Source organism: Botrytis sinoallii (assembly GCF_014898435.1).
Source record: "Botrytis sinoallii strain Bc 23 chromosome Unknown BSIN_009, whole genome shotgun sequence".
In the NCBI taxonomy this organism is placed as follows: domain Eukaryota; kingdom Fungi; phylum Ascomycota; class Leotiomycetes; order Helotiales; family Sclerotiniaceae; genus Botrytis; species Botrytis sinoallii.
Window position 1 is genome coordinate 2,217,750 of NW_024066036.1, and position 108,844 is coordinate 2,326,593.

The 108,844-nt window shown below is 39.3% G+C and overlaps 29 protein-coding genes across 29 annotated transcripts; 12 read left to right on the forward strand and 17 right to left on the reverse strand.

Moving 5' to 3' along the window:
- Positions 1–1,104: 1,104 nt before the first annotated feature.
- EAF02_006145 (uncharacterized protein) lies at positions 1,105–3,326 on the reverse strand (the record flags this gene model as incomplete). Its single annotated transcript, XM_038902193.1, has 3 exons — positions 1,105–3,124; positions 3,182–3,266; positions 3,320–3,326. 3 exons carry the CDS (start codon positions 3,324–3,326, stop codon positions 1,105–1,107), a joined length of 2,112 nt encoding a protein of 703 aa, XP_038758410.1.
- Positions 3,327–20,463: 17,137 nt separating this feature from the next.
- Positions 20,464–22,175, reverse strand: EAF02_006146 (uncharacterized protein; the record flags this gene model as incomplete). Its single annotated transcript, XM_038902194.1, has 5 exons — positions 20,464–20,832; positions 20,885–21,663; positions 21,710–21,871; positions 21,919–21,971; positions 22,027–22,175. 5 exons carry the CDS (start codon positions 22,173–22,175, stop codon positions 20,464–20,466), a joined length of 1,512 nt encoding a protein of 503 aa, XP_038758411.1.
- Positions 22,176–22,753: 578 nt separating this feature from the next.
- EAF02_006147 (uncharacterized protein) lies at positions 22,754–25,154 on the forward strand (the record flags this gene model as incomplete). Its single annotated transcript, XM_038902195.1, has 7 exons — positions 22,754–22,935; positions 23,245–23,353; positions 23,435–23,657; positions 23,710–24,068; positions 24,128–24,480; positions 24,588–24,873; positions 24,975–25,154. 7 exons carry the CDS (start codon positions 22,754–22,756, stop codon positions 25,152–25,154), a joined length of 1,692 nt encoding a protein of 563 aa, XP_038758412.1.
- Positions 25,155–25,545: 391 nt separating this feature from the next.
- On the reverse strand, positions 25,546–27,039 carry EAF02_006148 (uncharacterized protein; the record flags this gene model as incomplete). The annotated part of the gene is made up of 2 exons (XM_038902196.1): positions 25,546–26,329; positions 26,381–27,039. 2 exons carry the CDS (start codon positions 27,037–27,039, stop codon positions 25,546–25,548), a joined length of 1,443 nt encoding a protein of 480 aa, XP_038758413.1.
- A 2,249-nt stretch (positions 27,040–29,288) lies between these two features.
- EAF02_006149 (uncharacterized protein) lies at positions 29,289–30,116 on the reverse strand (the record flags this gene model as incomplete). The annotated part of the gene is made up of 1 exon (XM_038902197.1): positions 29,289–30,116. One exon carries the CDS (start codon positions 30,114–30,116, stop codon positions 29,289–29,291), a length of 828 nt encoding a protein of 275 aa, XP_038758414.1.
- A 730-nt stretch (positions 30,117–30,846) lies between these two features.
- On the reverse strand, positions 30,847–31,533 carry EAF02_006150 (uncharacterized protein; the record flags this gene model as incomplete). The annotated part of the gene is made up of 1 exon (XM_038902198.1): positions 30,847–31,533. The coding sequence occupies one exon, from the start codon at positions 31,531–31,533 to the stop codon at positions 30,847–30,849; it is 687 nt and encodes a 228-aa protein (XP_038758415.1).
- Positions 31,534–33,127: 1,594 nt separating this feature from the next.
- On the reverse strand, positions 33,128–33,934 carry EAF02_006151 (uncharacterized protein; the record flags this gene model as incomplete). Its single annotated transcript, XM_038902199.1, has 3 exons — positions 33,128–33,319; positions 33,430–33,468; positions 33,638–33,934. 3 exons carry the CDS (start codon positions 33,932–33,934, stop codon positions 33,128–33,130), a joined length of 528 nt encoding a protein of 175 aa, XP_038758416.1.
- A 482-nt stretch (positions 33,935–34,416) lies between these two features.
- On the reverse strand, positions 34,417–37,206 carry EAF02_006152 (uncharacterized protein; the record flags this gene model as incomplete). Its single annotated transcript, XM_038902200.1, has 5 exons — positions 34,417–34,562; positions 34,617–35,394; positions 35,446–35,790; positions 35,844–37,068; positions 37,124–37,206. 5 exons carry the CDS (start codon positions 37,204–37,206, stop codon positions 34,417–34,419), a joined length of 2,577 nt encoding a protein of 858 aa, XP_038758417.1.
- Positions 37,207–38,577: 1,371 nt separating this feature from the next.
- On the reverse strand, positions 38,578–40,195 carry EAF02_006153 (uncharacterized protein; the record flags this gene model as incomplete). Its single annotated transcript, XM_038902201.1, has 3 exons — positions 38,578–38,787; positions 38,948–39,898; positions 39,974–40,195. The coding sequence occupies 3 exons, from the start codon at positions 40,193–40,195 to the stop codon at positions 38,578–38,580; spliced, it is 1,383 nt and encodes a 460-aa protein (XP_038758418.1).
- A 420-nt stretch (positions 40,196–40,615) lies between these two features.
- EAF02_006154 (uncharacterized protein) lies at positions 40,616–40,975 on the reverse strand (the record flags this gene model as incomplete). The annotated part of the gene is made up of 1 exon (XM_038902202.1): positions 40,616–40,975. One exon carries the CDS (start codon positions 40,973–40,975, stop codon positions 40,616–40,618), a length of 360 nt encoding a protein of 119 aa, XP_038758419.1.
- Positions 40,976–41,693: 718 nt separating this feature from the next.
- On the forward strand, positions 41,694–43,265 carry EAF02_006155 (uncharacterized protein; the record flags this gene model as incomplete). Its single annotated transcript, XM_038902203.1, has 1 exon — positions 41,694–43,265. One exon carries the CDS (start codon positions 41,694–41,696, stop codon positions 43,263–43,265), a length of 1,572 nt encoding a protein of 523 aa, XP_038758420.1.
- Positions 43,266–44,786: 1,521 nt separating this feature from the next.
- On the forward strand, positions 44,787–45,344 carry EAF02_006156 (uncharacterized protein; the record flags this gene model as incomplete). Its single annotated transcript, XM_038902204.1, has 1 exon — positions 44,787–45,344. The coding sequence occupies one exon, from the start codon at positions 44,787–44,789 to the stop codon at positions 45,342–45,344; it is 558 nt and encodes a 185-aa protein (XP_038758421.1).
- Positions 45,345–45,395: 51 nt separating this feature from the next.
- Positions 45,396–47,739, reverse strand: EAF02_006157 (uncharacterized protein). The gene is made up of 4 exons (XM_038902205.1): positions 47,443–47,739; positions 46,064–46,830; positions 45,910–46,016; positions 45,396–45,828 (listed from the first exon to the last, which is right to left on the reverse strand). The coding sequence occupies exons 1-4, from the start codon at positions 47,574–47,576 to the stop codon at positions 45,559–45,561; spliced, it is 1,278 nt and encodes a 425-aa protein (XP_038758422.1). The 5' UTR covers positions 47,577–47,739; the 3' UTR covers positions 45,396–45,558.
- A 256-nt stretch (positions 47,740–47,995) lies between these two features.
- On the forward strand, positions 47,996–49,141 carry EAF02_006158 (uncharacterized protein; the record flags this gene model as incomplete). Its single annotated transcript, XM_038902206.1, has 1 exon — positions 47,996–49,141. The coding sequence occupies one exon, from the start codon at positions 47,996–47,998 to the stop codon at positions 49,139–49,141; it is 1,146 nt and encodes a 381-aa protein (XP_038758423.1).
- A 1,102-nt stretch (positions 49,142–50,243) lies between these two features.
- On the forward strand, positions 50,244–51,452 carry EAF02_006159 (uncharacterized protein; the record flags this gene model as incomplete). The annotated part of the gene is made up of 1 exon (XM_038902207.1): positions 50,244–51,452. One exon carries the CDS (start codon positions 50,244–50,246, stop codon positions 51,450–51,452), a length of 1,209 nt encoding a protein of 402 aa, XP_038758424.1.
- A 120-nt stretch (positions 51,453–51,572) lies between these two features.
- Positions 51,573–53,042, reverse strand: EAF02_006160 (uncharacterized protein; the record flags this gene model as incomplete). The annotated part of the gene is made up of 1 exon (XM_038902208.1): positions 51,573–53,042. The coding sequence occupies one exon, from the start codon at positions 53,040–53,042 to the stop codon at positions 51,573–51,575; it is 1,470 nt and encodes a 489-aa protein (XP_038758425.1).
- A 1,557-nt stretch (positions 53,043–54,599) lies between these two features.
- Positions 54,600–57,233, reverse strand: EAF02_006161 (uncharacterized protein; the record flags this gene model as incomplete). Its single annotated transcript, XM_038902209.1, has 2 exons — positions 54,600–55,999; positions 56,045–57,233. The coding sequence occupies 2 exons, from the start codon at positions 57,231–57,233 to the stop codon at positions 54,600–54,602; spliced, it is 2,589 nt and encodes an 862-aa protein (XP_038758426.1).
- A 509-nt stretch (positions 57,234–57,742) lies between these two features.
- EAF02_006162 (uncharacterized protein) lies at positions 57,743–59,590 on the reverse strand (the record flags this gene model as incomplete). The annotated part of the gene is made up of 6 exons (XM_038902210.1): positions 57,743–57,972; positions 58,067–58,304; positions 58,355–58,613; positions 58,669–58,817; positions 58,929–59,098; positions 59,149–59,590. 6 exons carry the CDS (start codon positions 59,588–59,590, stop codon positions 57,743–57,745), a joined length of 1,488 nt encoding a protein of 495 aa, XP_038758427.1.
- Positions 59,591–60,628: 1,038 nt separating this feature from the next.
- Positions 60,629–62,782, forward strand: EAF02_006163 (uncharacterized protein; the record flags this gene model as incomplete). Its single annotated transcript, XM_038902211.1, has 3 exons — positions 60,629–60,913; positions 60,965–62,005; positions 62,054–62,782. 3 exons carry the CDS (start codon positions 60,629–60,631, stop codon positions 62,780–62,782), a joined length of 2,055 nt encoding a protein of 684 aa, XP_038758428.1.
- Positions 62,783–65,663: 2,881 nt separating this feature from the next.
- Positions 65,664–66,852, forward strand: EAF02_006164 (uncharacterized protein). Its single transcript, XM_038902212.1, has 3 exons — positions 65,664–66,055; positions 66,109–66,398; positions 66,469–66,852. The coding sequence occupies exons 1-3, from the start codon at positions 65,977–65,979 to the stop codon at positions 66,565–66,567; spliced, it is 468 nt and encodes a 155-aa protein (XP_038758429.1). The 5' UTR covers positions 65,664–65,976; the 3' UTR covers positions 66,568–66,852.
- A 738-nt stretch (positions 66,853–67,590) lies between these two features.
- EAF02_006165 (uncharacterized protein) lies at positions 67,591–69,128 on the reverse strand (the record flags this gene model as incomplete). The annotated part of the gene is made up of 3 exons (XM_038902213.1): positions 67,591–68,135; positions 68,198–68,859; positions 68,911–69,128. The coding sequence occupies 3 exons, from the start codon at positions 69,126–69,128 to the stop codon at positions 67,591–67,593; spliced, it is 1,425 nt and encodes a 474-aa protein (XP_038758430.1).
- A 466-nt stretch (positions 69,129–69,594) lies between these two features.
- Positions 69,595–71,089, reverse strand: EAF02_006166 (uncharacterized protein; the record flags this gene model as incomplete). Its single annotated transcript, XM_038902214.1, has 3 exons — positions 69,595–70,091; positions 70,169–70,545; positions 70,593–71,089. The coding sequence occupies 3 exons, from the start codon at positions 71,087–71,089 to the stop codon at positions 69,595–69,597; spliced, it is 1,371 nt and encodes a 456-aa protein (XP_038758431.1).
- Positions 71,090–71,772: 683 nt separating this feature from the next.
- Positions 71,773–73,724, forward strand: EAF02_006167 (uncharacterized protein; the record flags this gene model as incomplete). Its single annotated transcript, XM_038902215.1, has 3 exons — positions 71,773–71,921; positions 71,979–72,078; positions 72,129–73,724. 3 exons carry the CDS (start codon positions 71,773–71,775, stop codon positions 73,722–73,724), a joined length of 1,845 nt encoding a protein of 614 aa, XP_038758432.1.
- Positions 73,725–74,220: 496 nt separating this feature from the next.
- Positions 74,221–75,577, forward strand: EAF02_006168 (uncharacterized protein; the record flags this gene model as incomplete). The annotated part of the gene is made up of 4 exons (XM_038902216.1): positions 74,221–74,370; positions 74,421–74,568; positions 74,630–74,748; positions 74,798–75,577. 4 exons carry the CDS (start codon positions 74,221–74,223, stop codon positions 75,575–75,577), a joined length of 1,197 nt encoding a protein of 398 aa, XP_038758433.1.
- Positions 75,578–77,368: 1,791 nt separating this feature from the next.
- EAF02_006169 (uncharacterized protein) lies at positions 77,369–77,572 on the reverse strand (the record flags this gene model as incomplete). The annotated part of the gene is made up of 1 exon (XM_038902217.1): positions 77,369–77,572. One exon carries the CDS (start codon positions 77,570–77,572, stop codon positions 77,369–77,371), a length of 204 nt encoding a protein of 67 aa, XP_038758434.1.
- A 629-nt stretch (positions 77,573–78,201) lies between these two features.
- Positions 78,202–78,636, reverse strand: EAF02_006170 (uncharacterized protein; the record flags this gene model as incomplete). Its single annotated transcript, XM_038902218.1, has 2 exons — positions 78,202–78,354; positions 78,409–78,636. The coding sequence occupies 2 exons, from the start codon at positions 78,634–78,636 to the stop codon at positions 78,202–78,204; spliced, it is 381 nt and encodes a 126-aa protein (XP_038758435.1).
- A 2,151-nt stretch (positions 78,637–80,787) lies between these two features.
- On the forward strand, positions 80,788–82,993 carry EAF02_006171 (uncharacterized protein; the record flags this gene model as incomplete). Its single annotated transcript, XM_038902219.1, has 4 exons — positions 80,788–81,052; positions 81,116–81,794; positions 81,845–82,198; positions 82,249–82,993. The coding sequence occupies 4 exons, from the start codon at positions 80,788–80,790 to the stop codon at positions 82,991–82,993; spliced, it is 2,043 nt and encodes a 680-aa protein (XP_038758436.1).
- Positions 82,994–83,834: 841 nt separating this feature from the next.
- Positions 83,835–85,916, forward strand: EAF02_006172 (uncharacterized protein; the record flags this gene model as incomplete). Its single annotated transcript, XM_038902220.1, has 6 exons — positions 83,835–84,054; positions 84,106–84,212; positions 84,339–84,862; positions 84,912–85,182; positions 85,309–85,475; positions 85,554–85,916. The coding sequence occupies 6 exons, from the start codon at positions 83,835–83,837 to the stop codon at positions 85,708–85,710; spliced, it is 1,446 nt and encodes a 481-aa protein (XP_038758437.1). The 3' UTR covers positions 85,711–85,916.
- A 7,354-nt stretch (positions 85,917–93,270) lies between these two features.
- Positions 93,271–94,413, forward strand: EAF02_006173 (uncharacterized protein; the record flags this gene model as incomplete). The annotated part of the gene is made up of 1 exon (XM_038902221.1): positions 93,271–94,413. The coding sequence occupies one exon, from the start codon at positions 93,271–93,273 to the stop codon at positions 94,411–94,413; it is 1,143 nt and encodes a 380-aa protein (XP_038758438.1).
- Positions 94,414–108,844: the final 14,431 nt, after the last annotated feature.

The window sequence follows — 108,844 nt, forward strand, 5'->3', positions numbered from 1 at the left end:
TTTTTCAATTATTATTTTATAAATTCGAAAACTGATTCAGTATAATTTCAAAACATTTAAGCTTATTATTTATTATATCTATTATTTTTCACCTTTCTAAAATTCTAATACTTTAGTATTTCTATACAAATCTAGTTCAATTTATTAAAGTTATAATATTATAACGAATTTCTCAGTCTCTTATTTCTCAAATACTAGCTCACTCTTATATTTCTCCACTTAGATATCGTAACTCCTCAATTCTTTACATTAAATATTTCTCTAGCGATGATTATAGAGATACGACGAGGGGATTGTATACTAGGTATCTATGTAGGGGTATATAAAAAGAAATTCTCTATTAGTTTTAGAAAATCAATTCTCTTATCTCTAATAGAATCACAATATTATTCTTAGATTTTCCATATAGATTTTCATTTTTATATATTTAGATAATATATTTATTTATTTTTTGTCACGGAATTCACCGTATAGTGTAACCCTACGGTATTAATCCTAGTACTCCTCCGGAGTACTCATTCCCATGATTACTAAAACTATTTCACTCAGTCCATTTGTGTACCCTATATACCTAATTAGGCGACTCCATCGCCTGATCAGGGTATATAAACCAGGTATGATCCTTATGATCACACCTCAAGTGAATCTAGTTTATTATCACTCTATATACCTATCTCCTGATCAAAGTGACCATTAGACATAGCTATTACCTCCGTGATATTTTTATATCTCTTGGTATTTAGTAAGTTTAAGTACTCTTTCTCCTCTCTTCTCTTCACTCCTCCCTTCTCCCTCCCTCTAAATAAGTATTATAACAGTACAATCAGAACCCCAAGCCACATCGCACCACATCCCACCCCATCACATCCTATACAGAACGCGTCATGAATTGAGTAACTATATCTTTCCTCTAGAGTCACTTGACCAGCGCTCATTAACCTGAGATTCATTCAGGCAAAATTCCACCCTAGTCTATTCAAACCCTGTTCAACAATTATTGTAAAAGTATCGATTTCGTATATTCTAACCTATCCCAATGCCTAGCTACACACAGCCCCAGTACTCCTAACCCGTATACTCCCCGCAATTCTCCACAATCAAACCTCAATCATCAGCGCCCCCATCGTCACCTCTTCCCGTCAAACCCCCCACCAATCCTAACATTCTCCTTCCCAAGAGATCATCCTCACTAGCCAAACTGACCATACTCTTCTGTCTCTTGAGTCCTCCTCTTAACCTCGTTCTTCCCCTCTCCCCACTCCCAATTTCTTCTCTCAGAAGTTTTTCCTTTCTCCTTCTCTCGCCATGTCCATTCACATCCCCTGACCCTTTGCCCTTTCCACTGATACTCATCCTCATTTCCAGTCCCATATCTTCATCCCCAGAACTTTCTGTTCTAGTCCTCCTATGGTGTCTCTCATTCCCACTTGCTTTCGCGAGTTCTCTCTGTTCTGATTCGTTGAAAATTTCTTGCATCCACTTTCCACATTGGAAGATATATTTCCAACCTTCTGGAAAGATTCCGACGAATTGTAAGAATCCGTGACTGATACCCGGAATCAGCATAACTTCTGCGGCATCTTCTCCTTGACAGCGTCTTAATCGTCCGGCAAAGATAACAGTATCGTCTACTAATGGATCTCGTTCACCAGTGATAAAGTAAGTTTTAGGAAATTGAGCTAGTAATGAATCAGGTGCTAGAATTGGGGATAGAAGATAATCGGTTGAAAAGTCAGGACGGTTGTGAGGACCTATGTAGAGAATGATCATGGCACGCATCATTTCAGGTGTAAGAATACGATCGTTGAAGTATGATATCATAGATGACATGGCAAGACGAGTGCGTAAAGGTGCTGGATGGTGGGATGTTGAAGGAGTCGATGGTTCAATATTCGCCGGAGTTCTCGTTAGAGACGGAGAAAGGATTGTAGGAGCAGCCGTACTATATTGAGGAGAGGGTAGTGAAATTTTAGATGGCTTTCCAGGAGAAAGTTCTGTGGTTTCTTCTCTGCTAGCAGGTGGCGAGGGCAATTTCGGTGGACTTTCATCCTCATCTTCACTTTGATGAGGTGTTCCTGCTGCCAAAGTATATTGCATACTCTTTCTTTGGATGATCCCCTTATTTGTCTTCCTATATTTCTTCTCTTTAATCAAACTCATCTGTTCATCACTCATCCAATTTCCAATGTTCATGTCCAGCCCAGGATAAATGAGAACTAAGCCATCTGGAATCGGAAGTCTTCCTTGTCCCATGAATTGTCGAGCATCTGTTTTCCCAGATTCAATAATCATCAACGTAGTGCTAGCAGCTAGATTTCCACCAGCGCTATCTCCCGTAATGACAACCTTTGGTACTACATCTCCGGATAATCCTACACAACGTCCTCGACTAGCGATTATTGTACAGTAGACATCGTAACATTCGTTCAGTGCATAAGGATATGGAAACTCTGGAGCTTTCTTATAATCCAAACTCAACACTGGCAATCCAGTCTTCCCTGCCCATGCAAATAACTTGTCGTCGTTTGTTCTTGGATCCATTGCCACAAATCCTCCGCCCGGTATATCCAAAACCACCTTTGTATGATTCTTTAAAGCTGATAGTGGCCCATCAAAGAATAACCATCCATTAACTGGTTCTTTGTAATCACTACTCGATGGTCTCGGTATTCGAATCGCCCTAGGTGGATATCTCATGAACCTTGGTCGTAATAGATTCGACAAAAATCCCAGGTATGGAGTTGTTCCTTTATTCCAGCTAACTCTCAGATGGTCCACGGTCAACATTCCTCTAACTTTTCGTACTTTTTCATCGGCTTGCTCGGCAGCAATCAGATAGTAAAACGTGAATACGACACCAGCCAAATCACGTATCCACTTCCGCCTTATACGCATGGCACTCCAAAACCCCGCATCCAAAGCTGTAGTAACCCATGTTGCTCGAAAGTATGATCTCGTGTATAGGTTTGCCAAAGGCTCCGGACATTCCAGTCCAACAAGTTTTCCCAAGTTTCGCGCGATGTAAAGGTAGAGGAGGGTTATGACAAGAGTTTGCCATGGTGTGAGATATCTTTCGAGTAGACGGGATAGTTTTCTAAGTTTTGGTGGACCATCTCTGTTCCCTCTGTAAATTATGATGTTTAGCTAATGATATAGTAGGAGGGTGGCGCAGGAATGTTACTTGAAAAGGTAGAACGACCAGAAAGAAACCACAGCCAAAACTTGTATCTTACGAAACTTCACAGAAGGTCGCCCTAGAACATGATCTACCAACTTCGTCAGTAATTGAATAAGGGGTGCTGCTGGGAGTATAACATACCTATCATCTTGATTAAAGTTATATGTTGTTGTACAAAAGAGAAAATGCCGAGTAAGAACAAAGAATTGTTAATAACATCGTCTTCAAACCAACATCATAGCTTATTAGCTAGCTAGCTTGTGGAAGATTAAACAGAAGCATATGATCAACTCAAGCAGAAACAAGACCGAGGCTGTTATGATCCCCAGTCGAATGTCTTCAAAGTATAACGACGAACAACGAATTGAAAGTCTGGGAATGTTTAATATTAGAATGAAATCATGGGGATTGTATGGAGAACATCATTGGTTGGCATGTGATTATGCTGGCTGACTCAGCTTGGAGGCACGTGCTGAAGATCAATTACTGTACCTATAAACTCGATTAGCTCGGGATCTACTTAACCACATCTGGCCTAGTTTCAGAGCCTCACCCCACAAAATAAAATAAAAGAAATAATTTGTTATTAATCGATAATCAATATTTTACTCTAAAATCAGGAATAACATTATAAATTAAGAATAGATATAGTGTTGGTTCAATAATGAGATCAGGAATACGGGAGACGTGGTTCCCACTATCATTAGTAGGCCCCTAAATGTCTGTATTGTATTCTGTTTAAAGAGCTAGCTAATGAGGGGAAATAGTAGGCTTTATATAGGTACTACTGAAAGAGCTAGTCTCTTTTGCATTCGCCTAAATACCTTTGATACAGTAGCCATTGTATTGAAGTCATTCTTTTAAAGTGAATTCCCTTGTTCACACACTCGGAACTCTCTTTTATGGCTTCAAATACAATGGCTGAAAAGAAATTCGTAAAATCATAAAAATCCTCCATCTGCTGGCTAAAGTCCCTGATCTTTTATTAGTAGAATTAATCCCTTCCTTTAATCCCGTTTTACCTACTTCATTGCCTTGATATCGATCTTATTCGTATTGATCAGATCAGCAAGAGCTTGATATGGCTTTCCTTTCATTATCGCATCAACCGGATTAGTCGGATTATCAATCCAGATTATTTCAACAATCTCCCTCCGCTCGTAGGATTAACGTAGTGCCATAATATCGATTATTAATCTCTTATAAAGATTGAAAGAAGCAGGAGGATAAAGAGAAGTACTAATTATATTTTTATAGAAAGAAGTTTTGAATTTTTATTGTAAAGGATTGGTGTTGTTAGTTGTTGTATCAATAAATCCTCCTATACCGATAAATTGATTGAATGGAATAGGTTTCTTATTAGCATTAGGTTTCTTGCTAGCTTGCTTAAAGCTAATACTAGCACTTACCCGGAATATTATAATACTGACAACGAGAAATAAAAGAAATAAAAATAAGAAGATATTTTGTGACGATCCTGTCATATTAGTGGATCGGCTAGGTCCTCACGTGATCCACAATCCTGTATATTACCACTTCCTTTCGAAAAGCTCTTTTAGCTCTTCATCTTAGTATTCTAAATGATACAATCATTACATTATATTAAGATTATATAAATTTTTTAAGCTTTTGATTACTCCTACAAAACTTCCTATCGCTAGCCCATTTGCTGAATACTTATTGTCTTTTACGCCCGCTCCTTTGATATGATTATTCGTACAATCTTCAATCAAGACCTTTTTTTAGCTTTATTTTTACGAATCTTATCCATTAACGAGCTAATACTTCACTATTATATCATTTAGAGTCTCCTTACTTTATTAACAATAAATCCAAAGATCCTGAATCTAATATATAAACTACAGAAACTAATTGATTCGAAACATCAATATATTTATATAATCGATATTATAATTGTTGATATCACCATAGGGATAGTGAAGTAATATAGTACTAATGATTTATACTGTTGTAATATTGCTCGAGGTTCTAAAAGCTAAAGGCTACAAACATATATGCTATAGTGCAAGGGCGCTAGCGCATGCACTAGCGCGGTCAGTCACATAATCCCTATCCTAATACTAGCAACTCTTTAAAATTATCGTATCATGTCTTTTCTAATTAATATCCCTTTCTCAGTATAACCATTTATACTACTAATCTTTTCAATTCATTTTGTAACCTTAATCTTTATAATGTTATTATTGATCAAGTCCTTTAGGGCTTGATACGGTTTAGATTTAGTTATCGTATCTGTTGGGTTAGATTCTCCATTAATCTACTTGATCTCTATAATTTCTTGTTTCTTGTATACTTCTCGAATCACTATTATATCGATTATTAATCTCTTTTCGATAATTGTATTAAGTTTTGTGAGATAGTCATATAATGATCTCGAGTTGATATATATAATTAATAATATCTTGCGATTTGGAAAGATCTTATCAAATATACCTTTAATTGCTGTACTAATATCAAAGCCCAAAACCATATTATAAAGCTCTAATACTAGTACACTCCTAGTAATTCTTTTACACTTGATTAATAATTAATAAATAATATTAGTTCTATTGAATTTATTTATTAGAATAATAATATATCCAATCTGGGAGGACAAATCTTTATTGTTAGCAAAGGATACATCTGTAAATACAACCAATTTGAAAGAGTCCATATCAAATAAAACAAATTATAGTTTTTTTTTTGAATTGTTAATCTACTATTGAATACGTTTATTGAAAGTATTAGTATTTTCTTTTTTTGGATTGACTATTTGTACCACATATAATAAGTCAAAGGCTATCTCTGGTTGATATATAATTACTATATATACTCCTCGAGTGTATTATACAATATACTGATCTTTTGCTATCACCAACTTTCTAAACTTATCACGTGTGTTTTGTATGTTAGATGGTTCTGAATTGACTAAACAAAGGTTTTTGTATTGTTTCTTCTGGTTGAGATAAATTGTACCATCATCCCACTGAATAATCAAATTACTATTAAACTTGAATGGTGTATCTGGTATAAGTGTTTCATACTCTTTTGCTATAAATTTAGCGTTTCTGAATTCAGTTTGCTTACGATCTGCAAATATTTTATTAATTATGATAAGTATATTATTTGTTTATAATCCAATAATACCGAATACTGTATTGTCTTTAGTTGTATACAATAAACATGGATTGTAGGTCGATTGTATCATCTTGAGAGTATTGGTATAATGCTTGTAGTAGATACTAAACCAATGATTGCCTATTTCCGGGATATTATATAATGATTATACAACTTGTAGGATAAAGCTTTCTGGAACATTCATTTTCAATAATAATCGAGCATAAAACTTCCGAACTAAGTTCGATATCGATTGTGTATATACTTGTATAATATTGCGAATACTTATGATTACCTTATTCTTGAATAGCATCACTATCACTACCAGCATAATATATTGACTAACACATTATATTATTGGTAATTGTGTTAAAATAGTACCTTTTCCTTAATCTTTCCATACTTATATAACCAATCGAAACTTGGGAAATGCTTTATCAATTCCTTCATTCTTAATCTCATCAACAAAACGAGAATTAAAAATCCTTATACTTACGAAAATATCCGCAATCTTTATAAGTTGGAAAATACTGTTTTCTATAAATCCATCGATCTCCTTTTGTTTTGATTCTATAAAAATTATCGATAATGAAATATTAATAGATACTATATAATATTCAATATACTATATATTATTAGATTTGTTTTCTTTTAATAAAAAAATCAACAAATCCAGTAAGTGTTTTGTAGATTCGATATTTTTTCCTTTTACGAAAAGTATTGATTATACTAGAATTACTACTTGAGGGATCCATTGTTGCTGAGATTAGGGATTTCTGGATATATCCAAAAGAATCTCTTCTGGATTTCTACTCCTAATAGTAACTAATAAGGGAATAGATATAACTTTACCAGATTTTGGCAAAATTGTTCTGTTTACACTAGATACAGCAAGTTGCTCTTGCTGCATTAATCCAGTTTGTATAGGTAGTATTTGTGCTGATTCGGTAAATAATTGGGATTGATCCTGAGGCCGATCCTATATATCCTTTATATAAGGTTTAACCTAAGTAATACGGAATTCCGTTGGTTTGCTTAGTAATTGTATTATATATATCTTATCTTTTATACCCAATAAATAATATAATCCCATCCATCCTTTATATTCTCTCCATACCCAAACCTTCAAATTGATAGATAAATTATATAAAGCTATTATAAATAGTCTATTTCGCTAACTCAAAGCATTAGATACTTATTGTATCGCTTATAGTTTATAAATCTCATTTATTGCTTTCTTGATCACTAATTATCGCTATAAAACTATAAATACGAGTGGGTCAGATTCAGATATCCGTAGATATATTCCAAAGATTAGAAGTATTGGAATTAATCCATTTGATCCTGTAGTATTGTTTATTGCTTTTATAGTTATTTATAGTATCATCTCTTTTGTAATAAAGCTACCAAGTTTATTGAAGATAATAGCATATACTTTCTTGATAACTGTATAGTAATATTCAATTATACTAATTGATTAATGTGCCTTAATTGGTATACTCTTTGTTCTTGTTAATATAATCACAGTATATTAAACGAATTCCTTGCTTACAAAGTTTTTTTCAGTATCATATATAATAAAATCTGATGAACCGATGTAAATATCCATCCAGCATTTTCGAAGCATATCGAAAGTGTATTTTGCAGTAATGTTATCCAGTCATTATATAGTTTGGAATTATATATCTTTATTAATGATATATAGAATAAGGTAAATATCAATATACATAATATCAATTATTATTGAATAATTAAAGTCAATATTATCTTATAAATTGAATTTAAATCGACCCAATGATTTTCTATACTTTTAATAATATTGATAGAACTTATTGAGTTTATCAATCTCGGCTTTTAAGATATCATTATAGCCAGCTTGCTATAGTACTCGTAAAAGTCTATATGCCAATAGATGATCAAAACGATAGTATAGGCGTTATAGTTTTATATCGGTAAGATAACACTCACTATTCTCGATGGTTTGTTATATAAATTGCTGTATATTTATTTGCTATAATAGAACTGTATACTTATTACATCGAATACAAGGATAACTTTCTCCTATTCTTACAATGATAATATCGATAATATTATTGTAATATATATCGAGACAATCTATATCATTAAATAACAGTAGAAATAGTATTTCCGTATCCATAATATAAAATTCAACAATTCCTAAGGGTAGATAGAGTTTGACTAATCCGAAAGATTTAGCTCTTCCAATCCCGAATACTATGTTTACAATTCCTGCTCTGCTTTTGTTTAAGATAATATCCTCGATAGTTGTCTTGTATACTATATATTGATTGAATCCTACTATAGATTATTCCGCTGCAACTGTATCAACAATAATGCTCTTGAATTCTTTGGAGTTATATTCATTTATAAATATGATTTCCTTTTGAGTTTAGTATATTAAAATATAAATAAGTATTTTATTAGCCAATCTTATTGTAATCTTTTTATTATTGATAAATCTGTTTTGAATAACAAAGCTTGAATATAGTTTTTGTTTTGATAAATCTTGAAGTTTATATTGAGCGAAGTAAGCTTCGATCTTTTTATTAGTATTAATATCAGATTCCTTAATATTATTTTAATTAGAATCTTTGTATTCAACAAGAAACTACTCAAAACCTTTATCAAAGTTATTACTAGTATTCTTAAACCGTTTCTTGTATTTGTATTATGATTTATCGCGCTTTTTCTTATTATATCTAATTGATCAATAATTATCCTTTTTGTAAACAAAACATTTCTTTTTAATTCGTGATTTGAATGATTGTTAACCATTTTATCCAAATCCTTTATTCTGATTGTATCCTCTTTTATGTTAATATTTCCGGTTGGTATAGAATATTATATTTCGTTTGGATAAGCCAGCTCTTATATCATAATAGCTAAATGAAGTTTTTCAAGGAGACTTGGTATATTATCAGCTAAGCAAAAACAAACTAGAGAGTATACTAATATTGATATATATACATTGACGATCTTTTAATGAAATAAATCCTCTATTCTAATTATATCACTGAATTCTTTATATAAGTAATATAATCTTGTTATTATTTGTTGTAAATAGTGAGTGATTGATTTCTTATTATTTTCTAATTGTACTATTATATTCTTTAATATAACAACTTCCTATTGCTATATAATATTCCTCTTGTATTCAGGGCCTTTGAATATATCTATAAACAATTTGCAAATCTTTTATATTAATATCAGTATAATTTCTAAATTCGTATAATAGAAATCAAATACTATATCGATAAGTATAGCAGGGAATACTCTTGGGAATAGATTATTAGGTAAATCAATACATTAGCAATTGTTAAGGAATATATTGAATTTGTATATGAAATTGTTATCTTATCCATTATATTTGTTATCCTTGTTATAAAGTTTTATAAGATTTCTGAGAAGTTAATTAATATTTATAACTTTTAATAATGAATTTAGAAAGATCTCTGGAATACTATAATTATATCCTGGATCACCTCCTCTTTCTCTTCCTATACCGCTTTTATCTCTACTACTACCATTCCATCATAATCACTTTATAGGAAATCGTTTCTTTTGTTTTTATTACCTCCTTCTTCTCCTCCTTTACTCAAACCACCATCACTACCAGATAGATCACTAGATGATTGACCACCTCTTTCTTGTAATAATAGAGATGATTATAATAATGGAGGATCGAGTTATCGAAAAGGTATTTCGGATCAAAACTATCTATACTGAATTGACCACAAAGGTAATGGTTTTTTTTGATTATAGAATAAATATACGAATGAGTTGGGTTTACTATTTTCTTATAGAAAACTAATATTAAATTAAGGAACAGATTTATAATAATAGAATACTTATAGTTTTGATAATACTTTTTATCTAATATCAATACCCTTTCCTTTATTACTTAAAAAGCTGAATTCTGAAATTGTTGTAATTTGAAATAGAATACTTAATAACTGCAATAGCCTATATTAATTGAAACCTGATGATTCGAGCTGACCGCTCATTTGAGATACCTCGGGTTCTTTTAGTAATATATATATAGAAGCTCGAATATCTTTTTCATTTATTCTCTTCTGTATGCTTTTCGATCGAAATATAAATCCCTTATCTACAAATACATCCACAATCTCTTTATCTGACCATTCTTTATATAATAATCGAATTACATTAACTAAAACATTATAAACAGATCATATCATATAGATCTTATACTTTGCAACAAATACACTACACAAATACAATTCGTATCTCAACTTATATAAAAGATATATATCGATTACTTGAAAATATTCCGAATTGAAATATTCAAATTCGCAAAAGTAGTCTAATTATAGTTTGCTATTATAATACTTTGATTATTGATATTTATAAAGTTTATATTTACAAAAATTCCTGATCTCTTTTATACCTATTTTCTTTATAAGATTAATAGAATTATCCTGTCATTGCTCAATCTGTCACGAGAGAATTAGCCTATATAAACCCAATTAGCTTAATGCTATCGGTGATATCACTTTTAGCGTGATAGTTATGAGCCCGGTTGGCACTCATACTGCGCCCTCATTATTCATATACGTCTTTTGATCACTCTGATTCATATATACTCTCTCCTATTCATCTTTACAAACTCGTCATGTCTAAATCCAATTCCTCAGAAGTCACCAGACTCGTTACCCGTGGACACTGGTCAAGATGGTTCCTGAATCTACAACACCTCTGTATATCGAAAGGTATCTGGAAGGACGTCAAACCATCTGATTCCAAGACCATTCCGATCACTCCGATCAGTTCCGGAGAATCCTCGGAAGATGGAAAAACTCTTCACCAGTTGATCCCCACCGACGAAGAAGACTGGCTCACCAAGGACCCACCTGAGCTCATTACGATCGTCGATCTCATGAGAAAATACGATTTGAACAACAATGCAAAGTACCTCGCTGATCTCGATGCTTATGAACAATCTCAACAGAAGGACTCAGAAGGAGACACTAAGATGACTCCATCACAATCCTCTAAAGAGCCAATGCTTAAGCCTGTGAGGCCTAAAGCAAGTACCTTTCAAGATATCTCAGCAGAACACTCCGCACTTCAAGGAGAGTACCGCTACCAGAGGGACAAGTACAATATCATGCATAAATCGTATCAGGATGTCTACGAATGGATTACGGAAACAGTGGACTCATCCCACCTTATGGAACTTACTCTTGACAACAGTGATGGAAAAGCTTTACCACTCAAAACGATCATTCAGAAGCTACAGGATAAGCTCGCACCTACCATCACAACAGCAAAATCTGCTATTGCTCAAGAATATCGAAACGTTCTTCAGCAAGCAACCGTAGGTCGAACTGATCCGATCAAGTGGCATAACGAATGGACTAAAGCTTATACTACCGCAAAATCATATCATGTCGAAGTAGAGGATGACTTAGCAATCATCAACTTCCTACAGGCTGTGGGAGCACGTATGCTCCCCACTTGGGCAAGCACCATGCTCATTCAGATCGAGACCAACAATCAACTTGGAATTCCCAATTACTCTTTGAAGCAATTCGGAGATATCTTTGGTGGCTTAGTCTATCAGGACTCTCTAGCACCCAAGGGCAAGGGTATATTCTCGACAATCAACTCTGAACCTAAGCATAACCCTGGTAATCCGCAAGGAAAGCAAGGCAATGCTCGGAGAGGAGGCCCCAAAAAGGCAACTGGTCGATATGAATGCCCTTGTAAGTCGGAATCTGATTGGAAGAATGGAAAGACGGGTGGTAGTCACTATCCCAAGACATGCTGGTTAGTTGAGTTCGCACTCACTGGAAAATGCGACTCCCGGAATTCAATCTCATTGACAGAGAAGGAATGCAATGACATACGAGGAAGGATCAAGGAAGATCGATGGTCGAATATACGCAAAGCCTGGGAGCAGAAGGGATGGATCAACTCAAGAGGTAGTACCTCTCAATCATATGATTCAATAGACCCTGGATCGAGAACAGTAGCCTGTCTCATCCAAGGTTCTACGAGTCATGGGATTTATACTACTACTTCTGATCCACTCCATCAACTCTCTGACAGTACTATACTTGACAGCGGTGGCGCCATGCACCTCGTTAACAATATCGATCTTCTTGACGGACATGAATATACACCTTCACCAGCATCAGATTACGTTGAGGCAGGAACAACAAAAATTCAGGTCGTCGGACGAGGCACTCGCACGATCAAGAATATCCTCCAAAGACCTCAAGGTTCAAAAGGTGATCTGGTTCTCTCAAATGTCGCATATATTCCTGGATTTCACGTCAATATCGTCTCGGAAACAAAGCTCTTAGGTGCAGGAATATGGTTTTTAGGGATGGACTCTACATTACGGAAGGGCAATCTTGAGAACAGTCATATTGTCGCTCATTGTACTCGTAAAGATAACCTCTTGTTCCTAGAATACAAACCACTTTCCTCCTGCTTGATCAACCTAAGCACGATACCTGTGAATCCAAACCTTCTGATGTGTCCCACGATCAATACCAACGTCAAACGACCATTTCGCCGATCGAGGGACCCACCTAAACCTCGAGAGGATTCCGCAGAACTCTGGCATGAACGATCAGGACATTTGGGTAAAGAAGCGCTCGAACATCTCGTCTTCTCAGCAAGGAACGTGAAGATAAAAGGACTCTCTAGGATTGAATGTATTGATTGCTCACGCACACATGCTAAGCAAATAATATCACGAGCTCCTAGTGAATCCCGATCACCACGTCCTTTCTACAAAATTCAATGGGATTTATTCGACTTTCCACGCGCATATACCGGAGCATCCTGGCTCCTGGTAATCAAGGACATGTTTAGTGGAAAGATCTTTAGCTTTCCATTATACCAAAAGACTCATTTTGAAGTGTTCGACACAATCCAGAACTTCCTTGCTTGGGTACTCAGAAAGTACAGTCTTTCAGTAGTCTGTATCAAGCAGGATAACGACACTTCAGTCATTGGTATTATGGGAAACACCGTATTCGAAAATTGGATCAAAACCGAAGGTATTGAACTTGAGTTATCTCCACCAAATACGCACGAATCAAATGGAGGATCGGAACGAGCAGGACAAGAGATAATCACCAAACAGATCAAGATGCGGATCTCCGCAGGCATACCTGATCTTTTATGGGTTGAAGCAGTGCAAGCTGCTACCTACCTATATAACATTAGTCCTCTTAAAGCTCGATCGTTCAAATCCCCAAATGAGGTGCTGGATACTTGGTTTCATGAATACCTACGATCATCTGCCCCAGCGGTCGCGGATCACTTAACTGTCGATCTCCGCCCAAACTGGAGTAGAATATATCGATACGGGTGTAGGGCATACCCTCTGGATAAGGAAAGAGAACTAGGTATAAACAAGAGAATTTACAAAACTAACCCTAGAGCAAATATTGGATATCTCGTCGGATACGTACCAGGTTCTCCAATCTACCGTATCTGGATACCCAAGCTCAAGCGGGTCATCGTCACTCGAAACGTTACTTTCTTTGAGGAAAGAACATACAAAATGGATCAAACAGATAAAACCATCGATATACACACGGATCAAGAGCTACAGCAATTTGCACTAGCTCTCGATATTCAGCAAACAATCGATATCGATAGTACTATTGTTGATCAAGGTGACGATGTGATGACTTCGACACACACTACTACTGGTTCTGTTGACACCACCATGCGCACTTCAGATACACCTCAAGACGAGCAGGACTCGGGGGTGTCTCTGGGGGGTGGGAGCTCACACATGAATACCGAAAGTAGTAGTACGCACAAGGTTCTGCACTCTGAAGAGGCCCTAGAGGCAGAAGACCGAATTCAAGAACGAACCACCACTGATCAGGCACAGGAGTCTACAAGTTCTACTCCGACATCACCGAGCAACCGTAGTAATCAACCAGAAAGTATGGATTATGAGCACACTGGTAGTGCTACCCAAGTCATACGCGGGGAGTACGAGAGCGATCCAGACACTCATCCTACTGATACTATGGACGCCTACGTCGTAGAGGAAGTAACATCACCGGAAAGATTACCTCCTCCGACACGCACAATCGATCAATTCAAGGAAGATCAACTTTCATTTCTTCCTGATCGAGAACCCAAAAGACAAAGGATCATGAGGATCGAAATTCCTCGCCCAACTCTCAATCCATCTGAGTATCAATCCTTTGATTTTGATGATACAACTCCTGATATCAACACATCTACGGATCACCACCATCAAACTCGACAACAAAAGAGACTGCAAAACAATCCGTCAACAAGCGACCACACGCTTATAGGCACTCTTATTGCGAACTTGTCGCTCGAAGGTGATTCCCGTATCGAAGATTTCCATTCAACATTTTGGCCTAGCCACCCAAATATGGATATACAGGGGGAAGAACACTCATTTGTTACCGTACACAGCGTGATCGCCTCCGCCGTACGAACAAAACCTAGCCCTCCTAAAGCACCTGAAAATGGAACCTTAGAGGAGCTACCCAACTTGCATCTATCAGGATTGCCCAAACCACCTCAGCGTTACCACCAACTCAAGGATCACTTCTTGGGGAAATGGTTTAAACGCGAGTGTGAGATTGAGATCAACAATCTGAAGGATCGCAAAACATGGCATGAAATCAATGCACAAGACGCACCAATTGCCCCTATACCATTGCAATGGGTATTCACATACAAATGCAATGAACAGGGATTCTTAACGCGATGTCGAGCTAGGCTGGTTGTTCGTGGTGATCTTCAAGCTAAAGACACGATCGAATCAACCTACGCCGCGACACTCGCCGGAAGATCATTTAGGATCGTAATGGCGCTGATAGCAAAATACGATCTGGAAACAAAGCAATTTGATGTCGTCAATGCATTTGTCAATGCTCATAGGGATCCATCAGGTGTACCTGTAGTTTGCTACTTACCGGATGGATTCAAGGAACCAAATAAGTGCGTAGTTCTTGATCGCGCACTATATGGTCTCCGAGATTCCCCTGCATTATGGTTCAAGGACTTTAGCAAGACACTAAAGAATCTAGGTCTAAACCAATGCAAGGAAGAACCCTGTCTTTTCACAAACCCAGATCAGACTGTTTTGGTACTATTCTTTGTGGACGATATACAGATCGTGTATCATCGCAAGCATGTATCAACAGCTGATGGTATCATCTCTGGTATCAAGGCGGCCTATGAATTGAGAGATCTAGGCGATACAGAGTGGTTTTTGGGTATCCGGATCATTCGCGATCGGAAAATGGGAAAACTTTGGTTAGCACATGATACCTACATTGAGAAGATTGCAAAGAAGTTTAATCTCAATAATGGCAACGCATGCACACCGTTACCAATCATGGAATTCGTGAAATATGATGGAACTGCTACTATCACATTCATACGAATCTATCAAGAAAAGGTAGGATCAGTGCTATATACCGCAATCACAGTTAGAGCAGATGTCGCATTCGCAGCATCGCAACTCAGTCACTTTCTAACTAACCCATCTCCGGATCACATGAAAGCAGTTGATCACTGTATTCGGTATCTCTGGAACACGAGATACTACTCAATTGGATACTGTCGAGAACAGATCCCACAGCTTTTGTCATTTTCAGACGCCTCATTCGCCGACGACAAGGAATCACGAAGATCATCTCAAGGTTTCGTGATCTCATTGTTCGGTGGACCAGTAGTATGGAAAGCTTCAAGACAAGATACCATCACTACTTCCACCACCGAAGCCGAATTACTTGGTGTCGAGCGCACATCAAAAGAGACACTAGCTACCCTTCGATTTCTCAAAGAGATCAATCTTGTAGTCAAGCAACCAGTCACGATCTTCTGCGACAACCAGCAAACGATCAGATTAGTAGTAGGTGAGAACGAAAGGATCACTACTAAGCTGAGACACGTCGATATACAGAACATGTGGCTACGTCAGGAATATTCAAAAGGGAGTTTCCATCTCACATATTTGCCCACAGCAGAGATGACAGCAGATGGATTAACTAAGAACTTATCACGACAAAAGTTCAATCACTTTATATCCCTCCTAAACCTACAAGACGTGAGCACCAGGATCAACAAGATCAAACGACATATTTTCCTTCAAGAGCACGCTTCTTTGTAGCGAATTCAATCTCGAGCTGCATCAATTCAAGCTTCCGCTTCTTCTCAGCAAGCTCGTCACCAGAGTCAACCACGTCCCCTTCACCAACAACATTATACTCATCATCGAGATCACTATCAAATTCAACCCTCCTTTCTTTACCCTTCGAAGCAGCGCGAGCAGGCTGTGACCAAGTCTTAGGACTCGCCGCAGGAACTCTCGTATCAACCTTCCAACGCTTTACCGCAGGAGATTGAGGAGCAGGAGAGGATCTCCGTTTCCTAGTCGGAGAGGGAGGTAATGATCTCGTGGCGGGGGAAGGACGAACGGATGATCGCGACGATCGAGCAGGGGGAGGAGACATAACCTGTGTTGGTGATGAGAGAGAGTCAAGATCGATGAACTCGCTATCCTCTTTAGTCATCGCCAACATAACCGTCATCGCAATACGGGCCGATTTCTGGTTCGGGACAGTCCTCTAAAGAGTATGTCAGCAGATCACAACGAGATAAAAAAGATCAGAACATACCTTTCCAGGAAGTACCACGAACTCAGGATCGCAAAGCTCCAACAGTCGAACACCCAAAGGTCTCAAATACACCGGGAGAGGTGTACAAGTGTGCGTGGTGCACTTCCAGCACCGAAGAGAAGACGCATTTCTCCGCTTGAAACACTTGCCATGTTCCTCATGACGACCAGAGAGAAGAGAACGAACACACTCCGTACAGGGAACAGCGTTTTGCGCACCCTTATTCCTAAGATCACGCTTTGGGCCCTTCCGCTTGCGCTCATCACGAGCTTTGCGAGTAGGTGTCCGGCTCTTACTTGACCTAGGAGCGGGGGTGGGATCGGTGGAAGAAGAGGAAGGTGACTCCAATAAGGAACTCTCGCCGTCGGAAGGAAGGTCAGGAAGATGATATTCCTCCTCGCTATCGACAAAAGGATTACCACGATCCGCGGGAGTTATCACTGTACGACCTTTGTTTGCATCAGCCCGGCGATCTCGAACAGCTTCAACCTTCTTCAGAAAGCTATCATCGAGATCTTGGTGATGTTCACCAAAGGATGGTCTTGTCCGTGAAAACTGTTTGTTGGAGGGCGATCGAACCTCAGCTGCAGGCAATAACTGACCAGGAGAACGCTGAGCATTAGATCCACCAGATTGAATGTCACCCTTCGGTGAGGTATGCGGGGAGGCGGTTGTATATCGATCAACAAGATCAATAGAGGCCGGGGACTCTCTGACAGGAGAAGGCATGATGAAAGAACGTATTGGAATTATCGAATATGAATCTAAGGAAGGGGAACTGTCTCCCTCTTATAATCATATCGATCCACTAAGTTCTCTCAAAATCCATCGAATTCCACTCAATTCCATCTCCGCCACAGAGCGTCGTATGCGCGGATCGATCGAATCAATTGATACAAACACTCAACCGCATAACAATCAAAATGACTCAAGCCTCCTGATATGCAACAATCCGAAGGATTAATTCCCTCACTTGAATATCGTCACTTTCTCACAGGCTTTCCTGATCAACGATACAACTCACTCTTTTCTTTTCTTGAAAAAATCATACGCTTTATACGCCTCACGCTCCTTTATCTGATGAATAAGCCTGCCCGGCAGGTAAAATCACAGCAACTACCCGAATAAGGCGCTCACCAACGCTTACGCCGCTCACGGCCAGAAAAAATTTTCCTTTGTTTGCTATGCAGATCCCTCAGTGTAACCATCAAAGCACCGAGCGATCTGGGGGGTGTGTCACGGAATTCACCGTATAGTGTAACCCTACGGTATTAATCCTAGTACTCCTCCGGAGTACTCATTCCCATGATTACTAAAACTATTTCACTCAGTTCATTTGTGTACCCTATATACCTAATTAGGCGACTCCATCGCCTGATCAGGGTATATAAAGCAGGTATGATCCTTATGATCACACCTCAAGTCAATCTAGTTTATTATCACTCTATATACCTATCTCCTGATCAAAGTGACCATTAGACATAGCTATTACCTCCGTGATACAATCATTATATTAAAATCATTAGTTATAATAACTAATGATATAATCGATTCAGCTATACTTCCAATATTATCGTTGTATTTAGACTTGTACTCCACAGAATCGTTTTTGTAAGATCCTGCTATGTTGATGGATAGCAGGTAGATAATGAGATGAGATGCTTAAATATAATTTTGCTAAAATCCGGCAAAATTATACTTATTCGTTAAAAGATAGTGCTTAGCTCGAGCTAGTAGCTATTGATTCGTATTCTTCAATATATATTACCTTAAAGAATAAAATGTAAACTAAGGTTGATTGTAAGAATTATTACCATATTACCGACTAAACTTGGTTTGTCAATATTAAACCACATTGAATTAATACTGAATATAAGAACTACCGCCACATTGCTGACAGTCCTTATTCATATAAAGGCAGGTATCAAATTATGTTGTTTTAATACAAAAGCTTATATCTCTTCAAAGAAATATTAATCTTAGTTACAAACCACATTACATTTAAAATTAAGATACCAGACTTTTGATCTATAATATCACTAATCAGTATTAATATCACTATAGAGATGATGAAGTAATATAGTATTAATGATTTACACTATTATAATATTGCTCGAGGTTCTAAAAGCTAAAGGCTACAAACGTATATGCTATAGTGCGGGGGCGCTAGCGCATGCGCTAGCGCGGTCAGTCACATGATCCCTATCCCAACAATAATGAAGTAGCTTATTCAATTAATTTATTAAACCAATCTGTGTTCCATTAATACTTCCATTACTCTATTGACATTACTAATAAGAAATACATTTCAAGCAAATCTTCTCTCTTTTGCTTATTTTATCTTTTAATAACTCTCAAAACCTCCTTCTATTGATTTCGAAGCCTTTTTCACAAAAGCAATGAAACTGTAAAACACATACTTCCACAAAACAATCGATAACACTACGAATTATATTATAGGTAATATTGAAATTAGTATTGGAATTATAAATCAGATATTAATGGTAATAAAGAATATAGATTATAATATAATTGGATTAGAGAACCATATTTAGAATACTATTAGTACACTCAAGGGCAAGCTTTTCAGAAGGGGGGGTAATATAACGATCCTATCATATTAATAGATCGACTAAATCCTCATATAATCCACAATCCTATATATTACCACTTCCTTCCAAAGAGCTCTTCTAGCTCTTCACCTTAGTATTCTAAAATGATGCAATCGTCACATATTTCGAATAAGTAAGTTAAGTAATTTATGATATTACTAATTAGTATTGGTTCAATAATGAAATCAGGAATACAGGAGATGTGATTTTTATTATCATTAGTAGGCCCCTAAATATCTGTATTATATTCTGTCTAAAAAGCTAGCTAATAAGGGGAAATAGTAGGCTTTATATAGGCATTACTGAAAGAGCTAGTCTCCTTCGTATTCGCCTAAATACCTTTGATACAGTAGCCATTGTATTGAAGTCATTCTTTTGAAGTGAATTCCCTTGTTCACACATATAGATCTAAATTAAAAAGTCTAAAAATAAGCGATTTTTAATTATATACTTTTAATATTTTGATTCTCTCAATAACTTAATACTTATATCGAAATATCATAATTTAAAGATATTTATAAGAAATTCAATTAAATATATATATATATATATAGAAATTCGTATCTTAAATATTTATAATTGAGATAATATCGAATTTTGAAATAAGTGACTTTTAGTAGATTTTGGTGTAATATACACTAGCTAAAGTGAGGTCGGCATTCATTTAAAACAACACCGAGTATACGGTAGTGCATTGGCACTAGCGGCTGCTAGAACTGATAATTCAATATCTACGAAGTGATGGAAACTTGTGGGTACATTACTCGAGTACTGTACTATTACTACCTACTTTCTGATCGATTTCAAGCATTCCTCGTTGCACACAGTTATTTCGTATGAGAACAAACATCAGATTTCGCTTTATTCATTACCACTATATCCTTACAACTTCACGATAACCCAGTTCAGCTTCCACTTCAATCTCGACGAGAAATTCGTCCCCAATTACCCCTGATACCACCAATGTATTTGACGGTCTAATTCCCACGCACTTGAAAGCCCAGCCATGTGCAAGACTGACCGCTTCGACGTCCTCCTCCTTTTGTAAGAATATGCTGGTTCGCACAACATCGGACAAGTCTCCCCCCAGAGCTTTTATGGCACGCGCAACGATATCTAGGATTGCCACGGTCTGGCTACGCGCGCTTTTTCCACCTAGCGCTGGAATGCTTGAGACTGGAGAATTTGCTGTGGTCCCTGATACGCGAATGGTGTTGCCTGTTCTGACCGCTCGACAATAACTCTGTGAAAAGGATATTAGTGACCTTTCTAATACATCCGGGGTGGGAACATACTGCAATGGGCTCCCAGTGGCTGCCTGAAGAATATTCGACGCGAGCTCCACCAGCGATAGCTTTGGAGATCTTCAAATCATGATCTGTCTCTTCAAGGTGATCGCTAAGATCACCTTTGGCTGTGAGAAATGGTGGTCGTCGATATTCATCACCGCAGTCTCCTGGTATATCCAAAAGGCCCTCCTGTGCTTTTGCTATCAAAGCCCTGTCTTCTGCATCTAATGCAAAACTAAAAGCCTCAAGATTGCTCACTGTATACTTGTCTGAAGTACTTGATAGCCTAGATCCGACAATCACAGCACTTACAGCAGGTAGGTCCAAAACGTGTCGTGTTGCAACGGCAGAAATACCAACTCCGTGTTTTTTGGCAACCGTGGAAAGTGCTTGAAGCACAACTTGATATGATGACCATCCTCCAGCCTCATTAATAAATCGCAGATATTTTCTCAGACTCCAGTTCAATTCTGTTTCATCCTTTGGTTCTTCAACCCCAAGCCACTTTTCACTAAGATACCCCCCGAGAAGTGTTCCATATGCCAAGATACCAACATCATATTCAGTACACACTGATGCAAGTCGACCGCGAACATGACGTCGATCAATAACGGAGCACGATACCTGATTGGTTGCAATTTTGAATCCCGTATTGATCAAAAGTTCGAGATGTGCCGCATCTGTGTTTGTCATTCCAATCATTCCAATTTTTCCTTGTTTTTGTAAAGTTCGCAAGTGCTCAAGATTTCGAATGTAACTATCATCCGTATAGTCCCACGCATGATCTAATCTGAATTAGTTTTCTTCAAGGAAATTCTTTGACTTTCTTACATTGCATCAATTCAATTTTTTCTTGCTTCATCCTCTCCAATGCAAGATCCACAGCCTTTTCCGCATTTTCGAAGCTGGTAACTCCGTTTTCTGGTGGACACCATTTTGTGAAAGCTATCATTTTCTTCGTCGATGTCAAATTGTGCTGACCCATAACCAGTTCTATCTGGGTCAGTAACCCAAGACTCTTGGAGACAAGGACAACTCACCTGCGTCGCCATAATGATCAGCCATGTCAAAACAGTCCAATCCTGCTTCAATTCTTATTTAGCAATTAGTGATTAAGTAAAATTTAGTTATGACTTTGCGATTCTCACAATGGTTCCATCGCTTTGGCCGCTGCTTCCACATCTACATTTTGATCATGTCCTCCAGCTAGCTGCCATAATCCCGATACCATGCGGGGTATATCAAGAGAACCACCAATCAGGGTCCGCTCAGGTTTAAATGATTTGTTATTCGCCATGATCTTGAAGTATCTCTGCAGAGTATGAATGTGGTAATTGAAAATTTATGCAAGAATTTGGGGATTAGATTGATATATATGAATGTATGTCCAGTACGCCTTTGCGGAGACATACCTGTTTCCTCGGTAACCATACGATTATCATCAAATATGCAATGCAATTCAGATCAAAAGATCCCCTTACCCCTTATCGGATATCCCGCAGATCTAAGAAGTCTAACCGCGACTATTATATCTCCGTATCCGTTTCCGCATCCGTCTCCTTAGAACGCCGAGATAAGATTTTATCTTATTGTCTTCCCCAATTGAGAACTATTCAATCGAATTGAATGGGTGTAGCTGTGAGGAACCAATTGATAGTTATCTATGCAAAGTTCATGATAAGAAGTGGCGCTAAAGTTCGTGGAGTCCCTGCAAAAATGGGGTCTGCGGGTGAACTCCACCCTTGATTGTGTGCGATACCGCCAATACGATATTTCCATTTGATACGTATATAATGAGGGGTAAAAATAGAGGTAAGGAGCTTACATTTGTTGTTGAGTAACATTCTTATTTGTTTTTTGATTTCTTGATAAAATATGGTTACCAGCACCGGAAAACTCACCGGTAAGGATGAAATCACCAATTTAGATATCCAAACTGCGGGAGATGTCGATTCGTTGAAACATGGTGAAGTCGCCGTGGGTAATTGGGGGTCCGAGACGAAAAGAGAATTCAAATCAAGACATCTTAGTATGCTTGCTGTGGGAGGAACTATAGGGTATGTCTCTCAATTCTTTCGATTCTTTCCTGGTATTTGGATACTAGATGACATCTGAATGTTGCCATAATCTGCATTGAAAACTTTGTCTCATCATGGTCATCTTTTCTTGTTTTTAGTTGATATCACCACCGATTTAGACGCAAATTTTGAGTCCCTAATAGGCACTGGACTTACAATTGCAATTGCCCGTTTAAATTCCACTGGATTTCTGACGCGTGGTTACACGTTCATTTTAATTTCATGACATTAGATTCACCAGAATCATCACGTATCCTTATGTATACCTAGCTAATAAACTGTCTCAAGTACTGGACTTTTTCTCATCTCTGGAGCTACCATATCAACGGCTGGACCTGTTGGAGCTGTGATTTCGTTTATTATATCTGGTATATTTGTGTATTTGGTTGTGGCTACAGTAAGTTGCGACATTAGTCATCCTTTTTTCCGGCGAAGCTCGAGTTAAAGCCATAGAATCTAATGATCAATCACGAAATAGATTGGTGAAATCGCGACCATATTTCCAGTTTCTGGATCATTCGCAGCGTTCGGCAACAGATTCTTTGACCCGGCTCTTGGCTTTGCCCAAGGATGGTCTTATTGGTTTCTTTGGGTTCTTACTTTACCGGCAGAACTATCTTCAGCAGGCATTATCATAAGCTATTGGCTACCAGATATTGGGACTTGGGTATGGGCTTTGGTATTTCTTATTGCGATCGTTGGTAGGTTATCTTTTAGAAAAATGGTGTCTTATTTACGTGTCTAACCTTTCAGTCATTAATCTCTTTGGAGTTCGATGGTTTGGAGAAGCAGAGTTCTTCTTTAGTTTTTTGAAAGTCCTCGTTGTAATCATCTTTATCATTGTCGGCTTGGTCCTCAACGGCGGTGGAATACCAGGCCATAAAGCTAAAGGTTTCGATTACTGGAAGTCCTCGACAGAAGGAGCACCTTTTGCTGCAGGATGGCCCGGTGTTTTGTCTGCTTTGTGTACGGCTTTCTTGAGTTATGGAGGTACAGAGCTAGTTGGTTTGACTGCTGGTGAAGCCAAAAACCCACGTAGAGATGTCCCAAGAGCTATCAAGGGAACGATTGGGCGGATTTTGCTCTGCTACGTTGGATCTATCTTTGTTATTGTGGGTTTCAATTATTTTAAAACTCCCAATCGCAGTTGTATATTTGCTAACGATAATAGAGTATCAACATCAAGTCTACTGACCCCTCACTCCTCACTACATCCGCTACAGAAATTGCAGCTTCTCCTTTTACACTTGTTTTCAAAGATGCAGGTATTGCTGCCGCTGCTAGTATCATGAATGCTGCTATTCTTATCGCTGTGGTCAGTGCCGGTAATACCAGCGTCTATGCTAGCTCTCGCATACTTTTTGCACTCGCAAAGAATGGACAAGCCCCGAAAATTTTCGCTACCACATGGAAAGGTAATGGAGTTCCGTTACCAGCTATGTGCGTCAGCGTATTGATAGGCTTCGTCGCATTCTTTGGTGCAATCTTTGGACAGGGAGTTGTATTCACCTGGCTTTACAATTTGTACGTATCTCATCTTTGGCATTTTCGCCTTTATTATCCAAGTTCTCGCTACTCTTACTCTGAAGACGATTCTTTTCTGCTCAAAACATTTGCTGATAATATTCTAGGATCGCAATTTGTAATCTACTAATCTACATGTCGCAATGTCTCGTGCACATTCGCTTTCGTCTCGGCTGGGTCCGTCAAGGAAATAGCTTGTCTGATCTTCCGTTCAAAGCGGGAATCTTTCCATATACATCGATATTTGCTTTTCTCATGGGTTGTCTGATTGTCGCCGGAGAAGGTTATGTAGCTGCAACTACGAGACCATTTGCTTGGGCTAATATTGTCGCTACTTATATCGGGATTCCTGTATTTTTCATCTTGTATGGAATTTGGAAAGTGATCAAGAAGGTAGGTTTCCCCCCCTACTTTCCTTGTTCTTGGGGGTCCGGGGTGTCTTGCTTGAAATCTCTCGTAGGTTTGATCTCCATAACAACTAATCATGTTTCTAGACAAAATTAGTCCCATACTCAGACATGGATTTTGAGACGGGAAGATCTCAGCCCCCGACTGATGAGGAGATTGCAGCTCTTAATGAGTTGGAGAGAACAGATGTAAAGACTTGGAAGGAGTTGGATGCTCGGGGACGAGCTTTGAAGGTTGGTAGGGCTGTTCATAGGGTTGTTTTTTGATAGGTAGATGGGGTGAAAAGGGGATGATTTCAGATCAGTGCTTGATCGTTGTTTAGCGGAACTAATGAGTTAGATATGTGGTTGAATTGGGTATTGTTGATGGGGAGTTTTCGAAGAAGCTTCACTAGTCTGGCACCTTGATAAGTGTAAAAATGAATGAGTCTGATAACCTTATTCACAATTTAAAAAAAAGTATATGTACATGCTAGAAGCTAGGTACTGAAAGCCAGGCATATACAGATGAACGGGAGAAAGTTCTCCCCAATCCGACAGAAAGCCGACTCCCTCACTCCTCACAATATTCTATAATATGTACATCTTCCACCTCGCCCTAATTTTGAACAACAGAATAATATATACACGTCTCATCTTATCTCATCTCGCACACCCATTAGAGCGAGAAAATTCCACTCATCGCCTTAACAAAGTTCTCCGCAACCAACTTCTGAATAGCTTGACCCGGATGATAACTATCATACCACAAGCACGAAGTCCCATCCGCATTCATACATGTCACATCTGGCGAACCATAGGTTGCTGGATCATCCAACACGGTATAGAAAGATTCGGTAGTGTTGAAAACCGTGCCGGTGACGCCACTATTCGCAGCCTCGAAGGTCGCCAAACGAGTTACGAGATCGGCGTTGTAGGTGCTTATGTTGCCGCGTACGTAATCCATATTTTGAGCGGTTTGCTTGGCGAAAACAGGGGCTTGGTCGAAGGGGGGAATGGTGAATAGTGTAAAGTATCTGACACCCGCATCGTATAGGATTTGAAGCTGTGCGAAATACACGTCGAGGATGTTGTCGAATGGAGTGACAAATCCATCCCAGTATGAGTTTCCGACATCGTTGATGCCCATCCAGACGATCGCCATGGTGTTGTCTTCGGTCCAGGGCGCGCTGGACACATTGTGTGCAGCGTAGGTTGAAAATTCGGTGACTTGGGCAATGAGATCGTGGGTGGCGCCGTTGACGAGGGTGTTGTCAGTGGTAGCGCCATATTCGGCGTAATCGTAACCGAGAACGAGGGAACTGTTTAGTTCGGTGGCGACGACGCCGAGCCAGCCGAGACCGCCGTCGGTGGTGGATCCGGGGAGGGCGACTCCGAGTGGGTTTTCCGCGGAGGGGAGAGTGGCTCCGCCGTAGAATCCGTCGGATGTGTAGGAATCACCGCTGAGTATCTGTTAGTTACATAATTTTCGGAATTGGTTCTTGGAAACTTACAAAACCATAAGATATTTGGTTCCGGAAGATGCGGATGAGCTTGCAGTCGAGGAAACTGCAGCACTGGAAGAACTGGTTGCTACAATAGCAGCTTGAGTTGAGGTAACTAGGGCGGCGGATGTAGAAACAATGGCAGTTGGGAGAGCTGCAAATGTTGTAGTAATGAGGGGTAGGCTGGAAGTAGAGGAGGAACTTGCGACTACTGCTGATGACTGGACAGAGCTTATCTGGGAAGAAACCGCTTGAGCAGCAGAACTTGCTTGAACAATAACCGAAGAGCTGGCTACTGAAGTAGATTGTTTAGCAACCGAAGTAGCGAAAGTAGTCAAGGAGCACTTTTTCTTCGTAGTGGCCGAGGATACTTGTAAAGCGGAGCTTGAAACTGCTGGAGCTAAGCTCGAGACAGCCAAAGCCGTCGTCACAGGAGCGACTGCAGTACTCGAGACCACCTCAGCTGCGCTCGTTGCCGTTGCAGCTCCTGCTACACATTGATAGTAAAATGCATTTTGGGATTGACAAACCGCCCCCGAAACACAAGATGACGATCCTGTAAATCCCGACCCTCCACATTGACCATATAACGCAACATCTGCAGCCGAAGTAGCTGAAATAAAAAGACCAGCCGCCAGCGGCAAGGATTTAGAATTGATGACAACCATCTTTATGAAAATTTACAGCGTATCGAAAAAAAGAATGTGATTTTTCGCGAACAGTACGAAAATTGGAGAATGAATGAAATATAAAGCAAAAGCAGTCCAAACTTTTCAAAAGCTTCGTCAATTCGTGATCGTCATTTCATCATATATAGGATATGGAAAAATTCCAATCCCTCCAATCCATTAATGTTCATCTCATTAAGGATCATTGTAATATCCCGAAACGCGCATTTACACTTTATTTTCAATATATTTCAGACGGTAGCTCGGCTGTTGGGGGAAGAACGGGGATATTTAGGGAATGTTTGATGGAAATTACAGGCGGCTAAACTTATTATGGAGTGCCTAGAAGAAGCCCTGGAGAGTCGAAGTGGCTGATGTGCTTCGTTGAGTGGGGTAACCGGGAGAAATCACTGATGGAAAATTTATGAAACGTGTCACCCCTTGTCGAAATTACTTCTTCGAGAGGAGAGTTGACGTATGCATGAGTGAAATGTATGTCATCTGAAGAACTGGTGCTAGTTCGTACCGGATGGTTGAATTAGATCGGAATGTCGAGAATCTTCAGAGATGGCTCACGCTACTTACTCTCACGATGTTGAATAGCTCCCATATCAAGATGGCTGAACGAGCCGGTATGCCGGTAGCATTGATATGAAGCGGGGTCTAGCTTTGAAATCAGACATACCGTAATGGAAGGGCACTCAACAAGATTTACCAAACTTCCGTCGTGAAAAAGGAGGGCTCTCGGTCCCGAACTTTCCAATTACTTTTTCCACCGTAATGGTAATCGCCAGCCTGTGATGCCATACCATCACACTCCGTATCATGGTCCAAATGAACTGATACCTGATCACAAAGCAGACAACATGGACGGAACCGCGATAAAAGGAGGAGAGAGATCACAATTAATGAGATGTTCAAATCATAAAGCGGCTTATGAATTTGCTGTTGTAGACCACCAGGACGATTCTAATGGGGATGAGGTCGCTTCAGTCAATGTAAAGCTGCTTTAATCTTCATTGGCCGAGCTAGCTCCTAGGATGGATGGTGAATTACGAGCAGCAAGGGTTTGCGCATGTGGTGATATTAGAGCGGCAGTCCACTCCTTTTGTATGAGAAAATAAGCGCTAGGCAATGTTCCAATCAAATTCAATATCTCACATAATTTGAATGTTCTACGAGTTGGTTTGGAGATTTGGTAAGTCTTCGTTGTTGGACTGCGAGGACCTGGTGGACTGCAGTCTGTGATGAATATCACATGACAGTCTGATTACTCATCATACTAATCTTAGTTCAAGCTAGCCTCGAACTAAGAGATAAGGACATCTCCTAAGGTTCTCTTTCCTCTTTATAGCTTTCTTATTCTATTTTATTTGACCTCTATCGATATGCTCTAGTATACGATCGCAACGCAGTCCAGAGCTCTGAATACTCTGGGGCCACGGACCGCTGGTGGACCCCCGCTAGTTTATGGCTACGATCCAGTACTTTCTTCCATTTTGGAAGTTACAATGTCTCATCGCAAGCACCATTCGAGTGACACACTTCATTCCTATTAATTCTAGGTACCAACTTTCCCGTGACCGAGGGAGATTTAGGGCAAGCCTTTTTGAGCATCATCAGTATTGTTCAATCAATCGCAGTCCATGGCTACAAAGTGATTTATCAGCCACTGTTATGCCTCACAGGCAGACCCCAAAGCTATAATTAATTCGGTCTACAGCTCAAGTGGTAATGCTATTGAGCTTCTCTTTCTCTTGAAGTCAATGAAGAAGTATTTCCGTTGCTCTTCGTCGTCCACACCAGCGTGTTTTTGAGAAAAAACAGCTATGCATGAGTCTCACTGTCTGTGGGAATTCAAGAATTCAAGGAGCTGAATGGAGAGATGATGATGAACCCTAAGTAGTATTCATGCAGAAGAAGAACCCGAATGAACCTACCGCGTATGTTTGTACAATTTCACCAGCTATTCAAGCACGACAGGAATGAAAATAACCTTGTGAATACTTTGAGGCCTCGCCCAAGTTGATTATGATATCAATTACTAATCACTCAAACTGATTGATAGTTATGATTCCTTCACAATATAGTTCAGACTACTGGATATCGATTGTACAAGATAAATCGGCACTTTCCAGACTTTGAACTTTGTGCATATTTCTTTGAACGATTTATATTGTTGAACCCATGCTTGCTATCTAATATACAATAACCTGGAAGTCCAGGCTGACAGATGATCCTTCGCAATCTCATTCTCGTCCCGAGTTTCTCATACCCGCAGAACTTTCGTGAGACTCCAAAAGGGGTTTTACATAAAGCTGTCTCTCCTCTACGATACGACTTAAAGCGACATTATTACCATTCCATTCTTCCGTTCCCGGATCCTCTAGAGGAGGTTCCCACTTTCTCCAAACCACAGCAGTAGACTTATACCGACCCCTTCCTTGATCGAGTTGCTCAATATCTACACTACCCAACGCATCATCTTGGACATACTGTCCATACAAAGGTCCGCTATTCTGTCCACCAGGCACATAAAATCGGTACGAAATTTCTTTTTCGAGATCCTCTGCTACTAATAGAAAGCGCTCTCCAAGTTGCTGTCCTCTTACCGGAGAACTTTTGGAGTCTGCTTTGAGAGGCTCCTCGACAAACAGAGTACGGTCGAGATAAGGCTCGTCATTCTCTGGAGTTTTGACATAGTGTAGTGCTACAATAGCCTTAGGAAAATCAGAATCTTTTGTATCTGACAAACGAAAACAATCGACTATGCGGTATTCGGATCTAACTGAAATGCCGGAGTAGGTACGAAGGACATAGATTGTAGTATCGTGTTTGGTAATCTCAACTTGGTTGCTTATATAGTAATTCTTGAAGTTTTCTAGAAGCTTTGAGGGTCGTTCGTCTTTCTGTTTGATCGAAGTTGGAAGAGTGCATACTCTTGGGCCTGAAATTTCTACGAAATAGTCTTTCCAGAGTCCAAGTTCTCTCAGGGAGAGGTTGGGTGTTGAAGCGGGGAGTTTGACTAGGGCGGATCGCTCGGGTTTTGCGGTCCTGTTTGAAGATCTTTTTGTCATTTTTGCCAAGGTGCTGGGGCTTGTCGTTGTGGTGTTGAATGTAAATTGTCAAGTGACGACTGTGTATACCGTGACTAAGAGCGAAGTCGATATAGCGAGAAGATTTCCTGATTGATGAGGCAGATAGTATCTTGACAGTAGTGGAGATCGTACCGGAATAGGTGGTGAAATGATGTTACGTAGTTCCGTTATTTGAAGGTAATGGTGTTATTTTATGAGATTCGTTCTGTTGAAAGTAAGTGTTTTGATATTTATAGCAGCTACATACAGAAACTGGGAGGTTTGACAACTTATATAGTATTTTGAAGAGTTGATGACTCCTGAAGAAGACTCATGCCATTGAATTTAATGGCCAAATTCAACAAATACACGTGAACAAATATATATGAGTGGCCTAGTCGTGCCACTTCAAAGTCACACAATTCACTTGACACACACCACGCTTTTGCTGCAAGACACGATCAAAAAACAATGACTCAAATCAACTTTATTGAGAAACCCCATGCTTAATTCAATCATTTCTAGACTACGCATAAACATCCGACTCGAACCAATCATTGGTCACAAACGGCACCTCAAGCCCACGCCTCTCCGCCATAATCGGAGCCAAGCGCCACGCATCCTCTTGTCGTTTTATCAGCGAGCGATCCGGCGAACCTCGTTTCATCTTCCAAACTCGCCCCCAGCATAAATCCCTATAATGAGGATCAAATTTCTGTCCAGATGGTCTTTAATCAAATGGTTCAGTAGTTGGTGGTGCGGAAGTCGCTATTGCTATAATCGTTCTCTTGCTGCTTTGCTTTATGTATTGACCATTGGCGTTCGGAAAGAAATCTTCGGATCCATCGCAGCGAAGTCGTTGCATGATTTGTTCGGCCAAAGCACTTTCGTTGAACACGATGATAAATTGTGAAGGGGGGATTGTGAGGGGATCTTGTATAAAGAAGGCATCTCTGCAGAGTTTCCACACAGGTTGTCCATCGTCGTCCAGTTGCCACCTCTCGAATCCCACCTCGATGATAAATTTAGGTTGGTCCTCTAGATAGTAAGGATCCACGTCAAATATGAATCGAGGTTTTACCCGTTTACCAAGATCTAGAGCTCGCGTAAAGTGTTCGTATTGAGGGAGGAAATAAATTTGAAAGCGCTCGAGGATATTGAAGTTGAGAGCCTCCTTGGCGTCAAGTGAGCTAGGTGGCTCGAGGATAGTTCCCTTGATAGATCTAGCGTGCCATAATATGTTGCGTCTCCACTCATCGATTCCTTCTTGACAATTTTTGTGACAAAATCTCCAGTAGAAGGTAAGTGTAAAGTAAAGAACAAGAGTATTGGGATCAGGAACTTCGGAAGCGACATCTGGCGCTTTGGCATGAGATCCAACGTTTGTTTGGCAATTGGTGACCTTGGAAACATCCATGGCTGGGGTTGTTATTGCTTTGGTAGAGGAATATTTGGTTGAAGGGACGGATTCGATGTTCAGGTAGTGCTGAAGATTGGAAGGATGCTCAAAGCTGTTCGTTAAACTGGGATAACGTGACGCGCTATCGTTGGGTTATGTGTTCGATGCTAACGTTCTGCTGCTTTATTGAGGTTTTTTTTTTCTGAGACGTTTTCGAGGAAGTTTGGGGTGTGGGAGAGGGAAGAATCGCCAGAATCTGTGCATAGTCAAGGCACTGTAAATTGAGGATCTCTCTGAATCGAAGTTGTATTATCAAAATGACTCTGAAATATTCGGACTTGGGGCGTGTTAATCATTCGTCATAACCCTGGGAGTCATACAGTCCAAAAAATTGCAGTGACTCTAAATTATGACTGAAATCATAAAAACAGATTGAGAGTGGTGACTGATAGCTTTATTAGTACCCAAGCTGATAAATTCTAGCACCTATGTAATGACTGTAGGACTAGGGGAGCTTCTAGTCATAGTATTCAATAATCAAGCCCCCAAACCAATGACAACATTCAAGTCACTTGATATAATGAATCGGATCAGAACAATCCACCATCTCGAATTTTTCAACTACTTTTAAACATCCAAGCCCCTATATTATTCGACTGCACCCCCGACTATAAGATACTCTACTCTGCCTCTAGTATCACTTAGTCTACCTACCCAACTCTATAAATAAATCCTCAATCCACAGAGATCTCAATTTTCCTCTGCAGCACTCCAGCAAAATCCAATCGTGACGTACATCTTCCAGGTTCACAGGTACAGCGATATCGAATTTAACCTAGCGTCTGAAGATCAAGAGAAGTATCACAGGATCCGCCATCTTCGAAGATGATTCATCTTCTGACGTGAATCCCATTTTCGAAAGCTCACAGCTTCGGTCATCGAACCCCGACGGGTGGTGTGTGTCTGTATTATGTGCTGCTCGAGAGGGGTGGTTGTTGCAGTTTTGGTATGGATTCTAGCGACGATATTGTGATTAGAATATCGTACAATCGAGAAGCGTTGATGAAAAGACAGACAAAGGCAACTGCAAGCTCGAAGACACGTTTTATTGACCAAGTGCAACAGCCACAGAGATGTGTCTGTCCAGACTTCCCGGGTCAACCTTGGAATAATATCATGCTGCAAGCTTTGCTTTGAACGTCAACACCTGAGATCACATGACCAATCAATCACCACCTCACCACCTAGAATAGCATGAAAAGTTCATTGTCAAATTGTTCGTTCAAATCAAACGAATGAATATATTGCGAATTGTTTCAAAGTGCATACCAGAAATCCTTATCTCCAAACCACAAACCCTTTTAAAAAGAGAAAACAGTAACATAACTTGAACTTCAATTTAGAACCTTGTTCCCCCTCGGCGCTGCGATAAAAAGACAACAATCGTTACAACGCATTGAGATATATCGTGCCCCCTGATCTCAATCCAATACCGTGACCACTCATCTTGTACCTCCACAGTATGCACCTACCTTCTCTTCACCCTTTCCGCCATCGCTGCTCTTCCGATCACTTCTCTTCCCCTCCACCCCTACTTCCATCCCACCCCAACCTAAACCGTAGTAATCGGTTCCTTCAACCCACTCATCCCCTTACACCCAAGCGTAGAACAACAAACGCTCTCCCCACCCGTAATCAACTCACAGCCGGACAAATGTCCATCACCATTCCATTTGCAGAGGGTTCCTCCTGTGCCCGGGTTAGGGTTACAGCAGTATGCTGTACCGGGGTAAGGACAGAATGCCTGAATGAATTGAAATGTTAGTCTGCGGCCAGGACATGATGAGAATTTGAGAGCGAAAAGCAATGAAGTGATGAAAAATCTCAAGAAAAGGAGGGAAATGAGATACACACATTTGATTTTGTGTGTCCAAGATCGCGCTTCTTCAAGTCCTTAAAACATGCAAATACGTCAGTCATAGAGAATCAAATCAAATCAATACACGAGATCAAAACCCCCCTCTTTCAATTCCCTTTCCTTTCTTTTCCATTCCTCTCCTCCCACAAAAACAGACACAACAAAAAACAAACACAAAAAAAAAGAAACCCCACCCTAACTCACCACACTATTACTAAACGGCGGGATATTATCCTCCGGGCCCGGCGTAAAAGTAGGCTTCACCCACTTCCCGACCACGGGTCCCCCTCCCGCAAAAGGAACCAGACCATCATCTCGCGGGGGTTCAATATCCACCTCTGGTTCCGGGAGCGGGATTCCCTGACGCGGAACCACCTGTCGCAAAACCTTGTTTGGGATGAAATCTTTGGCTTCGAGAGCCGAGTCGGGATTGGGGGCTGGGACGGCGATGGCGGCGCTGAGGCCGAGGAGGAGAGTGAGAGAGAGGATTGGGAGATACATTTTGGCTGGGGAGATAGGGTAGGGTTTGAGTAAATGAGCGTGGTTTTGTGGAAAAGGTATCTGAGGTTGGCGCGTGATCTTCGAGTGTAAATGACACGGCGATTTGAGTCAACAGAAAGAAAAAGAGAGGAGAGGAGATGCGGCTTCAAGGGGATAACTACCCCTATAAACACATGCACACTCAAAACACAAAACCTCGGTTCTCGCATTCCTTACGAACTTTCGTTAGTAAATGTGGTATCATAGTGTAACTGAGGAATGAGAATTCTAACGATGAGAATGTAGATCGAGGTAGACCAAGAATGTGAAATTTGCCGATTCAAAATTGTGATTTGCTATCCTATTTCGAAAACGTGTCAAAAAAAAAAAAAAAAACCAACTCCATCTCTGCAATGCCGCATGCCCGCCAATTCGACCACTTTCTCCTTACCAGTCCCAATCACAATCTAATGTTCCATTTATAAGATAGTAAAGATCAAATATTACATCCCAACCACTCTCATCAATCCATAACCAACCGAGATGACCACTAGCCATGTAAGGATACTTGCTGGTACGCCACGAGTGATGAAATGTTTCACTTGTAAATATCTTTGTCCTGTTTGTGAATCCTCCATCATAATTGCAGCTATATATGATTAGCATATCTTTTATCTATGAATTGGAAACGGGGTATACATACTCATATTAGGGAAACCACTTGTAGGCAATCCCATAGCAGCACTACACATTAATGTAGCACCCATAACCAAAAGGTTGGGATGTGGCTCATCCATACTTGCTCCGACACTATGAACTAATGGAAGAATAATGAGAGCTGCGACGGTGTGACTGATGAATGTCGCAACGACCAAGACGAGGCATGAGAATACGACAAGTACGCTATAGAGACTCAAACCCTCAACGCTCGCAGTGATTTCACCAGCAATAGTATGCAACAACCCTGACGAGTTAACGGCTTTACCTAAAGAAAGTCCTCCAGCAGCGAGAATTATAATTGTCCATAAGAAATTGTTGAAATCCTCCTTTGTCAAGATACCGGTACCAAAGAATAGTATTATTGGGATGATTGCGACAACTCCCATATCACCAAAGATTGCTTCAAGCTGATGACTCACACACCAGAGAACAATGGTGCCAAGAGTAACAAGGGTGATAAACCACTGAACTCCAGTGAATGCATCCTTAACTGGGCGAATAGGAACGATTGTGGTTCCACGACCAGGCTTGAAGGTAAGAAGTAAGAGAATCCAAATGAGGACGATGGAAATTATACCGACTGGCAAAACAATGAAGAACCAAGTCCCCCAGTCTGGTTGTGGAGACATGATTTGAAGAGCGACAATATTCTGTGGCGATGCGATTGGTGATAGCATTCCACCAATATTGGATGACAGTGCAATGCCAAGAATAACTGCTTTCGACATTTGAGATTCAGAGGGAAGGTTTCGAAGCATGGGCTAGGACTGTTAATAATAAGATTCAAAAGAAAAAAGGGGTTTCAAGCTCACCTGGATGATTGAGAAACACAAGACAGGTGCTGCAACATTACTGATCCACATACTTGCGAAAGCTGCTACGAACATGTTGGTGATAAGAACTGTTCTTGGCCTCGTTCCAGCCTTGCTTAGGACAAAAGTCGCTATCCTCTTAGCAATATCATATTTGGAAAGTGCTGCAGCTACTGTAAACCCACCAAGTAATAACATGATGACTGGAGTCCACATTGCGGAAAATATATATTTGGCCGCAGCTGGAGCTTCAAGTCGATGGTAAGGCTTTTCATCAGAGCGAACCACGCCTAGAATCACGCAGAGGAATGGAATCATGAGAGATGTAACGAAGAGAGGTATGACCTAAACACCAGTCAATAAGAGATTATAGTTAGGGTCTTGAAAGAGTTTCTTACCTCGGTAGCCCATAACAGACTGACAAATACCAGCATTGCTAAACAATTTTGTTGTTCTGGCTTCTTCATGATTGGAATAAGCAATAGTAAAATGAAGATGGTAATGATTGCAACCAATGTAAACATCGTGGAACTAAAGAGCCACCTTGGACATCTTACTCTTCCAACTGGTGTTGATAATTCCTTCATCTCAGCGATGTCGGCATCATCACCTTGCAATCGGAGTTTAGATGGATCATTATCCACGCCCAGTAAAGTCCTTCTAATACCCATATTCGCAGCTTGAGCTTTCCTCTCAATGCCAATCATTTCCCTCCAAACTGTATTTCTCTCCCAAACGACATGTTCGCGTAGATGTGATCGCAATTCCTTCTTTGCCATGTCGACGTCTCCTTGAGTTGCCACATCGGAATACATGCGCTCTACTCGTGATATGTTCTCCTCGATATGCTTAAGTGTTTCGGGGCGGAAAGGATATGCTGGAGCTACGACATCCTGAAGGTACTTCGACTTTAAATTTCTGTCCAATATTTTGTCATATTTCTTGCAAACCTTCTTGAAACCTGTCTGGTTAAGCTGAACGAAAGATTTCAGTTCACATAGTGACACATATAGACTGACTGCACGCTTTTTCAACGTAATCCCAGATGAATAGAAGGCATTGAATGCCTGCTCTGCCATATCCTCGTAGTTCATACTGTTGCGTCGAGCAGTTTTCATTAAATCCGTTGAAGAGCGCATGTCCTCGAAACCCCCTGTATTTGCGTCATGAGGAGAGCTCTTGCTTCTTTTTGGCATGGGTGGTTTGCGCAGCGCAGTGTTCTCATCGTCGTCATCATCATCACTATCTTCGACCCCCTCATCTATTGATCGACTTATTGTGCTTGAACGCCTTCTCCCTTTAGGAACAAAAGATTTAAAGATACTGTTTTGTCGTGGTCGATCGTTGCTCGATGCTCTTGACCTGCCATTGCCATTGCCATCTGTCTGGTTGCTTTCTAGAACTTCAGCCTCGAATTCCTCTTCCTCCTTCAATAGCTCTGCAACCTCGCCAAAAATTTCAAGCTCCTTCGATTCGTAAAAGGTGGATATCTTTTCCAATTCTGCATCTAGTGCTCTGCGAAAGATAGCATCCGAATCTTCGGCCGGTCTGATTAGAGGGGAATTTTCGGCGTCTTCGACGGCAGTGGAGGGTCGATGTACATTCTTCTCAAGTTGGTAGATCCTGCGGAAAAGACATCATTAGCATCATTCAGAGATCAGTTCGCGCCAGGACTTACAATTTCTTCAAATTGCTATAAGCGATGTAATGACTGCTCCAATCTGGAACAGCATTGAACTGTATACTATGTGAGAACTTCATCTCGTCTGCCTCCTCGAGTCTTTTCCTCTTTTCTGCCCTTCTTCTGTCTCTCTCACTTATGTGCGATTCCGGAGGTGGATCGTCTCGTGCGCCAGGATATTCAGCGAGCTCGAATTCTTCGTAATCCTGTAGTAAATGTTGGCGTCTATCAATTTGTGAACTCCCTCCTCTGTCCAGTCTTTTCGAAGATGTTATCTTATTGTTATCAAGTCGATGGAGCTGGTCAACTTTCGATTTAGAGGAGGGATTGAGGATCACCTGCGAAGAAGCTATCTTGAATGTTCTGGACCTTCAACATCAAGATACTGTAGGTGATTTCATATAATTGGTAACATGTTGCGGTCAGGGCAAAGCCTGAGTGTGTGTGCCCAATATAGTGGAGACCAATGATGGGATTTTCGATGTGGTCAAGTTTTGTTCACGCTTTGAACAAATTGATGCCAAGTGAAATGAAATGGTATAACATGATTTGTTGCATTGAGGATTCCAAACCTATGATTATGACAAGCATGGTTAATACAAATGTGCCTTGCTATTTTTACCGTATCTGTGTCTTACCCAACTTGGAAGTTTTATCCACTTACAATGATGAAATGAAGCATGCATGTAATCATGACATTATGATTGGTCAAAACGTCCTATCAAAATCCCACGCTGCTACTCTCCCTCGTCTCCCATCATCCATTTTTTGAATCTTTTTTACCTACTAGGTACTGTGCATGTTACATCCGGGAGATCCTCGTGTAGCCAAGATATATCCCGTTTGCTGGTTCTAAGAATCTGCATTGTATAAAGTAACCCCCACACTGCGGATGACCAAGTAATACGTTTACCTGGTGTTTCATCGATATATTGTGTTCATGGTTAAAAGAAATGGTTATTGTTTGGTCGAGTTTGACGGATCCTCGTGATTTTGTGCAGCTGAACCACCATTCAACTCTGGAACCTCTCCTCTGTGGTCCAATGTACGGTGGAAAATGAATTCCGAAGAGGTTGCGAATGGAAAGAGTACTGTGGCACAGCGGTTGATCAGGGTGGAGGATGAGAATGAGACCCCAGAACTAAAAAGGTCTACTGACACAATTCTCACAAGTTTGGTAATCCCAAAGATTGGTATTATTTGTTCACTTGTCCTGGGTGTACGGCTGGTTAATGACTCACGATATCAAGATGGATGAAAGGAAAGTAGCTGGCATGCTTGATCAGATAATGTAATTTTGAGAGCTAAGCATTGTATTTTCTAACAGATACCAACTGTCCGAAATGCATGACGGGCGTTGCAGGTAATTTTAAGAAAACTATGACTCAACAGAGTTCCAAAATTTTCATCTATCGATACAATCAATGCCTCTCCAATGATACCTTCAACATTCAACCCATCAATAATACAAACACAAATCCCATCATCAAGGCAACGGAGCTACCTCCACCATATTTCAAATCCACGGCCTCTGATTTCTTTGAAGGAAGAGGTGCAGGTACAGGAGCTGTGGCTGATGGCAAAGACGTCGTAGTTACTGGACTCGCTTCACCCCCTGTGTTATCACCACTGACATCATCATATGGATATGAGTCGGTATACTATTAGAGATCAGGACATTGGTGATTGTCTATTGAAGAAGTGCTTTGGGTTAAAATGAAATGTTGCGTTGACAACGAGTTGGGTGTTCAAGGAGATAGAGAGGTAGTGGGAGACAGAAATAAGCATCGGGTAGGGTAAAGTTATGAACAAATTACATACGTTGTATGTGCCATCGGATTTGCCCCATCCATCAACGATTTTTTTCAAGACTCCCTGACCTGAGCCACAACTTGCTTTCGTATCAGGCAAAGGCCAGACTGGATCAAACCTATCTGCTGACAGAGGACCTGGATAGGATGAATTGAAAAGCAACTTAGTGGTATTGACGGCATAGTTATCGTATCCTGCTTTGCTAGCGACAATACCAAGAACGTTTGCACCACAGTCCCAGCGGCCGAGAGAAGGGAGTCCCCAGTTAAGCTCTATGGTTGAAAGCATACTATAGTGGTTGTAGAATGTATCATCGGTAGTATTTTTGAAGGAAGAAGGAATAGCACCACCAAGAAGGATAGCAAACATCTTGTTCTCCTCATCGTTTTCGGCATTCTCATCCCAGGTGAGTACAACCAAGGTATCGTTCATAAAATAATCATTGGTAAGTAAAGGTTCAAGGAACATACGAGACCAATTCCCAGCTACAGTGTCATTAGAATCGTGGCCATTGTTTGTCATATTTGGTGTGATAAAAGACCACTGTGGTAGAGTCTTATTTGCCAAATCTGATTCAAATGAATTGAAGCTTTTGATCAAAGCAAGCCTAGTAGCGTTGCTAGTGACTGAATCGAACATCACTAGTGGATTGTGTTTGCGTACATAATCTTCTTGGAATGGGTCGGTTTTCGAGAAATTCCATCCTTCAAAGCCAGCATATGGTATATCTTCTTGATATTCGCCCCAAGAAATGCCTTTAGTGTCGAGCAAATCTACAACAGTTGATATATTGGCCGGAATTTGAATGAATTCGTCTGCATCCATGCCGAATGTGTCACCTCCGACAACTGCACAATAGTTTGGTTGAGAAGGATGTGTTACTCCCCAGTAATTAGTGAGTGTTATACCTTGTGCAGCAAGCCATTGAAAATTGGGGTCATTGGTAGCTTCTTTGAAATCCTATACCGAGGCTGTCAGTCTATGGCATATAATGAATACATCTGTCAATTATTTCTGGTAACAATGATATCTTACCATGTTCTCGAGCCATATTTGGACAAATCTGCTGAATACCTCGCCACCAACGTTAGAAACAGGAGAAATCGGTTGCTGAGTTGCTTGTGCCGCTATTATTGCAGTAAAGGCTGGCTCAATTGTGGATTGGGGGAGTGGTGATGAGACGATGGGTGGTGTAGGAACAATGGCCAAGGTTGAGCCCAGAAAGATGGCCAACAGCTTGAGTGCTGAAAGATTCATTTTATGTTTATCTGATTTGATGTGGATGTGTGTGTCAAAATTTTGAGACCCAAAAAGACAAAACAATTGTTTTTGATTGAAGTAGAAAAAAGAAAAGAAAGAAAACAGAAGAAAAGAAAGTAAGTTGACCTAGGGCCAACATTATAAGATAAGGAGGATGTTTGAAGGTTTTAAGCTTGTTGAATGAAGGAAGTCGCCTCCGCAATACTCGTGGTTTCTCAATCTGGGACACGGGTCTGACAACTGGAAAAGCATCTCGATTTGGTACTCGCAATGTAGAAGTATTGCAGATTGGTTCATTCAACTGAACTTCATTGATACCTAGTTTGATTTGTCAGTTCAAGATGAATTGCAAGCCAGGTGTCCCCGCTGTCTGCTCAGATGTCAAGAATACCAAACTTACCTTTCAATCCTGATATTTCAATTATTTGAATCTACCACTGAAGGGTTTCGCTTGATGTAAGCTGGAAATATCACGCGCCTTCCTTGAGTAGATTCGAGTTCTCTCATGACTGCCTGAATGTTGGCTGGAGTGATTTTCTCGTACCTGTCCGACATGACATTGAGAATCAACCTGAAATCTCTTAAAACTGTGTTTGGGTGATGCTCCATCAAGGAACGGTGGCACCTCTCCACCAAAGATCCGTAGCTAATTGCTCTGTATGTCCACCACTGTTCTGCCCAAGAATACTCATATCCTCCTGTGGCTTCTCTGCCAAAATAGACATCTATACGGAAGAATCGTGGTCGCCGTGGACGTGCATAATAAGGAGTCGGCATTATCAAAGTTCGCGCGAAGAAAATATAATACGAATGTGAAACGGATCTCTCCTCGATGTCGACCTTGTTCTTGGTATTTAGCAGGAAGGCAAAGTTGACAGATGGAGGAAGGCTCTCTTTGGTATCGATGATGGCTCGAAGTGTTTAAGTGATAATCAATCAACGGTATGCGAATTCTTTGTAATAATTATATCTGGAGCTCACCAAAAAGAAAACTTGCTGAATGATAATGAAAGATCTTGGGTTTTACTGTTTATATTCCAGATTGTCCCTTCACTTCCCTAAATCGAATATATCCATCTTTGTAGAATAAAAAGTTACCTGCTAGAGCCTCTAGAGGCCTAGCCGTCCTATATAGTCTTAGACTGAACGTGGACGTAAATGAAATCAATCAATCAATCAATCAATCCAGATTGTCCCAGGCAAGACCTGAAAAGCGCTATTAGTCTACCAACATGGTAGCTACTGCCAATTGTTCTATCCTATAGTCACAAAGACACTGATATTTCAGCTCTTAACCTTCCAATTCTTCTCTACAATTTTAAGGATACCCAATCTTGCTCTCATTCTTACAGTAACGAGTATAATATAAGTGTGCATACACGGACAAGAAAAGAAATTACATAACTTATATTTCTTTTCAACCATTGTATTTCTCTATTATTACAATATCCATTAATCAATCCGAGCTCTAATTATTACTTCAATTCTAGAAATCATGCCTGATAGTACATCCAATCGAAAAGAGAACACACCTCTAGAGCTAGTTCCGAAGAGGATTCGAAAAGATTCTCATCAGGAACCAACGCCTCCATTCAAGAGACATAAGAGATCCGAGTCGCCAACTAGTACAGAACCCTCTGCAGGATCTTCTCCAGGTTCTATTTCAGGTTCCGCTCCGGATGAACAAGATGTAACCATATTATCTCTTGTGAAAAGAGCATTGAGAAAAGATAAAGTTGTTGCAGAAATATCTTCCAAGTCTCCCCCGAGCAAGGTGGTAACAATCACATCACCACTGGAAATCGGTCCTTCCAGTCAGATTCATGCAGGAATTACAGAGACCAAGAGAATCCTGGTCACCAAAGAGAATACTCTCGCTGCTCCACTGTCACCTCAACCAAGCAGTGATATATCTTCCCCACCCTCACCTGGGCCAAGCAATTCTGTGCTTCCTCCACCTTCTCCTCGACCAAAGAATCTCACGCTTCCTCCCCCTTCTCCCCGACCAAAGAATCTCAGGCTTGCTCCCATCACACCTCGAACGAGCGATACCATGCCTCCCCCACCTCGACCAACCAATGCTAAAGTATCTCGTGGTAGAAAAATTGATAGAGATGAGAAGAGCATGTCGTCACCTGCTTCAGCTTCCCCATCTTCTTCCCGAACGCCTAATTCTAAGCCGGTCAGATTGCGCCTTAGATTGATCAATGGCAAATCCAAAAATTGGAGTAGTAATAAAGACACCGCAGAGGATGAGGGAATTGATGTCACCCATGACAATTATGGATCCGAAAAAGGTGATAATATCGAGAAAGTTGACAGAGAAGAGGGATTGGTTGAAGTAACAAGTATTTCGAAATCCAGTACCTCAACCGCACCACCCCTTACCAGCTCACCGATGATACGGTCATCGCAAATCAACCAAAGAATTATTCCAAACCCATCCAAGGCTGATAGCGTACCTACTGAGGCAATTGAAATGGTCAGAGAATCAAGTCAGAGTTTAAGCCCGGAAGTTGATGGAATCCCTTTTCCCAACCCTCCGGTCCCTCCCTACGCTATTACTTACCGAGGGTTAGACCTGAAGACCCAAATAGAAGCTCATAAGTGTGAACTTTGTATCCCCTATGGTTGGAAAATTCCTTACCCCCGACGAGAAGATCCTATTATCGTGGGACCTCTCTACCGCAAAGTCCTTCACTTGCGAAGAGATTCTGGAGAAACCGTCTTTACTGCCATCGAGTTTACAGATGCACCGGGCGAAGATAACCTCCACGCATTCCTTGATCGTGCAGAGAATGATGCCCGCAATGCAGGTATGCCTAAGAATCTCAAGCCGACAATACTCGCGGTGAGATGGGGCAATGGAGCGCAGTTTGGTAATGCAAATTACCGATCAATTTACAGCCTCTATTGTGATTCATTCATTTTTGTAGTCGGCAACTCTTTCGCATGGAGAGCAGTAATTAACCAAATGCGCCGCAGGGTTTTGTTAGGACAGAACTGGATTCTGTGGTGGGCGGAGAAGGACTATGTTGAAGATTGGGAGACGGATCTTTCGCGATGAGGCTGCAGTAAGTTTATCGATTAGCGCATGCATCTCTACCGGAACACGTGGGAGTCCTGCACCTTTACTTCCTAAAGCCATCGAATATGAGGGGCGGAGGAGCTGTGATATAGATTGTGCAACTCTTCTATGGTTGGAAAATTTTGACGGAGCAGCCAATTCCGAAAGCCTAGCCTCTTTAGTTCTTTCGTCACTTTTCATGGTTACGCTTCTGTGAACTGAAAATTAGCTATCAATTCGGTGTAGGTTCAAGTTGAAGGCGTTTTTGGAGCCGGTCTGGAAACGAAGCTCACGCTAAATTCGGTTGAAACAAGTGTACTTAGCAACTGTAGTTAATGGATTACTTTCTTTAACTTGTAGATGTTGATCAAGTCATATCTGGTAGTAAGTAGTCTTTGGTCATACCAGAATTTGTACATGTGAAAAGGCAATTTTTGAAGTTCTTGACTATTGGGGCTAGCAAGAACTTCTTCGAGCATAGAAGTGTCTTTCATTGCAGTCTGTACCCAGGCACTCTTTCATGTCGTTTTGATTGATGCAAATCACTTCAGCCCGAGGAAAGGTTCTGCATTCAGAGTAGAGGTCAAATCGTCCTCAAAAGCTTAAACTGCCCCAGGCAATTTACAAGGTTTATGGTGACCTAACTTCGACATCATTCACTGTTCTTTACGATAGTTGAGTAGGTTCACCCCAAGGATATGAAAGCGCATGGTATATTTTCTTCTGCAAGTATTGAAGCAGAGATCGTAGTAGCAGATTTGATCTTTGATGCTGGAACCGTGGTGTGACCAAAAGAACACGCATACAGGCAGTTCCGAATTCCAAGACCTAGGATATAGTCTCTCCAGGCGAAAATCTTCAAGTTCTTGATCCACAGGACGAAACGTCGAGGAAGGTAAAAGCAATGTTGTGCTTCGAGTGCGTTGTGATTCTTAGTATACAGTGTATTTGGTTCAAAGAGGGAGGAGGAATGATAATATTCGGCATTTGTTAGAGTACAAAAGATGTCAACGCGTGAGAATGTTCATGTGATAAGACTATTGAGAAATTGACTAGGTACAAATTTGAGTCCGTTTGCCTAAAAAATCCATGGGATCATACATCTCAATCCACATTGCTAGTTTGCTCTCTTCCTTTTAGCTTCAAGTAGTTTGCTGTGATGCATGATTCTATGAAAATGATAGGAAGAGCGTTTCTTAATATCCATCGGAAGGACCTTAGCAAGGGTCACGCATAACATGCTTTTGCTTGATGTTTCTTGCTTTGAGCACAGTCATCACCCAGCATATAAGAAGCAGCTGCCTCCTCTCCATTGAAAATGGAATCTAGAAGTTTAAAATTAATCAAACTCCAACCACCTCATCTCAATTTGTTGATTCTGAATTATTAGCGTAACATCTTCTTCTAATATACTCAGTCTTCTATTGCCTCTTAGATTTGACTGATTAAGAATATTCTCGTCCTCTACTTGATCTACTCATCGATCTACAAAGCTCGAATAATCCACCATAAGCGAGAAAGATGAAGTCCAACGTTCTAGGCCATTTTAAACGCAAATCTGCAGTGGCGGCAGAGCAACGCGGTATTTCAGGCCTCCCAATCCGTACTAAGGGATCTCAAGAAACCGATAGCCTTCCTGATCCCCAACATCTTGTCCTAACCGAATATCGAATTGCAAACGAAACTTCTGGCACCAGACTCTTAAGTATGGGCGTTCTTTCCATTCATGAGTCCGATTCATATTGCGACATTCTAGCTGCAATTGAAGGCAAATCAAATGATTGGGAGACTATCCCATTAATCTGCAGAAAGAAAAGTATTGCGGTTAGATGGAAGATCGGTCAAGCTGCTAACGATGATTCGTATGACACTCTCTGTGGCCCTGATGTTGTCATGAAAAGACTCATACTCATGATGCGTGAGAGGCAATGGAAGGATCGACTGGTAGTCGTGTACTATGCAGAGGAGAATGATAGTAGTGACCGTAGTAAGAGCAGTGAGAGCAGTAAGAGTAGTATTAGTAGTTGGACAAGGGTCGGAAGCCAGGGGTCCATGAAGTTTCTCCAGAATCGTGATTAATAGCAGATGGCCTAGCAGAGAATCGGAAGCAAAGGAGCTTTCACCGAGTGCCTGACCATTCTACAAATCAAACAATTAGATCTCAGCACGAACAATGGATTAACGAGAACACTAGCCTCTGCTAAGAGAAATGTGATAAGATTGAACCCGACTAATATCCTTGAGACCCCGAAAAACTAGAAAGTTCTAGTATACATGACAAGGCTTTGCTTATCTAAGAAACTTCCTGGATTAATTTACCGCTCATTCCATTTCCATTAGCCTTTACTCCACCTTGAAACAAAGCACCAATAGGACCCTCCATCCATTCTTCTGGTACACCGATTTTATTTCCATCCTTATTGCTAACCCATCGCACAAAAAGTGGATTTGGCTTCTGAGGTTCTCCTTCAGGAGTTGCATCAACAGCTGGGCCATTGAGATCTCTGCGGCGAGCATTAGTCTTAGGCGCTTGCTTCTTGAGAAGCTTGTTGATTGTTTCCATCTAGAATTTGTGTCAGCCAGGGAAAGATGCAGCGAGTAGAATTTGGGTATTTAATTGTAGAATTTCATGAGACATAATTACCTTCTCTTCCTCGTTCCGTTTCTCACTAAGGTTCTTTCTTCTTCGCGCCATTTCAGCACGTCTCATGGCATGCTCCTCAGCAGTAAGATGTTTCTTCACTTGTACCTCTGAAAAAGACATTAGCGCGCGATTGAGAATTCATGGAATAACTTACCATCAGGAAGAGCCATGAGATATCCACTAGCAGCATCGTCGAATCTTGCTCTTTGCCTTCTCGTCAATTTGTTGAGATCGGGAGTAGAGGCTCTGCTTCCATTGGCAGGTGTTTCATCATCACTATCGAGTAACTCGTCCTCTTCTGCTGCCACTTCAATCTCTTCATCTTCCCCTTCTGCATCTTCGTCATTTCCACTCTGCATTACCTCTTCTTCCTCAAGTTCCTCTCCCAAGTCACTGTCGAGTTCACTGAGTTCATCATCATCATCGTCACTGAGCCCAATTCCTTGTTGTCCAACAGAAACAGCAGGTGCTTTGGGTGGCTCCGTCACCGTGATCTTGGAATTTCCAGCCGACGCATTTGAAACCTGAATGGTAGATGAAGTAGGCTGTACGTCCATATCGATATCTCCATCAGCATCTAAGTCATCATCTTCACCTTCCGCATCTGGATCGTCCTCTCCCTCGGCATCTTCCATTTCTTCATCCTCATCGTCACTTTCTGTTTCCAAAACATAGCTTTTTTTGACATTCCTGTTTCTCTTGCCCTCGAGGATTTCGCCGCCAACAAATTGATCTCTACTATTAACCATAACAGATGGGCCGGTGATCGGGCTAGATCGTGTCGCCTCTCTCAATTTACTTGATGACGTCTTGACGGTCAAACGCATCGACTCGGGACTATTTGATTGTAGTAGTGCCGGTCCACGTGATACGGTGGCCGACGAGGCGGGCTCTGGATTCGTGCGACGCGATCGCGATGACCTAGGAGATAGTTGTTCAGAAACAATAATTACGCCTCTTGCCTTGGCAGCGGCTGACCGCTGACTTCGACGTGTAGACATCTTGTTCTTACACCGCAATCAAATACAAGATGAACAAATTGAAGGGGGGATGTGGTAAAACTGAAGGATTCCTTGATCCACGATGATTTGTTTTGAGGTTATTGATAATACGGTAGAAAGATGTGGAGTGGTCTAAACACAATGGGTAGTGAATCAGATGGCGAGGGCTTTCGGGTCACTGCCTTGATTAGACAGAATTGCGGAGAATGACAGGTGAGCAGGCGCGTTGCATATAAACGCGCTGCTCTTACACAATTGACCGATCCTGCCTTTCCACCATTGACCAACCACGTAGCTAATAAGGTTCGTTCTTAGATGCCTCATATCCCCCTTGTTTGTACGACGATGGCAAGATATGATTATGATAAAAAACACGAGGGCTAAATCAAAAATGGGAATAGAGTGGACGGTTGAAGGTAACTCTTAATTACGGAGATTTGCGTGCGGCAACATGGTACAAAGAGCAAAGGGGCATTAACGCCGTTGTGAGAATAATGGAATTTCAATATCTGGAGACGCTTCGAAGACTTACTCGTTCTTGTTGGTGGCTGGCTCAGCCCTACCAGCTTTCCCACGGTGATCCGTCCAATCGATTTCCTCATCTCCCTCAGAATCAGTACTGAGTTTTCGTATGCGCTTACTGGGTCGTTCGGCTTTTCCTGACATTTTGATTATCTTTGATATCCACTTCGTAAAGTATGTTGATGCTCATTCGTAGGCTTGAACGTTTGAGGTATGTATGTAGACTCTAGAGTTGGACTGTGGCACAGTTTAATGATCGTTGCTCAGAAAGACACCCAAGTTTGAAAGACCGAATTAGATGGAAAGGGTGATATTGTATTGCCCAATATTAGAAGGATGAAGTATGAAAGAGATCTTTGGACACTACTGACTTCCATAATGATAATGTCGGTCACCGCAACAAATTTAGGTCCCGATTAGGACTACCGTTAGATTATGTCATCAACCGAGGCACAGCAAATACAATACCATTAAACACTGACACCGACAACCTACACATGCAGAGCTTCGAGAGTTTCCCATTAATTATCTAGAGGCTTCTTGAACAAGCAGCATTTTACAGAATGGGTGATTCCGACAACGAAGCTAAACCCCCAGGCGTGCCTGCATGGCAACTCAAAAGCGAGGCAAAAGGCGAGGCAGGACAGTCCAGTGAACCTCAGCCCCCAGCTATCGAGCCACTAAGTCGGACAGCAGTACTCGAACAAGCCAGGAAGTTCTTGGAGGAAGACGATGTCAAGAATGCATCTACGGATAAAAAGATTGCTTTTCTAGAAAGCAAAGGTCTCGAGGGGGATGATATACAAGAGTTACTGGGTGTATCGCGGAATGATGAAGCGACAAATACATCTATCACTGAGGTCAAATCGTCAGAACCAAAAACACAACCTCAACAATCGTCACGACATTCACCTCCACCTACTCAAACAAGCTACGCACAAATACCTCGCGATCAAGCTCCTATAATAACATACCCTGAATTCTTGGTTCAACCATCTGCTTCTACTCCTTTAATTACCAAACACCGCCTTCTCACTACCCTATATCTTTTCGGTTCCCTCAGCTTTCTACTTCATGGCACAAATACCTTTTTAATACGTCCTATGATCAGCACCCTCACCGAATCCCGGCTCTCTCTATCCTCGGCCACTCTTAATAATCTTCAAAAACTAATTCACAAACTCGAGAATTCGGTCTCCGAAATCCCTCCTACCTATCACCACCATAAATCTCTTCAACCCGAATACCTCGACTCTGATGCTGGCTCCGTTACAAGTGATCCCACTGAGCTTTTCCATCGCGACATCGGCGTCCAGACGTCTCTCCCATCATCTCCTTTACAAACACCCAGTTCGCCCTCCCTAATATCCCACGCCAATACCGCGACCACAGCAACAACCATACAGACATCGCGTCTCACGACTCTACAAGGTACATTATCATCCTTACTGGAGGACTCAACCTACGAATCATCTACAAGTGAAGAGCTAGAAACAAAAATGTCTATGTTAAAGGAATATTTACAAGGCTTGGCGTTTTCAACACCTACATTTAGTTACGGGTCAGGGGGGTTTGGAAATGGAGGAGACAGGAATGGAAATAACAAGGACGGAGAAGATGAAATTGCAAAGGTTAAGAAAGAGATTAGGGGAGTGAAGGGAGTTTTGCTTAGTGCGAGAAGTTTTCCCGGGGGTGTCAGGGCGAGATAATGGAGGTTGGAAGAGGAGGATGTATGAGGATCAGTAGGTTTATTAGATGATAATATATGAGTTATGAACGGATATTCAATTTTTGGGAACCATTTGAATCTATTGATAACAGCCAGTGGAGGGTTGAAACGAGTACGAGATCACTAACTACGGATGAGATTTCTCAATTCGGCATATTCCAAAACAAGTCTGACACCGCGCTTGGTATACCAGACGAAGATTTCTCAATGTGTATCTTTCATCAGAACAATTCATTTGTTGATGCTGATAAGCTCAATAATTGGACGTACTTTGACTACGGAGTCAAGATGAGTTATTCCGGAGCTGCAGTCTTCTTAGATAATATGGCCTGCAGGGGAGATCTCGTGAGAGAAGATCGATTGGATGATCCTCACGTTGAAGGTGCAAGAACTGCAATCGAAAATGCTGGGAAGGATGAAAGAGTCGACTGCGTAGTGATGCAAATTGTCTCAGAGAAGAATTGGGACGGCTTCTTAATGGCTGTTGTCAAATAAATTACCTAGAAAGATTATTGATTGTCCTTTTTTCAATTGAAAAATGAGCTCTTTTCCTCTGCGGCTGGCCAGTGCTAAGCAATCATACCACCTTTCGGGCTGCAGTCCCAGTGGATTAGAAGAGACTCTACGTGATTCGAACTCAAGGCCATGACCTGACTCACGCAGCATGCAGAGGGTAATATAGAAAGTTCGTGATGTATTTTGTTGTTGAAGTTTACGAAGAGGCAAAGCTGATCAAATCAAGCTACTTTCGAACGCATATATTTAGCCCAGGAATCTTGAGGAAATTGAATGCAAATCTTCTCTAAACGGTGAAATAGAGAAATTAGATGCGTGTGAGCTCAATGTGATGCTACCACTGCAAGCTTATGGGGATGACAAATTGCTTCGTACATGACATATGTTAGATATCATGTCAGACTGCGAGGCTCACACCCCTTTCGGAAGTAGTCTCGCATAAGCCAAAAGCTATCTAACCGGATTATATTATATAAGTACTAGGTACTCAGTAGAGGACTTGACTGGTTGTTTGATCTTTATATATTCACATTCATTGAAATCGTATATGGATTACTGTGACCACCATGGCAAACCATACATCTGTCATCGTATGCGCGTGTATATTGCTAGCTGTGGCGCAAGCAGCATTGAATACCTCAATCAACATAACCGTCTCCATAGATCCAGAATCGACCTATTTAATACTTCCTAATTATCATGGGAACATCAGTCAAAGCTTTGTCGACACACAAACAAGCAATGCAAATTTATCAGTCTTACTCACTTCCGCAAAATCCAGCGCATTCATATCCTACGACCTTGAATTCCTGAAACTTCTCGGTACAAATCCCACAATCACTCTTATTGCTCAGCGAAATTATTCCTTTGCGAATGAAGCCGGTATATGGGTACCAGATCGTAATGAAGTGTGGTTTACAAGCTCCTCAATAGATGACGCCACGACGATCTCGGTTCTGAACCTCAACACTTCCAAAATATCCACCCCAAACACCAGTATTCCCATAATTAATCCTAATGGAGGCACCTATTTCAATCATCTTGTATATCTCGCTGGTGATGGTAATGCTACAGTTCCTCCTGCGATCTATGCTATCGACCCAGCCACGGGCCACACAAAAATCATCATAAACTCCTACTTCGGTGTTCCTTTCAACGGACCTAATGATCTCACATGGGTAAGCCACCAGGGAACTCCCTATCTATTCTTCACCGACGATCCACTCTCCTCTCTTTACGATGGTGGTCCATCAGCCGTTCTCCCAGATGCCGTCTGGCGTTTCTCTCCCACAACTAAGTCTCTTGTTCCTGTTATATCCCGTGCAGATATCTTAGTACCTAATGGTATCAACGTTAATGCCGCCATGAATGCCCTCTACGTTACAGATACCACGCCCATAACCGCAACAGATTCTGGTGGATATAATTCTGGCTCCAACGCTATCTATAAGTTCGATCTCGATTCTGATGTGTTTCCTATCAACAAAAGACTAATTGGAATCGCGAGAACGGGAATCCCGGATGGTATTCACATAGATGACAAGAATAGGATATGGACGGCTGAGAGCGAAGGGATTGTAGTGAGAAATAATGTAGGAAAGGTGTTGGGGTTCTTCAATGTGGAAGTCTTCCTGGATGATCCGGCGGGAGAACCAGATATTGAGATTGCAAATTTTGCTTTGGCGGGAGATGTCTTGATTGTGGAGGGAAGCGGGAAGTTGTGGACTGTGAAACTTGCGGAGGTGGTTGTGAGTCCAGATCGCTATATACTTTGATGTCTAGGTGGTCGTATAAACTGGTGTAAATAGTCCAAACGAGCAGACCAGGACTACTATTACCTGACATATTACTCTAGGCCAAGTAAACGACTATCATACCAATGGTGGTAATTATGATCAGACAAAACCAACAATCTTCCCATCCGCTACCACCATTCTTCCGTCCTTTATGACACAGCTGACGTTTCTAATAACCTTTTCAAGTCCATCCTTTTCCATATCTCCGTCTAAAGCTACCAAATCTGCAATCCAGTCCTCACCCAACCATCCAAAATCCTGCCCGCACAACTCCCCACCGCAAGCTTCCCATCCTCCTAATGTAGCAGCTCTTAGCACATCAGCCACATCGATTCCAGCTTGAACCATCAACTCCATCTCCCTCGCATTTTCTCCGTGGGGAAACGGCCCTGTATCACATCCTGTGGCTAGTTTTACTCCAATCTCCCAAGCTCGTTTGGCGTGCTCTTTGCATATAGAAATTGCTCTTCCTCCATCGTTCGCCTCTAATTCTACGACCGAAAGTGTAGGAATATAAATTGTACCCATTTCTTTCATCACTTGCAATGCCTTTTCACTGGGCATGAGCCCATGCTCTACGCTCGTGACACCTGCTTTAGCAGCCATAATTACTGCCTCTTCTGAACTGGCATGGCTTGCCACCGGCACACCAGCGCGTTTGGCTTCAGCTACCATAACATCCATCTCTTCTTGACTCCAAAGAAGAGAATTCGGATTTCTCAACTTCTCTCTAGAGCCAAAAATATCTTCCCCCCGATTTCGAGATGGAGGAAATTGAATATCTTCAGAACCTTTGTATGTAGATGCTGGATAGCGTAGCGCACGTCTCCGATACTCAGCATAGATCTTAATAACATCAGCACCAGCACCAATTCTTCTCCTCACACCTGCTCTACATCCTTCAATCCCATCACAAGGATCGCTCAAACGCGGAGTCTCTGTTCCTCCCAACTTATTCTCTTGCCGAATCTCATAGCTACCACTAGAAGCTAGAGGTTCCGTGGCAACGAATAAACGCGGTCCCGGGATTAGACCACGGTTTATGGAATCACGAACACCAATATCGGCATTGTAGCATCCTTCGGTCCCGAGGTCGCGGTACGTAGTATATCCAGCTAGCAGAGCTAGACGACAATTGGTTGTGGCGCGAATGGTACGGGAGATGAGTGATTCGTCCCGCTCTTGATTCAAATATGGTGATCCGGCCTCGTCTACACGGTGCAGAAAGATATGAGTATGTGCGTCTACAAACCCTGGTAGAACGGTTTTCCCTCGGAGATCGAGATCATTGTCTCCGAGTGAAGTAATTGATGGGCTTTCTCGCGTGCTAACTTTCGTTATTAGACCTGTCTTTGTGTTTACTTGAAGAGAAACATTTTTTTCGAAAACTCTGGTGCGACTGTTGAACAGGGTAGTGGTGTGAATCCAATACTCGTGGTTAGAAGACAAAGAGGAGCGTAAGGGCGTTGATTTTACGATCTGGGAAGAGTTGGCTGCGGGTGATCGTAATGACAAAATCGATGTAGAATCAGATAAAGTAGATCCTTGAATAGGATATTTTCTCGTCATTTTGTCTGGAGTTAGCTGGGACTTCAATTTGGGTACCACTGAGAGCTAAGCTAGAGTGTCAATGTTCTCAATTGATTCACAAATCTAAACAGCTGTCTTCACTGTATACCATGAGATAGATAGATATCTATTGACTGATGTTTAGCGCTGACTAGTGACGTACGCTTCGATGATGGTGATGGAAGAGAGCCCTGGAATCATGCTGGACTTGGTGGGAGCTACAGTGTGCAGAGCCCGCGTTCGTGGCTCTGATAGGGCCATTCGTATAAAGAAGCACAGGCTTTTACCAGGGCTAAGTCGGGGTTGACTTGCTTATTCCGAACTCCGTACTTTGTTGCGCCTTATTCCGTTGGAAGTAGTCTCTTTCTCGAGCACTCAATTGTTCAACACTGATTCTAAATCAAAGAACAATCAATCATTTGCTTACTGAATTCGAAAGGAGGTGAAAAGGGTTACATAGATATTGCAACGGTGTGTTTGAAAGACTTATTAACCAATCAATTTCAACAGTATACAAATGGTTCAAAAACCCTTAGTTTCCTTACCCGTCTCGCTCTCTTTCTTGATCTTTACCATGTTTTCTCAACGATAAAGTTCAAAATCACTTCTTTTGTTCTTTGAGACGATGCAAATACTCCGATCCGAAATCTTCAAATATTGGCCGAAGCCTGCGTCATTGTTGACGGAAGGCACTTTCTATATACACGAGTAGCTAGGACGTCGCCTACCTTTCGGTTCTAGCTCAGCACTGTCTATGCCGACTACCTAATTTAAACTACCTTCTCCATTAGCAATCGATGCTTTTGTTGCTATCTTTGGTCTGCTATTCATCTTCACAATTCCATGATCTGGTTGATATCCCCAATGACTCAATCGTTGTGGAGGGAAAGCCATCTTTACCAGAGGTTCTTATATTTGTATGATGTGTTTCCGGACATATCTCACATAAGATCATTACTGATATGAACATAGTCAGGAGTCTTACTGAAATCATGTATTTCTCAAATTGTGTGATTTCTGCCGGAATCCCCCATACGTTCCTGAAAGGCTTGATCTCCGTCACTGCTTTCGAATCTCTAGGCTCATCAACTCCGTTTATCGTCTTTCTATCATGCCTCTACTTTCCTAGAATCCTCTCTTTCTTGCCCCCAAATGGATCGAGTTATCAAATTCAATCTAGACAGTATGCGGCGCGGTCACCTAGCCTTGAGGAGTCTGATTTGACATCGAAAGTTGCCTATTCCACGGACTAGCGCCAGCATCTAGCTCTAGAACCCCGAGTAGTATGCTAGGAAAAACAATCGAAGTGGTTAGCTCTAGCTCGTTCAAATAGATGTAAAGATGTTCGTCAAGCATATTTCACCATTTGTTCATTGTAGTCATCGATGTCACGCTTACTAGTCACATGATAGACCGTCGATGAAGATTAACAAAGAAAGAAAAATACAAATGTAATAATAATAAGGGATAACGAGCTTACAAAAAAAGGCATAGAAGATCCAAGAAAGAAAATGATCGCTACTAGTATCCATGAAACGCCCTCGTCAACCTAGCTTCCTATCCCCGCCCGGTATTCTCGTCAGCTACTCTAAGCTTTGTTGTCAAGTCCTGTTTTGTCTCACCACTCGTGGTCTTCATGCCGCGTTCCTTACACATTTTCTTCAGTGCCATAATCTCCGATTCTCGATACGCAGCCTCTTTCTCGGCAGTCTCCCCAAGTTTCATCGCTAAATCCAGTCTTTTTGTGCCTGACTTGAATTTGATCCCACGTTTTCTGCACATTATCTCGAGACTCGTTGCCGATAAATCCTCATACTCTACCGACCCCGTCTCGAGCCATTTGATGCAAGTAGCCTTAGTGCCCCAACCCTCCATGCCCTGTCTCAGGCACATGTCTCTCAGTTCCCTCTCGGTCTTTCCAGCCCAGTGAGAGTCTTTCCAATCATAGTCGCAGATTGGCCCTGGTTTATGTATTGGCTGATAACTGTTGACTATTTCATGGTCGCGTCTCATTATAGCATTATATCGTCCCATCACAATTGCGATATCTAGAACAGGATGTCCTATGCTTTTCTCTAGCTCTTCTTTCGCTTTGTTATATTCCTCTTTGCGGGTTTTGAGAGATGCGGTCAATTCATCGATAGCATCACGCATAGCGGTGTTATCTTTACCTTCCAATGTTGATTTCTGATCATTCGCGTGGAGTTTTTTAATCACCGTCTTCTCTCCACTGTGCGGAGATAAACCCAAAGCAGATGCAAGCTCACGGAGAGCGCTGGAGTCTAATTTCTCATATGATATGTTTGGATCAGATAAAGCCTTTAAAGCTTGTTCCTTATCTTTGATAAATCTCTCCCCAAGGTTCAATTGCACATACAATTGCGTGTCTTCGAGGTTGGCGGAATCATAGAAAGCCTCGTCGCTGTTCTTGAGTCGCTCGATTTTGCTTTCTTTGCTTCCGTGACTCGCGTTAGTTAGGTGGCGATCTTTGAGTATGAGGGAAAGTTCTTCAGAAGTGTAGGATTCGTAGTTGTATGGAGAAGTTTCTAAGCGATTAATCATTTCTTCCCGTGTACCCGAGATTTGAAGGTGTCGATCTCGTAGCAAAACTCGAAGCATGCTATTGTCTTTCTTAGCATATGGCGAGTCACTAGACACGGTGCCAATTGTTGATGGCTCTGCAACCGGAACAATCTCGTCAGCCTGCTCAACACTGCCTTCCTCAATATTTTCGGCTTCGGTAGTTTCGCTTGTCTCCCTTGCGGAGCTCTCCTCGCTATCCTTGATATGTTTATCCAAAAGTTTGAGTCTTTCTATCAAAGCTGCCTTATCATCATTACTGTATTGCGGCACTAAGCGCTTCCAGCACTGTTCTCTAAGCGACTCAAGGTGCATATCTTCATACTCAAGGATCCCAGTCTCAAGCCATTTGATCATCGCATCCTTTGTTCCATATCCTGGTGCACCTTTCTTCATCGCAATTCTACAAAGCTCCTAGGCACTGAATAGGCCCCAATTCGTCTTTTTAGGATCATAATCCAAGGCTCCTCGGTCCCCAGTTTTCTTCGTAACAACAGGAACATCGTATTTTGACGATTCATGTATTGGTACCTCCGCTGGGAGTGAATGGCCTATCCTACTCTCTAAATCCATTCTCGTATCCGCAAGTTTCTTTTCCCATCGTTCCAGCTCCGCAGGAACTTCGGATCCCATAAGCGTAGATATCTCGACTTTTTTCTTCCGCGCCAGCTTTTGGTCATCCGCCTCCAACCATCCAATTAACTCAGAATCTTCACAAACAACTTTTATCTTTCTTCCTTGTTGCCTCAAATCCATTAGGGATTTCAAATCCGCCACTTCCAAATCTTGGTATAATTTTTCCCCTTCCTCGCCTTCAACCCAATTCATCAGTTGTTCATATCTCAGTATCTCATTTTGACAAATCACAAGATGAGTGTACAGACTGTATTCTTCCAGATTCCCATTGTCTCGATCCAAAGCATCATCGTATCTCAATCGTTCAATTCGCGCCGCTTTCGTAACTCCACTACATGGAAGCATCCGCGCACTCAATAGTGTCGAGAGTTGATCACAGGTTAAACTCTCATAATCATCTCCGTAACCCCTCATCTCATGTCTCTCAAGCCTCTCGATCATCGCCATCCTGTCCATACTCTCCACCTCCTCCGGCTGCATCACTCGCCAATCGCGTAACAATGCCCTTAATTTACTATTATCCTTTGTTCTATAATTGATTCGATGCCCATGCGAGCTTTGTGAGGGAACTGCGGCCGCGTTTCTCGAAGATTTCGCGGAAGCCTTCTCGGCGATTGGCGCACTCGGAGAAGTCAATGCCTTATTCTTGACAGTCCATAGATCTTTCAAGCCTTCCTCGCGCCTTTCCGTTATCTTCGCACTTTGCTCTGCAGCATCTATCCTCGCAGACTTCCTGCGCTCTGCCTTTCCTGAATCCATGGGCGCGACATGTCCATCATTATCTCTCAGCCTCTGGATTAAGACGTTCTTCGTCCTGTTACTCGGCATGGATCTCTCCTTCAACATCTCCACCAACTCTCCCTTACTTTTCGATGCGTGATCACTAAGTGTAACATGCTTCTCCTTATGTTTCTTCTTCGGTGGCAGAATCACGTTCGTGTCGGCTTGCGCCAAAGGTCGTTTCGTCGGTGGCATATTGTTATTGTTGTCGTCGATATGTGGGTATTAAAGCACAATGATTAAGTGAAATATAATCTCAGGTACAAAGTGGAGAATTTTAACACGTTATCTATTTTGATGTGTGAGTGACCTATTTACTTTCCTATTTGACGCGACGACATATGACGTCAGAGCTCTTCGGCTCAGATTGTCGCGGTTTCAATGTTTGAAAATAGATTGTCCGGATTATGATACGATCAGCGGTTTTGAGACTTAAATTTGCTGAATAATCTAGAAAGTTCTCAATGGATTGATATTCCACAGTGACCCTTGTCTATATCTCGATCTCTTTTGCTATCATACAATTCTATCACTGCTATCAACAATTCTATCTATCACCCCCATCTTATAACAAGTGTGCTATTAATATTCAATAAATCCAAGTCTATAGCCACCATTCCTATAATCAGGAATTGATTAATAATAAAAATACTAAAATAGTTTTCCAGATGTATTGCACCATGTAGATAATTCCACGATCGGCTTCAGTCCTTCCATATACCATTGCCATACTTTCTCGCCCATTTCTTTCTTTGATGAGCAGCCCCATTGAGCTGTCCTGGCATGAGCAGTCGTTTCAGGAGGATTGCCCTAACTATCATGAACAGCACGCCTAACCAAACGACAACCAGAAAGACACTAATCACGGTGCCAACAATCCGAATAGCATTAGACCCAAATGCCGTCCCAATTTGTATCGTAGCCGTGGCTAGTGCTGTATTTGGAAAGACGAACGAGTTCCTAATTATGTTAGTAACAATGCTCGAGATGTTTGAGATGGGAAGATTCTTGCCATGTCATGTCCGCACTAATGTGATGCTCCGGGTGATTAGGTTGCATAACTTGCCAATGAGCGCCTACAGATATCAAACAGAACCAAAGGCATAAACCCCAAATGAAGAGTCCTGTAAAACTCCCCATCAAGTATAAAACGAAAGGGCCCTCGGTGTTACCAAAAATACCATTGGGTAGGATGGTCGTCTGCACCGAATTAGAGAGAGAAACGATTGCTGTCACTGTGAAACCGGAAGGGCCAACTGATACGAACTATTGATACTTAGTTAATAATTGAAACAATAATTACAGGCATGACTTACCATTCCAGGTCGTGTTGTCTCTTGGGGGAGTTTCTTGGTCATCAATCGATAGAGGAAAGCACTGTAGATCATGAGACTGAGGAGAAATCCAATTCCTTGGAAGCAAACTGCCCCGAAAGCTATAGCAGTGGAATTGATGCGTGCAGCCGCAGTTGAATTTGGTAAAGTAGAGATAAGATTCGCTGCAACTGGGCCAGTCAGTAGTAACGGGTAGGCAGGGAAGGTCCAGAGAGGAGTCATATTAGCAATGGGAAATTCTCTAAGCAGTAATATAAGCCGACGTTTTGCAAAGAGGAGTTTTTGCTCAGACTTACTGAGTGGACCAAAGCAATAGATACATGCCGGATGATGCAACTACGCTCAAAGTGCAATACGCCCAAAAGCATACCTGCATGGTAGTTTGGAACCATAGGCCCGTCTTGGGGATTCCATACTGACACATGGTCCGAGAATTGTTCCCACTCTACAAAGGTTCAGACGCGATTCTTTAGCTGAGACAGGAAATTACTCACGATATCATCTAATCATACATTAGACAGGTATTCAACAGACACTGATACTAGAGTCGACTTACACAAGCAGGAATATACAAAGATTCGGATGGACTAAGGAAAGATTTAGAGAAACTTCCAGGGTTCCATTTGAAGCGAAGAGAGATTAATATACAATTCATTACAAAGAATATAAGATTAAGGAAGAAGACTATTTCTCCAACGATTCTCAGCCAATTCGATCGATATGGGACTGTTGGATGTTAGAGCCGGTCCCAAATGTAATTGTATCGATTGACATACTTGAATAAAGGACATTTGCAATTCCTCCAGTGGCCATTGTTAGAGTGAACCATGTCCATGTAACACAACCAATGCGATCACGAATACTGACTTTGGCAACGGCAGTATCCTCAGTGTCTGGCTGTTGATCAACTCCATTTATTCCATGATCACCTCCCGCATCGGAGGCATCTAATACCGTAAAGCCTCTGTGGCTTGCGTTGCCATTGGTATATAAATTCCCATTCCCATTCCCATTCCCGTTTTCATTTCTATTTCTATTCCCACTTGCACTCCCATTGGTATGTTCATGATTGTTTTCTATATCGGATTTTGGCCCTCGGTTTCTATGAACGCTTTCATTCGCAGATGAATCATCTTTCAAATAGGAAATTTGAGGTTCGTCCAGGTTGGGTTGAGAAGTATCATTCATCAATCGTGGTAGAGGTGACGTAATTGACATTTCTTGAATATATCTTCCTCGGGTGCCGTTGCGCAAATCTTCGATACTGCATATAGGACGAGTAGAAAGAAAGGTCCCAGCGAAGTGAGAGTGAAGGTAAAGTTCACCAGAGTCGTTAAGAATATTAGAATTTGTAGAACGATGGATCCAACATTACTCAAAGCCATGGTGAACGTAGGTAGTTATAGAGGGTGGTTTTGAAAAGACTCCGAAAGAGGGGAGGGTGGATAGGGTTCTGGAAGAACGGCACTATTTTGGGGCTCGACGAGTTGATTTTACTTTGTAGTTCGGAAGAAAAGGCTTCGGCAGAGACTTGGGATTGGCTATTGGCGACTGGAATTGGTCGAGCGTTCGAGACTAGGTAGGATGGAGGTTTCTTGGACTTGGGATTTGGGCTTGAAATTATTGTTGTGGGATTAAAGAGAGAATGAGATGAGACTAAAGCATCGAGCACCCCTGACTATAATTGTGGGTTATACCGTCACCACAGCTTGTAGCGTGTGATTTAGATCATTTTGGGCGGTAGACAGGGGCAGAATCTTTTGCCGAAAACTCCGCTTTCAATATTAATTAATTTATCTCTGTGTCTCTCACGTGTCTCTCTCTCTTTCAAGTCACAATCAATCAATCTCTACCAGCGATAGTGAAAATCACACATTTGTTCCCCCTCCACCTCTCTATCAATCAAAAGTCATCAGCGGCAGTGATATACATACATTCGTTCATGCCTGTCTCATCTCAATGTCGCATCTTGTTATACAGGAGACTACGAGATAAGGACAATATACCTATCCTCCTTGATGAGTGCAATTTGATATACTATCTGTGTTACACTACACTACTAACCTTCTTTCTCAATCAATTTCCTATTGTTCATTCATAATTTCTCATTCCTCTGTCCTCTGATTTCATCAAATCGATTTCTTTACCTTCCTTATCGTGCTCATTAATTTTTAATTCCATTGTTCCCTTTCAGGCGTGAATTTTCAATGGTATTCTTGACCACCTACCTTCATCAGATTCATCGCGTTCTCTGTCATGCTGTTGAGGTCATTAAATTTTGGTCCTGTTGCTTTCTCATCTCTCTCGGACAAACTCTCTCTGCATTTAGAGTACGAGGTTGTTATTAGACTACCGTCTGGAAAGCTGGAGATCTTGTCGGTTGACGAGTGTTTGAAAGCGTTGACATCGGGGGAAATATGGGTCGCCAGTGGGAATTCATGTCGCGTTGATTTCGTTATTGATCTTGATGGCAAAGAATCGTTTGGAGCTAACAATAATCATATCATCGAGTTGTTGGGTAAGTTCGTCGCAGAGTCAAAGGTTTGTCAGATCAACACTCTAGAGAAAATTTGACTTACTCACCATTTAAAGATATGGGAACAGCTGGGATTATCCGCAATACTTCACTTGCAAAATGAACCACTACAGAAGAACAATCTTTCTCTTCAGCTAAACAATAAAGAACCTTTAAATTCACCGATTCTCGACGTTCGACCTTGGTCATGCACAACTACCGATATTAGGATACCGGACGCACAACTTTGCGCTCAGATGGAACAGCTAAAAGTGCTCTTATCATTTCGACATATATCTGGAGGGATTCAAACTCCAAAAAGACGAAAACCATTGCCCCTAAATTCGGTGGTCGGCAAAGGGTCCTCTCAGATATTGAAGATCGCGCAGTCAGGCATGCCAAAAAAATCTTTGGTTATCAAATTTGGCCCTAGTGAGAATATATCGTCACTTCTGGAAAGGTATTCCAACTCTAGGGAACGATTCCACACTACTCAAGCAAGCGTACCCAGCACATCATCAACCATTCAAGTTGGCTCCAAAGTAGAAATTTCCAAACTCTTGAAAGAATGTTCTGAGAGTTTATACTCGAGTATCGCATTACATGCTATACCTGCTTTATCTCAATTGAGCTCTTTCATAAGTTCGGGTCCATTCTCCCAATTCCCATCCACTTCTAGAAATGTAATTCCTTCGAGTAATTCTCGTAAGAGGGTGAAAAGGGCCCCTAAAGTTCCACAGAGAGTGGAAACTAGTTCTTTAATCAAGCAAGACGATGCTTCCACGTCACCAGAAGATGTAGCTTTTGACGAAATGCTGCTTCTATCCAGCGACGAAAGACATTGTGCTCGAACTTCGAATAACAACTCATCGAAATCCTCCACTATCGGAAGTTTTTCCCAAAGACGCAACGCAACTCTCAATTCTCAAGATGAGGCATACGTACTTGATCCTACAACGACATGTAAACTCGTTACTGCGGCGATACATGTTATGATTGCTGGAGTAGATAGGAGACAGAGAATAACAAAGGGGGTAAAGATTGACAATATCTCAAACATATCAGCTATTTCTCTTACAGCCTTGAGTCCTGTCATTTTTTCTCCGGGTTTCAAGAAGGTAATATCAGCACTTTCTCAAATCCGATTCAATTACTAAGTAACATAGTCGGTAGCTCATAATTCTCGCTACACCCCTAGGATCATTCAAATGATGACCTCATTGGCACGCAATGCCCAAACACCAGGCCTACGACAAAAACTTGAGCAGATTGCAAACATGGCGACCTCTGAATTTATCAACGTACACGCTGATGAAGAAACACATGGTGAGCTAGGATCTGAGAAAAGGCTGACAGCCGTGGTGCAATCTCGACTATGGTCAATGATGCAACGAACATTACATGATCTATCAGCTGCTCGCCAGATTATCAATAAACGTTCAACTTCAGAGAATATTGTTATGGCTGAAGGGATTGACGAATACGAAGATCTTTTGGACTCTATCGTCGATGACGCTGACGTACAAGATTCAGCAATAGTAGACGATGAATTTCGATGGATTATGGATAATGACAGTGAAATTTCGGCATTCGACAATATACTTAGTGATGATGAAGGTGTGCCAGACCACGAATTTGATGATCTACTTCTTGAAGTTGACGACGATGCCTATGAGTCACTGTTAAGCGGTGAAGAAATGGAAAGATTGGCAATAGAGTCGGAATCCGAGGAGATGTTTTTCGGCCACCGTTGGCAACTTGAGGATGAAGAACAATATCACGATTCATTGTTAGTCGTTGAAGACTCGGGTCATGACGAATTGTTGCTTGAGGAGAAATCCGGTATATTGGAGGAATGTTTATTATACAACAACGATGAACTGCTGGTAATTTGAATTCGAATTCAAACCGGATCATATAGCCGTCGCACCAGAAACCAGAATATCGAAAATACGGACTAAAGTCTGTTACGTCAAGCCGCGCGCTTCATGACATTCTTCGGCGTAGCGAAAGGCCGGTGTATATGGAATCATTTGCTAATAGAAACGCGAGTGTCTTACACGTTGATTGGAGTTGATAGTTCTAGGGATTTCTGTGGTAAGCGAACGAAAGTTGTACGATGTGGTTCGTGAATGGTGGGGTTGAGAAATGGGTCGAAGCCAGCATGAATGAAGACTTGGGCGAAACCATGACTCTAGTTTGTACTCATATTTCATATCAAAATAGAACAAAGCTTTCCTAGCTACCCATTGCGGGAGATAGATACTCGCAACGAAGTATTGTTTGTCTATGTAATAGAAGGGCTCAAATCACAATCGAAAGAATAACAATACCAAATATGGCCATTTGGTCAGTCTCTTCGCTAAAAACTGTTGGATTTTACATGACTAACATGACCATTCGATTAGCAATGAATCAACAATCCTAACTTCTTGGACTCCCTTCACAGTGACTTGAGAACTAAATGTTTAGCTAATACTTAGATGAAAGACTAATTTCTCAGACGAGCAATGCCGATCGAGCTGCCATATTAAAGTGATTTCAATGTTGCCAAATACTGATCACTCGTGGATGTCAGTGCTACAATCATAGCTGAGGCCCCCTTACTACACATGGTGAAATACTCTCGTAAAACCATTGTCAATGGAGATGATCGAAACGGAATTTTTGCTCACCCGGCAGACCACGCACTTATGACCTCTTTCAGCGCCAGCAGTTCAGTATTGATCTGACGACCACTTGGCGTTCTTGCGGAGTCTGTTCATCGTCAATACCGCCAGTTCCGGAATTTACTGATATTTTGCTCCGGCCAGATTGACAAAGATCATTTTGCCGCCTATACGTGGAGAATGAGTTTGCGATTTGATTGCGTTGATTTTCTTTTGCAACCGCAATAGGTTCTTCGCAAGATGGCTTTTCCGCTTTGGCTTGATGAATACTTTCTTAATCGATCTGGTAGTTTGGGTTGTGGATCCAAGCTCCATCAGCACTCAAAGTTGCAAGCTTTGATTGCTCTTCAATACTAGTATCTGTTGCTTGTTTGCCAACCGGAATTAACTCTTCCTCCCGTTCTGTTAATTTATCTCACGCTTCAATAAGCTGGCCATTGATAATTCCAAGCTCCAGAATCGCATGCATCCTCAAGTTTTGATCATGTACGCTTGATGATTCTGCCGCGCGTCTTCCCAGACTTTCCTGGAATTCTTCTTTCAATGAATCGAATATCCAACAAGCTCGCCGTGCAATAACCTGGATGCACACTTTGCAGCCATCTAAAAGTTCAGATTTCCCATGAAGATCGGTTTTCTTCGTCCGAGACTTCACGAATAAAACGTTCATTGCTTCCATTCAATAGATCGACCGTGCTTTTCTTACAGCGAGACATAATCTCAAATCACTACCTTCCTCATACTCATGGCCTACTGTAGGATCAGTTTTCCGCTGTCACTGTGTTCATATGCGAGAATATTGTAGTCTGAGCTGGCGACAACTTGGTGGATGGCTAACGTGATGATTTGCTAATGTATAGTCGTGTTGTTTATTTCGAGACCAAGGATATTGTTAAATGAAGAAGGACTTGTCCTTGGATGAGAGAGCGGCGCTTGTGGACATGAAGAGGAGATAGTTAGGAGAGGAGGAGAGGTTGTGGTCAATCTAGTTGACGAGGGTCTTTGGGTCTGACAAATCAGGAAGACACTGACCTTAAGATTGGATTGTGGTGGGGTTACTCTTGTCTGGCTCTTTGTGGAGTCGAATTCTATGGTGGACGCCAGCGGTTGTATACGTCTAGGGTTTTGGAGGAATCGTTATTCGACATGATGCATGTAATCAAACGGTGCGAGTATCTCAGGAATCTGCGAGTGATGAATTTCATCCAATCACCTGATCAATATCTAAATGTATTTACAATATATGAATTCCTTCATACTCCCTCCAAAGGAATTGACAGAGTTATTACGTACGCATCACTTGGCAAGATTGTAGAACATGTGTATTATCCAGAAATGTATGACTGCCGAGAAATATCTTGATTGTATTTCACATTAGATAATGAAGATATACTTACTAATAGAACGCAACAATTGCTTTTGGGTCCCTTGCATACTCGGCGTACAATCGTAAGTTACTACCTAGTATTCTCGAGCCATCGTTGTTGAAAGTTGCGGTGCGAAGAAGCATATAAGCTAGACCCAGTTAGTACTAGTTGAGATAAGGTTAGGACAATTGGCGTTCTTCCGTTCTTCCGATCGTAACCTCTCCTCTCTCCTCTCTCCTCTACTAAATTTGTCACAATCTCGAGATAGTCTAACTGCCCTCAAATTCTAGCCTTATACTTCCCATCGCTCCTCATGGTCAAAGAGTCACAATCAAGTCTCGTTCATCCTTCCGTTCTTCCTACATCCAATCATCCAATCATCCAAAACCTGGTGGTAGCATTGGAACGAATACTTTGTGGCTCGGACGATGTGACAGCTCATTGGCTCCATATATTAGACGCGAAGCCATCCACGGTCCCATGTTCACCTGAACTTCACGCCCCTGCCATCACCAACGAAATCCTCGGACCCTGATTTCTGTTTCTACGTCATCTCTGCCAAGCATCAAGATTTCTTCAAAATACACATGCGAGTAGCACACTGCCACAATGTCGAAAAATCTTGAAATGAATCCCTTGTCGTTACAATGTGTGGATCAATTACCTCACCGCCAACCATTCACATACGATGATGAACTACTGCCACGGATCCTGGAACACATGAGGACGTACGATGATCTTATTTCATATGCATATATACTGGATACTTAATACTCGGTCAAGCTGCAAGTATCGACAAATAAATTCCATCGTCACTTCTACTGAAACATAACAACAACAACTAAAGACCCATAACCAGCCTCCTCCAAAACTTAATTTTTTTTTTCACATCGAACAAAACTTGATCCATACCCCCATATTTCTCATCTCTCGGCAACTTTAATATTTATATCGAAGATATCGATCTACAATATTCCTAGAAATCATCCTCTGGAGATCAGATTCTACACAATACCTTCAAATTAATTTTCCACCGATAATCATACCGAAATCATGGCTTTCGCATTCACCCTCCCTCTTCGCATCGTACAGGCGGTCTTCTCCATCATCGTCCTCGGTTTGATGGCCTATGGTATGTACACAGTTCCCCTCATATTCCCTCTACTCATTACTAACACCATCTAGCTGCCGACGCATGGTCCTACTGGTGGTCACCAGATTCCGTCAACTTCCTCGTCTTTACAGCTGTTTGGACTATCCTCGCTCTCATCTACCTTATTATCGCACCCACCCATTTCCCAACTGCAGCACATAAATATGGAATCCTATTTGCCGAGGCTGTTACCATGATCTTTTGGTTTGCAGGCTTTATTGCCTTGGCTGTTATGCTTAATAATGTCAACTGTGGACATTCCAACTGGAGCGTATGTGAAGCTAGCATTGCTGGAGATGTTTTCGCCGCTTTCTTATGGTACGTATCTCTTTCTCCGTTCTCGATGAGCTTTTTAAGTTGTAGAAGAATGGGAACTAACTTTGGGTGAATAGGTTGTTGTTCTTGCTACTACCATCATGGCCGCTTTACACGTTTCCCGCAGCAGTCGATCCAGCGATCGTCATGATCCTGCTATGGAAGTTGCTGTCTAAATACCATCTTACGATGTCGGGCAATGTGGATATGCATCGAGGCTTGATACCTTCACTTCTATGAATGTCTTTTGAATATAATTGGTTATGGATGATAGTATGGGGGCGTTTGGCATGGGGTTGGGGTTTGGCTTTTGGTGATGAATATGTGGATACGTGAATACGATAAACGAGATGTGAAGGGGGGATGTTGGGTGGGGTGGTGAACGTTCGACTTTTTATACCCAAAATTGCTTGCTTTTTGTTTTGTTGAATAACAATAATTATCCTGATATCGTTTAATGTGTTTGGTTGTTGAAGTTATGGTGATGTTATGTGATGCTATGTCTCTATACTCTCATACTTTCTTACCTGTTAAAATCCTGCTGGCATATGTTGAGGTCCGTTCAGGCGTCGTGCAGTCACGATGTTCTTTGGTGCTTGCTTCAACTTATTCCCCGATATTCGAAATTGATGACGGATGATATTGAGATGAAACTGTATATTGATAAATTTAGCTAGGTAGTGTAGTTATAGGGGGTTTATGGAATGGAAGAGGTCGTATGGGATGGGATAGTATGAAATGAGATGGGTTTGTTTGCGTTGTATTGGTTGTATTGAGGAATAATAAATGAATAACACATAGTCCTTAGATCTCTACTTGAAAGTGATATAGTAGTAGTGTACAGTGTACCTCATAAGGAATAATTTGAAATTTGGTTGTAATGCTATATCATCCTTACTTTAATGCAGGCAATCTGTTGGTGTGAGAAGAGTACAGATGACGTAGCATCTACGCCGGTCAGTCCTCACTGTCAATACTGTATTCTGCCTAAAGAACGAGCTATGTGCAGGAAGAATCAATCTTTAAATAGGTACCTAGGTATTGAGGCTAGCCCTCTCGTTCAGTGTACTATAGTAGCCTAATGACTACAGGTCATTCACCCATGTTCGTACGTAACGATAGTAGTCTTGAATCAGGTATATGTGTATATATAGGCTAGGGAAACAGAATGAAAATAAGATACTGGGACCAACGCCATCCTATTTCAAGTCATCTCGTCGCAACTCTAGTGGCATGCTTGGAAACTTAATTCCTTCGCCTGGACCACCAGGACAGTGAATCGTGAAGGAAATTTTGTAATATGTCGCTACGTGATTCAGGAAACGGTCGCAGCAATCGCAGAGAGGGTTACTGATGACGATAAAAAGACCCTCGTAATATTCCGGCTTTATAGGTTCATTGTATTTCTTATCCCAAGGCGCCGATGGGTCGGCGCTGCGCGAACTCAAAACATAGTGGTAGAGCCAATAGGCTATAATTTGTTTCTCGGCATGACACGCGTTGTATCTACCCGGATTTCCGCAATCGACGTATTCGCACGGTTCTAAGTGATATCCTGTGACCTGGCACAATTCTTGAACTTTCTCAGTCCAAGTTTTGTTCGGGATAAATGGATTTGAACATCTTGCTGTGAGTGTCACAGGAGCCCAACCACTGATGGCATTGAAGATTTGAAGTTTTGAGGCAACGAAGTTCAGTGGTCGTCGTGTTGGTGGTGGTGATTTTATTGGTACATATAAACGAGCTAAAGGAAAATTTGTAAGACTATGATGTCGAAATATCACCCAGCTGAAGGGATGAACATACCTACTGTCTTTTCGTTCGAATTTGCATTATACTTGTCAAGATTAAACCTATGGACCCGCTCGTACAGATCGATAGTGTAGTACACACTTTGTGGTTCTTTTGAATGATATTCAAACCAAATTGATCGATCCCGTGATTTCTGGGTAGGCTTTTCCATAAGCTCGACTACTTGGTGGGGAGCAAGTGCATCAGAACAATTCTCACATGGTGTCGATGCGATAATGGTATTTCCGTCTGTATGGCCGTCGCTTGCAGGTTCAACTGAGGTGACTGCCTCGTGGCGATCTTGATTTTGGACATCGTGTTGTGCTGCAAGCTTTCCGGAAATCTCAGAGGAATCAAATATATATGAACCCAGCTCTAGAGCCCCTTGCATAAGTATCTTAAGGATATCATTTCGTCGCTCGATAGCCGAGTCTTTATCGCTACCTTTCAACTGCCCTCCATCTGCAGTCTTTTCGAGAATGCTTTCGGCTTTGCTCAAGATACTTTCGAACCAGGAAGGATCAGGGGTGACATCCAGCGAGCGAAAGCGAGCCAGCTTAGGATTCTCCAAACTCTCCGGATCATTCGTTAGATCGTTCCAGATTTCTCTGGGCGTCTTTTCTTTTGGTCCGAGTTTAGATTTCGCAAATTCATCAGTCAAGCGAGCAATATCGGTCCTTTTGTTTTCGGAACCGTTTATGCTTTTTGAACTATTGTTCTAGTGAGACTGAGTGGCGAGTTCATCTTTGACAAGGGTTCCATCTGCTTCGTTTGGATTTAGCTCTTGTATGACAGCAATGTTATTAGACTCAGCCTGACTCTGCCGAGACTTAGCGTCTTCCTCAGCTTTTCGAAGCTTCCTCAATGCAGTAAACTCCCTCCTTAATTCATATGGTTGCTTTGATCTCGCACCTTCTAGTTCTTTTGACCCTAAAGCCTCCGTCATCTGTACTTGATCACTAGACCTAGCCTTACGATTTTTGTACAGAAGTGTTGTTTATTCTTTCTTTTGACGCGTGGAGGTTGATGAGATAAATCTGTCTAAGACTCGAGATCGAAGAGGAAGTTGAATATATGTAAATTTTTAAAGGTCTATCGTTCGCATTTATTATCCCTCATCATAGTTGGCAGTCTGACTCAGCCTCATAGCATTTTGGATGGTCGCACAGCATGAACTATTTCACTGTGTGGGCGATTTTGCGGTTAGCCTTGTATTTATCTGGGTCAAAAATGCCTAATTGAATGCCTTGAGGTCTATGATTGATTGGACCTCCTCCATAGAAATTGGAAGAAAATCATGGAATGTTCAAACCAACCACTTGGATTGGCAGACACACATCCTAGAACGTGAAGCTTTCCAACAGTCTTAGCAAATATTTTGCTTGATCGCCCATCCAAGGATCATGATAAACTCAATAGAATTTCCAGTTATTACAACTTTCAAGAAACTTCTTAGTCTTTTCCGTATCAAGTATGTCCTCAAGATGTGTACGAGATTCCACGTGAAAGTGATCGGAAATTTCAAAGTGCTTTCTGACCTTCTCGATAAACTCCTTACAATCTTTGCAGATCTTTCGACTAACAACTATAAGAGCCCCTCGTGGAGCTGAAGCTTTGAGCTCTCGGTAGGGAAGAGTATTTGGTAGTTTCGTGTTGACTTGATGTCCTGCCAATGTGTTTTCGTAAAGATACCAAGCAATCAATTGTTTTTCCGCGTGACATGCATGATACCTGCCGGGAAATCCATAGTCCAGATCTTTTTGATGGGGGAGTTTATGGTTGATGATCTTGCAAAGTTCTTCCACTTGTGATGTCCAGGTCAAGTTCGATATAATATCGTTTTTTTGGAAGGGTTGGTCCCAGCCACTAGCTGCGGTACATCGATGAAGACCATTTATATTGAGTCGAGCTTACAAGCAATGTGTCAGCGCGATTCGGGACACTCCGTCGAGGAAGTCTCAGATTCTAAGTTTAGAAGTCACTGACCTATTGTTGTTTTCTCTCTTTGTATAGGATAGCTTTGCACAACTTGTGGAACAAGCTGACATAACTCAACGTGCTGATTAATCGAGTTGTGGCGATATCGAAACCAGCGTGAGTGATCTGGGTTGATATTTTTGGGTTTATTCATGTCTTGTGACTGCCGGAGACTTGTTTTCTCAAGTGAAGAAATTAATGAATCAATACTATCGGCAAATACGTTAAGAAAACGGTCAGTCGACTCCAGTGTCTTGACATCTATTCCAGCAAAAATGTTAGGAGTGTGGGCGACGGAGTGGTCAGCGGCGTTAGCATCACAACGTTCCTTCTCTCTGCTCTTCTCGGCGGATCCACTCAAGCTTTCACTGGGATCAATCTCTGAACTAGTGGATTCAGATACTTTGATGCCCGCATCTCCTTGTTTCGTAACAATGGCGCATAAGTCTTGATATCTTCTTTCTTGTTCACTTCACTTCTTTCCACCATTTGCTTGACCATATTCATCACCAAATCAAAAGAATCAAGTTCGATCTGGGTTCCAGCCTCTGTAAGTGTGCCCACAATCTCAGTAGCAGTTTCCTTCTGAACTCTAGGGACACATTCGACTTCTTGCTTGCTACTTTGATCCTTTGCACCCAAATTCTCAACGGCGGCCCCGGTAACCTCTTCCTGCTCAGCCAGATTTTTGATCAATCTTGCAGTCTTAATATCGATTTCAGCGGTACTTTCTGGTCTTGCTTTCTCAATAGCTGCCTGCAAATTTCCATCAGACAATCTCATAACTGGCCCTTGTACCACGGGGATTGTTTTGATCGCTTTCGAACACAGTTTCCTCTTGTCTCCAGTGTTTTTTGATTTGACTGCCCGCTTAGTCTGTCCTCGTCGTGACTTTTGCTTCAGGGGAATATCTGAATTACCTTCCGGCATGTTTGAGCAAAGCTTTGGAGCAATTGTTGGCTGGAAGACTTCTGGGGTTTTAAGTGAACTCAGAAATAGTTCCAATGTGGACAATCAATTTATCTTTGCCTTTGCTTCTGGTTTGCCCGGTTGACCTGAGTCAGCATTTTTTTTTGCATGATTGCACAACATGAGATTCACGTGCGAAACACGTGCAAATTCCCTATTTATATTGAAACAAAAATTCGAGTCAACATCTCCCTTCCTGAAAAACAACAATCGATCTCTCCTGTCCTCACGTGTCAAAATACTTGATTCCGTTGAAAAGATTAACTCACTTCTTGCGGTAATCATCAAAACCTAGTCCAGATCCGTACACAACAGTTGGATCTAAACGGCGGAGATGAGTGAATATCAGTACACGTATGGCACATCACTTTGTATGATATGGCATGATTACTATAACTTCCCTGGGAGTCTCCTCTCCCACCGTTGTCGATAACGACTGATCAAACACCTAGATCTTTATTTCGATTTTTTGACTTCCCGCGGCACTATCTTGCGTCAAGCGTCACCTTCATTGGCAGTAACATCGAATCATTGGTTCAGACCCGACTAAAGGCTGTCTGTATCCAATCTTAGCTTCCTATTCATGTACAGCTTGGCTAACAGGCTCAGGTATTCCAAAAATCTCTCAGAATCAAACCTACAGCATGTCCCAACCACCAGACTCCAAGGAGCAACCTCCTCGTCGCTTCTTTGGCTACCCAAAACCGGTTGAAGGTCCCGAAATCCCATTCAATATGCCAGTCGAAGTGAATCCAGTTCAGAGCGGTATAGCTTTGGTTATTCTAGGATGGATGTGAGTAGAGTGATATCCGTTTCGGCGATTTGTGAGGGGCTAATAAGCAATTGCCAGCGTTTCTAAATTTGATTTTGTTCAAAAATTTATTTACAATAATGCAGGCTTTACTGTGTTAAGAGATCTTGACTTGGGAAACGCCATAGAGAGAATGAATGTAAAGAACGTCCCCTCTTAAATCGTTAACTGCGTGACTAACATAACCAGCCTCTTGTTATTCCACTTGCCAATGATTCGGAAGCTCCATATGTTCCTGATTTTGACCGATCTTCTTTTCAAGATTTTCCCGGTCGTTATCATACAGTCGCAGATTATCACGAAAAGTATCTTTCTGGAGAACTCACCCCTCTCGCAGTATGTAAATCTCTCCTTCCACTCATCCGTCGAGATATTGCTACACCATCCCATCATGCCATTTCTTTCATCGCGACAAACGTTGAATCCGTCCTTGATGCTGCCGAAAAATCAACAGCCCGTTACGCGGCAGGCAAGCCACTTGGATTACTCGACGGTATTCCATCAGCTATCAAAGATGCGACACATATAGCTGGATATCGAACAACCAACGGAAGAGCTGCAAACGACGAACTCTTTCCAATATCAGAAACTTCTGATTGGCCAATTCAAAAATTAGAAGAGTGTGGAGTAATTATCCTTGGTAAAACGAACATGTACGAATACGGCACCGACACCACAGGCTTGAATCCATACTGGGGAACTCCTCGGAATCCACACAACCGAAATTACTATACCGGAGGATCTTCATCTGGTTCAGCTTACGCTGTAGCAGCCGGGTTGGTACCCTTCACTTTTGGAGCTGATGGAGGAGGAAGTATCCGTATTCCAGCTGCTTTCTGCGGGATTTATGGATTGAAACCTACGTATGGTCGCCTAGAAGACACTTCAAGTACCGTTGTCGTCACTGGTCCCTTGGCATCTTCAATGATGGACCTAGAAGCCATGTATCGAGTTCTTGCACAACCAGATCCATCCGATTCAATTTGCCAATCTTTTGCGCCTCCAAGCAAAATTCTTACTTCAAGTTTGCAGCCAAAAATTATAGGCATCTATAAGCCGTGGTTTGAGCGGTCCGATGCTTCAGTTCTTGAGATGTGCCAAAAAGCCATAGATTACTATGAGAACCACCTGGGTTATGAAGTAGTCGATATCGAACTGCCCTACATACCCGAAGGACAAAAGGCCCATGTTTCCACTATCCTGGCCGAACTAGCCATTCGTGCGCGTTCCAATCATCTTCCAGATCAAAAACCTACCTCAACTTCATGGCTTGCCGATCTCAATCCAGCAAACAAAATAGCTCTTGGAGTTGGTTCACAGATGACCGCTCAAGACTATCTTCTCGCACAGCAAATGCGTAATATCCTCATGCAACATCTGGCGTTTCTGTTCGAGATGTATCCGGGATTACTCATTGTGACCCCAACGTGCCCTATGCCAGGATGGGATATTAAATCCGAAAAAGATCTTAAATATGGTTTTACGAATGGTAATCTTACTTTTCGTAGTGTGGAATATGTGTGGATTGCCAATTTGTGTGGAAATCCTGCGATTAGTGTTCCTGTTGGATATGTTGATCCTGTTGAGACGGCTGGTGAAGGAAAGGTTCCGATCGGTCTTATGGCAATGAGTGATTGGGGATCGGAAGATCAATTGTTGGGATGGGGTAGGGAGGCTGAGATTTATTTGAATCATGTTTATGAAGGTGGCAGAAAGAGACCCAACGGGGACGGCTGGGTTGATGTCTTTGAGCTTGCAAGTAGCCAGATGGAGACCGTCTCGTAAACCTAGGATTTGAGCATTAGATCTGAGGATATCGGTTTAGGTTTATGACTTTATGGTGAAAGATAGAGGTTGGAGCCGGGAGTCACGGAATTGGTAATCTTGCTTTCTCTTATCAAAGCTTAGTTAAACTTTATTTCCTGTGTCGAAAGTGATATCTGCTATTTCTTTGCGATTAAGAATGGAGTACCTGGCTAATAATGGGTAGACTTACTCCATTAATCTTAGCGTAACCGAAAACTTTCTCGTATCTGGATGGCAGGGGCCCCTGTCGTCCAGATAAGCATGCATCAACCCCACTAATTCTAGATTCAGAAGCTGTCTTCAAATCATCGTCGTCAGCGTGCCCACTCCTCATGACATCTTGATCTAGGATGAAGACGTCAAGAAGTATACAAATAGTCGCTATGTAGCTCATAAAGTTGAACTGTTCCCAATTCTTTCCCGCGCTTTTGCTCTTGACTTTTTGTCCTGTGCTATCTTGTATGATTGATTCAACATGCGTCTTCTCAATCTCATCGCGACTGTATGTCTGAGTTCTTTTACTGCAGCTTCACGAACTTCAGATGCCTCTTCTCAACTTCGTACAAGATCTCTAAATGGCACTCACGTCAAAGCAATCACACCAAAAGTATTCATTGTGGACATGGTAAGCAAAAGACCATAGCTCGAGTAGCAGTCTATTGACTCGAAACACAGTTTTCAGATGAAGGAGAAGCATGGTATGGGATCAAAGAATTTGATATTCTGGCTAAGAATATCACTGTGCCTGGCATAAGTCCACTTTTCCCCGAGGTACATTGTACACTAGACGGAGAAATTTGCCAAGTTATAACTGGAGAAGGAGGTAAGAAATTGAGTTCCTATGCGGCAAAGAATGTTTCCTTGGGTCTAGCTAAAAATTTCAGAAATAAATGCTGCTGTAACAATCAATTCTATTGCATATTCACCCCTCTTCGACTTGAGCCAGACCTATTTCCTCATCGCGGGTATCGCAGGTGTATCTCCAAAGGTGGCCACCATTGGTGTAAGTATCAATTCTGTTCCCGCTAAGGTATTATGCTGATATAGCCAAGGCTGTAACATTTTCCCGTTACGCTGTATCTGTAGCTCTTCAATACGAGATGGATGCTAGAGAAATGCCTTCTAATTGGACCACTGGATATTGGCCTCAAGGATCTTACTCGCCAACAGAAACAGTGACTGAAATCTACGGCACTGAAGTTTTTGAAGTCAATGAACCACTACGACAGATCGCCATGGATTTTGCCCGAACAGCTGTTCTTAATGACACCGCCGATGCAATGAGCTATCGAGCTCTATACGGTGCCACAGAAGCATATGCTCTCGGTGCTCAACCACCTTCGGTTGTGGCTTGTGACACTGCAACCTCAGATGTCTACTTCACCGGAGAGCTACTCGCCGATGCTTTTGAAAATACTACCTCGCTGTGGACAAATGGCAGCGGTATTTACTGCACTACCCAACAAGAAGACAACGCCACTCTGGAAGCTCTTCTCCGAGCCGCCACTGATAGTCTTGTTGATTTCTCCCGTATCATTATCATGCGTACTGCATCTGACTTTGATCGTCCTCACGCCAATCAAACTATCTTGAATAATCTTTTCGAACAAGACCAAGGTTATGATCCATCTATCCAGAATATTTACTTAGCTGGTGTGAAGGTGGTTGAAGGTATTGTGAATGGCTGGAATAGTACATTTGCTGGGGGTATTGAAGCTACTAATTACGTGGGAGACATACTTGGTACGCTAGGTGGTGAACCAGATTTTGGACCAGGCTCAGTCTTTCCAAAGAAGAAGATGAAGCAAAGGAGGGGTATGAAACGCCACTGAGCGCACTTTGTTGCATTTTGTATAAATAAGTCAGAGAAAAAAGTTGTACTAGTAACATATGGACATAGTCAAGGAGAGTCAACGAATATAACGATTCTCTTCCAGCTCCCAACAGCCCAGTTCATGATTGCGAGTAGCTCCATTGGCGACGAATTCCTTCAGGTCAGTCTGCATTGACGAACGTAGACTAGCACCATAAGACATATGATCAACATCTAATGATCTAGTCCAGGTTTCCGTCACTCGAGCTTTTAACGAAGTATTCAACTTGTGTGTAAGACTTAACCATGGGGAAAACCTTCGAGTTTCTGTTATCACCCGCATCAAAGTGCGTCCAGGAAAAGCATTTTCTCGGAGTTATCCAATGAGTCCAAGCTAATTTTTCACTGGGGAAAAGATGTACTAAGTAAGCAATTGTCCCACACAATTTCAAGGGAGAAAAACAGAAGGAGAACTTTGAACACATGACCGTTGAAGTTATCTGCCAAGTATTGAGTATATAATTCATAGGCAAATTCTCTAAAATCACCTCCTTTTCACCTCGAAGACAGGAGTGAATGCATAGAATTTCAATGCAGTGTCCTGGTATAACATAAATAGTTCCCTTGCCTTGGAATAAAGCATACGTCTCCCTTTTTTCATGTTTTATGCAGGAACTAGCCCGTCACCACCTGAAGGTTCCCCACTAGTTCGTCGAATTAGTCTTGGTGTAACCTCGATAGAGATTTGATAAATGTACCACATCAGTATAAGCCGAGGCACTCGCACGACTGCGGTGACAGTAGCTAACACTGCATTATAGTAAATCAAATCATGGTACACTGCATCACTGATGAACCATGAAGGATTCCCCAAGAACTAGTTATGCAATGCATTCAACGCTTTTGTGTTCCCTCACAAAAGCACAACAGGAAACTATACCAGGAATGATGATAATCTCCCGATATATTTTAGGGTCGTTGGAATCTTCTTCACACCCATTATATCGACGAAGAAAATTTCCTCATGTCTCCGCCCGCTTGATTGCATAATCGCGATTTTAATCAAATTCGAGCTTACAAATTCATTCCACTGCGTGATGTGAAACTGTGTTCTGTGATACTCTATGATCAACCGATTGTTCGAGCCGTTCGAAGCGTAGTTTCCTTGCTTTGCACGACCGAAAATTGTCGGTTTGATGTTACAGTATGCTGTGACGTCCGCAATGCGAAGGATTGCTCAGGATCAAAATTTTCCTGATTCTTTTTGTAGAGAAGCTGTGCGGTATACCGATGAGAAGTAATTTTGAAGAAGAAACAGAACACCACCTTCCGAATATTGAAATTTTATATTTATCCAGTGTAGATTTATTCATTTCACCACTCCAATCCTTGCAGGGTGGGATGTGCTCGGCGTGCAAGATACATTAGTAAGCGATTTTGAAACCAATTGATTGATTGAATAAGTGATAACGATTCAGGAACAACTTTGGTACCTGCATTAGGGTCTGGGGGCTCTCGGGGGCGAACATATGTGATAGTTGAGAGAACGCATGGTAACAGGGAAAACATTACGGGTCATGGCCCGGAATGTATGCCGATGACACATGATGTACAAGTTGATGAACGCTTATGATGAAAAGTATATTTAGATATTTCTTGAAAATTTATCCTTCTCCGCGAAAGTCTATTTACATGTGACCCGTAATGCTGTCTATAATCTATGTCTATGATGATGATAGTGATGATGCGAAGTAGGGCAGAAAACGTGATACATCTTTATTTAAAAAAACAATATAGTGTACAAGTGCTATCATAACTCGACAGTCACAGCAGTAGGAACTGTGCATGACTTCGAGGGTCCAAATATGGCATCTAGCCACGATTTTAGTTCTTCTCTAGGACCGAATTCTGCCACAAGTCGAGAGGGCTCATCCCTAATTACATGAGAAATTTCGGTAGCATTGCCCCAGTGTGTCTTGGTTGTTTGCGCAGCGAGTTTGGGAAAAGATTCCATTCACTAGTTCGGAAAAGGCCTCGATTGCCTCAGGGATTCCAAAACGTAAGAGAAGTGCGATAATTGGGAAGACAGCAAAGAAGCCTAGAATTCGGCGTGTAGAAGACTTCCGTGGCAAGGTGGATATAATATGTGCTAGAACAAAAAGCGCACAAAGACACGACAGCACAGCTAAAGCTGAAGAAGAAAGGACGTGTATATATATGGTAGAGAGTCCAAAGGTAGAAGACACGAGAAGTAAGGTTACAAGATATGCCCTCCATTGCACTATGATAGGCCATTAGTAATGAGGATGATCGTTGTGTAGAAGAAGAATGAATTATGAATGCAATATGAAACTTACAAGGATTATGACAGCAGCCCATGAAAGTGCCTTAAGACTACTGTAAATCGAGAGACTAAGAATCCCGGACTTTGTTGCTTGTGAAACCAGGAGGATAACAGTCAGGAAGCAAACTACCCAGCAGCATGTTCCTTCCAGGTCTAAAAGAAGTTGATGCACGGAGGGAGCTTCATCACGGGAATCAGATGACGTGCTTAGACGTGAATAGATTGTCGTTTGGCAGATGAAGAATATGAGGCCTAGACCGATAGTGATAGGGTTGTATGCCGAGGGGGAGAAAGAGACACTAGTTGAAATGGCGACAAAGAATATAAAATATCAAATTGTAGCCATAATTGGTCGAATGTTCTAATTTCTCGGATTTGGAGTGGCTAGGGAGGACATGATGATCGGCATCACTATTTCGAGTGACAAAGTAGAGTGCTGGAGTAAAGAATGGCTGCAGGAAGTTTTAGAGTTTGAGTAATAAGTCGACGGATAATGGGGGACAAACCAGTATCCAATTAACTTCAACAAGCGATGCACAAACACTAGATGTAACGATAAAGAATGCGAGACTTGTTGATTCGTCCTCGATATCACCTCCTCGGGCATATGGTATCTTCTTTCGGGAAATGAACGAATAGACTTTGATACCGGCCCAAAGCATACACCAACATAACCACTCGGAAAAGAGATTCAAAACTTGTGGGGTATCATCGAAAGCAAACGAATAAGACATTCTAGAAGGATAAAAGGAAGAACTAATAGAGACAAGGGTATAAGGATTGTGGAGAAATGAACAAAACAAGGGTATTGAGCAACGTAATCAAAAAAGAGAATATCTATGTAGAAACGGCCAGTATCATTCTAACAAAGCGGTTGAACCACCAGAGTGCAACTCTAATTTTCCAGGGAGGCATGATGTGGTTTTATGAGGACATGCCAAGAATAGTGTCAGCCTGTCCGCAGACCCCTCGTTGAATGGGAGTCGAAGGATTTACGCGCTTGAGGGCTTAGGAGGTATGTGTTTCTATAATTGGATGGTAAGCTTGCTACAGAACCAGTGTCTTTGAGTGAAAGATAAAGGTTGAAGGAGATGAAGGGGATGAGGGGGATAACATATATTGTCAAAGTGCCCTAACTTTGAAGGCTACATTAATCCTACAGTAATTTCTCGAACTTGAAGTTACTTGGCGATGACCAACGAACAAACAAACAAACAAACAGACATGTTGGAATCTTCTAGGATTCAAGGATACAACCAAAGCAAAGATAGGTATGAGAGAAACAACACGACAAGAAACGGAAAGAAGACCAGGATTTATGCACTTCTGTTGGTATCTCGTTGGTAGTGTCATTGGTGTGCGTGTTGGCTAGATATTTCACGAGTAAACAAATTTTGATCAAAGTGAATCAGATACCTAGGTACCTGGGTAGTATATCTTCATACTTGGTAGGTAGGTAGATAGATACATACCTACTTAAGTACGATGTAAATCGAGGGTACCTTCTAGTTACGATTCACGATTGGAAGAAAATGCTGGGGGGCTTGGCAAACGAGACATCACGTGAAAACGGTTTGACGCCAGCGGCAGGCTATGTTTCGGCCTTTATCTCCCGCTAATAATAAATCTTGCGACCGTGCGGAATGTTGTACGAAGTATACATTTTTAGATCATCATTCTTTACAACTCACGCCGAACTCAACAGACAACAGACAGAAGAGTCGAGAAAACTCATTTATTCTGGTACCCTCTTTCCTTGCCGATATGTGTGTTATAGCACAGTAACATCAACTTATTCAAGCCCCCATTCTAGACCGACTTCTACCAGCCACTACAATGGAAAACCAACATCTAGTGTCGTTGGTGTCATTCGATCGTGGACAAATCCGTTGTGCTTTGCAGTGAAAACCGATGATGTTGCAAAACCCGTCCATTATAGGAGTGGGGGAGAACGATCAATTAATATGAATTGTAGGAATTGTTCATCTCATCCACAGTGCCTTCTTACAAAGCCTCGACCCCAAAATCTCCTTCATAAACCTCTCTATCTTTCACTTTTTTACCCTTCGTTGGAATCATCTGGTGCCCTTATCTCACACATGGTAAATGAGTAGGAGACGAAGGAAGTGGCGTGATCCCACGACGTTTCAAGGATTCGAACTGGTACAAATTGGTACCCATTGGAATCATTATCAAATCTTCCATGCATTGAGTAACGAATGCCGTGCTTGCACGTAGTACTACTATTTTTTGTGTTTTGCATTATGGTGCATTCAATACGGATTCGAAGTCGAAATACCAACAAATCATCGTGTACATGCACAATGTATAGTTCATTGTTGGCAGTGTTAAAAAAACAATTGAATTCTACTTTGGTGTTGCTATGCAAGCTGAGGTATACGATGGGCCCCTGCAGTGCAGTCATCCTTTAGCTGCGCCTTACCTCAAAGTGAGATTCTTACTTTAATTGGTAGCTTCCATTGACACGAAAGTCTTACATACCGCAATCATTCTAGAAATTCAATGTCACATTGTCAAGGGATTAAACCTGTGTTTGAGGACTAGATGTAATCTCGACATGATCAAGTCAAGGTAACCTAAGCTTGACATGGAGGCTGATGTATCTCCCAGCTTCACGGGAGGGCTGAGTGCCAATCGCTAGAAATATGCTGGAAAACTCTATCAGTCTCGATTATTACACATATAGGACGGACTGAATCCTTCGTGGTGGCCTGTTCTGCAAAATTGCTTTCAGTCATATCCATCTTGTGAATCCTGCTTTCTAATCTTTAGATCGGCCGTAATCACCTACCTGTGGCCACAGGTTCTTCCTAATATCTCATCCACTAGATTATTGATGAATATACAACTCTGAGCACTTAGATATGGCGAGTTCCTTACGACTTTCGAGGCGACGACAATGTTCTAGCTCATTATTCTCTTTCTGGGACGGGCAATTGACTGGCTCGATGTCTGCGATACTGGTTATTTTGCTATGTTTGGTGCAGCCGTCGTGGCAACAGAAAGATCCTTTGAACGATTTTTGTAGGAGATGGGGACATCAAACGACTGTCATTGATCGACAATTATTTATCGATGGCGGAATGCTCGATTGGAATCCATTGTCGCAGAATCCAGCTAATTATTCAAGTAAGTTATTATCAGCAACAAGACATTATTGGCTCATGAACTACGCAACTGATGGTATGATAGATTCTTGGCTTCTATATAATGATCTCGACACAAGTCCAGCGGGGCCAGGAATGCCTCAGTTACACGCCAATCTTTCAAAGAATGCGTCGATACCAAATGTGAGCGGAGGTGTACTTTGGGGAGATGAGGTCAACAAGAGATTTTATCTTTTTGGCGGCGACAACTTCGGCAGTTCACCAAGCGCACCCAATCTTTATTCGTACGACCTGCTGTATAATCAATGGGAAAATTTTGGTTCGCCTAATGGTGTTTCGAGCGTTTCGTATGGCATGGGAGTTAGTATATCCGAGCTAGGCCAAGGTTATATGCTTGGTGGATGGCAAAGCAATGCTTCAATTCCGGGATGGACTGGACCGCCTCTCGCAACGAGCGGCTTGATCAAGTATGATTATCAGTATGGAACATGGACAAACAGTACTGGACCAGATCAGATTGGAAGAGCAGAGGGTGCCATGGTGTATCTCCCGGCGAGTCGCACCGGGATTCTTGTCTACTTTGGAGGTATACAAACGCCATACAACAATGAGACAATAGTAGCATCACCTATGAACCAGATTCATATTTACGACATCCAAAGTTCTATATGGTACACTCAAAACGCAACTGGAGATATTCCTGGAGACAGGAGGAGGTTTTGCGCAGGTGCTACTTGGGCACCTGACCAGTCATCCTACAACATGTAAGTATTATATCGTCACGTTTTTTATGGCAATTTACTGATATTTTAAGCTATCTATATGGAGGTGCAGGCTTTGGAGTGAATTCTTCAGGGTACGATGATCTCTATATTCTCAGTCTTCCTTCCTTCACATGGATTAAGTGGTGGGAAAACGCTCCAAGTTCCGCGAGACCACACAATATGTTGAGCTGTAACGTGGTCAATGGAGCTCAGATGCTTATCGTGGGTGGATCATTTCCAAAAGATCAGTCGACTTGCGATAGTCCACCATCTTGGGGAACGCATAATGTCAATCTCAACGAACCAGCCCCAGGTCAGGCATCATTCAATCCATGGAATACCTATCAACCAGATCTTACCTCATACGCCGTACCTTCAGCCATAATTTCCGTCATTGGTGGATCGTACGTATTGATAGTCTGAAAGCTGAGATAAAATGCTGACAATGACATAGTCCTACAGGTGGCGCAACCATGCAAGCTCCTGCCACTGGTTTTCAAAACGGCGATCTGAATGTATACTTTTCGCAAAAGGCATCTGCCGTGAATCGTACACCCACTAGAGCAATTACTAGTGCAACTGCTTCTTCAACATCCAACCCTTCTGGAAACAAGTTGGGCCCTGGTGCAATTGCTGGAATTGTTGTAGGAATAGTCGTTGTAATTGTCGGTCTTCTCGTTGCAGGCTTATGCATCTTTCGTATCCGTAAAAGTCGTGCTCACGTACCAGACGTCTCTGCGCCTATTGTACCTGCATATAATCCTGGAAACGCAACCAAAATGTACCCTCAACGACCCGATCGTAGTTACGATCCCCAAAATCCTCACATTGCGCAACAGCGGAGTACGTCAGCATACCAAGTGCTTCCTTCACATGCTCCTGATCCAGTCGAGCTATCCGGGACCAATTCGAGTTTAGGAAACTATACAACAGTTAATGCCGATGGTAATTCGATACATAGTCCAAATCCGGATGGTGTACCTCCGTACACAAATACCTGGCACCACCCAAATTCACCGCCTCAGGATCGGAAGAGTTTAAGTCATACATCTCAACATAATCAATTTTCACCTGTTCCAACGGAATTGGACGGCGAAAGTGCTATATTTTCTGCATCTCCCACACCAACATATTCAACATTGGGAAGAATGACCTCGAAAAAGATAACTCCAATACACGAGACATATTATTCTTCTTGATAATTCATTTTGCTATCTCTCGTCTTAGCCTTATATCACTTTTTCTTAGCGAGCGTGTGATGGGTCTGTATATACATGAGTTTTGGCGTTTTCAAATGAGGATATGTTGAGGAGGAATATTATTACTTACTTATTATTACGAACGCCCAAGTTCACGCTCGTCTTTTTTCTGTATGTTACATATCGATTTGCCAACGCAGTTGGATGGATTTAGTTGAATTAAAGCTACGATATTTTTGAGACTTTACTGTACTCCTGCTCTGTGCCTCTGTTCTCTAAGCCGCATGGCAAATTAACTTCCCAAAGTTGGGGTAGTCATTCATCCCCATGATTCTGCCTTACTATAATATAACTTTGATCAGCGCTTAGGATTTTTTTCTTCCGATCTAGATCTAGATATCAAGGGTTCTGCGCTTAAGTTAAGACCAATCCCCCATGTTTCACTTACAGAATTTTCAAAGAAGTACAGTACCATACTAATCCAATGCCACGATAAAGGTTGTTGGAAATTTAACCTTGTCGTTGAACAGCATGCCTTTGGTTGGAATATAGTGATATTGGGCGTTCTGTTTAAGCGCTAGATGAAATCCTGTGTTGCAAAGTACGGCCGCTTCCTGATGTAAGTAGGTAGTACTTGGTATACAATATGTAGTACCAATGGAGATTGTCCTCTTTTCAAAATACCCCTCAGTTTGCACCTTTGTTTTCTGTTCTCCTAGGAATAATAGACTGATACTTTTGCACTAAAATTCCATTTCTGAGCATCTATTTTCTTGTTTATGCGTAGCTTTAGCTTAGCAGAATCCATTTTTATACGAAATTATCGTGAAACTATTCTACAATGTCTTACACAATAATTATTCTCCGCATCGTCGCTCTCGAAATATTCCGGAGAACATGCATTTCCATTTACACTGCATTCTTCACCCCGCTCTCCAAGGTTCCCGGTCCCTTGAGTCTTAAATTATGCGGGAGTATATGGCTATATCATACCTTGCGGGGAGAAACGATGAACATCGCCCCAAAACTTTTCAAGCAATATGGTGATGTCGTGAGGATTGGTAGATCTTTCTTCCCATAGTTCATAAGGTATGAGTGTTAATAATGAATAGGTCCGAACGAGATAATGGTCTCTTCCAAATCCGCCATCCAGAAAATCATAGTCGAAGACGATTTTAGGAAAAGTCCCCTCTATACTCTTACCCAGGAAGATCAACGTGTAAGTAATTTGTTTACGGAGACGGATACTAGGGTTTATAAACAGAAGGTGTGCATCCTCATTCCCGCATTCCCTATTTTGATATCACCGAGAATCGATAGTATAGAGGCTAAAGACATACATTAGAGGAGACCTTTGTCCGCCGGATTCTCCATCTCTTTCTTAAACGCAATGGAACCACTCATGAAATCATGTGTTGATTTCATGGTTGAGGTATTAAAATCGAGATGTGTTACGGATATCGAGAGTGAGGATGGCAGGGCTGTAGTTGACATGTTCTCCATGCTTGGGAATCTAACAATGGACGTAATGTCTGCGACTCTCTTCGGTGGATCATTCGGTCTTGTCATCAATGAAGATCCACATGTGAAAAACTTATTCCTCAATCGTCTACGTAGGGTATATATTGATGTCGTCCTACCATTCGTCAAATATATCCCATTCATACCAAGTCCTGTTCAGGAGATGGATCGCATGATTGATGGGATTATCAAGACGAGACGGGCAGAGATGGGAAGCGGTAGAAAAGGGTTGAAAGAAGAAAAAGTAAGAGAGAAAAAGGATTTGTTACAAATCTTCTTGGATGCAAATGAAAATGATCCGAAGGGATTTACTGACAAACATTTGATGGAGGAAATGAGGTTATTCATGTATGTTCACTTTCTTATCTCACCCAAGAAAACGCCTAACCTCTTATAGGATCGCCGGCAGCGACACAACGGGGACAACTTGCACCTTTACACTTCTTCTCCTCCTTAACAATCCCTCTAAATTACAACTACTTACACAGGAGATCCTCTCTGCGTTCCCATCCCAGAACGATACCATCACCTTTGCAAATACACAAGAATTGCCATATTTAAATGCCGCGATTAATGAGAGTATGAGACTCATGCCGATGGTCGTTTCAGGGTTGCCCAGATATACTAGTGAGACGAATTGGATTGATGGGTTTGAGATTCCTGCTCATGTATGTCTCTAATCCATCCCTTCCCTCCATTATTCTAAGAGATATTTTCGGTGTCCCCCAAAACTTAGACTTACCAATAGAAAGTTCGATGGGAAATCGATAATGCTAACATAAAGAATCAACCAGGTAACAACCTACGCTTTCCCCAACATCCTTCAACTTGACCCGCGCATCTGGCCCGACGCCGATTCATACATTCCCGAGCGCTGGCTCGACAATTACAAAGGTTTACCCGTGGATAAAAAAGCATTCCTGCCGTTTTCAGGCGGAGTAAGAAATTGTATTGGACAGCAGTGAGTCTTCCTTCTCCTTATTATCCCACCTCGGGACTCCGATTGAAAGATGAAAATACTAACACAAAAACTCAATAGATTTGCACTTCGCGAAATTCGTCTCATCCTCGCTACGGTGATTAGAAGATTCGAATTAGATCTGATACCGGGACAAAGTCATGAATTGAAAGTTCATGCGGTGCCATATTTTAAGGAGGGGAAGTATTTGATGGGGGTGAGGGTTCGGAAAGAGTAGATGATGGGGAGGACTGTGATGAGATGGTATGGCTGGTATGAATTTGTATGATTGGCTTTGAGTTTTGGGGCTTGAGTAATCGTACATGCGTGGTGGATAATAAATTGGAATGGGATATTGGTAAAGAGGGTGTTGGTAGGTGGTTGAATGATTAGTCTTTACGAGTATTTGATTGGACGAATATTCTATTTTCTATGAAAATTTTATTGATTATTATTATTATCGTGGCTAGGAATTTGATAATCATCTCTTCAAATGGAAAACTAGTTCCTAGTCGGAAAAAGCGAATATCCTAGAAAGTATCACGAATTAAACTCAATTATATTATAATTGCTTATTTTTACTTATATATTTGTTTTTGATCATTATTACCTAGGTATCTATAGGAAGCTAATAATTTATATAGAAAGGCGCTAGTGCTTCGCTAGCTACCTAGTCTTACAATGCCCTTTATGATCACATGATCGATATTCCGACAGTTAGAAATCTGTCGACCGTCAAGTCTGAAGGTGAATAGGAGTCGACTTGCAGCAAAGAAGCGCAGAACACGAGAAGCGAAGATAACGACGGGTTAGAAGGCAGTCTTCAGGTACCTTCCATGACACACCATACCTCACAAGCAAAGATAACAACTATGTATGAATTCAAGACAAAACTGCTTGGGGTAACTTTCAAGTGGCATTCTATAGAGATAAAATGCTGCCAGAGCATTGACCAAAAGTCTTCATGCTCACTCTACATACGTTAATGAAAGTCTACTATCCAGACTGGATTGAAGTACGAAGTTGATATGGTTAACGACTACGCCAGGTAGAAAGCAGTCTTTCTCATTAGCAATCAATTCAATCCTTATCGAGTGATGAGAGGTGATGGAGACTGTTGGAAATGGTAGTGTTACTTTCAAACAGACATTTGAACAGGCATTTTTGAAAAAAAAAAAAAAAAAAAAAAAAAAAAAAAGACATTTAGTTTATGATATCTAGCTAGCTTTTAGACGTATAAAGCAAAAGAGGGACTAAACGGTTATGCCTTAAGATTAGGCCATCTCCTCCCTCCAACAATCACCTCCTTCAACAACTCCTGCCCCTGGCAATTCCTTCCTCTACGAGTCCCGAGTGCAATCACACCGGTTCTCAGTTCTTCTCCACATTCGCAATGCTGGTGGTAGCGGCGTTCAAATTGCTTCTGAACAAGTTGAGCTTCAAAAGCTCTTCGTCAATCTCGTCGGTTTGCGCACTAGTGTTGGCCCCGGATTTAGCGCTGATGGCAGAAGCATCTGACTTGAACAAATTCTGGACTTCGTTATTGCTTGCTATGGCTAAGATCTCTCAGTGAAGTTGGTAGTGCTAGTGAATTATTACTATCTATAGTAACAAAAGATCTATATTCTAGCTCTATAACTAGGTATAAAGACTTATCTAGATAGAGGAAGTTGCTTTTCTTATACTATTCGGTTTTCAATGTAACTCGATCTCCTGTCTCGAAAAATAGTCATTGAATTTGATTGAAAACTAAAATAATAAGAGTTACTTATATAAGTATGTTTATATTTCACTATCTAGATAATACTTAAATAAGAATATTGTTAGAAGATCATATATGAGTTGGTGGAAAAGCCTTAATATTATTAAGTTCTATATAGAGATACGATATATATATGTAAACTCGATAGAGTTATATACAGGCTAATCCCGATATAGTATAGTGTGATATGTGGTATAAGTATTTTTTCTAATACTTCTCTATGCTGATATTGTATATCTAAAGCTATATAGTTTATCGAAAGTTATGGGGTGTTATATTGTAAATTGGGGTTATAGTTGATTTCAATCAAGCTAAGTGGTATGATTTATATTATATAGATATGTATATAGTATTTGATTACTTTTATTTGGTGAATCTTGAAGATTACTAATAAATGCTTTGAAACTAATGAGTTGATTTCAACGGATACTAGAAAACACTTTAAGATTGTAGTTATCAAAACCACTATAAAATTAATAAATCAAATCTTATATATTCTTTCAAGAATTAATATCTTTAATCAATTTTTTAAAGAAAAACCTCTCCTCTAGGATTACCCAATACCTAGTATAGATGCTTCTCTAAGAGCGTAGGGATTGTATTGGTAGTACAATACCTACTAACTTATAGAGCCTATATCTCTACAGCTTTTCCCTCTTAGTAGAGAAGTTGGGATACAGTTTCCTATATGATCACCCTGATCATATAGAATCCCTTGATCCTTGCTCTCTTCTATAAGGGTATAAAAAATGTTGTACACCTTTCCTATATAATAAAACACTAGGACACTTCTCTATAAAATGTATCCTATAACTCTTCCTTTCCCTTTTGAACATATCTAAAAGGGGATATAAGATTGATAATGATACTCTTGATCACCTTGGTCTTGCTAGTCTCTATCATAAGGAGTATAGGAAATGATTTCATCATCTTCTATCTAAGTATAGTAATATGCATTCTCCCACTACCATAATCATCCGCTCCTCTTTTATATATGGTTTCGGATTGCCTTCGATTCTCTTTAGAACTTCCGGCTCTTTATACTCAATGCCTTCGGGTCCCTACAAACCCTCCGGCTCCCTATATACTCTCCCTCCTCCTCGATCGTCAGTATAGCTATTATCGATATAGAAGATCGAAATCAAAATTGTATAAAAACAGTAATCAAAAAGAAAAACAATCGATCTATACTTATATGCTTAGTAATACACATTGATTTATCAGAATAGGACATATTACACAAATTATAAATAAATGAAAAAATATCGAAGTCGAAAGGAGATGAGATTGAGAACTGAGATATCGTAAAATAGCAGAATTGGTAAGCGAAACAAATTAAATATCATAAAAACTAATATTAAATAAAACAATAATTCAATAATCATTATATTTATCAGATTATAAATATGAATAATCGGAAAACTGTTAAAGAAATAAAGGGGATAGTGGGAAAATTTCTGAAATAAAGAAAATCTTTATTAAATCAGATAGGTTTTCATAGCTCTCTTATAAACTATATCCAAAGCATTCTCAACTTTAAGGTTTTCTATAGATAATCCTCAATTATATAAAGTTTAATTAATTCGTAAAGTATTATCGATTGCTTATACTATATCATTGCTATCAATATAAAGCTTACAAGAATCAAAACAAAGAAAAGAATTGAAAGATAGGAAATCGAGAGAATTGTATTATAATTGGAATTCTTGAATTATCGAAAGAAGATAAGAATGGGTAGCAGTTGTTTGCTAGAGCTTTATCACTCTCTTCAACTTTATAGGTTGGATCATTATGGTATTGTGTACCTAAGTATTTCGTATAGTCTTCATTATCTTCAACCCTATAGGTTGGATTGCTGTAATGCTGCGTATCTGAGTATTTCGTACAATCTCCACTATCTTCAACCCTATAGGTTAAATCACTGTAATGCTGTGCACCTGAATATTTATTACAGTCTCCACCATAATAGCGCTATGTATTTTACAATACTACACAGGATACCGGAATCTTACAACAACACTGAAGCCAGATTCATTTGCTAAGTAAAGCCACACTCCCCCAATCGCTCAATCGTATTGGGCCAGATGCTATCTGAATGTTTTTTGGATTTGATTATGTTTACAAAGGCAATAGCCTTTGGATTTGATGAAATCGTTATTGTCTATTATAATATTAATCAAGTAATTCTGAAAGACTAATTCTAATGCTACGCGAATCCGGGCTTATAACCTGTTAGAAGATTATATATGAGTTGGTGGAAAAGCCTTAATATTATTAAGTTCTATATAAAGATACGATATATATGTATAGACTCGATAGAGTCACATATGGGCTAATCCCGATACAGTATAGTGTGATATGCGGTATAAGCACCTTTTCTAACAAATATTATCGTTAAAGAACTAGTCGATCGCTTACGAGAGTCAAGTATTAGTATAATATCTTTTAAGACAAATAGTAATAAGATTCGATATTTTAATATATATTATATACTATAGATTGAATAATTATATAATCGTATAATCGCAAAATCTAGATATTTAATAACTTAGTTTATAGAGTTATTTAAAAAAAAAGAAAGAAAAAAATTATCATTTTTTAGAAAATCTAAAAAATTTAAAAATTTGATTTTTTTAATCCCCCCCCCCCCCCCCCCCCAAAAGAAAATTTGATTTGTAAAATCATTTAAATTTATAAACCAATCAAATATTCTATTTCAAAGTGATTATGTGATTATAAGATATCACGGAGGTAATAGCTATGTCTAATGATCACTTTGATCAGGAGATAGATATATAGAGTAATAATAAACTAGATTGACTTGAGATATGATCATAAGGATTATACCTGGTTTATATACCCTGATTAGACGATGGAATCGCCTAATTAGATATATAGGGTATACAAATGAATTGAGTGAAATAGTTTTAGTAATCATGGGAATGAGTACTCCGGAGGAGTATTAGGATTAATATCGTAGGGTTACACTATACGGTGAATTCCGTGACATAAGATTATAGGAATATATAACTATAACGAATATCACGTAACATACGTAATAACTCATTACAGCTAAGTTCAAGGCTAGTTTGAACTAGGCGATTATTATTATATAAGAGATAAAAAAAATCTTTTAAAAATCTCTTTCCTCTTTAGCTCTTTCCTTCTAATTATCGCTGATAAAGGTACAAGAAGATCAGCCTCAGGACATGCGAACCGACCTACAGCGAGCGGTATCCGCTCTATAGCAAAAACCGCTATGGAATCGGTAGCACAAATATGGTGAATCAAATAGATACCAACACTCTCCAAACAGTACTAGAAATGGGATCCAAAGAGTACAAACAAATACTCTAAGGAATTAGAACTCTCACAAGCGATTCTCCACTATATACTAGCGATCCGCTTAGCACATAACGATTTCGAAAACTATTACTGACAATTTAAATATAAGGAAGCAATGATCTATTACTCATGCGATACATTCAAATCCCCCAAACACATTATACATTACTACAAAGTCCTCGCAATCTATGAAACCTGGCCTCTAGATATCAAGCCCAAATACCTACCCTATAATTAAGTAGTTCAAGAAACGACTACTGAAATAGTTAATATATACATCAACCAAATTCGCTAAATTTATTGCTATAATAGACTTCTATAGGAGTATATACCGGGGAGCCTCAAGCTTCCCCGCGGAATACTACACAGACTTATAGCGATGCGGACCGGACACAGTGACTTTGCAGCCTATCACACCAAATTCAACCACAAAAATAGTAAAAACATTTGTATATATAGGATTAAGAAAAGCTCATTATACTTTTTTCGATATCCAATCAATAATCAGATACACAATAACTGGCCGCTTATACTAAACTGATTACAATTCGAATAGAATATAATAGTATATATCAATTGCGTTCTGTGATTACAATATAGCTTTACTGATCTTCTCATCAGATTCAGATTCTATATTAGAATATACCCAAACCATATATAATCATATAGATACCAACCTGCTCCAGTACCCCGAGGACAAGCTCTCCACCCTAATCAACCTAAGACCCGCACCGATCAGCTATAAGCACCCTAAGCACTCTCCCGATCGATAGTGGTCGACCGATCATCCGCTAACATCTGGACGATATATAAACAAGGCTCTCTAAAACAAAACCACAAATCCTTAGATAAAATAGCCACAGGATCGCTATAAGCGATACTGAGCGAAAAAACACTAAAGACAACAAGCCTCTGATTAGCTAACATTATACTACTATAAGCGGCTGGAACGCTAGCGGCCCATAGGCCCACTCCTTAGTACATCTAGAATACCCCTTGGGAGGTCAGATATTAGACGTTAATCACTATAAATAAATAAATAAATAAATATAGGAGTATATACCCTAGAACGCTATTAGAAGAATAAAAGGAAAAAAAAAAGGAATCGATTGATTTAAACAAATATAAATAGGGAATAAAAGGGAATAGATCTAGAAAAGCTATGTGAAAGAAAATTGAAGTATGTGGCATATTATATTGTAATAGAATATATACAAAAGCTACCTTTACAGAATAAAGCAGCTTTCAAACAAATATTATATAAAAGATCGGAAAGCGCATACGGAGGCGTTTAGAGGATTGGAGATAAAGGTGTAAATACACTAGCCATTGCTTGGAGGCTACTGAGGGTATTGAAACCCTATCCCTAGGAAAGGGGGATCATGTAAATTAGAAGATCATCCCGCAGTTAGCCCAACCGTAATGCCCCCTGGGAGGCTCGTCTATACGGCCCGGTTGAAAATTACTAATAATAATAATAATAATAATTTCCTTCTAATTATTTGATCTCTATGATATGCTCTAGTATGTAATCATAATAATAATATATATTAAAAACTAGCGGTCTATATTAAACAATCGAGCTTTGTTATTATCTGTCTGAAAAGACTCTATAATCAGACTAGATTTCAGATCAGATTTTACAACAAGAGATATAGATGTAGTATTATTAGCACTAAATCATTTCTGAAACCGCTAGATAGCTAGCCAGATCATCCGATACAGTCAAACACAGCCCGCAATCATTAAATCTATCATGATAACTTCAGATTCAAGAACATTACGGATAATTGAGACATCATATCATTGTGATGGATATAATCCAAATTCGAAGATATAATTAATCTATATTGGATTTAATACTCGAGTATACCTACCTATTTGTAGGAGAAAAAACAGGCGGTATTTGATCATTTCTAAGATATCCTTTACAATTCAATTGTTTCCCTTGAATATTATATAAAATAAAATTTCGAAATATAATCTGAACAATAAAAAGCTGATATCTCTTTTGAGCTCCTTGAATTTATACAAATCATTTATAAATTATTTTTTATTCAATTAAGTTAAAGGATTTCATTGAAAATTTGAATTGTCAATTCCGCCTGTTTTTTTCTCCTACGAATAGCCTACCTAGTTACATGAAGTCAGACATTTTCCGCAATTTCCGGGCCGACGTCAAGTGTTGGCATTCTAGGGTCCACACAAATGTAAGATCTTACCTAGTATCTTTTAAGGTTGCGATCGACAATGCTTGGTATGATCTTACGTCAGCAATCGATGATCTTTGAGCAGGGCTGAGAGAGACTCATAGTTAGCTCGGATGGGTGATCTTCACTTCGCAGCGGTCAGAATGCATAGGATGTTGTATTCATCGTGTATGTTATGATTGGGAATCTCGTGGGTTTACTACGGGAACAGAATGGGCTAATGTGTAGACCGCATGGTATTCGTGGGCATGGATTGAAACAGATTGTGTAGATGAGGTGGTTGGGATGGGTGATCGAAGGGCTATGTTTGTTAGACTTGGGTGTAGATTGCGTTGATGTGAGGTATGTATTCAATGGTATCCCCGATATTTTAGCAAGATATTTGCATAAATAGTGTGTTCTCTATTCAATTTACCATTCTTCGAATCGAGTATCAAATTATACATATTAATTTCCCATCATTACGATCATCCTTTATATAATGGCTTATTGCGAGGAAAAAATACCATACGAAGACAATCTACATGCTGCTCAAAATCAACATGGAAATCCATTCTCCAGCTACAATATCACCTCCACAATACTCTCTGATAACGAGATTCTTTCCCAAGCACAAGAATCCATCCATCACAGTCCACCACCCGATTACTCACATCCAAAACTTCCCCGACCTATCGCAGTACCACAAATCGTGCCTGGAGTCGGAAAGCCATTCGCTCGCATGTACGCACCCGCACTCTCTGACTACAACCTCAACTCGCAAGATTTTGTGGAATTCATTGATAATCTAAATGTCGTCGCCGGCGAGAACCCGCCTATACAAATTATCGATTTAGTGGGTGATGCACTAGACACGATATCATATCACTGGGCACAACTCACCGAAAGCGGCGTACAGATCCCCACACACCTAGGGAGCGCAGCCGTGACCAAGAGTAGAACAGATACTTACATACAAAATGCCAATGCGAAGCTTTTTGCTCCTCGAGGACTGAAGGCTTCGATTGCTACCATGGAAGCCATGGCTGCTGTATTACAGCTACCGCCTGATACACTGAGATCAATTACAGTGACTGATGAAAACACCTTTGCTACTGTTTTGGAAAGACGGATGAGTGCAGTAAGACCATATGTGATGGAAACAACACTTGAAGTTCCTCCACCAGCTGCACAAATGAATGAAATGGCCCAGATGAGCGCGGCGCAAGTAGAGAGACAGATATTTCGGAATGACAATCGAGCCCAGAGAGAAGAAAATAAGATTACCGCGAAGAGCGATAAGCGGGAAAACAAGGCACAGAGAAAGATCGAGAAGGTAGAAAGAGAAATGAGGAGATTGGATTTTGGAATTGAGAGATCGCAAAGAGAGCTTGGGGACTTGAGATCTAGAGAACCTGATAAGAAAGCGGATAAGACAGAGCGGAAATTGGAAAAGGAGAGGAGAAAGCTAGAAGACGCGAAGGGGAAATTAGATTATACAAGAGGTGAGAAGAATGAGGGTGTGAGTGATGGAGGGAGAGAAGGTAGGAGAGAAATTGAGGATAGCAGGACAAAAGATAGGAAGGCATATAAGGAGGTGAGACGGTCAAAGAAGATCTTATGGATCCTGATTGAGAATCTATAAGAGCCTTCTTAATTGGAAGTCAAAGGAGATTCTTTTGTACACAAAGCCGCTAGCTTTAGAAGAGCTCGTGTTCGATTCTCATTGTCAAGTCCATCAACGAGCTGATAGTTGCCGCTACAGATACTGCGATGTATTGATAGACTTCATACTCTACTAGTCTGCCCAAATGTGATCTGAACTGAATGACTGAGAGAAAACTTTGAATACCTACTGAAAGGCAGTCCATTATACATTTGAGACCATGTGAATGTTCTGGTTGTGTTTAGAATTTTTAAAGTTTCTCTTATTTAACCTTAGATTACAGTTCACCAGGGTTCAGGCTATTGGAAACTCTAAAATTCATGATTACTAAGCATAAATCGATTGATATCAATACAATCATCAATCTAATCCGATCCGATATTCTCCTGATTACCTAGCTGGTGCAATCGAAACATTCTCTGAAATAACATTTGCTTTTTTTTATCTCATCCTCAGACCACACGGTGATTACATAATAGGCTTGAGGCCTTGTTTTCGAGGCAGGGGCCTCCCGAAGGTTCATTGTAGGGTCTGAAACAATTTGGTTCCGGCTTTGGTGTGAATAGTAATAATTCAGCTTTTTCTGATTTTTTAATTAATATTATTAAATCATTCAATAATCGTATTATTTTAGTGTAGATTCAATATATAAAGCTGATTTTTCTCATTATTTTGATATAATTTTTATTATTATAGTTCTATTAGATTATATACAAATACAGCTTTGAAAATTAAAAAGTAATATTTCAAATAATAACATTTCAATAAAATAAGCACTCATTCTCTTCGAAATCCATTATCATTACAACTTTCAATTAAAAAATATATATTTCAGAAATCCTTTTATTTAGCTTATCCTTTTTATATAAATAAAATCTTAAATAATAAAAGTTATTATTAATTTCGAAGAGATTAGATGCTTTTAGTTCTAAAATTCTGAAGCAAAATGTGTGACGATTGCATCATTTAGAATACTAAGGTGAAGAGCTAGAAGAGCTCTTCGGAAGGAAGTGGTAATATACAGAATTGTGGATCACGTAAGAACCTAGTCAATCTATTAATATAATAGGATCGTCATATTACCCTTTTCTTCTAAAAAGCTTGCTCTCAAGTATATTAATAGTATTCTAAATACAATTCTCCAATTCAATTATATTATAATCTATATTCTCTATTATCATTAATATCTGATTTATAGATTTAATACTAATTCTAATATTACCTATAATATAATTTATAATATTATCGATCGCTTTGCGGAAGTATGTGTTTTGCAATTTTATTATTTTTGCAAGAAAAACTTCGAAATCAATAAGAGGAGGTTTCGAGAATTGTTGAAAAATAAAATGAGTGAAAGAAAGGAGATCCGCTTGAAATACATCTCTTGTTGGTGGTGCTGATAGAGCGGCGGAAATGTTGGTGAAATGCGAATTAGCTTGGCAGATTAACTGAATAAGCTGTTTTATTGCGATATCGATTGTGTGAGTGTATTAATACTTCGAATCGATCAGTTCCTGTAGTTTATATACTAGGTTCAGAATCTTCGGATTTATTATTGATAAAGTAAGAAGACTTTAAATAATATAATAATAAGATATTAGTTTATTAATAAATAAGATCTGCAGAAACAAAGCTAGGGAGAGGTCTTGATCGGAGATTGTACGAATAGTTATATTGAGAGAGCAGGTATAAAATGTTAGAGTAGATAATAGCAATGAATCAACTAGGTGTAATGTAGTACAAAGACTTTTCATTAATTTCTCTAAACTATGAAAATTCTACAATTTATAATTGTGCGCGGGTTGGCGTTGGCCCGGGGTAGGCCTGTAGGGCTATTTATGTGTCCTCACCAGTCCTTATACGGATTGATTGTAATAGAGCCCTTTATTTTGCATGTTATACTTCGAGATATATATATTTATCTCCCGAAATTGATTTGTATAACATAAGAAAAATGAAATGCTATATAATCGTATTCAGAATGTATTTCAAAAGAAAATAAGAATGTTATAAAGTTATAAATAATCAATAAATAATATTCCAACATGTTTACCGCTTTTATTAATAGATTATTAGAGGTCCTATAAATTCCCTTTATTTTCCTAAATACATTTTCTTTTTTAATAGATTATTCTTTTACTTATTATCTTTCCAATTCTTATCTCATTATAATCATTCCTTAATTCATTAGTCCCTAAGCGATTATAGCTCGGTTTGTAGCAGACTTTACTGATCTAATTATTCTTATATATTTTTATTGCTCTAAGTGCATTGTAACTTCTGTCCCTAAAGATTTCTGTTACTACAATAAGAATCTTAATTCCCTTTGTAGTTATTGCTGTATCCAGAAGAAAGTCTACTAGCTGGTACCTTTATAATATATTCCCAATATCAATCTTATATATTAGACTTAAGCTTTTTAGCTAACTACTTTTATTAGTAATTAAAAGGAATAGAATACTGAAAATGTACTAAGATATTAAAATAAATATTACATCAAGAGTATAGAAGCCTTTTTGTAGAAGAAAGATAAGCAAAATAGTATTAAAAAGCTAGAGTTAATAAAAGCACTATCTCTACTTATTATAAAGAAACTGGATTGAATAAATGATTTCATAAAGTATTTTATGAACTCCTATTGAGCTGTTATTGATTACCCCTTGTTCCTTTATGGAATTATTTTTTGCTGATATTCTGAACTCTAGAATAATTTGTCTGTATTAGATACTACTATTCCAGGTTCCATTCTGAAACTAGTATCCGCAATGAATTCAGATAATAAAGGCAAATTTCTTACCCCAATTGTTCATCCCTGTGCTCTTATCGCTCCCGCCTCACTCTTTGTTCCTGTAGGGAATAAGGCTTCGGGTACTGTAAACATAATAATTGGTTCGGAAGGCTATCGATCTCCTCGTACTAATACTAAATCGTCATTTTATCCCCATTCCCGTATTTATTCCTCAATGTACAAAAAAGATCGAATTAGGTACCCCAAGGATTCCCTTTTCAGTTCTAATGAGAACGATGAGAATAATGTTAATGGTAATAATAGCATTGCTTTTCTTTATTGAATTACCAATACCTCTCAATATTTCAATATTCCCTATATCTCTTAAGGTAATATCGATATTACTACCCTTTAGATAAAAAAGTATATTTTTAGGAATTCGATAATTTCCATCTATTGATTTGTAATTAAGAGATCAACCTCTCAAGCTATCCTTTTTTCTTATAAAGCTTTTCAAATAGTTTTAAAGTAAAAGGCAATATTAGCTATTGTCAATTCTCCATTTGATTTTCGATATTAGGATTATAGTATTTTATAAAAGTTTAAGATTCCTTTTATAAATCATAATATCTATATTAAAGAGTCTAATATCTATATAGATTTTCCTGAAAATATTTGATCCTATAAGCACTAGTAGATTATTAATAATCAGCCAATGAAAAATCGATTGCTCAGCGAAGCCTTTATAAAAATAGAAAAGAAGGAGAATGAGGATAAGGATGAAATTGATATACCTTTATGGAGGAGAATGAGCATAATAATAGTAATATAGATAATGCTATTTTTGATATTCTTCTTTCTATATCAAATTCTTTCAATATATAGAGTAAAAAGGTTAATTCTTATTATAAAACCCTTTCAATATATTAATATAATAATATCTTTACAACAACATCCCTATATTAGTCAAAGGCATATCCTTGTAAAAAATGAGGCTTTATGGAAAGAATAGCGATAATTCTATATATCAAGTATCAATAAGAATTCAGTTAATATTAACTCTAATACCCATAAGTTGAAGCCTGAAGTATTCAAAAGATATTAGAATGAATTAATATACTTAACAATAATATATGGTATACTAGTGAATAAAGGGTTGTATCCTTGTTTTTATTAGAATAAGAAATAGTAAAGGAAGGAATATTATGAACAGCTTTGATTTGCTAGTAATTTGCTTGTAGATATATAGCGTAACCCTATTGTTTTATAGCTTTTTTCCTTTTTTCTTTTGAATTCTGTATTGATAGTTTTCTTTTTTTATTATATTCCTCTAATACTTTTTTTGCATTATCCAGATTGCAGAAGGCTTTTTATATATCTTCCACTAGCTGATAGCCCTTTTATTGAACTAGATATTGAATACCTCTATTCTTCTTTCTATATACTATAATTTTCTCCACTTCGTATTCCAAGTAATCATCTATTTCCTTTAATGGCAATAGGTTAGTAATACTCTATCATTCATATTATAATTTCAGTAAGAAAACGTAGAAGATATTGTAAATCTTATAGGTAGATAGTAACTTGAATTTATATACTTAACCACTGGTTTTTATATCTATTACTCAAAAGGGATTTATAAATCTATCCGAAAACTTTTTCTTGAATTGAAATTGCTTGATATTTCAGATGTTTAATATTACTTTATTTCTAATATTATATTACTGGGATATTGTGCTCTTTATATTCTTCGATTTTCAGTTTATAGCTGTTTACCACAATTCTCTCAATTTATCCCTTTCTTCATTAAAAGAAACGATTCACTTGTATGTAGCTGATGCCCTTCTTATAGCATCAGTGTCCTCACTAATATAATGAAATATTGGTAGGAATCTGTACATTACTTGAAATAGACTTGTATTTATTATACTATATTATATAGCATTATAAATAAACTCTGCAAATAATAATAATAAAGCCCAATCATCCTACCAGTAATTAGAATAACAATTAATATAATAAATCAAATTCTGGTTTTGCCACTCTATTTACCCATTAATCTGAGAATAGAATGCAATAAAGAGCTTATATCATATTCTAAAATAAAATAAAAAGCTACTCCAGAACTTACTCGCGAATTGCAATCCCCTATCCGAAATAATACCCTTTAGTACTCCGAAATTTTTGAATATATTCTATATCAGTATTTGTATAAGCTCCGGCGAAGTGATTGCTTTGTTAATGGATATATATCAAGCAATTTTCATGAATCTATTAATAACTACTAGAACTATATTATAAATATTCTTACCTAATTTCAATAAGAATAGATTTGTAATAAAATCTATAGTTATCTCTTTCCAAGGTCCACAAGATATAAGAAAGATTTACAATTCGCTATAGAATTTATGCCTTTTGATAGTAGTCCATTGGTATATTATATATATTTTAATATATATTTTTATATCTTTCTTTATTGAAAGCCAGAAGTATTTAGATCTCAAGATTTCTAAAATTTTAGAAACACTCTAATGTTTATTTATAGAATTATTGTAATGGGCTTTCAGAATTTCTGTTCTTAAAGTAAAATCTAACAGTATATAGACATTCCTATTATATCTAAAAAGCCTATTGGCGTCTATCTACCAAAATAAGGCAACTCTAGTGAAATATAATCTTTGATTCAGATATTCTTTATTCTTTATAAAATCATTATTCACTTGGAGCTATAATAAAGCATTTCTTATCATTTTTGATATTAGTTCAAATACTATTTCATCTTCTATTAAAATACAAGCTATCCAATATGATATCGACTGTTTACAATCAGCTTCAATCAATAAACTCGATTATTCATGGAATAATAGGCTATACCCTTTTCTTTGTAAAAGGCCTATAACGTTATGCAGGGGCTCTGTTTTTTTAACAGAGGAATTTTGAAACAATTTCATAATTATCGATCTATTTCTCAATTTATTCTGAAGAATTGGAAGTATATCATTAATACCCTTTATATTGATAGTGTAATCGGAATGGTGCAATAGCCTATTTACGGGATTCAATTTTCCTGCTCTATATACTATCTCGAAATCGTATGTAATTAAAACCTTCACTCATTTTGTTTATCAATTATTCAGGCTTTTCTTTATCATAAAATGCTGAAGGTTATTGTAATTCGATTTAACTATAATAATATATTAACTCCTTATCATATAGTAATGCTATTGTACAAAAGTGGTATATATCGCTAATAATTCTTGATTGTAAATGAAATATCGCTGTTCCGCTGGGTTTAGCTTTCTCAAATAGAATGTAATAGAATGCCACTATTAGACCAATGCATCTTTAATCCCTTTTGAGAAAAGCTGTGACAATACATAACTTAATGTAAAGATCGAAATATCGATTTCGATTATTATATAGAGTAAGGGGTTGAAATGCCAGAGAATAGGTGCTGATATGAAAACTCTTTTTAATATTTCGAATATCTTTTATACTTTATTAGTTTATTTGAACTTGATTATTGTTTTCTCTTTTGTATTTTTTTTATCAATACGGTTATACTGTAAGCTATTACCGAATAGATTCTGATAAACTATTGATAAAAGTTCGCAAAGTCAAGGAATATTTGTATATCCCTTAGGCTATTAGATATTAACTATTTCATAATAGTTTGAATATACTCGGGTTTTATTATAACTCTTTTAGCTGAGATAATGAATCCTAGGAATTCGATTTTATTGATATAAAAGATATATTTCTTTAATTTTGCGAAGAGCTTATATTTAATAAAATGTGTGAGTATTTGTTGGATATCCACTATATGTATAATTCTATCTTTAGAATAGATTAGGATATCATTGAGATATACTATACATATATTATTCGCTAACCCTACTAATGCTTAATTAATATATATCTAAAATATTGTAGGGGTATTAGTAAAACCGAAAAGTATTATCTTATACTTATATTAGCCATATCGTATGCGAAATGCCATTTTCCATTTATTGCCCATTTTTATATGGATACAATGGTACACATCTTTCAAATCTAATTTAGTAAATATAATACCTTGTCGAAGTCGATCTAGAGATTCATTAATAAAAAGTAAAGGAATTCAATCCTTTTTTGTAATCCAATTAAGCCCTCGATAATTGATATATAATCGATAGCCTTCCCCTTTTTTTAGAATAAATATAATAAAAGCTTCTATCAAACTAATAGATCTTTTTATTCACCCTTTCTTTTGATACTCATCTAAATAATCTCGTAGTATTACTGACTCTTTCTCTGATAAGGAATAGATTAGATTTTATAGAGAGATTAAATCAGACTCGAGATTAATATAGTACTCTATAGAATAGTATTTAGGCAAAAGGCTACTTTCTTCTTTAAAGAAAGCTTTCTTGTATTTTTAGAATTCCTCTAATATCTTATATAAGATTAATACAAATATCAAGCAGCCCCCTTTTATCTTTAAACACAATACCATCTTATCCAAAAAGATTACAAAGACCGCTTTACTTTCTTTCATTTCCCAATAAAATTCTTTTACAGGAATAATCTTAAGCTTACTCAAAATACAGCGATATCAAAATGATATCGATTTCTAATCGATATCGGGATTAACTATTTATAATTACAAAAAACCTAGAATAGCATTTATCCATAATAGATCCAGCATTACTGATATAAAACTATAGGTATAGATTCTCCTTTCTCCTTTTTTATCTTTTACTTCAATAAGAAATTTGTAATCCCTATACAATACAATTACAGTATTATTCATTAATACAAGAGAAGTGCTTTTTTTAATAGGGATTCAGTCCCATTCAATATACTTGCTTTGCTATATAATATTGACTTGTACTCCTGAATCAATAAGGTATTGAAGCACTATCGATTTATTATTGTTATTAAAGATCACTATGACTATAAAGATTATCCGCCCTTCCTTGTGTGGACCCAGTGTCAATAGGATATTTATTATAATTGCTGAATCTAGGCGTTTTCTATACAGGTAATCTCAAATGAATTACTTTAATAATCAAGTTCTCTATATCTCCCTTTACAATATTTGCATATAATATTGTTTTAATAGGTTATAGTATAATGCCCCTTTTATTGGTATTTATAGCATATAGTGTTCCGAACACAATCCGTATACAGTACCTCAATGGGATATTTCAGAGTCTTAGGGGGTTCCCCTTGAAAGGGTTAATTGGATTCTTGGACCTCTAGTTTAGTAGTTAGGGTTAGGTTGTTTTCTAGATAGGAGTGTTTAGAAGGGTTTCGATATTGAGAGGGTGATTGGTTGTATTTGCAGGGTTACTATAACTCCCCTATATCTTTTCCTCAAAACAATTTCTCTATACTTTCTAATTTATAGACTTGTTTTATAAGCTCACTATACGATTCAGATTATTGTGGGGATTCCGAGATTTTTCTGGTTATATTGGGTAATAAACCTGCTAAGAGCCTTTTGATCTAAATACTCTTTGCTTTCTGCTTGATATTTTCTTTAAGGCTTTCTAGATAGATTACAAATATATTTACAGTTTTTCCTTTCCTTTGTTTTATATACATAATCTTTTGAATTGCTTGTTGCTACCTAATTCCTTTATTCATAATAATGTTATATATATACTCCCTAAAGTTTTTCTAGTTTATTTTTTTATAATTCGATTTGCTTATATATCAATATTAAATCGCTAGAAACTATCTTTCAAAGTATTGGATGATATATTCTATCTTCTTTATATTAGTAGGGAAATGGTATCCATTATCGCTTCGAAATATAATTTCTGTTTGGAAAAAGAAGTTCTTAGCTTTCTTGATATTCTTTTCTTTATATTGTTTTAATCTCTACAATTTTAATGGTTTTTCCGAATTGAAATTAGCAATCTGGTGGATTATATTCGGTACGATTGCGGGTTGGTTATGCTCGATTGGGGTAGTTATATATAAGATATGGTTTATAGTTATTTTATAAGTTTTTTTTATAACTGCTATTTCTTTTTTCATTTTTCGAAATTGTTGAGTCAACAATGTATCCTTACTATTACTAGAGGGATATAATGGAATTGAATAAGTGTTGCTGCTAATACCCTGCAGAAATTGATTGACAATTTTACTGGATTGGTCTTGAGTTGTATTGCAAACATTCCGCTCTTCCTTTGGGACAAGTATTCTTCTTATTGAAACTATAATAATATTGATAGTTATTCGATAAGAAATAGTTAACAGATTGTTTTATATATAGAATAAAAAAAATTATTAGAATAAATAATAGTAATTGTGTGAACAAGGGAATTCACTTCAAAAGAATGACTTCAATATAATGGCTACTGTATCAAAGGTATTTAGGCGAATGCGAAGGAGACTAGCTCTTTTAGTAGTGCCTATATAAGGCCTACTACTTCCCCTTATTAGCTAGCTCTTTAGACAGAATATAATACAGATATTTAGGGGCCTACTAATGATAGTGGGAATCATGTTTTCTGTATTTCTGATCTCATTATTGAATTAATACTAATTAGTAATATCACAAATTACTTAATTTATTTATTCGAAATATCTTCTTACTTTTACTTCTTTTATTTCCTATTATCAATATTATAATATCCCAGGAAAGCACTAGCACTAGTTTTAAGCAAGCTAGCAAGAAATCTGATACTAACAAGAAACCTATTCCATCCAATCAATCCACCGGCATAGGAGGATTTATCGATATGATAACTAACAACATCAATCCTTTACAACAAGAGTTCAAGACTTCTTTTTATAAAGATATGATCAATACTTCTTCTCATCCTTTTGCTTCTTTCAATCCTTATATTCCTGATAAAGTAATAGTTGAAGAAAGAAAAACTCAGGAAACTATTAAGGATTTGAAGTTTAAAGGAGAATCTCAGAATTATTCCTTTTTAAAAGATCTCAATAAAACTAAACAATTCTATAAAGGATATACATTCAAGATGGGGATAAAGCATCAGATCAATAAATATTTTCTTTTTCGAATGGCTGTGTACTCGAATACAAGAATCACTGATATATCTCTTCAGAATATAGTTATATTCGATTTCGAACTTATTTAACAAGCTTTATTTAGGAGTGTTGATAAGTTGATATTATATAACTTTTGCAAGGTCTTGTAATGTTATGGAGTTTATGTCAATATAAATGTAAATCTCAATAATACTTTAATAAAAGCATTTCTCTACAAAGAATATTACAATTAGACTACAGATCAGCTTCTGAAATATTAGATTAATAAGATACAATTATTCGTATCTACGAAATGGGCCCACCTTCCTATCGGACTCGGTCCGAAATTACAAACCGAACTTTTTATTGAATTTCAGAATAGTATTCCAGCTGGTTACCTAACTTTACCAAAACCCGGTAAAGTTATAAGTGGTTCGATTATTCCTTTTGATATGTATGGAGGACTAGCTTCATTCTAATCTGGGGATATACGAGTCCCATGTGCATTTTTACTAGTATTAGAACCAGGCTCTAGAATTCTACTGGTTGATGTTTCTGTAGGATTATTTGGTAATGGTGATAATTTGGATAATAATAATAATTAGGGCGGTGGTCGAGGTGGCAATAATGGTAGAGGTGGCGGTAATGGCGGTAGAGGTGGCGGTAGAGGTGGTAGGGATAAGGATTATTCTGATTGTTCTAATTACAAGAACGATGATTAACACAATCAGAGCTATTATTTTATTAATCTTTTGAAAATCTATAGGGATGATGATAGATATAAGGGTATCGATAATTCTTTTGATTTAAAGATCTTTATATTTGGGGAGTATTGTTGTAGGGTATTTGTATTAATGGAAATGATTATAATAATCTTTTCAATTATATTTATAAACGCAGCTAGAGATTATTATTAGATAAATCTTAGTAGTTTTTCTGATTTGTATTAAGGTTTATGTGATATGATAATCAACAATTTCGAAGGATCTGAATATCAATAGAATATACTTTTCAAATGGAATAATATCACTTTCAAGGATTATATCGAGAAAAACCCATCCACAGAGTCTCAGGAAATGTTTAATACAATAATTACAGATTTATGTTTCCTTTAGTATACTATTTTCAGAACAATGTGTAATCCTTAATTATACTATATTAAGATTTTGTTTATATGTAATAGTGTTCCGGAGTGCCACTTTGTGATATACAACCCTCATCTAATTGTTACAAAGCTTATTAACCAGATTAAACAGACTATTGACTTTTATTGAAAGGTATTTCCGAAATTATATTCTTCATTTGAGATATTTCTTATAAATCGATATTTCTATAATAGTGCATCTTCAGACTCTTTCTTTCAGAAATCTTATAATAAATACACTGATCAATAATCCTTCTTTGTATTAATTGATAAGGGTAAGAATAATTATTATTTCCCTAATTACAAAAAGAAGGACTGTAGATATTACAAGCATATATAAGAAGAGAAAGACTGACTTAAGACAAATTACTATATCAAGTATAGCAATCTCAACAATAAGAACTTTACAAAACAATATAATCAATTCGTTACTAATATCGAATAAGAAAATAATCGAGATGATAATAGTAATAATAATAATAATTATCTTATTGATTAATATCTTACTAATATAAGTGGTTCTGGAGGGGTCTCCAGGATATTCTTTATTTCAATAAATGCTTGTAATGGTTTTTTAGTAGTAATTAATTTCAACAATATTGTAAGCACTTATAAATTAATAATTGAAATATTCATTGCAAACAGCAAGCGATATAGTGCTGATATATTCTTCGGTATTATAATTGATACGGGTATGGTTAAGAGATTATCTATCGGATATAATTAATATTTGATATAGAAAAAGATCGAGGATGTTGAGTATAATAAAGTTATCGCTGGATAAGTGATAGTCTAATATGGTATTGGAGTAACGATTTCTATTGATTCGTTTTACATCAAGCTTTTATTTGGAAAAGTAGAATGGAATGTAATAAAAGCCGATCTTCTATTTTTGTTTTCTTTAGTCGATATAAACAGACTTAGGTTCAAGTATGATAACCTTGATAATATTGTTATTATATCTAAAGGCATCTATCCTGTGTATCAACAATTCGGCTATGCATTTTTGCTATGGAATATCAATATCGAGGGACTAATCAATCATTCCATTGATAATGATAATTATTATCTTACCAAAATCGAGTTATAACGAATTCATTATCGGTTTGGTTATCCATTTGTATATAAATTTTATAAAATGCTTAAACACTTCGGATATGATGAAGACTTTAAAGCAATCAAACAACTTATCAAGTTTTGTTACCATTATCAAGTCTATAGCAAGTCACTCAGCAAATTCAAATTCTCTTTGCCCAATAAGGATTTTGAGTTTAATCATATTATACTTATCAACATGCTTTATATCAACAATAATCCAATCCTGTATATTATCAATAAAACCATACATTTTCAAGCTATTCGATAACTAAACAATATATCTACAAAGTATACATAAAATAAACTCCGTGAATACTGGATTAACATATATATTAGTCCACTAGAATATATCACTTATAATGCTAATACCAATTTCGTTAGAAAAGAGTTTCAACAACATATTATATCAATATCCATTTAGATAAAGATAGTCCCTGTGAAAACACATCATTCGATTGATATTATTAAGAGATTTCATACATTATTATAAAGATCTTATAAGATTATTTACAAAGAAGTTTATAAACTCAGTATTCGCAAAACAGCTATATTCCAAATAACTATAAAAGCAATTAATGATATTACCAGATCTAATGGTTTAATACCTACTTTACTCGTTTTTAGTACTTTTCCCTACATAATCAATACCAGCCCTCCAACATCTACTATTCAACACAATATTACCACAATCTTTAAAGCTATAATAGAGATTCACAGATTACATAATTCTATATAAATACAAAAGACCTTGAATACATACAACAGACCCTCTACGACTGTACTTCATAACTTGCTACCAAACAATAAGGTTTTGGTTTGAAGAGAGAACAATGGAATAGTTACCAATAAGTAGAAAGGACCTTTTTCACTTATTAGCATGAAAAGGGAGATATATACTCTTGATCTATTTTATAGATCTATAAGATTTAGATTTATATTAATAAAGCCGTATTATAAGTATTTAAAAGCTGAATATATTAAGAAAGTTGAAGAAATTGATTATGATATTAATCCCAAAATAATTTTACCAAATTCCAACAAAGTTATATCATCTCCTTTAGGAATAGTGATTATGCATACAACGAATCTAGAGAAACCTCTCTTGAATTTATTCAAGAATGACCAGATACCTATATCAATATCTTTCTTGCGAATGATTATATCTCAGATTCGAGCTTATATACAAGATTATTATTCTGAATATTTTGCTGCTAATCTTAAGGATCCTATTATGTATAAGGAATCTAGGAAGAAAGAGATTAATGGATTAACAACTAAAAGTATATTCGAGATTGTATTACTTTCGGATATTCCTTTTGGTATATGTATTTTTAAATTGCGATTTATTAATAAGATCAAAAACAAAAAAACGGATATTGAATTTCGTAAGTCGAAACTAGTTATTCAAGTATATAATAATACTGATAAGATATCTGTATTGATATAATCCCTAATAATTCAATAATTGTATTAACGCATTTTAGTCTCACTAACTACAAGTACTCGAAAAACAGGTATAGGAGTGTATATTCGAGATATCATTTAGGTGTATACTCAATCCACTTCGAACTTGCATTACACTTTTTATGCCCATACTCTGAAAGAAATGAATCTATTAATCGATATGATTTTATTTATTGTTAAGCTATTATATAATATTCCTGAGGCAGGAAACCATTGGTTCGGATATACTATATTTATTACTGCGAGAAGCTTAAGATGTAGCAATCCATATATAACCCTTGTCTTTTGTATACTAATAATAAAGGGACTAAATTCAGTATTGTAGGGCTTCAAATAGATGATACACTTATTATTAGGGATAATACATTTATACAAATTAAGAATGAGCAATTCAAGCAAGCTGGCTTTATAACTAAGGATTATAAGAAACTTATTTACAATCATTTATTAAAGTTTAATAGTATTACTCTTATACTTAAAGATAATAATATTCATTTTGATTAGAAAAAGCAATGTAGTAATCTACAGCTTGTATCTACAAGATCCATAGATATACATAATACACATAACAAGATTCAGAAGCATACTTCTATATATAAACAGTATATTGCACAATAAGCCCACAGAGCATACATTACAACTATATGTCAATCTGAAACATCTTTCAATCTGTCCATAGCAGTACAAACAACCTAACCTGGCAAGAATGATATTGTGACGTTAAATAAGCATATCAAGTAGCAAAAAGAAAACTCTACCAAAGAACTCAAATACATGCCATTTAACTTAGATTCACTTAAGATTATTATCTTTACTGATATTTCTTTTGCAAACAATAAGGATTATTCATTCTAAATAGACTATATGATTATTATAATAAATAAATACAATAATACTAATATTATTCATTAATTATTTATTAAATGCAAAAAAATTATACACAATATTTTAGCATCCAAGCTATATAAATTAGTTTAGGGATTCGA

What these genes read in the sequence shown, in the direction of transcription:
- EAF02_006157 (XM_038902205.1), bottom strand. Translation starts at nt 47,576, where the DNA reads ATGTCAGGAAAAGCCGAACGACCCAGTAAGCGCATACGAAAACTCAGT. An exon ending in CCAGCCACCAACAAGAACGA is followed by an intron (nt 46,831 to 47,442) that starts GTAAGTCTTCGA and finishes ACTATCTCCTAG; the next exon opens with GTCATCGCGATCGCGTCGCA. An exon ending in AACGGAACGAGGAAGAGAAG is followed by an intron (nt 45,829 to 45,909) that starts GTAATTATGTCT and finishes CACAAATTCTAG; the next exon opens with ATGGAAACAATCAACAAGCT.
- EAF02_006164 (XM_038902212.1), top strand. Translation starts at nt 65,977, where the DNA reads ATGGCTTTCGCATTCACCCTCCCTCTTCGCATCGTACAGGCGGTCTTC. An exon ending in CCTCGGTTTGATGGCCTATG is followed by an intron (nt 66,056 to 66,108) that starts GTATGTACACAG and finishes AACACCATCTAG; the next exon opens with CTGCCGACGCATGGTCCTAC. An exon ending in TCGCCGCTTTCTTATGGTAC is followed by an intron (nt 66,399 to 66,468) that starts GTATCTCTTTCT and finishes TTGGGTGAATAG; the next exon opens with GTTGTTGTTCTTGCTACTAC.